Here is a 113885-nt window from a genome sequence, read left to right on the forward strand (position 1 = left end):
AGCTGGTACATCAACCAGCCGCAGTGCAAACGTGTCTAATGGCGTAGAGCTTTAAGACATGCGGGTTATGACGGCGGCGCCATTAGATTCACAGCTGACGGAGGAGAGGTGTGATGGGGCCACGGATGCAGAGGGACATACAGGGGTGCGTGTTTAAAACAGAGCTGTTTGGATGAATGTGAGAAGACAGGAGCCCATCTGGGGTAAGAATTAACTTTGTGTGTTCTATATTGGCAGATCAGGCTGAAATCATCTCTCTCTTCTCTCACACAAACATTCACTCATCAAAACTCTCAGTCACTCTCACTTACACACACACGGCCTCTCACATGACCGTTTCTTCTGCCCATGCAGTCGGGCAGCTGTTAGTGTGGTCGAAAACATGATGACAGCAGACATCATCTGCTTTACACTGGTTACACAAGCCAAAAAAAGTTCACCTCTATGTTGTTGTTAGACATTTAATATGAGAAAATCGCTCTGGAAATGTATGCAAATAAAAATAGTTGTGTATGGTTCATCCCTAACAGTCAACCTAACGTTAGTCGATGAACAGAGGTTTGGTCGACCAAATTTTAATTGGTCTCAAAAAAAAAAAAAAAAGATACTCCACAGGAAGTGGTTAAGTTACGCAGCCCATAACGAACAGGTCATTAACACGGATGGGCCACGTGGTAATTATGTTGGCCAGTAAATTCAAAAGTTTAATCGAACTCAAAAATGGCTTATCAATTGAAACACTTTACATTGCTGCTCTCTCTAATGTTAACCTAGATAAATGTACGCTATTATTAGGCGCATATCCAAGAGTGGAAGCTCAATTAGTACAACGTTTACTGCATGATATTTAACTTAACGTACATTTCTCTCTATACAACCTTCCATTTTTCTGTGGAGATGACATAATTTTTTTTAATGTTCAGACATTCTCCTTGCTGTTTTCCCCCCAACACATTCATAATCATTACTTTTGCTGGTGTTTTGCTGTGGCAAGCTTTATGCGTGGGCTTAAGAGCTTCATCTATGTTTTAAAATCTTTGGTCGGGGCAGCCAGAGTTTTGGGTTAACCTGAGAAAAAGCGTGACGCTGACTCACCTCCACGTCCTTGTATTTGTCCTTGAGGTCCATGAGCCGATGGTAGGCTCTGATAGCCTCACTGAACTCGCCTAGGTCTATACACACGGCAATGAAATTCTCCCAGATCTGCCATCGCTCATAATTACACTTGAGCGCTTCCTGAAGGGTGCGGAACGCCTTCTCCCTGGAACACACACACGAAACAAAATCAGTGTGTTTAGCAGAACTACTATTAGCAGAAGTTGCTCATGGATGGATTAAACGGTGTATGGCAGAACCAAGTTTTGTGGTTTCCTCTCTAAAAAGGGTTTTTGGCAAACTACCCATGTGGCAAAGTATAATTGTTCTCTTCCAAAAACCTAGAGAGCTGCCTGCATAGAGAGCATTTTAGGTACAAAGGCTGCTCCAAAATTTACAGGTAGTCAGAAAAATGACAAATCTGTAACGTCAAACTCTGGAATCTATTCAACACATCCCCTACACTGATATGGCAAACTCAGAATGCTTTGGGGTGAGCTAAATGAAAACAGTCATTCAGGATGTGTGTGGTCGAGTTGATCATTAACATTTTAAAACCTTTACAATAACAACACGAAATCAAAATTATTGTCAAAGATATCAAAAACGATAGTTTATGCAATTGAACAAAAGAGTGAAAAAACTAGAAAGAGAAAGAAAGAGCAGAAGAAAAAGAGCAAAAGAAAGAGCACAAGAAAGATAAGCAACAAAAAAGGGCAAAATATCAAAAGATAGAGGGAGAGTGCAAAAATAAAAGAGTGAAAGTGAGAGAAAGCGCAACCGACAGGCAGACAAACAAAAGAAAGAGCGACAGACAGAAAAATCCTCAGACAGAGAGCGACAGACAGACAAAGAGAGACAGACAGAAATAAAGAAAGAGCGACAGACAGAAAGAGAGAGACAGAAAAAGCATCAGACAGACAGAGACATAAAGAAAGAGCGACAGACAGAAAGAGCGACAGACAGACAAAGAGCGACAGACAGACAAACAGACATAAAGAGCGACAGGCAGACATAAAGAGCGACAAACAGACAAAGAGCGACAGACAGACATAAAGAGCGACAGACAGAGTGCCAGACAGACAAAGAGTGACAGAGAAAGAAAGAGTGACAGACAGACAAGAGTGACCGAGATAGAAAGAACGTCAGACAGACAGAAAGAGCGTCAGACAGACAGAAACAGCAACAGAAAGACAGACAGACAGAAAGAGCGACAATAGAACGATGGATGGAACGATCGAACAACAGATAGATGGATAGAACGATAGACAGACAGACACATACTGTATATTCACGGTTTATTTCTATGCTTAGAGTACTGGATCATTAGCTTTGCAACATGCTAAAATCAAACTCCACTGGAATCAGCTGCGAGTCTCCAGTTGCGCTTCATGAGAAGAGTTGTGTGAGTAACAGAGGATTCCAAATCAATCACTTACAGTATGAGGTTTCAGTTAACACACTGCCTGTATAGACAGATCACTAGGTTTTGAAAGAGAGCTCATGTTTTTGCAAGCGCTGTCAACAAAAGCCTATGACACAAGGGTAGACACGGGTTTCATTATAATATCTAAAGCCAGGTTTCCTTTGAACAGATGCAGGTGTGTGTGCAAAATCTCCCACACACACACACATCACTGTTCTAGATGGTCCCTAGGAGCGTTAATCAGGTTTTAATAGAAGATTCCAAAGACTCATCTCAGGGATGAGTGCACAGGGCTAATTGGACGAGGAGAGAAATCATTCCCAGAATCCCTCAGGTGCATGCCGTTGCAGTGGTGTTCCAGGAAACACCTTCGTTCCTCGCAGGAAATCAGCAAAAACCTCCAATCATGTCACGCAACAAATATCCTAACTGGCATTTAGCTTCCAAATCTGGTTAATATTGGCGGGTTGGTAGTCGTGGTAAAGCGCTGGCTCCTGGGGTAGACACAGCAAGAGCCCGGAGGAGATTTATCTTTGCAATTACAGCTGCCAAAGTCATTCCTGCAGTAATTGAAAAGCAAGGAGGCCTCTGAGGGTCCCCAGCGGATGCAGGATGAAGGAAACACAGAAACGCAGCATAAATCAGGTCAACCGGAACCTGAATAGGGGCTTATCTACAGTTTGTACATGGTGGCGATTTCAGTGAGAGATAAGTGTGTGGGAGCAGTGGGAGCTATTATTTAGCTAATAACTGAACAATTAAAACTTTTAATTTATTTTAAAATGTAATTTATTCCTGTGATGGACAAGCTGAATTTTTAGCAGCCATTCAGTGTTACTTCAATGTCACATGATCCTTCAGAAATCATTCTATTATGGTTATTTACTGCTCAGGAAACATGTCTTTTTTTAATCAATGTTAAAATCGTTTGTGCTTAATATTTTTTGCGAAAACGTGATTTTTTTTTTTTTTTTTTTTCACGATTCTTTGGTGAATATAAAGTTTAAAAAGTAAAAAAAAAGAAAAGAAAAAAATAAATATTGGTAACACCAGTTCAGGGTCCAATTCTCACTATTAACATGCATATTACTAGGACATTGGATGTTTATTAGTACTCATAAAGCACATATTAATGCCTTATTCTGCATGACATTACCTAAACTTAAACTTACCTTACTAACTATTAATAAGCAGTAATTAGGAGTTTATTGAGGCAAAAGTTAATAGTTAGTTAATAATGAGAATTGATCAAAATCTTTTATATTAAATTGTCTTTACTGTCACTTTTGATTAATATAATGCATCCTTGGTGTACAAAAAAAAATCGTTATCTCTTTATTTTAAATGACCAGCAAAAAAAAGCCAATAATGGTTGCATTAAAATAACTTCAAAATACTCTGAAAATGATGGCTCTCTGATGGCTAAGTATTCAAAAGATGCCATGTATTCTGACAAAATACTAACATATATTATAATATGATGATATTATTATTATTATTATATTATGCCTTTGGAATCACAGCTCATCCAAATATTGACGAAAAGCTATAAAAGCAAAAACACGCAATAAATAAAAGAAAATGCTGGTTCTACTCTTATTGGAAGAAAACACCAGAAAAACACAGCTTTTTTGATTTAGCCCTTCTTTGTAGTGCTGACACTCATACTCACTTCATTCTCAGTTTGATGTAGGCCGTGGAGAGGTTGTTCCATGCTTCTGAATTCTAAATGTAGGAGAGTAACGATCAGAGTCAGGTCCACGGGTGAAAATCACTTATCAAAATAAACCATATAAATACATAAGAAAGTAGACATCTAGAGAATATTTCCTAACAGCTTGTTTACTCGTTTCCTGGATGGAGTATTAAGCCTGCCTTTTGACTACATTTGAATTTTAAGTACACCATTAGGAGCATAAGAGGCTAAGGATAATAGGGTTCTTGGTTTTATGGAGCTTTATAGATGCATAAAAGTGAGTAGAAGCCTGAAAGCACAAAAACAGGGAGGCATTCGTAGACACAATCCATTGATTACGAAAGACATAAGTCAGATTCGACAGCACAAGTACTGAATAACTAAGCACAAGCCCTTTTCTTTATGGTCATATGACACTGATCTCCTTTCAAGGACCGTGTGACTTACATCTGGTTCCAGTCCGACGCATCTCTGAAAAGCTTTGGCGGCCCCTTCGTAGCCCTCCAGTGCAAAATACGCACAGCCCAGGGAGAACCACACACCCAACTGTAGAGATAAAAGATGGAGAGAAAATTGATGAGACTCCAAGTGCTTCGCTCGTCTTTTAAAAGCGTTGCTCTGTCCTAAAAATGAATGATGTTCTTTGAGCCCAGGAACCTCTAGGAATAGGTCTCTTTCTTGAGTTTTAAATCTTCAGTTTCTTCGGGAATCTTTGCATCTCTGAGGCACTCCTCTGTCCTAACTTCCATCTCTAGGCCTGAAGGCAGTATTAGCTCCGAGAGGCCCTGAGGCAGCGCTGCGAGCCAGTGTTAAAGATCACGCTGGGGTCATCAATGAGTCCCTCAGGAAGATTACTCTGTCTTATTGCTGCCTGTGCTTCTGCATTATGGATGAAGGGAGGAATGAAGAATGAGTAAGGGGAAAAGAGGCAGCCGTGCACTTTTTTTGGCTCTGTGGTGGATGAACCTGATAGCACTCATCCACATGCTGCTGTCTAGCTTTTTATCTACCACAGTGTTTCTCATGTTCTCCGTCAGCACTCTGCCAATCTTCTCTATACATCCATCCTTGTGATCTTGTGCATGTGTGGTCAACATGGTCACGTTCACACAGAACACGTTTTTGTATTCCACTGCACTGCTTTTCCATTGTTTTTCTAGGTTAACATGCTGGATGGATGTGTGTGACTGCTGTGCTCATGTTCTGCAGTGTCTTACGCATGGCACAGCATTCTAAATAAGCTCTCTAGACCTTGCTCTTTTCATTCCACTGCCCTGCATCTCACATTTTTAAACACAACATGTTCTCTATAAATGATCCCGAAAGCTGTGTGACCACAATGTCCACATGATAAAAAAAAATAGATACCTCCCATTATAACTACAATCTTGTTTCTATATAAAGCACTCCTTCCAGAAAAACTCAGAGTTTTTTTCTGATTGTTGCGGGCAAAAATGCTTGATTATGCGGCCCGTTTTCTTTAAAAATGCGATGGAATATGCGGGATATTTATGCAATTTTATGCGATGAAATTGCGGGAACTTGCAAAAACTGCGGTTTGATGAAAAAGAGAAGAAAAAAAGTGATTCCCTGTGGTTCTCACTAGGCTACTACCTTAACCCTCTGGGGACCAGAAACGCGCCGGCGCGTTTTGCCGTTTTTTTTTCACATTGCAGAAAAATAGACTTAAAATACTCTGTTGATTTTGATCGTACATATAAGTGTTATACATCAATCGATCCTGTTAATTGTCTATTATTTTTCTGTATACTCACAATAAAAACAAAGTTTTGTGCTTTTTGTCAAATAAAGAAAAATAAACATGATGCGAGTTTTGCCTTCTCTCTGTCAGTGCAGTCCATTCTGAAACACGTCCGAAAAATTAACTCTAACTCTGCAAATACTTGTCATACAGGCACGAGAGATTTTTCTTTATGAAGCTTGAATTCTCTTCTTTTCAATGAAGTAATTTATATAAAAAACAAATATTCTCAGTTTATGTAATCTGTATGAAAAGAGAGTGCTGTCAGATTTTTTTCCCCCAGCTCATTACACTTCATTACGCGTTAATCTGACACGCCCACGGAGGAAGCGCGCTATTCAAACGCAAATGTTGAGGCAAGCCATGACAATGCCCACATCAGCCGTTCCACCGCGGCGGTAAAATGTGGGGTGTATTTTCTGCCTTTTACCGCCAAGAGGCGCTACAATCATAGACTCTGAAAAGTGTTTGTTTATTCTCTCTAATGCGTAATCTGCCGCCGCACCGCGGCTCATTCAGAGCGATTGAAAGCTGGTAGCAGAAGAATTCAACAAGTGAAACGTAGTTAAAATAATTCATAATCACAATACTGAAATTAGGCTACTGAAATGAAATTGAATAAATAATGAAAAAATAAAACATTGCAATAAAAACATTTACAGACGATAGCTCAGTGGTTAACGCAACAACACGAGCTTTCGAGGAGCTTCAATCGACCCGAGATCGAATCTCAATGTAGCATACATGTTGTTAACCGATGTTGGCCAACAGCGTTTATATTTAACCTTCTTGATGCTTAAATAGCTAACTGTTTATAACTGTTTACTTATTTAAAGTCAAGAGTTTTGTTTAATTATTATTACAACATAAATTTGCTACATTCCTGGAACCGCAGCGCTGCACAAAGGACATAAACTGATGAAGGAAGATTGTAAGCCGATTGCATCAGAAAATGAAAATGAAGAAGCTCGTCTTTAGTCTGCTAAATTATTGTGTAATGTAAAAGAACACTAAAATTACTTAAGTTTGAAACCAAGTTCGAACATTTCAAGGTTTAAATAAAGTGTCGGGACAGTTTTTTTAAATTTAAAACAGGGTTGCATCGGGTTTAGAGTTTATTTCTTTTGCGATGCAAAATAAGAAACACTAGGCTAATCTTATTCTTGCGACATTTTAAATTTGTATTGCCAAAGAAATGACAGCTATATTAAACAATTAAAACAGTAGGCCTACAAAACGAAAATTGTCCAAAGCAACATAATTAAATTAAAACATGCGTTTTTCTTTGCCTCTCTCGCGCTGAATCTCTTTTTAACAAGTTTATTTAGTCTCCCTCGCTCTCCATATGAAAGAGGAACATTAACACCTAGGCCTATTGTCCTGCGCGCTCGATACAGCACTGAACTGTCCCTCCAACCCCCCACCGGCTATCGGAGTCTGAGGCTGATTTAACACAAAGAGAAGTCGCAATTTACACTTAAATCGCTATTCTAGACAGTGTTGATAATGAAGGAATTAAATGATTTAAGTTACATGTGGCCTAGTGATATTTCTGTCATAAAAGTTTATTACTAAATATTTCATTATTTCAGTAATTGATGAAATAAAACTGGTTTGGGCCAGCTTTTTCCAAGCAAAACTAAATATAATATGAAAAAACGCATGTTAATTTGTTGTCATGAACAAAATGTTCAACTCAATATTAAATTCTACAGGGATCTTTGGATCCTTACAACCAGGCATGCAATTTGTGAATTAAGTTTTTTTTTTTTTTTATTATTATTCAAATAAATATCGAACCACGGTGCTTCGTGGTAATGCTGCTAAATTAAATAACATGTATAGAATAATTATGAACTTAAATGAAACAATATCGCAACATTTCGACAAATACATTATTTGATCTGTTTTTACATTTTAATTCAGGGCGATTTAGCCTGCTACATTTAATTAGAGCGAGATTTTCACCCTTGTCTTGTCATTTTCTCATTGGGAAGCGCTTACATAGGCTACATGTTTGAGTAGATCCTCTGTACCTCTCGTTTTCATTATGGATTACATAATCAGATAACATTTATTAGCCTGAATATTTAGACATTTAAAGGCTTTAGACATAGCCGATTTCTTATAGTGACTGAGCTGAAGTGGCTTTCGGTTCATTTTTGTGACGCGCAGTTCCCTGAGACAGAGACGACAGATAAACTTTTGTCGTTAGCAAAAGTTCGAATAAAACCCGACTTTAGAAAAATGCATAGGGCCACCCGGCGTGGTCTGCCAAAAAACTTAATTATAAACTTCAATATTTCATTCAAAATAATCTCAAAACGCTTTGTGAAATTTTGAAAAGCCGTGCATGCATTAAGGCCACTGGAACTAATGAACAACTGAAACGCTGGTTTTGATTTTATTGTTTGTCGTTTAAACGTGCTTGTTGCATATCTCTATTTTATATTTGATATGGTCTATTGGTGAAGTAGCCTATAGCATTGATTACTGTGGAGGGAGGGGAGTGGGGATTCAAATAATTCAGCAGAAGCAGGGATGTTTAGACCAGAAGGAAATCCCAGTCCCCCCTGGCAAATCACACTTTACTTAAAACCATGTTTTTAAAAACTCTAGGTTGTGTAGGGAATCAAAAAAATAATAATAATAGGCCTAATAAAAAATATATATATATATATATATATATATATATATATATATATATATATATAGGCTATATATATAAAATTACTTTTTTTACAGAACTGCTTTTGAAATTACGATTGGTACCCGATTGGTACAGATGCAAAGTCGTTCTGTTGGATACTATTGTTCCTTAGTGTAAAATGGAAATGCATGGTAATTTTATTTTATAAATATAAGCAAAAAACTGTATGGTGTAACAGAGTTTTAGAGCTAGACAAATCTCTCTGCATTAATAAATATAAAATTTACAGTAGACCATGTTTGTTCGAGATTCGAACCCGTGTCATCTTGATCGAACCGTCAGTTCTACCGCTCGGCTATTAATTTCCTCACTGAGAAATACCCAAACGTTTGTTTCTCACATGAGCGAGAAAACGTTTTGTCGGTAGCCTGTGAGTGTAGGCCTACTTTAGCCTACATGAATAAAAGTAGACCTTTTACAGTTTTAAAAGATGATATCTTATCTGTATGACCAACAATTACGCAGTAAGTTCTTTTAGCTGTTATGAGAAAAATAAATTCAAATGAACGCGCCGCCGCGTTTGTCAAACTCTAATTCAACATGCCAGAATAAAGCCAGATTTTAGAATAATGCATAGCCACTCGGCGTGGTGTGCCAAAATACCCTAATTATAAACTTCAATATTTCATTCAAAACCATCTCAAAACGCTTTGTGACATTTTAAAAAGCCGTGAATGTATTAAGGCCACTGGAACCAGGATCGTAACTGAAACGCGCTGCATGTCTCAATACAGGAGCAGAAGCGCTGGTTCAGATTGTATTGGTTGTTGTTTAAACGTGCATGTTGCATATTTAAAAATATTTGTTTAAAAATAAATGTTTGTTGTAGGCTTATTTGTAAATTACCATAACTTGTAGAATTTCATCCTTACTGTTAATTGACATTAGCCCCACTTACGTTTTGATAAATGTCCCTTTGCTCCACCTGGCGGTCATTTCGCGAGCGACTTTGAAATGCGACTGGTTTATTTTTATTGTATTGGTCTACTTTAAAAAATAATACTTTATAAGACATTTATGGGAAAAGACTATTTTCTTTTCAAGATGTTTCCAACTGTAACTTTGAACCAATTCTGTAGAATGGCCCATATAGCATTTGACCAGGATTTGTTTCCAGGTATGACTAAAAATGTGCTTTTGGCTTTCATTTATATTTTGATTGTTTGTATATATATATATATATATATATATATATATATATATATATATATATATATATATATATATGTGTGTGTGTGTGTGTGTGTGTGTGTGTGTATATATATACACTCACCGGCCACTTTATTAGGTACACCTGTCCAACTGCTCGTTAACACTTAATTTCTAAGCAGCCAATCACATGGCGGCAACTCAGTGCATTTAGGCATGTAGACATGGTCAAGACAATCTCCTGCAGTTCAAACCGAGCATCAGTATGGGGAAGAAAGGTGATTTGAGTGACTTTGAACGTGGCATGATTGTTGGTGCCAGAAGGGCTGGTCTGAGTATTTCAGAAACTGCTAATCTACTGGGATTTTCACGCACAACCATCTCTAGGGTTTACAGAGAATGGTCCGAAAAAGAAAAAACATCCAGTGAGCGGCAGTTCTGTGGGCGGAAATGCCTTGTTGATGCCAGAGGTCAGAGGAGAATGGCCAGACTGGTTCGAGCTGATAGAAGGGCAACAGTGACTGAAATAACCACTCGTTACAACCGAGGTATGCAGCAAAGCATTTGTGAAGCCACAACACGCACAACCTTGAGGCGGATGGGCTACAACAGCAGAAGACTCCACCGGGTACCACTCATCTCCACTACAAATAGGAAAAAGAGGCTACAATTTGCAAGAGCTCACCAAAATTGAACAGTTGAAGACTGGAAAAATGTTGCCTGGTCTGATGAGTCTCGATTTCTGTTGAGACATTCAGATGGTAGAGTCAGAATTTGGCGTAAACAGAATGAGAACATGGAACCATCATGCCTTGTTACCACTGTGCAGGCTGGTGGTGGTGGTGTAATGGTGTGGGGGATGTTTTCCTGGCACACTTTAGGCCCCTTAGTGCCAATTGGGCATCGTTTAAATGCCACGGCCTACCTGAGCATTGTCTCTGACCATGTCCATCCCTTTATGGCCACCATGTACCCATCCTCTGATGGCTACTTCCACCATGTCACAAAGCTCTAATCATTTCAAATTGGTTTCTTGAACATGACAATGAGTTCACTGTACTAAAATGGCCTCCACAGTCACCAGATCTCAACCCAATAGAGCATCTTTGGGATGTGGTGGAACGGGAGATTCGCATCATGGATGTGCAGCCGACAAATCTGCGGCAACTGTGTGATGCCATCATGTCAATATGGACCAAACTCCCTGAGGAATGCTTCCAGCACCTTGTTGAATCTATGCCACGAAGAATTGAGGCAGTTCTGAAGGCAAAAGGGGGTCCAACCCGTTACTAGCATGGGGTACCTAATAAAGTGGCCGGTGAGTGTATATATATATATATATGTAGGCTATATATATACACAAGAAAGAATGGAATGACAATATATATATATATATATATATTGTCCTTGCATTCTTTCTTGTGTGACACCCCTGAATGAAAGGCTCATTATTATGCAGGGTCACTGTCTGAGAACCACTTAATTATTCATGATAGGGGTTGGGCCGTTCCGCCCATCCGCATATTGCCTTGGCAAACAAAAAAATGTTTTTCACAATTTAAAACAATCTATTGTTTTATGTGAATGATTAGGAAGGATGATTTTCAGATCATTTTGAAGCAAAAACTCTAGACGACAACGTACATTAGTCAAAAGTCTTGTGGACACATATTTAGTATGTTTTTTGTGTCCTTATTTCAAAAACTTAATTTTTTAGTTTTTTCAATAACCATGCATAAACAATATTCCCTCAAAAATACAAACATGTACATACATGTTGCTCACACATTATGGTAGACCTGTTTGTGCTAAATACAGTGTAATTTCACCTGTGCCATTAATATGTTTATAAGCAACTGAAAAAAGCACAAATGTCATAGCATGTCAAAACATCTCAAGGACCCCAAAAACACCTTGGTCCCCAGAGGGTTAAAGGTGAACTAAGTAACTTTTTTTACCTTAACCGAACAGCTTTGGAGTCATTGTAATGTTTATATTACTGATTTCATGTTGAATGGTGGTCGTCTCGCACCCCCCTGGTGCCTGTGAGCCGCAAAAGCACCCTTCCAACTTTGGGCCGGCGAGCCGCCGGCCTCAGTGTTAGGAAGTATCGTGTGATATCAGGTCTCGCGAGGTAACGAATTGCTTTATGGCAAAAAACAGATCTGATAAAATTCTGAAGTACTGAAGTAAAAGTACACATGTGGTGTTGGGCGCGCGCAGCTCTTAAAGGGGCCATACCTTATTTCCACTCGTTACAGCGTCCATCCTACTGAACAGGTACCGGTGTACAGGGGGAGGGGATCCGGCCGTGAGTGCGAGCCATCTCTGCGTGAGTGCTATTCACGACAGTACAAGTACTCCACAGCGACTCTAGGGGTCGCTGTTTGACAAAAACGGAATTCCTACTTAGTGCTGCTTTAATGTAAAGAGTCATTTCTTATTACCTCCTATGATAAGAAAGCATACTACATCACAGAAAGTGCAGGAAATATTTAATTTCTCATCTTGTTTTATTTCAGACTGTAACGAGTGGAAATAAGGTGTGGCCCCTTTAAGAGCTGCGCGCTCCCTGTTGAACCGTCTGCAGTATTATATTGTATGTGCCATGTGGCTCGAACACCCCATGTGTGCGGGTAATTTCTGTTTGATGCTACTTCTTTTATCTTATTTTGTTTATTAAGTAACGATGTGGACGGTAGAACGTGTGACAGACAGTTAACGTTATACAAGTTCGATTTGGGAATAAAGTGCGAGTTGTGAGATGCCAATCGCCTCCGTGAGTCTGTCTGGCCTCTGCAATATCTTCAGCTGTGAGCTATCCCTATTTTTCTTCCCGACACAACGCGTTACAAGACCTTAATAAACACATCAAACTTACAAAACATTGATGAGTCAAACAAGTTCTGTAGCTTTACTGGAGGAATATGCTACAACTTCAGTAAAAATGAATAAATGAAATATTTAAAAATAAAGTGTGCTCCTGTTTTACAGCTTTTCGATGATGTTCACGTCGCGTAATTACGTCACTTCATAACGTTCCCATGGCAACAGGGGGAAATGGCTGCTCTTGTGTGAAGCAAACGCAACATTTTCCAACTTTCTGCTAAGATATATGTGACTTTTTTGCGACGAAAATGCGGGGATTATAAAATCATGCAAGCCCCGCATATTTTGCGCGGAAATCAGCAATTTATGCGGCGAAATTGCGGAGTATTTGAAAAAAATGCGGCCCCCGCATAAATATGTGGACTTTGGCTGATTATGCGTTGAATTCAGCAATCGCATAATCGTGTTTTTCTGGAGGGACTGATAAAGTATGTTGCGCTGCACAAGTGGCTCCAGCCACTTTGTGCCTGTTTGTCTAAAATGGCAATCAATTTCCATATCTGCAAATGATTTTATGAATTGTATCAGTTATTTGACTAAGTGCTGACCATTATGTTGAAAGTGCCATAAAAATACTAAATAAATGCATATGAATGTTAAATATTTTCACTAAGTTCTTAAGACTCTTCATTTATTATTTACAATTACTATTATAATTATTATTTATTTACAAATAATATTTAATTTATTGCTAAGAATTTTCTACATTATAACTTTTGATGGTTAAATCAAATGACTGTAAATAGAAACTCAAATGACTTTGAACGTAAATATGTTTTAAAAACTTGTAAGAGTTGTAAAGGTTTATTTGTTGTGTTTTGGAACAATGACTTGAGAACCGAATGGCAGCATAACTGTCTATAGAAATGCTGTCCAATTCTGCCAAAAGTTTGCAGATTCCCCGGCTGAACACCTGCACCATTTTAGTGGAAAAGGGGTATGGGTGGTTAACCAAACCATGCATCTTTCTTTCCTGTAAACTTGAAGACGTTAAGTACTATAAAGTTACACACAAGTGTACATCATACCTGCATTGTGTTGATTCGCAGTGAACGTTCAAAACATTCCACGCACTGCTGGAATTCTTTGTGGCGCAGGTGATGCAGAGCTTTGGACCGTTGGGCACGTGCGCTGCGGTGTTTGGAAAGCTCCCATGCACGGTCGTAATACTGCGGATCCTTCAGCACATCACCTAACAGGCAGTAAAGCGACGGCGTCTCCTTTTTCTCCAGCTCACGTCTCAAAATCTCCTCCGCCTGAGAGAGAGAACGTTCCAGCAGATTAAAGCAACTGACTAATTTAATCCTCAAATTGGAAAACGTACATGGCCAAAAGTATGTGGAGACCTCTAATTATTGGGTTTGACAAGGCCCCTTAATTCCAGTTAAAATGCCATCCAATATAAAGACATTCTAGGGAATTGTGTGCTGAAACTTTGTGGCATCAATTTAGGGAGTGTATTTTCTATTCCAGCAAGACATGCAAGAAATGATTTACTCAATCTGATGTGGAAGACCTGGACTGTCCTGCATGAAGCTAGACCTGGGGCCTCATTTATAAACGTTGCGTACGCACAAAAGGCGTACGCCGCTCTCTACGCAATAATTGGTATTTATAAAAAGCAAACTTGACGGTAAAATGTGCGGTCCTTCACGCAAGCTCTGACCCAGGCGTACGCACAGAAACGGGTGAACTGAGAAATGGCGACACCGTCGGCAGATGGAAGAAACACGTGAAAGTGTGTGAAACTGTAGACCGTTGTGTAAAATAAATGGCAATACTGCCTCATAAATAACACGAAGACGTCACAAAGCAAGTATTACAATTAACAGCCTACACGAACACCCGTTTGATCGATCTGCAACAAAAATGCAAATTAACACATATTTGCAAAAAGAAAAGTGAAATATGTTCTGCAATAATATTGGCATGTTATACAATTCATCCTCATAAATAAGATGGTAAACAGAACGAAATAATGTACAAAACTGATATTCTCGCCAATGTGTCCGTCAGGCGGAGCAGATATAGCTAGATATAGCTAGTCAGTCAGATGGATAGATAATTAGGGAGAGATAGATAGATAAATAGATAGATGTATTATTTGTCCACTGGGGAAAGTTGTTTTCATAGTAAAAATGTCTTTATCAGCTACGGAATCATGGTATTCATGCAGGTATTTCATGCATATGCCTTTAGTTTGTTTTATTTTTGATAAAATAAAGTATGACGTATGTCTCAACCATTCAGAAAGCTGCAAGAAATTACATTTGCACTGAACTATTTCCCATTTCCAAGTAGATTATAACCGACATCTGTAGCTTGTCATTTCTTTTTTATTTCGGCCACAGTCCGAGGTTGTGAGGCTACAGCATTTATGGCGTCTGCAACCTTTTGCCACTCAAGTGCCTTTTTGACATTAGTAGGCTAATGCCCACACTGTGCCCTCCAAACAACATTTTTTCTCCTCTTTTCCACCTCGCCAACGATAACTTTTACTTCACATTGAGTGAAAGTACGTTTTTTTTATTTCCTCTCTATGTTTGCCATGATTTCGCAATCGATGAATATTAACTTGTGGGCGTTTCACAGACTATTTATGGGCAACTATGGGCGTGACATGAAGCCGCAAAAGCTGCGCTACATTTAGAATTGATTGTGATTTATTAAGGGAAAAATGCGTAGGATGTGCGCGCGCACTGTTTTATAAATCCGAATATTTCTGTGCGTACGCACGTCCTATGTTTCATCCGTACGCCACTTCTGACGCAAATCCTACGCAAAGTTTTATAAATGAGGCCCCTGAACTCTACTGAATACCTTTGGGATGAATTGGACCATTCAGATAATTTGGTAACACTTTACAATAAGGTTCCATTTGTTAACATTAGTTAACTGAATTAGTTAACAAATTAACGATGAAAAATACTTGTAAATCATTTATTAATCTTAGTTCATGATCATTTCAAAATCAAAAGTTGTATCTGTTCTATCTATCTGTTGTAAAAGTATCTTAAAATCGGTTGTAAAAGTAGCTTGTATGCTATTATTACCGTATATAAGTTCGCCAACCAATCAGATTCAAGCATTCAACTGCCCAGTAATATAACTAAAGTTAAGCAATGGGATCTTATTGTAAGTGTTACCGATAATTGTGTCTAAATAGGAGCAAAACCAGAAAATTGATCAAAATTTAGTGCAAAATCTTAACACAAGAGTGTAAACTGTTACAAAGGACTCAGTCCCAATTAATGCCAATGGTTTTGTAATTGGGTGTGGCATTTGGGTGTCCACATACCTTTGGCCATATAGTGTGTAAGGATTCAATTGATGACAATTGTTCAATTGATGTTGCTATATTCTTTTTATATTATTATTATTATTATTAAGCACATTACTAAAACAGTTCCTAAAGAAAAAAAAAAATCACTTACAGACATTGCTAGTATCCAAAATCAATACTAGTATCTTAGTATCCACCTTATACAGTCACTGTGAATGTGGCTTCACTCTGAAATACGCTGGACGTTGCGCTATATTACACAGTGCATCTCTCATCGGCTCCTGCCCTTCCACCCCTGCTAGTGCTCATGGGGATGGAAGGATAAAGGGCTTTTTGCAAACGCTTAGAACTGAAGCTGTAGTGGGAGAGAGGGGGTGGGCGGCAATAAAATTCACATTACTTGGTCAGCACTTCTATTTGGGTACTTATTTATTTTCGTGGGAACAAATAATTTGAGAAGTGGGAACAATATCTCTTTCTACTCGACACAATAGACAGTTACATAAAAAAAGTAAAACCTGAAGGCCCAGACAGAGGATGAATAAGCTATTTACTCGGGTACAAAAAGTCTCATATTTCCGTTTTATTAGAACAACACTGATAAGACGAGGTAAGAGAGAGAAATACAGAAGAGAAAGAGAGCCCTTGAGGTTTTGACAGCACTTGAATGCTCCTTGGAGCCATTATTAACTGCACATTTCCCATTGGCCACAAACAACAAAGTTTGTGTAGCCCAGTCAGGCACGGTGAGGCTGCAGGCGGCTGGATCTCATGGCTGCCAACAACACAAATGGATGCTAATCCAAGCCAGGTTGCCAGTTTCACTTTCAGAAGGGACACTGAAACATTCTGGTGCCGATACCATGTTGACCATTTTTAAACCCTTGAAAAAAAAAAAAACCTTTTTATTTATTTACTTTATTTATTATCTTTCCTTTAAAAAGAAGGAAAAGAAGGAAAAGGAGGAGAAGGAAAAGAAGAAGAAGGAAAAGGAGGAGGAGGAGAAGGAAAAGGAGGAGGAGGAGAAGAAGGAAAAGGAGAAGGAGGAGAAGGAAAAGTAAAAGGAGATTTTTTATATATATATATATATATATATATATATATATATATATATATATATATATATCAAAAACAAAGTCATGAAAGCAGGTGCTTAACCTTCAGAAAACTTTCATCAACTTAAGGAGATCAAACTAAATATTATATAAGCTCATTTATTTTCTATTAATTTCATATGAGATCTCAATGATAAATTTTTTTTGCAGTATTTTGGATGTATATCTAAAAACAATTGACAGAAAACTACAAAATAAGTGAAACTAAATAATTTTACTACAATGAAATAAATACTAAAACTGCTAAATTGTTATTCCCTTTGTGCTGAAATGGGGAAAACATCTAGAGCTTCAGGTATTAAATGCAGTTTAGACTCAGATGGACAATAATTGCCTAAAGAGGAAGGGGCGGAATTTATAAGATAGAATAGTGATAGTGATAACACTGAGTGATAACCGCAGCACCTGAGACGCGCTCTCAGCTCCTCACCACGGCGGGTCTCAGGTGCTGCGGTTATCACTCCGCCCAAGTAGCAGTGCTTCGCCTTCAGAGAATATAGTTCCCAGTATATATACGGTTAAAATATGTCTGTCTCATGTGACTTTGTTTTTTGTACACTCTGTGACTATACAAATCACAACATGTAAATAGGAAAATGTTTGCGTTATTTTGTCACTTATTTGGATTAGTATGCTAGCTGCAACCATTTACATCCAGTCTTTGTGCTAAGCTAGGCTAGCGGTGGGTGCGTCAAACAGACTTATAGCACGCACGGAGATGAAAAAGGTATGTATGGACTAATATCTAACTCTGGGGGATAAGGTGAATAGGCTAAAGTCCCAAAAAGTCGGAGTGTTCCTTTAATCCATCAGAAAAACTAACAAAGAAAAAAATTCCAGCCTTGCTGTTTTGTATAGACACCTTTTTCTTATCTCACTTTCTCTCTCATTTTTCACCAATTTCTTTCCTCTCATATGAAGTGTCACTCCCTTACGCCTGTCTCTGTATTCTATCTTATACATTCTTTTATATGCATACCTGCAGTTTATGACTTTAAACTTTAACATGAGTGCAGGGAAAAGTAGAGTGAGTCAGTACCTCAGGTACTACAGTAGAGTGGAGTACATTTTTATATTATTACAACTCAGATTGGGGGTGATTGGGTGGTTTTATTGACCTCAGAGGTACCCTATAATCTGATTGGTACACAAAGTGGACGGTAACTTAATAAAACTCTGAAATAGCTCCCAGAAAACTGCACTGACAGACAGACACACACACACACACACACGTTGTTAGAGCATGGAGCTCATATAAGGAGGAGAGACAGGGAGGAAAAAAAGAAGAGATGGATGTGAGGGGAAAATTTGCAATCAATTGCTCTTCAAGACCTTTAACAGAAGTCACTTTCTCTTATCCCATCTTAATATGTAGAGACAACGGTAAGTAATTCACTTGAAGACTGATTTCCCTGAAGAGTAAACACTGTCAACTGGGACAATCAAAGCACTGATCTGTTCATTTGAACATAACGATCGGTCTGACAAGGCAACATTGGCTCAACCAATGGCATAAGTTTGAGGCAGGACTATTCATTTGAACTGATTGGTTGCATGCGAGTAGCGTACCTTGCCGTGCTGTCCCATTCTCTCCAGGCAGACAACTGCATCCTCCCAGAGTTCCAGTTGTTCATAGATCAGCAGCGCAGAACTCGTCAGGCCCAAATCAGTCAACAGACTCGCCAACTGCCTCTAAATACACACAAACAGTAAGCCAAGATCAGTCAACATGCGGCCCACCTGCCTGTAAATACACACAGCATGTGGGAGGCACTCAAAAATATACATTTAGCATGTGGACACAGCCCAAAAATCAAAAATACACAAATAAGCGTAATGAGTTCAGTGATTTTCATTTCACTCTGGTTTATCTTTGCACTAAAGTTAAACTATAGATATCACCAGGGGCTTTTTTTTTGTTTCAAGGCAGTCCTAGTTCACTTTGTGACCTATTTGAAATGACCAAATCAGCACTTTAAAATAGTTTTTTAAACCTATTTTTACATTTTATATAGACTGAATGGGGACTAAAGTTCAAATCTCGACCTACATTATAAAAAAATTATTCACACACACAATATAATAAAATCTAAAATAAATAAAATAAATTAGGGATACAGTATGCTCTGTCTCTCACCATCTTTTCTCTCATATTCTGTCTTTTTTTTCCTCACCCTCTTTCTAAAAGGATGCATTCCGAGGACAACCATCCTTCTATCTCCACGATGTCACGCTTCACAGGCAGCAGCTATATATACATCTGTGCTATTAATGACCCTCGTCGGTCTCTGAGGAATGCTACAGGTCAAATGTGTTTACACTCTTTCAACTCCTTTTGTCATTCAGGGCTGCATTTCCCAAAAGCAGATTGATCGTAGAACCACTGCCACCAAAGGTCTCTATGATCAACTTAGGCTTGCGATGCTTTTGGGAAACGCAGCCCTGGTCATTTGAGAACGGATGGATCAAGAGTCACAGGCTGTGTCCACTGCACGTCCATGTATTTCTGGTAATAAACATACTGAGATGTGCACCGACCCGACTGGAGATCATATACAGTACTGATGATTATGATGTGTAAAACTTCTATATTTGTGGACAGCAAACATGCCCTGAACTGACTTCACCCTCGACCTCTGATATCAGCAAGACATCACAAACACGTAGCTGCAAGCAGTTTCACTGCAGGAAATGTTTAATTCCTGCTCAATTTCTCCTTCACCTTTCTGTCCTGTGACAATCCCCCCCCCACCTCCAGTGGCATATCACGTCCCACAGGCATTATGGGTACCTATAAATCTAGATATATACACCGGTGAGGCTGCCGGTGATCATGTGATCTATCAGCCAGGAGACAAAACGTGATGATACTAACTAATCTGGAGAAAGAGAAACAAACACACACACACACAGAGCTGTGCTCTGCATCAACACTTTCAGTCTTATTTTTCTTTCATCTTAAGATTAATCTTTAGTTTGTTTCTTATTTATTTGCCTAATGTTACTTATTTGAATTTGTTAATTGCTAGTTTAAAGACCCACTCCGATGAAAATAATGTTTTTCTAGGTGTTAACATGTTCTTGTGGCATTTTTCTTATGTTAGAGGACATATCTTGAGAAAAATAAGCTCAAAGTTGTATTTCTGAGTATTTCTACATTCAAATGGCTGTGAATCAGTAGCAGACGCTAAAATGCCGTTTAAAATAGACTGGAGTTGTGACGTAGTAACTCCACTGGGCGGGGCCACAAGCTTGTTAAAATTAATCGAAAGTGCCCCTCTCAAACAAATATCAATGATAATATTGTTTTCAATAAAACAAAATGCATTTGATTATAATTAACATGACAATGTGACAAAATTCACGTTTACTTGTATGTTTCTGTCGGTTTGAGCTGTCGTTGCCATGACTCGTTGCTATGGGTTGCGTCACTTGCTGACTTGCATCGGACTCGACTGAAGGGGTCAGTCTCCGTTTTCGAGGCCGAGGGTCAGTAATGTGGACGGCAGGAGCGCATAATCGTTGCAAAAGTTATGCGTTTTAAAACGAAAACGCACTGTACGGCTGGATAGCTCCAATATTGCTCTCAATTTTTGTTGCACCGGTAATGACAGGTTGGGGGTGTAAGCTAGCGGGAGAGACAGAGCTCTCAGCAACGGGGAGGGGGAGGGTCGTCTCCGTGCCAACGGCTCCGCCCACAACGCAGAGGCGAATTGCTAATGAGCTACTGCCGCTCTGCTGAAGCAAAGTCCCAGAAAACGGCACAGGTTTTGTGAGTTTGGCTAAAAATGGCATAATCATAATTTAAAGACCACTGGGAATGTTTACAAATAGCTCAAAATATGATCGGAGTGGGACTTTAATCTGTAGTGGTACAGTATTGTCAGAGCCCCATTTGTGCAACTGTTCTGTTTTCATTCTCATTCATTTCATCTGCCACACTGAACACAATCCTGATTCATACATGCCAAAATGATCCAGTCTGAAAGCAAATCCGACAATTTCAGAAATCTGTTCTTTTCAAAAAAACAAACCAAAACAAGGCTCTGCCATCTCTTTACCTCGACACACACACACACAACATTTCTCTGGCTGCATGCTGTTCTCGTCTCTCTCTAGCTTGCCGTTTTGCTGCGTTCTATTCCCCTGCCAGCAATAGAAGCAACTTCAATTCCAGCTTTATTGCTGTTCACTGTTATTACACAGAGCGCGAGCAATGTCATCCACAGGACTGATCACATCAGCCCTCCCTTCTTTTCATCTATCCATCTCTCCCTCCACCCACTCACTCTCTTTCTCCATTCAGTCATTTCATTCCTTTTCTTTCAAAACCCTTCATCCATGCTGGCCTGTTACAATCCACCAAACAATTTTTTTCCATGATTTATTCACTTGTTTAACAATCTCTCACTTCAGGAAACATTTGTTTGTTTTTCATTAGTTCCATTATTGCCCAATCAGACAGGAAGTGATAGTTCCAGGTTGTTCTATTACCTGACAAACGCTGTCAAAATGAACTCATCATCCCGTATCCCTGGATGCCCTCACAGTGTACGAGAAATGAATTTCATATTCTATCTGCCAAAGCTCTTATTGACACGACACTGGCTGTATAACCCAGCTGTTGTGTTTACCGAAATGGGTTTTTGAGAAGTAGATAAATAAATAAATAAATAATGGCTGCCCATGCTCATTTGAGGTGATTAGCTCAATGCACTTGTGAGTCTAGTAATGAGAGAAAATATGCAAGCAAATCAATTTGGGCACCAACAAATGAGTCAATCATTTCCATTTCAAATTAACTCAGGTAATCTGGCTTTATAATATGTGAATTATTCCCTACATGGGAATAAATTCAGACATAATTAAGATGAGAAAATGTAGGGAAAAAACTCAATCAAGGGTCAAATGGGTCCCAGTTAAACCCAACCCAAAATTCTCTTTCATGTATTCACAGGTCATGATCAACTACACACAGTTTTGTTTGTTTGTTCGTTCGTTTGTTCATTCGTTAACACTAAGCTCTCCAGACCTAAGGAAGGATATCTTCCTATTCCAGCACTAGAGAGAATGAGTACTTTAAGAGATTGATAATAAATGTTGTGCATGTACATCACAGGAACTTCTTTCTTGGTCTGTATTTATTGTCTGTTTGTTTTTTTGACCAACTTTGGAGAGTAAATGTATAAAAAAAACATTGTGAAAGATCCAAGTTTCATAAATAAATCAACCATCTTAAAAACAAACCATCTTTAATCATCTAAAAATGTCACCTGCTTCGGGTTAATTAATAATCATAAATTAATGTCACTGAGAAAAAATGGAAAGTTTATGGAAAGTCCCCACTTTAATACTTTCTCTTCTATTCGATTCTATATCTATTTATAAAAAGTAAAATAAAAAAAATAAAGTACATGTACATGTTAGATTAAACTGGGAAGGGTCATAGCACTTGCATATTGTTGTCCTATTGTTAGTTTAACTGTTTCTATTGTTCTCATTTGTAAGTCGCTTTGGATAAAAGCGTCTGCTAAATGAATAAATGTAAATGTAAATATAATACATGATAAGTGATTCTAAAACAATCATTTTGAGAAACCAGAAGCCTCAATTAAACAAACAGGAATTCAGGTCACCTGTAGATCCCAGAGAGGAGGCGCCCGGCAGGTGTAGAACATCTTTAGTCTCTCAGTGATGGGACACTTCTTCTCACTAAAGAAATCCACCAAGGTCTGAAACGGAACAAAGTGACATTTAGGGGACATATATTCTCAGTTTTCAAGCATTGCTACTTCCACGAATTACATTTTTCTTCATTGCCATAGCGATTACACAATGTCCTAACCAGACGAGATGCGATAAGATTCCAGCGACAAATAGTTTGTCTGTCCACACCAGAGACGCGATAAAGTCAATCAAAAATATCCGCCAGTCAGAAGAGCGCGTGGTCTGGCTCTCTCTGGCACTCGCAATGAAATGGATAATACATAATCAAATTCATGAATATTACACAATTTTAACATTATTAAAAATACATACCGAGTTATCCATTGTTGCTTTCAGTACAAGACACAAAATGATATTCAAACTCACATTAGACACTTTTAACATTAAATAAAGCACATAAGCAGTACCTTATATTATCATATCATATACTTTCTGTTGTTCCAGCCAAGACGTCGCAGAAATAGAAATCATTTCTAAAATAGAATCGTCGCAGCTGGTTAGGACAAAAACTCTGATTACATGAAAAAGATCACTTTTATCGCGGCACATCTGTTTAGGGCACGGTGTTATTCTAACAATAATGAAGATTTTCCTTAAAGTTTGCTACAAATAAAACAAGGTAGTTCATAGAATTGAGCACCTATGAGCCAAAATCTCAAATCATACTTTTGGAGGGTACCATTAAGATGAATGGGAATGCTAACACGGATCACTAACACAAATCTCCATGAATTACAGACCTCCCTGGAACACAAAAGACATCAATATAATGAGTATTTTTAATGTGCTTAGTGTTTGGTGTGATATCTGACAGTGATAAAAACACCCCCAAGCAATTAAAATGCAGTGTGGTGCAAACAACTTAAAAACTATTCCAGTGAGTCAACCCTTCACATTTTGCTTTCATTTATTGCTGACCACACAGACCTAAATATATTTTCAAATCATTAACAAGATGGGAAAAAAGTGATCTAGACAACAAATCTAAAAAACAACAAATTCCAAGAGTGATAGCAATAACAAATAGATGTGCCAGCACATGCCAAAATGACAGCATTTTTATTAATTTTATTTTAAAGACGCCTCTCTGCTCTCCACGGAGAAATGCTACAGGGTTTGACTGCTGCGTAAACTCAGTTAAAGCATGTGCAGGCCTGCTGTTTGAGTCTCTAGTGAGAAGATCAACACTCATTCTGTTCACAAACAAGTGTCAATATTTCAAAAAGCAACAAGACAAAACACAATAACACAATGCAGTCCACAAATGCACATTGGAAGCTGATGGCCATCCTTGCCTGCTAAATAGTGAAAATAAATGCACCCTCAGCTGTCAATTATTATGAACATATGGACTGCAACTGGCACTAATAGGAGGAGAAGGCCTAAACACATGGAATTATACAGTGGGGAGAACAAGTATTTGATACACTGCCGATTTTGCAGGTTTTCCCACTTACAAAGCATGTAGAAGTCTGTCATTTTTATCATAGGTACTCTTCAACTGTGAGTGACGGAATCCAAAACAAAAATCCAGAAAATCACATTGTATGATTTTTAAGCAATTCATTTGCATTTTATTGCATGACATAAGTATTTGATCAACTACCAACCAGTAAGAATTCCGGCTCTCACAAACCTGTTAGTTTCTCTTTATAAGAAACTAACTAATTCTCTTTATTAAGAAGCCCTCCTGTTCTCCACTCATTACCTGTATTAAATGCACCTGTTTGAACCCGTTACCTGTATAAAAGGCACCTGACGGCGTAGTGTGTTACTAATGGCAGTGTATCAAATACTTGTTGTCCCCACTGTAACTGTACCAACTTAAAAATGTCCACCTAAAACGCTGTAAATAATGTGGAACTGATTCATTTCAGTTTCAGAACATTCTGGAATCAAGCAGAAGTAAGGAAACATTACATATTCCATCAAATGCATTTCGTAAGCTGATGGAAAAAAAAATCCAATATAGATGTAATTTTCCAGTTCTAGTTGGGGTTCACTTTGGAAGAAACTCATCTGGAAATAAAACTTCCGACTGAGTAGATACAATCAGTTTCTATGGAGGATGGCAAAGCTTGTCTGCGGGTAGCAGATAACTAATTACTTATTTAGCATTTCCATGGATGGAAAATGCCTGAAATATATAAATGCTAATCTTCCGATCAGGAGGGCTGAGGGATACAGCTGTGGAGGCTGTGTGCTTTTTTTCAGCTGTGTGCTTTGACAAAATGGGGCAAAGTAAACTCCCCTACAGTTGACAATTTGGCAGTTTAGTTTGAATTACACAAACCTTTCCATGGAGGAACTCCAAGAGCCAAATACAGCGACAAAAGGAAATGACATCACTGAGCATGCTTCATGACTCAGCATACTTTAAAAGAGGAGGGAAAGAATAAGCCCCATGGAGTCAAAATCCATTCATTGCAATTTATAGGCTCTGAAGTGCCTAGGAAAGCGCAGCTTTGTATGATGCGTTGACAATTTCCGCTGAAACAGGAAGCTAAGGCGGGACATATTGAATGGCTCCTCACCCTTTTCAAATAGCCAATAGCATTTAGTTTAACTCTCAGTCTGCAAGTCGTACTTGACAGCACCATGGAAGTGAATCCGAGCGCTGATACGCTGGATTCAATAGTAGAGGTGTGAATACATTTGAGACAAAACGGAATAAAAACTTGATCGTTTGAACAACCGAACCCATATTGCTCCGTGTCAACGGTCCCTTTGGCCAGGTGGTATTTATAGCATAGGGGGCGGGACGCTTTAGATTCTAGAGAACATTTGATTGGACAGAAGATGTGATGAGAAGCTGAAGTCGGCGGTGATGTCATAAAAATCCGTGATCCTATTTAGCGGAAGTGAGAGACTAAGGTTTGAATGCTTATATCTCCTAAATGCGAATTTTGTCATTGTTTTTGAACACACCAGCTTATTCGTAACCTTTAGGCTAACATATTCATCCTAAAAGCAAAAAAAAAAAAAAAACTTACATTTTGATTTCAGGGGGCCTTTAACTGTAGTCTCGCATTAAAGCAGAACAATGGCTGCTTTAGCTCTTAGTATTAGTGTAGTACTAGGCTAGTAGTACTCTTTAAAAACAAAAAGCTTTAGAATCCAAAAGGCTTTCAGTCTATGTCTGTATAGCACTGAGACCATCTAGGCTGTATGATGTTAGTGTATGTAATGTATTATATATGCATTGATGGTGTATGGTTGCATCATATTCATATAAAATTAATGTCATACATTTACTGCAGTGTGCAGCTGTTGAAGATTTTTTTTTAAAACATCTCTCTGCTGAATTACTTCAAAAACCTTTTTTCTGCTCCAAAAATACCGTTAGTCATACGAGTATGAGTCTTTTTTTCTTTCAGCGTTGCCGTGAGATGCCTAAATCCATACCAAGAACCAAGCTGCCAACTTCTATTTCAGGGATATTATTGATTAAGCACTGAAATTGAATTTTATGTTCAGCAAAATCTACTTCTGCCAGGACCTGATCGGAATCCTAAATGAAAAATAAGAGGGCGGCAGTCGATAGCGCGTGGTGTTAAGCCCCAAACAGGCAAATTGTGCGGTCACAAAGAGCGCCTCTAATCCAACAATGCACCAGACTCTGCCATTTTGAATACACAAAGGGAATAAAAACTTTTCTGAAGTTCTGGCCCACTCAGTGGCCTAGATACCGGCAACTCTAAACTGTGAGAAAAAAATGCCGAGCGCATAGGCGAAGTGCCTTTCTGCCATTTCTGAATACACACTTTACATTCTTGATCTCAGAAGAAAGGCCAGAGGAGGCAGAGGAAATGAAGTTTGTCAAGTACCGCTGTGAAACTTGAACAGCAGCAAGGAGGTGGAGATAAGGAGTCAGTGCGATATTCACGAAAATGTCACGACTGTTCAGAATAGAAGGGGAATAATATTGAAGACAAAACAAAAATCTTTCTGAATTGGTTACATCAAATGATGAGCATTTATGAATGACTGTAAAAATGTTCGGTATGTGCCTGGAATTCATCCAATCAGAACTTCTGCCATTAATGGAGGTCTGAGTCTGCCGTCAAGTAGATGATTCAGTTCATTAAAAACAAATCCAAATACCCAAAATACTTGGAATACAATTGGGGTGGCCAAAGGACTCCCTTTATCTATTAAGGGGTTTGGTAGTGAAACTCTGTAGCGCCACCATCAGAGGGGAGAAAAAAAATCCCTGAGGCAAGAGATTCCTTTAAGAGCATTGCAACAAACGTCTTAACGGTCACCCTTGCGTAAGTGTTTATACGAAGCATTTTACGATAGTGTCTGACAAAATATGGCAATGAAGCAGGAGTTGCTATAGTTATGTAATCTCCCACAATAAACAGAACATAACAGACCACTGACTTTAACAAATTTTATATTTACTAAACTATACAGCTGTAACTACAATTTTTGAGTTATGGAGATTATTAAAGGCAGTCTGACGGACACAGAGGGTTCTAAAATTCGAGCACATTATTTCTATGACTCTAGCTACGACACCAAATCCTTCTGCGCAACTCGCATAGTTTTCCATTAAATAGCATTATATTTATCCAACTCGTTGTATTGTACTCATGCATCAACGCCATTTTATCTGTTTGGTGATTTGATTAGATTTTGCAGCCTTGAAATTAAGCACGAAAGAAGAACCAAGGACAAAAAAACAAAAAACAATTCTTTTAAAAGACGGAGGGAAAAAAAACCAAGCAAAATTTTATTTTTGACAATACACAGTCTCACGTCATACTTTTTAACTGGCTTATTCTGATCGCTAAAAATGCACTTCCTCCTCAATTAACACGAAATAATCGCGTTCGACTTGAGGGACCCGTTTTTATCCCTTTATTTTTTTTTTAGGGCTAAATGGTTACTAAGGATTTGGTTGCAATGCATAACAGAACTTAAGGGAACAAGTAATTAAGGGAAAATACTTAATGACAGCCTTAAGGTTTCTTAAGTGGACCCTTAGGTATTTTCTTAACTCAAGGGCTTTTATGCAACCGGGCCTTGAACTCTTTGATCCAAAAATAAAAATTTAGTCTGCTTTCTCACTTTATCTTGAGTTGATTGAACCAAGTATTTAAACCAGATGGACAGTCTTGACTGTTCAATATTAGAAAACAATTTCTCAAAAAAAATAATAATAAAAATAATGTTTTTTCTTTAATTAGCTCATGAGATCTTGACAATGATCAAGAGCAAGATTATTGATTTCCACAACTATTGAAAATGACATCTAAAATGTTATTCTTCTGGATGTCTGATTTTATTTCAGCAACACTTATAGACAAATTATAGACATCACAGTCACAGAGCTGTTAAGTTTGACGACCTGGTAAAAAGATTACACTGCTTATTATTTTCCAGTTAGTTGGCCTAAAGTCATGAGCCTTGTTTCTATTCTTTGACTCCAATAATACCAATCCATATTGCCTGTATGACATTTACAGTTTCATCCAAATCAAAATGACTGCAAACAGTCACTAATGTTTAAGGCAACACACAATATGAAAAACGAAGGATGTGTTATCTTTTGAGGAGGTCAATTTGTACCGAGCAAGTCTTTTTTTTTTTTTTTGTCAACATCAGTTATGTCAGGGCTGTACTGATTCAGGATATTTTCAATATTTAAATCACTCACAAAAAAAGAACTCATCTTAAAGATTTACATTCAAAAAGGGCATTCAAACGTTTGAGAAAAGAGGGGTGCGCAAATTGTATGTGTGTATTTTTACCTCTATAACGCGCAACCTGACTGACTTTCTACATCATTTTCCTCCCTCTTTCTCATCTGTTGAACTTTGTTAAAGTGTTTCGTCCTCCCAGAGAGTGTGCCGTCACTCTCTCGCCGTCGCTCCGGGGCCTTGCTCAGCTGGGATCCTTCTCAGGGTGATTGAACTCACTGGTGTCAGCAGTGGGATTTGCTAAGCGCTTCATGTTTCTCGAACTCTGTGATGGACAGGTGTTTGTGTGACTTGCAGTGATCTCCTGTCGGACTCAAATTTGCCCCTCAGGGTGGCCTCCTAATGTCAAGACTCCCCTAATGATCTGTCACATTGAGTTTGGGATGTCAGAGAGCAGTTCCACTGGGCAAACACTTAAAACTTAAAGGAAAAACAGAAAGCAATCAAAAAAGTAGAGGGCAATGTGTCACACCAAACTCTGCCCGCTGATGACCTTCCATCTGTCAGATGTTCATACAGAGAGTGTCTGATCGCACCCTTCAATTCTCAGCTCTTAACTAATGATCACCTGCAGCGCTCATGGTTACATCCATGGATTTCACTTGAGATCAAAAAGAGGAATGCCATCAGCCACAGCAAAAGGAACACAAAAGAAGATATTTTGAAGAATGTGTGTCAGCAGCCATATCACCCTGTAGCCCAAGACTGGTTGCCCACTGAAGCTAAGCAGGGCTGAGCCTGGTTAGTACCTGGATGGGAGACCTTCTGAGAAAACCAGGTTGCTGCTGGAAGAGGTGTTAGTGAGGCCTGCAGGGGGTGCTCACCCTGTGGTCTGTGTGGGTCCTAACGCCCCAGTATAGTGACGGGGACACTATACTGTCAAAGAGCACCGTCCTTCAGATGAGACGTTAAACCGAGGTCCTGACTCTCTGTGGTCATTAGAAATCCCAGGATGTCTATCGAAAGAGTAGGGGTGTAACCCCGGCATCCTGGCCAAATTTGCCCAGTGGCCTCTGTCCATCGTGGCCTCCTAATCATCCCTATATATATATATATATATATATATATATACACTGATTGGCTTCATCACTCTGTCTCCTCTCCACCAGTAAGCTGGTGTGTGGTGAGCGTTCTGGGGCAATATGGCTGCCGTCGCATCATCCAAGTGGATGCTGCACATTGGTGGTGGTTGAGGAGATTCCCCCCTTCCATGTGAAGCGCTTTGAGTGCCTAGAAAAGCGCTATATAAATGTAATGAATTATTATTATTAATGTTGGTAACCAAACAGTTGATAGACCCCATTGACTTTCATAGTATTTTTTCCCCCCACCATTTTTCCAATGGGGGCCCATCAACTGCTTGGTTAGCCTTATTAAAAATATCTTCTTTTTGTGTTCAGCAGAAGAAAGAAATTCATACAGATTTGGATCAACTTGAGGGTGAGTAAAGTAAGAAAGAATTGTCATTTTTGGGTGAACCATCCTTTTAAGCCCTGCAACACTTCTTTATCTGATATTTGTAAACAGCACTTAGTCCTGATAATAATTAATTAATTAATTGATTAATAAAAGAACATGATAAATAATAAAATGGATAAATACATGGATAATAATAATAATAAATAGTAAATAAATGTATTTAAATGAAAAAAAGGGCATTTCTTACAATACTAGATTTAAATTACTGTAGCAAATTCTTGGTTATATTTTGGAAGAGCTCCTTAAATTGTCATAAATGCATTGAAAAAGGACTGATGACACTATAAACTCAAACCATAACTTTAGCAGTAAACCCCCCTCAGAGGGGAACAGATGATTCAAAACAGCAGATGTCTCTGTGTGGTGAGATGGGCCAACGCAGAGGCTAGAATTGTTCACAGTCCTACAATGAACAAACATCACTAAATAAAAATTCATCTGGCATAATGGACAAACTAACTGGTTTCTGTGACAAGTCTTTCTGCTCCTCAGAATGTCACTGGAAGCCAGAAAATTAAATTTGATCAGGAGGACAGGAAGAACCAAGCTGACTTGTTTCAACATTTCAATGAAGCAACAAATTCCATTCTCCAATCCTTCCTAAAATACACACACAAATGAACAAGAATACACACCAAACATATCAGCACTTTCCCAGTTTTACTGTTCTGGCTTTTCCTCAGTAAAACATGGAGACAAACTGTCATGATAAATGACAGAGGAAACGGGAAGCAGCCAAAGGGAAGCTAAAGCATTCTTCTCCCTCGGGCTTATCTGTCCATTTCTCTTGCACACATACACAAATGCAGCAACAACAACAGGAGGAAATCTGGGATCTCGTTTCTCCGGGTACTATAATATTCTGGAAGCATTACATTGAAAACAGTAAATCAACAAATTGAATGAAGTAATCACTACCCTACAGCTCATATTAAAGAGTAGAATTGTACACTCCTTAGCGCCTCAGACTAAAGAAGTCACTAGAAGTTTGCATTTGGGAAGATTTTTTTATGTTTTTAAAATATGTCTATGTTATTTGATCAAAAATAAATGTACTCCTGTGATGGTTAATTACTCCAGTCTTCAGTGTAACATGATCCTTCAGAAATTATTCTAATATGCTGATTTGGTGCTTAAGAAACATGTAGCACATAGACTGTGATCCTAAATGCATTTGTACCATTATTTATGATAATATTTCAGGTGAGGAACACATTCTTTGAGTGCAAATGGATGTGCATTCTGAAAGACATTCTACCTGAGTTTGCATCATGGCACGTTCAACTCTCCGTGAGCTTCCTCTCTCCAGCTTAGTCCTCAGGCACAGTGATGTCACTTCCACCGCCCAGAACTTTGGCTGAGACAGCAAACACTGAGGAAGAGAGAGAAAGAGATGAAAATATCACTCATGGTGACATACAGATTTTTCATGTCCCACTTTCATGAATATGAAATCATAATGTGCAACTATATCACAAACCAAGAGGAGAGATTCCTGACACATTTTTAACCACAGTGACAGAAAGCATACAAACGCATACCACACAAATAAAAAAGGAATCTATAGCGTACAATCCGACAAACACATACCACCCTCTGCATACAGAGACGTGAGCGTTCACTGGCCTGTATCACATCAGCAGAGAGGCAGGTAAGCGAGGGGCAGAGGACTCAGATGGAAATACTTTCCGACACACGTTACTGGAAAAGCATCCTGTCTTAACTGGAGCAAGACCGACACGTCAATGCTGAATTAAAATATATGAGGCGTCTCAGATGCACTATTTAAAACCGCACAAGGCAGTCAAGAAATATACATCTGCACTGGGTGAAAAGGCTTTAAATGCTAAGGCAATTTATCCAACTGAGCAAACATTTACATATTAAACTAAAATCTTGATGTTTAACTTTTTTTTTTAAAGTTGGCCATGTTATTTGTTGACTAACTAGTACTAGGCAAGAATATAAAAATTCTGGCTAATACTGACAAGGCAATAATTGTGTTATGGCTAATAACCAATCAGTGGCTAATATATATATATTTTAAATGTAATTAAAAAAATAACAATGACAAAAACATACACAAATGAATAAATCAATCAATAAATAAATTAAAATCATAGCAAATGCTACAAGTAATTAAGGCATCGCAACATTATAATTCTTTTGTGTGTTTTAAAAGAATTACATTTAGATTGCCTTTTCTGTCATCTTACACTCACTTAATGTAAAAATGCATTGCTCACTATGATAAAGTGACCCAAGTCATATCTAGTCAAAATATATGCGCTTTCAATTCTTTATAATATTAAATTAAATATTAGTTTAAATAAGCAGTCATTTCAGATTCAATGCGACTTAAGAGTTCACTTGATACTGGTACCTGGAGCACCTAAAGTGGCAGCAATATTCCCTATTTGGATGATACAAATGCTTAAAACAAGATAATTTGCCATTTGGAATCCAAGGACAAATGATTTGGAGGCTGTGTGATACGCAGAAGAATTAGTGGCAGAAGCAGAGATCAGATCATGAGATCACGGCGCCAATGATAAGAGAAAGACATTGGTGAGTCTATCCGGAGTACAGTAACTCAATAAGAGATACTGAACCGCTGTCAGATAGTCCCGTGAGCGTTTTCACCCAGTGAGGATCAGCTCCGTTTTTGTACCCAATTGGTGAGAGAGAGAGAGAGAGAGAGAGAGAGAGAGAGAGAGAGAGAGGAGAGAGAGAGAGAAGAGAGAGGAGAGAGAGAGAGAGAGAAGAGAGAGAGAGAGAGAGAGAGAGAGAGAGAGAGAGAGAGAGAGAGAAGAGAGAAAGAGAGAGAGAGAGAGAGAGAGAGAGAGAGAGAGAGAGAGAGAGAGAGAGAGAGAGAAAGAGAGAGAGAGAGAGTGAAAGAGAGAGAAAGAGAGAGAGAGAGAGAGAAAGAGAAAGAGAGAAAGAGAGAGAGAGAGAAAGAGAAAGAGAGAAAGAGAGAAAGAGAGAGAGAGAGAGAGGGTCTGGTCTTCCTGGACAGCAAGAGAGAGTATGAGTAATGGAGTATATGTAGTAAACGAACAAAAGGTCAGTTCCCGAGAATGACTGTGGCTGTTTACACACACACCTACACAGACACACACGAGTCTCGTGATTTCAAGCAGTATGTCTGGCCTCCTCCCCTTAAAGCATTTATTACAGGAAAGGGTAACACCACTTCGGTCCTCTGACCTACAAAGGGGAAAGAAAGGAAAGGGAAAAAAGCACTGGAAGGTTCAGTGTGATTTATGAGGACTTCAAGCCTGACTCATCAAACTCCTGCTCTTAAACCTGACATTCACATCAAAGCACTCCCATCTTCCTTTCTTAACTTCAAAGATCAGATATGCTGTGAAACGCTGCTCACCCTCATCCTCCCTGGAAATGCAGAAAAAGCAGTAAAGTACTGACATCATGAGTACTGACTTTTTTTAATCATATTGTTAGAAAATGATGCAGAAACTACTATAAGTCATCTGACATTTAAATGTGCTGCTAACATTGAATTTGTCTTACAAAACTTGCACTATGGTGGCTGATTTATTTTAGGAGGAGAAAAAACGGTTGTGGGCCCTGCTGGGGGGTAATGTTTCTGTAAGAAACATACCAGTCTCCTGTGGGCCATTTTCTCACTGTGTGTTAAGCGTACTGTACTGTTGGGGGGGGGGGGGGAACGTCTATATTTAAACTCACCCTTACTGTAACAGGCCTCACCCCAACTCTGTCTACAGACACAAGGGCTCCAGGAAGACTACAGTGCCCAGTTGAGCTGCCTACCCAGACACCATTTTTAGGCATATTTGGCAAGCTCACAATGCAAAGGTTGTTCCGAACAGTAGGCAGAAAAGTTATGCTGCCTCATAAGACACTTGAGCTATGGCATGTATCATAACAGATAAGGCAGCCTTCCTGGGGGGATACCAAAATGGCAGAAATGTCATTCAGCATTAAAAAATTATTGATAGAAAACAGATTTATCTAAATCATAAAGGAACAATGGATCTTGAACAAAATAAGCAACAATATGAAGTGTTTAGTCAATGAAACAATGAAAAAAAGTGACTGAATTGAGATTCTCAACATGCACAGTTAGAATAGAATGATAAATTAAAAGATATATTCTAGACACTAGATATCAAGACCCTCACTAAGGTTTGGTACAGAGCCAGAAAGATCTCAATTCTCATTTTTGGACGATCCCTCAATAAAATAAACCTGGCTATGTCTCTGAAGCCCTGATGAACATAATGAATAACAGAGACACTTTGGCTGTCTCCCAATGGGCTGAAAGTATCAAATGGAGGGGCAGAAATTGTTAGTGACATAAGCATTTTGGCAGTCCATCTTTTGGAAACTCAAGCTGATAATGTGCGGATTATTTTGTGTTTTTCCCAGCAAAACTTCCTGAGTTCTCTCGAAGTGTGTGCTATCTATCGATCTTTCAGAAGAGTATAACCCAGGGTGCATATCTGAGATCTGAACCTGATAACAGAAGACCCCTGAGGGGGTCGAGGAACGAGCAGCGTTGCCTGAGGTCAGGCAGAATTCTAAGACAAAACCCAAATTCACTCTGATCATAACTAAATTGGCATGCACAAAATCATATTAAAATTCCAGAAACACCTACAAAACAAGCATAAAAACATACAGCTTCAGTTAAACTGATGAACAAGTAAGGGAGAGAGGAAAAGCCCCCAAATGCTGGTGTGTTGAAAAGCCAGTGGACTTCCAGAGATAAGTCAGCTGTCTCCATTTAGTTTGAAGATGGATATCATTTCAACAGGCCTGATTTTGAGTGTGATACTAGGACAAAGCCTAACAAAGTAGAGGAAGTAGAGACTGCTCTTAGCACAGGAGGATATGCCATACAGGGGGTGACATTAAACTGAGAATACACACACAAGAGAGAAATGCACTGTTCTCAGCTGATGAAAAGATAATGAGATGGTATTTTATATATATATATACACACACAAATTGTGCCTGTGTACTTTTGGGGGTTGCACAAAACATTCCCACCTTAAGAGTTCTCGTTGCTCCCTGCAATGCCGAGTTGACAAGATGACTATCACAAAGCAGCTTCCTTCCCTGGGGAAGAAGAAACCACCAAGAAACAACTTTTCAAGCTGGTGACCCCTCCCACTCCTTCCAGAATTGCACCTCTGTTCCTCTCCACACGCTTCTGCCGCTCTGAAAAACCTGTTGCTATGGTAACAGTATCAGGGCTCGGAAATGGGAGGGAAAGCATTTTAAATCACCAGACCAGCCCAAGACTGAGACAGAGTATGGTTAGTTTTTGCAGAAAATAACTATATTGGACTCCAGTTTCCTTAGCTTTAAAGTCGCAATGAAATGGGAGTAGCAAAATTTTATTCCATATTGTGATGTATATCTGAGTGAATCTGATTAAAGAAAAAGGAAAGGACTTGGTTCTATAAATCGAATGTTGATTGGATAAGGCAGAGCAAGCTTGCAATAAGAAGGGGGAATGGTTTATGTAGATGAAATGACATGAGAGATCTGACATGCGTCACCAAAGAGAAGATCAAGTTATGAAATTGTTTAAAATTACGAGGCCAATAACATGCTTTTCACCAATCACTATAACCGTCCTTAATGGCAATTCATTACCCTTCCTTGGCAAGTGACTTTGTATTCAAAATGATTAATTTGCTGTACTATAAAGGGGGTCGCAGCCCGAAAGAGAAGCACAGTGCTGCCTTGCGCTACGTTTACAATTGAAACACGTTTTCTATGAGTCTGTCAACAGCGCTCGGCTACGATTCAAAATCCTGCTGCGTCACTAACAGTTTTCCATCCAAACACATTATATTTGTCCCAAATCATCATTAACATACTGACTTCACACTGTGCTGCAAGACACATTTAGTTTTACATTCATAGTTTTACAACTTAGTCTAAACCTACAGGAAAAACTGTATAAACAACATCGCCCTTTCTAATCTTTCATTTTGCCCTGTTGTGTCTTTTATACATAACCATATCGTAAAAGCATAACTTTTGACTGTTGTGATTACATTCAATGTCGTAGGTTCACATTGCCAACACTCTTCAGTTGACTTTAATAGCGTAGTGTAGCATAACGATCAGTCAACAGTCCTTTTGATTTTTCATGACTTTATGCACCTGAGCTTCAACTCTGATTTTTGAAAATACAAATTAGTGGATGTAATTGGTCTAGTTTTCCAACTTCAAGTGAAGGAAACCATATTTATGGGGGTCTTTACCAGTAACTACTAAGCAAAACTTTAGAGCATCGTTTTAAGCTTAAAACCACTTTCAAACCAACCAACCGAATTAAATTGACAAACTTCTCAGTACTTCAGTGTTGTGACGTATTTCCAAGTGAAAGGGAATTTTTTTTAGCGCACCTCATCTCCATCCCTCGCTCATAGCAGACTGACGGTTGGAGGAGAGTGGTTAAGGACCCAAGCCGCCAAACTGACGTCATCAGGGAAGGAGCGCCATTCCAGAGCGGGAGCAAGTTTTCAGATTTTGATTACAGATTACCACAACAATTTCTTTTTAACTTGCGTGGATTAATTGTTCACCACAAGACTAGTAATGTGCGCTAACAAAGTAAATAGGGTCAATTTTGATTTCAAGAGGACCTTAAAAAGCCAAAAATATAGAATAGCCAGTCTTCTGGAATGTATAAGATTATGAAAAGACTTTGAGCGGCACTGAGAAGCTTGACATCACTAATAAAAGCACAGCTGGAATAATAAATGAGCTAAAGCCACAGCAGGCTGCCTTTAGAGACACCCATCCAAAGATGAGAGACAGAACAGTAGATGTGAGCAGTAGCAGCACAGCTCTTCAGAGGTCTTTCCAAGAGAGAGACACCATGAGAGATTGAGGGAGAGGGAAATTTAAGAGGCCCCTAAATGAGATGTTCAGTGGTCCGAGTCTTTACCTTTATTACTTTAATTACACAAAGAAAGAGCAAAATGTCCTCATTTCTGGGAATAAAAGACTTAAGGTTCTTTCTGTAGAAGATGAAGGCATGACTGAGTCTAAAACGCTATTGTGAAACTCCCTGAAAATCAGTCTTTACTTTTTCCTGGTTAATTACAACAAAACCACTAGCAATATAAAACATTAAGTTCCAATTCACTTGGGACCGCATACTTCATATTAATACTGCTGAAGTGGTGGAAGGCAAGGCCGGCGAGCAGGAGACTCTGAGTCTATGTCATTGAATATTGAGCAATAGAGGGAAAATTAGATCATTTTCTGTGACAATTTACATCAACACTGAATTCTCTTGGGACACAAAAGTACAATGATTATACAAACTGGTAAATGTTGTGTTGAACTCCTGATTACAATCTTGACAGTTGTGACATAGTTGACCATGACGACATGGTGTGGTTGGAAGCAGAGCCAAAGTTATCATTTTGTTTAGGTATGGATTTGTTTATGAAAAAACAACAAAAAACCACTGGCATTCTTAATTTCACCTAAATAGAGCAAAAATATCTTAAGTAAAAATAAATAAATAACCATTTAGTTTTAGATACAGTATAAATAATTTTACAAATAATTTAAATTTTAAATTTACTCTGGGAGTAGATTCATTTCTTAAAGTAAGCTGACAAAGGATAGATTTGAAAACTCGAATCATATAAATAATATCCAAGAACAAATAACTGGTTGGCACTGGGCCAATATTTCTTAGCCCATCAGAATGAAACGGTCACCACAAAATCCTGCATCAGCGTCACGGTTCAGGAAGCACTGAGACGAAAGGTGGCTTGCCAAACAGATGACGCAAGTGAGGACTATCATCTGTTGAAAACAATATCCTACCATTTCATCTTGAACCAACTCTAAATTGCCAAAAGCTTCTCTGTGAGCCTGTGTAAATAGTCCTTCACTGTCAGTTCACTAATGTGTATCTGATTCTGCACAATGTCTATTATGAAAAAGAGAGAGTTACCATTAGCAGAGCCGCTACTGTAACACGATACGGCTGCCGCAAAGTATTTACATGGATATTAATTTAATCTGTAGGGTATGTGGGAAGAAACCTCAAAAGGAGGCTATAAATTCAGTAAAAAATCATCAAGGTTCCCTGAATAACAAGTGTCAGACATGAGCTCATATCGACCACATCTTTACCTTCAAAGTTCAAGTGCCATTTCATTCTGAAGCAGGTGGCTCAAGTATGATGCCATGCGCAGACTGCAAAGAGATTCATTTTTGCATTATATCATTTAAACCCATCAATGACAGCCAAATATAATACAGCTGTGATGCGTCACCATGACTTCACGAGGAACGGGTTTTGTGTTAAACTGTTGAAAGAAAAAAAGTTTATTATCTATGGCTATATACTTATGATGCAATACCTCTTCACTAGCAGTTTTACCTGTGGGGGACTGCTGGCTAAACACAGGCAAATATGAGAATGTCAACTTTCTGCATAGAAGAGCACACACTCTAACCCACCTGGGTCAGAAAAAATAAGGTTCAAACATAGGTAATGTATCAGAGCAGGGTTATAGCTCCTCAGTTTAAAGATATTCAGCAAACCCATGGCCACTAATGATGACAAAGTTAAAGGCGTCATGAATTAAGAAACCAAATTTTCCTTGATCTTTTGACATATTAGATGTCATAATACTATAAAAATATCCTTTAAGTTTCAGAACTCAAAACTTTCTTGTTAGTCCAAAAACAGCTTTTATTGAAGCCAAGAGACTAGTATCGGATTTTGTCACATTATTACTTCATAATGCGATAAAAGACTGCCTCAGCGGAAGATCAATGCCTACTTCTACATCATTGCCTCTTTAGCCCCGCCCACTAATTCGTGCATGTCTCAAAGTAGTAAATACGAGAAAGACGCAAACAGGATTACTCTAGTAATCTTTGCATTGCCATCCTTGTGATTCTAACATTAAGCAGATTAACTTTAATTTAACAAAGTTCCAGTCAGATCGCTGTTCGTTTGATCGCTTCATTTTACTGTGGATCCGTTTTAAACGAGGCAGTTTGACACAATTTTCAGAGAGACTGAAAATAAAAGATGTATTGCCAACTACATTGAATCCGACAGTAATGTCACAACACGATGAGTTTCTTTCTTCTGTTGAACAAGACAAAAGATGATATATTAAAGAATGTTGGTAACCAGACAGTTGACTGTAGCCATTGACTTCCATTGTATTTTTCCTACTATGAACTAACCCTTTTACCTTGCCTGTAACATAAAATTCCAATTTCTGAATTTGAATTGGAGGCACACACACACACACAAAAAAAGATTTGTAGAATTAAATTTGACTTGTAGTATTAAAATAAAGTAAAATTCAAAGAAACTTATACAGTAACTACATTAATGGCTCGTTTCCATTGAGGCGTACGGTACGGTACGGTACAGTACAGTACGGTTCGGGTCGGTACAGCATGATCCGGCTAGCGTTTCCACTGCCAACAGTACCCTTACTTGATAGGCGTGGTGTTTGCCGGAAAGAAGCGATCGATGTCATTTTCGCGCGAAGAAAGCAACATAGTAAACAACAATGGATGACAGACAGCAGATCTTGTTCTTGCTTCTCGGGATGTTTGTCACAAGAAACAAGCGCTGGCATTAGGCTTTCTCAATACCAAGTAGCCACGCAAAGTCCGACTCAGGAGAATGATCCCGAGGACGCGAGTCCAGTAATTCTGCTGATGGAACAGCGCGTTCTTGAATGCGCCACTCAGCTCGCTCTGCTACTCCGGTTATATACATTTTAGGCAACAATAAAACGAAATATGTTATAAAACACCACTCTGCTTCTTTTCGATTTAATTTAAATACATTTTAAACATTATAAGCACACAAATGTGGGCAACGCATAGACTATGGATTATATTCACTGCATGTATGTAACGTTATATTTATAACAAAACTAAATATAAAACACAATCCTGCCTCTTTTCGTTTAAATTTAAAAATATTAAACATATTCCAGGCAATGTATTGCATATTGCATTGGTACAAATGTTGCAATAAACAACATTACAGATGATCTTGTAATAAAATAAAAAAATGACAAAACTATCTATTTTTGTTGAATTTCAGTTTTATTAATAATAGCCATTATAAAAGTATAAGTAAAAGGTACAAAAATATATACAGTAAAGCTTTAATAACAAAGCAAACAATTCAGTCAAATATACAAATTCAGCGCTCAAATATATGAAACTTCACTTAGCCTTCTGCCAAAACTATTGGCCAGGGAACGAATTATAGATTCACGAGACCAAAGATCGCCTGTTAGGTCTGTACAAGACGAGTTATATCTCATGTTTAACCACTACAGAGACGTCAGAGTCAGCGGCAAACATCAGAACGACTAGCCGGGGAAAGGCTGCTCCAGGCGGGGTACTTGAGCGCCGAGCACCCGGTGATTGCTTGGAATGGATCTTCAAATTATCATAAATATATAAATAAACCACAGATTTGAGCTTTAAAAAACTACTTTCTCGCCTGAAAAACTCTTAAAACTACATTTCGTGACACAATAACAGTAGTACATTTCAACTGTATATTAAAAAATGGTGCTTCTAATGCACTTGTAGCACGCGCAAGTGACGATACTCTGTCAACCAATCAACGTTCTGCAGTGAGTCTAGCTCCACCTTTTAGTACCGTACCACTGTGCTAGGTACCCCAACGGAAGGGTACCCAAAAAGTGGTACGGTACGGTTCGGCTTTTTGGTACCATTCACAACTTTTGACAGTGGAAACGCAAATAATTGCGTACCGAACCGAACTGTACCGTACCGTACCACTCAGTGGAAACGAGGCATAAGTATAACTTGGACAAACTTTAAATGATGGTTTCACAAACCCTTGTCTGAAGTTTCATGTTCAAAAAGGTGTTGATTGAAGGTTTATAGGCCTTACAGACAGACAAACAAGTAAACAGATCGATGTTTGAAATGTCAGTAATAGAAAATTATAAATATTATATAATGCCTGCCATCAGGCCATCAAACAGATGACAAAAACATTTAAGGACAGTTTCTTCCCCAAAGCCATAACCATCATGAACTCTAAAATGCACAGATCCCTCTCTGCTACATACTCACACAGTCTGCAGGGTGCTATTTTTCATTCTTCACTTTGCAACTAACAGGTTTAGTGCAATATATTTCTTATTAATGCAATATTTGACTACAAAACTTTATTTTTGGGTATATATATAGGTTTAAAATTTGTGCTTTATGTAATATTCTTTTTGTTTCTTGTATAATTTGTGTGTATATTGACAATAAAGACTATCTAATCTAAACTAATCATGTATAAAATATAATTTATAATAAACCAAATAATTAATTATAAATAGGCCTATATATATAAAACATTATAAAATAATTTTTATAAATTTTAATAAATTTATAGACTAGTTCCTAGAAGTAAATTATTTTTTAAGCCTACTTTCCAATAATTAAATTACATGTTTAATTTTTGTAACTAATCAAGCAAATAACATTACCATTAATTCCAATTCAAATTCCTGTGTGTTGCAGCCAATTTGATTCAAATTAATACTCTCAAAACAGAAAAGGAGCCAATTCTTCAGTTCTGAATTTTGACTGGCACAGCATCATTCATTCAAAAGGCTAAGGACTTATACGATTTTTAAAGCTTTTCAAGGAAGTTAACCTGAAGTCCTCTTGCGTCTGAATGAATCTGTCATGTCACAATGGCTTTAGCTCATTTGTAAGACATGTGCTCCTTTTTGTCCTAAATGCAGTTTACTCTAACATTCAAAGCATGCTTCTGTCAGTGGCTGGATAATCTACCATAAAATCCTCAGTTTTAAAATTTGTTCTGGTTAACAATGTTGACAATAAAGACGCATGACGAAAACTAAAGGTGGATAGCAGACAACCTGTGAGGTTACGGTCCAATCCAATGTCCATGTCCTTAAGCTGGCAATGAAAGCATGAATAATCGGCTTTGAAGGTGCACCATCTTTGCTATGACTCAAGCACCTCGAGGTGTTTGGATATGGCAAGTGTCCCTAACAGTGAACAACAGCTAATTCAGAAAGACTGAAATCCCAGACACAGCGTGATCTATATGTACACAAGCTCAGTGTTGGCAATAGGATGGTCTTTAGTCCGAAATGTACCCCTGAGCGACAGAACAGTGTTGGAAAAGAGGTCTTGGAGAGAACAGCTCAGGTATACGGGAGGGACGATGTCCTTCTCTATTGGATGAAAGGTACACTCCTTTTCTTCCTTCTGTGCTTTATCTTATTTGGAGAGAAGTCCTGTAGCTCCTAATGGAAAACTCAACAGTAAGAGTTCAAACTGAACAAAAATAATTTCTTAACAGACGATGACTTAATCTTGTAATAAAGTTTTGCTAAGACCTAATTCAACATGTATTTATTTAGAGATATACATGAAAAGCAAGGCCTCTGGTAAAGTCATTAAGCTCTTGTGGAACTAAAAGATTTATGGTTAGACAGTCACATAAACGCCGCGGCTATAAATTAACCCCAGCGGCCGACCCGCTTTCAATCAGAACGGTTCCACTTTCCAAACAGATTTGAGAGCTCAAGTTCAGCCTGAACTAGCCAGTCCTTCCTGGAAACCATCCTGAAGCCAATAAGACTACTTGAGCCAGTGCACGTCTGCGCCGCCATGATATCATTCCGATTACGGCAGGTGCTTCAGACACATAAACCCTTCAGTGAATGAAAAGCCACATGAAGATCCCAAATGATCAACAAAATGAGAGCCAGACCTTTGGTCCAAATAATATTTTATCATCCTATAAACAGAAACTGAAAATGGCAGGTAACAGTTGTGTTCGATCTGGTTCAGTCCGGTAACAACACTTTCGATCATTTACTTTTTATTATATTTAAAAAATATATATATTTGTATATATATATATATATATATATATATATATATATATATATATATATATATATATATTTAACACTATGTCAGCAGCAAAGCTATCTTCATGGTAAACCTCAAATTACAATTTAGCCCACAAGCAAACATCCCCCCCAAAAACGACAACCTGTTCATTCATTTCTTTGCTGGTAAGGGTGTCGTAAATTTATGAGGGACCAGACAGATGCTCTGCACTTTGTATTTTTTTTTTTTTTGACATTTATGATCTTCTGGATGGATTCAGCATTACAAGTATTTGAAATTGCTTGTCAGGTGACATATTACAGATGACACACCCCACAAGATCCGAGCAGCGAAAGTAATTTCTCTGGGATTCATTACCAAACAAATCAATGTCAGATCAGTGCTGAGACTGAGCATGAATAAAATTTAATTTTAGCATGACTTGCAACAAAGGCATCTTTGATAGTTCTTCAATGTCACAAGGTGCATTTGTATTTGAATCTATTGTAAATGTAAAAGGGAGCAGATTATCAAAAAAAAATTTAGAATCATGTAACCTCAAACTTTTTTTGGTTGAATTTGCAGAAAAAAATAAATAAATAAATACATATATATATATAGATAGTGATGTGTATTGCTACTGGAATAAAACAAAACAAAAACATTTGTCATACCACCCACCCCTAAAAGAAAAAGTACTGGACAAAACCAAAGCATGAACTAAAAATACCTGCATTTCTGTAGCACAAACAGTAGAGCATGGCAACAACATCCAAACTGATCAAATGTATACATACAAGTCGCGACTCGCTTTGGATAATATCACTTGCCAAATGCATAAATGTACATGTACTTCATGCAATACATCACTAAATGATTCAATATGTGTAGACATTCAATGCGTGCAGCAAATTCTTAAAGATAAAAAGCAGACAAAAAAACTGTGATTTTTGCTGGGCACGTGACAACCATCTAACCAGCCTGCAGACTCCTGGATCCACATGTAGACTGGAAAGATGCCTGCACACACAACCAGCCAGTGGAGACCAGCAACAGCAGACTGCAGATCAGCAGAAGATAGTTCATTGAGGTTATTTGCCAATAACATTTCTGACCGCTACATCTTTTATGATGCGTAAGAGAAAACCAGTGGCTGTGAGAACACAGGTGTTGAATCAAACTGAGCATCGGGTGCAATCAATCAGTCATGAAGATGAAGTAAATCTCTAAAGTGGAAGGAAAGGGCTTGTTTGTTCTCTGCCTGTATCGTCATAGCTGGTCTTTTGACCTTCAGGAAGACACAAGGACAAGCCCAGATCACATGGACTGCAGTTTAGGGAAAATGACCAGAAAATTTGGGCTGTGGTTACATGTAACATGAATCACCAAAGAGAATGGAGGGGGAATTAAACTTCACACTGTTTTCTCATAAATAAACTCACTGCACAGAGACAGGAGGGAAAACAATGTGTTTTTTTATTTTTATATTAATCCAACTCTTTTATATTAATCCAACTAATTTTCTCATTCAAACCACACTAACTGCATTTAGAGTGTTACACAAATATACAGCCCACTACAACTGAAAGTCACACATGAATGTTTTAAATCTGCTTCTGTTCCACATATATCAACTGTGCTTGTTTTGCGTGTTTTACAAAGCACCAAGCTGACACCAACATGCTCTCTGAACACTGTTGGTAAAAAAAAAAAAAAAAAAACAGATGCTCTCTCGTTCTGACAGAACTGGCGAGAAGGAACCTTCAGCAAGAATTGGGAAAGAGGGGGTGGGGTGGGGATTCCAACTCAAATCTGTAGAAGGGTGTTTCTACAACTATTGTCACTTTTAACCCTGTAAACTTTCAGGAAATAAACATCCCTAAAACAAAATTTCAGCAGCCATTTCTCTAGTCTTCAGTGTCACATGAAATCATTCTAATATGCTGATGTGGTGCTCAAGAAACATTTCAATGTTTTCAAAGTTCAATTGTTATCAATGCTGAAAACAGTTGAGCTGCTTAATATTTTAGAAATATGTAGAAACCATTATACAGTTTTCAGGATTTGTTGATAAATAGAAAGTTAAGGAACAGCATTCGTTTGAAATAGAAACATTTAACAACATTATAAATCTTATAAGTCTTTACTCTTGATCAATTTAACGTATCCTTGCTGGAAAAAGTATTTCAAACTTTTTTCTTTTTTTTTTTAATGGTAGTGTACATCACAGGAGATTTCTTCTTTTTTTTTTAGTTTTTTTTTCCCACCAGTGTAATTTTTTCCACCACATCTCAAAAACCGATTTCTCTGTTTTCTTCACATGTTACGTGTAATATTTAATCTCAAGCTTTTCTATGACATTACTCCTTGGCAAACAAGTACACTAACTTTAAAACAGAATTTATTACAACTCAGTGTGGTAGGAATGACAAATTAATTTATAGAATTCATGATCACACATATTGAAATGACTATAATTCATATTTATGTGACAGATTTCAGGTTAAAACTGACATTCTAGGTCTAAGACAAGACTAAAACAAAATCTATATTTAAAAGTAATTTGAATAGTAGCCAAAACTGAATGAAGGCATGGTAAAAAGTTAATGTGGTCTTCCTATGACAAAAAAGAAAAGTTGAATCTGTTGCTTGTAATAAAAAAATCAACCCTTGGGACATAAAAGTGCCCAAAGTTTAAGAAACACCCACACAAAATGACATCATGAACAGCAAGCAGCCCATCCCATGTCCAGGCTCAAATTATCCACTGTTGACTGAAATATTCTCAAGATTTGCAGACATGGCATTGCCCTATGGAGACGCCCATCTCTGTGAACAAAAGATTTATGAGTCAAACTGCAGGTGTTCACCTTAGATCTGTCAGGACACTGCCCTGGAAGAGCCAATGCGTTCACACTCGGCTGCACTGGATTTAGGCACACAGTCCAGCCAACAGTGCACTGCCCTTGGCCAGAGATCATCGGTGAGATCAACACAAGTATCGGCCTCATGGGTAACACAGAGAGGAAACGACCCAATCCAACCAAACAAACACAAGCTCACATTACATACATAATGCCATCACTACGTTGACCTAGTGTAGGAGGGATTGAGATCCCTGATGGGGGTTCAATGATCATCGGAAACGAAACCACTTACACAAGCTGAAATGCCACACCCTAGAGGTGACCTCATGTGGTCTGGTGGCCAAAAGAGCGGGAAAGTGCTGACAGCTAGAGGAAGTACAAACTGCCCAGGTGGGTTTGCAAACTGCTGGGCTCGGTTTTGACAGCAACTAGTAGATGCTACCACCCATGACATCACAAACCAAAGAGATCAGACCAGAACAGCCTCAAAACCTCTATGATTCATCTCAGATGAGGAGTTCTTTGAAACTGAAGCGGGTTTGGCACTTACGAGGGGGGATTTTGATGCGAATGATGTTACTCTTCCCACGGCCAAGACCAGCGGTTTAGGGAAGGATCAAGAAGAGAAATAAGACAGCAGTCTGGAGCAAACTCCTTTTAAAAATGGCAGAAATTGAAACTTAAACAAAAAAGCTTTATTGATCTCAACAAACTCATCATTTAAGGTTTCTCTGGACATACTGTCAACTAAAAAGGGGTTTTCAAATCAGATTTGCCAATTAATAGTGTAATCCAGCACCGGGCTTAATATGCATCGGATTGATTTCTTGAAGCATATAAACATTGGTGTATGGGATATGGGATGTGTACGATGCAGCAAATACTTATTGATGCCTAAAAGATCCTAGTAATGTGCAATAAGTTCTAAATGATTTATCACTTCACGTGTGAATGATGAGAATTTTTCATTCAATACAAACATTATCAGCTGTATGTGCAACAGTATTTGAGGTCAATCAATGACTCTTGATCATTAAAACCAGAGGATCTCACCACCAAAAGTCAGCCATTGGCGAAGGGACATTTCTGCAATGAGTTATGACAATGAGCTCTCATATACACACACATAACTGTGAACACAAACAACAAATCCTCATCCTTTGAGGGCGTGTACGTCAATGTATTTTTGACAGCACACATTTTTATCATCCTCCCACCCTTCACAAAATGATTAAATGAGTGGAAAGAGTGTTTGCAGTGTTAAACGGCTGGGCTATGAAAGTATTCCCTGCTGTTCCTAAAGAAATGCTAACTCAGCCACGAACACGTCCCCTTCCCTGGCTTCCCTGAAAAGACTTCATTTTGAGGATGAAGAAAATAAATAATCTTGACATATAAATGATAGTCCCCACCCCTCGTTACGCTCAATCTCGCTAGTTATTCTTGGATAGCGCCAGTACTATAAGGCAGGTTAAAAAGGAAACGCTGTATAGCTAAAGCATTTAAAAACGAAGCTCATCGCAACATCTAGAAATTATATTCAGGGAGTTTAATTTGGCAGTTGGCACACACCAGACTACTGATGAACATGGTTATTACAGCTCTAAAAATCTTACTACTTTTAACTTTTGAAATGAACCATAACCTAATCAGAAGACGGCTTCTTTTATTCCATCAAAACTAAAATCACCCAATTAAACAACTACAGAGAAAAAAAAACAGGGAATTTTCTTTTAGAGTTTCCTTTTGTATTGCATTCGGTGTTGAAATGATTCAATTTTCCCAACCATACTGAAAAACCACCCAAATAATCATCATTTCATCTCATTCTAGTGTTTATGAGTACTAATTCATCAACTACAGTGATTTGTATTGAATTATGTCCAGAAGCAGAGGATGTCCTCATCCCAAACTGACTCATAGACCTATTGTACCCCATTAATTTGGTTTCCAAGCTGCTTAAAATATGGACTCTAGAGTTCATGCAGAAAGCAGAGCTCCATCAGGCACAGGAAACTGCTGTTTGAACTCTTCGCTCAAAGTGTAGATTATTTTTCCAGAGGGACCTGACTCTAACAGCTTTTGCCGAATATGATGCAAACCTCTGGGTCAGACTCTGGAGACACATTTTTCCTTCTTGTTTCCTTTTTCCTTCTCATTTCCAATCCATCACACTGCTTCGTCCTGTCGGTCAGAACCTCGTACCTTTAAGCAAACCTGAGATTGGCATATCTGATGACTTACGGTGACGTCTTTGGGGTGGGTGTTGACACATTCGAATTGGCTTTGAATTGTTTGCTAAAGTTTTCAGACAGTCAAACCTTCCAAAGATGGAGACCCATATTTCACAGTACCACACCTAATTGGGTTCCTGAACACCCTGTGATCTTAAAAGGTGTTGATTAGGAGGATTTAACTTCAAGGAGAGACCACCAACATCTCAGCGGCTATGAGAACAGGTGTGTGTATTTGTCAACATAAAGAAACATGTCCTCTCAAGGTTAAAGTTGTCTAGGAAAGTCACTTAATACTTTTGGGAAAATTGCAATTGGCCATAACACAAAAGCACTTGAAAAGAACTGACCTCATTCCAAATACGTGGGAGTGTTTAAGAGAGAAGTGCACACAGCCGAACGCATAAGATCGGAGGACTCACTTCATTGCTCATACAAATAAAGATATCAAGCTTTAAACAGTGAGGCGAGGCGGAGCAGCCGAGGTCCTCCGAGAGCCAGAGAAAGGCAACTTCTAATGAATGCAAATAGATTCGGAGTCTGGGAAGACGGGTAGGGCAGTAACCCAAGTATAAATTAGACCAGAAGAAAACAACGTAAGAGGAGGACAAGCTGAAACATCACCCTTGAAAATGTTAAAATAACTGTTAAATAAACAGCATTTGACAGTTATACAAGCGCAGATTCAGATTATTTGTGTGTAAATACAGCAGGAGAAGACAGAAAGACAATACAATGGTTTATAGATCGTGTAGATGATAGATCGATTATAGATTCATGGCAATGTAAACATATACAACAAAAATACATTGGTCTTTTTTTTTAAGTACCTTAGCAAACAAAGTAAATCTCAGTACGCGAATATGTTAATCATTCAGTACCGTCGCATACAAGCGCACACATCATCTTATATAATAGATGAATATACAAAAAAAAAAAAAAAAACAGTAATAATAGAAAAATAGTAAAATAAATAAATAAAATCATCCAACATTAATTGGAAAAGTATGAATTTATCTTAGATTCATTTTATATGTTTGATTTATTTTTTAATATCAATATTTCTATAAATGCTGAAACGCACATATAAAAGCATATAAAATATATACAAATATATGTAAGAAAATATTTATATAAATGCTTTTATAAACTAATTTATACAGTGTTTATATAAGCATTGGCAGAGTACGCTTTGCTTACAAAATACAGGAAATACTACCAAAGCATAAAAATAAATCACTACATTCAAAGTCTGAAAATGTGTCATTTTCCTGGCCAGTTAAAAAAATGAGAAAATGTTCAGCAAATATGACGGGACAAGGAACAGGCATTAGTAAACAATTTCTCTCATTTCTGTTCATATTTTTTACTTGAAATATAATTGTTCACATTTTCTGCACTGACTGAACTCACCCCTTGGCATGGCACAACTTGCCCACAATTTTTTTTCCTGACAAGACATGTTTCTAAAACTCTATAGCTGACTGCAGACATGCTTAAATAACTAAGAATATTAGTTTTACCTCCTCTTACTACTCCATGCCTAGTGGTCAACTTAAGTAAAACATACTGTAGTAGCTTACCTCACTCACCCCTATAGTAAGGGGTGTTATCATCATCTGTTATCATCATCTGTGCCCAACCACTTTAACATGGCACCCCCACAATAGCGCAAGACACACATGTGATTCTAAAGTGATTGATTTTGCTGTCAAAGACATTTGTAAATGGATATAAATCACACACACAACTGTCCTCAGCAATAACAGACTATAAATAATTGAGGCTGTTGGTGGGCACAGGTTGCTGATTTAAAAACTCTTTGTATGCTAAATTGCTGGTGGTTAAAAATGATGTTCACAGCAGATGTAGACAGTGTCGCATTGAGCACTTGGCTGCTTTTACAAACGCGTCTCTGCCGTAGGGCATTATTTAATTTACCGGTACATAGCGATTAAGCAGAACATGTAGTATGTGATGCTTTAGTTGAGGGTGTTTGCTAAAAAGAATAGCCACATCGTTGTTTTCACATCTTAATGGTGGGAAGCTCGCAACAGATTAAAAGTAGCACTCTCGGGGTACCTTCCCAAATTGTTTGTGTGTGGCTGAAACATTGAACTAATTAAATTACCAGGAAGAGGCTTAAAGATTATCGGGAAGACAATATGGCCTGCCGGCAGAGAAGTGTCTTCATTAGCTCAGTGAGTTTTGCTCTCCTCATACCAATTGCTTTTCACTTTCCTGTAACGTGAGTTTTGAGTGAATGAGCTGAAAGGAAATGGGCAGTTTTCAATCTGTCCATCATTCTCACCCAGGCTGTCAAAAACAGCTACACTTGAAAATATAAAGATGTCAAAATAATAAATCTCCCTCTTTCTGACAAAGTCTGGAAGTCAAATCCTCAACAGCACACAGATGTCAGAAAGAGACTTGTACAGCTGAGCTCAGACGTTTACATACCCCTGTAGGTTAAGATTAGCGTTAAAAAAATATATAAGTAAATTGTTTTATTTTGCCTAGAAAGAGTTGCATATATTTGAATATGTTCTAAAAAAATAATAATAGCTTAAATTGACAAACTATACTGCATTTAATACTCTTGGTTCTTAATATTGTGTGTTGTCTCCTCATGAATTAATGACTTTTGGGCTTTGTTGTGCATGAGCCCATAAATGTCCAGATTGATCAAACTTTACAAAAGTGGAGAAAAATACAAATTCGCAATGCATGTTGGGGAAAATCAAAGAAATTACAGAACTTAGAGGATTTTTAACAGCAGGCAGCAAACCAAATACTCATACACACCAGTATTGCAAAAGGCCACAAACTGTCATTAGCTGTTTCCACCCAAGTTGCTAATTTAATTTATGCTAAATAAATAAAATATCAGAGAAAAAAAAAAAACATCACTTTCAAGCAGAGTTTATGCACATTTTCTAACAAATTTGGCAAATTTTTCACAAAAATGATCCACTAGAAGGAGCCGTTCACACAGAACGCGTTTTTTAATTCCACTGCGCTACGTTTACATTGTTTTTAAAATGTAAAAATGCACTAGATGGAAGCCTTTAACCGTTGCGCTCACATCTCACGTTTTTTGCAGCGTCTCGTGCATGACACAGCATTCTTCATTTTTGCTGAACAAACATTTCCCCCATTCCACTGCCCGCGTCTCATGTTTTTCAAAGCAAAAATGCGTTCTGTGTGAATGGCTCCTAAGCTAGTAATGCATTTTGGAAATCTATCTTTATGCAATATGAAAAATGCCACATAAAACATTATTGCAAGATTAAGCTTAGAAAGAGTATGTAAAAAAAATGTAACCGAATGTAAATGTATTTTTAAAATACAAGTATAAATCCATTTATTTTTGTGAACTTAACTAAAATTTGAATGTAAATTTATATGTAAATATTTGTCAAAAAGTCTGTCTAGTTCTAAATTGAAAAAAAGAGAGATTGTGCAAGGGGTATGTAACTTTACAACCAGAACTGTACGTGGAAGATTTTACCAGAGCACGGCCCCTCATTTCTTTTTTTACTGTTCTGAGCAGAGTAACAGAAGCAACCATAAGACCATTTCATCCATTTGCATTTGTAGATGCTAAACTGTGACAAAATGAGAGAAACCTGTTTACAGTCTGTCAGACTGAAAATACAACGTGTACTGACATGTGTCTGAGATGTGTCAACTGTACCATGGCTGTGAGAAAAAGAAATAAACAGTGCGTCTTACCGTTGTGAAAGCCAGGAGCTCCTCATCATTTAGCTTGTGAACAGGATTATTCTTCTGAAAGTCTATGCTGCAAAGCAAAAAAACACAATAGTTCAAATCTGCATATAAAATAAGCCTAAGTTTCTTATAGTTCACATCCTTTATTCCTTCAGCTTTCAGGCATTTGAGAACGGTGAGAGAGAAATGTGGATTTCAATGCATGAATATTACTATACGACCAGTGAGTGCCTTTCTAGTTGTGAGGTACTTGGTGGATAATCATATCTTGCCATAACCTCAACAAAAATATGTTACCATATTAACATTGCTGCTGATTTTAGTGTGGGTATCTCATGAATCTAGCCTGGGAAAACCCAGACAACTTCCGGCAAATTTAGATTTGCTCTGCAAGTTAGTCTGGCAAAGAGCTCATTCAAGCCCATTTCTAATCCGTCGAAATCGCGCGCACCAATCAGAAACGTTGGGGCGGGCTTTACACGATGACGACAGCGCAGCGACGGTGAAGCAGATTTTGTACATTTACAAAGATGGATGCCGCCGTGGAACTAGGGGTGTGACGGCTCTAGTTGAACACCGTCATTAGAACTCTATAACTGCCAAAACCATGTTATTAAAAAAAAATTTCACAAACATTTATCATAGAGAATGTTTAAATACTAATATCAGCTTACGAGGGAAACGGAGGCGGAGTTAGTGGTGCTTCGGAGGCTGCTACTGCTGGAGATGATTCGGGAGAGGTCTGTGCACCCCCCCTCCCAAGAAGAGAAATCTTGGAGATCTCCTTAATAAACGGAGGTCTGAAATCTCTGCCCCTTTACCGATCAGAGCGCGTGCTGACACGGAGTAAAGCCTTGTTTATACTCGACGCGTCTGCACGAGCGCAAAGGTGTGCGCGGCAAAAATGTCGCGTTCGGTGCGCAAGAGTGGCAAGACCCCATTTCGCTTGGCTGTGTGCACGGCTTTTTTTGTAAAACCAGGCTATCATGAATCCACAATCAAAAGACTAAAAATTGTAAAGCAAATTTTTTTTTTTTTTTTATCTGTTTCTTTCAGTAATTTGTTATTTAAAAAAAAAGTTTTACAATAAGAATTTAATAAAAAAAAACAAGTACAATCTATGTAAGACCATCTCATTTATATTAGACTCCAGTAATATTAGTAGTCTAATAAAAGCATTTGTTTAATCAGGAATGAAAAATAAATAACCTTAAAATTGTCAAATAAATTGATATTTAAATTATCATAAATTGAATTTGATATGAAGTTATAGATTAGTACAGTAAAATTGTAAAATGACTGTACATAAATGGTACTCCAGTATGTGCTGTGCTAAATTTTAGTTTAAAAAATTATCTTGAATATACACATCCATTGCTTTTTTTGTGCTTATATTACAGTAAGGAGATAAAACGTAAAGATAAATTATGGGGAACATGCTTAAAGGGATAGTCACTTTACTCACCCTCAAGCCTCTAGGTGTATAGACTTTCTTCTTTCAGACCAATACAATCAGAGTTAATAAAAATGTCCTGGCTCTTCCAAGCTTTATAATGGCAGTGAATGGGCGATGAGACTTTGAAGCCCAAAAAAAGTGCATCCATCCATCATAAAGGTACTCCACAAGGCTCTGGTGGGTTAATAAAGGCCTTCTGAAGCAAAGTGATGCATTCGTGTAAGAAAAATATACATATTTAATGGATATTTCCTTATTTAATGGAACTGACGAATGACGTATTGATGAACGCGGAAGCGCAGAGGATAGAGCAAAACAAAACACCGGTCACGAATTAGAAGTCTAAAATGAGGATTTAAAAAAAAGGATGTCTGAGGATTTCAATATAAGAAGAGGAGCTTGAGTTTGTTGCCCAGTCCTATTTGTTTGAACCGCAGGAGGCGTCAAAGCTTCCGCTACTCCTACATCCTACGTCATACATCGCGTCAGGGGTTACTCTTTTGGCGTAAGTCGACTTGCGCAGGCCGTCTACCGGAAGCTAGTAATTTTAGTTTAGAAAGTTTTAAATATGGATATTTTTCTTACAAAAACCAACCCATCGCCTTTATTAAGCCCCTGGAGTCATATGGATTACTTTTATGATGAATGGATGTACTTTTTTTTACTTCAAAATCAGGACTGCCATTCACTACCATTATAAAGCTTGGAAGAGCAATGGTATTTCTTAATATGTCATCTATATGTTCGACATATCTATACGTTTATATGTTCGTCTAAAAGAAGAAAGTCATATACACCTAGGACAGCTTGAGAGTGAGTAAATCATGGGATAATTTTCATTTTTGGGTGAACTATACCTTTAATTATCATGAAAGTAAAGTTACAATACAAAAATAGGTCTTAAACACAGGCTTAATTTTCTTTGTGAAATATCTCCTTTTTTCCCTTGGATTTGGGGGGGGGGGGGGGGGGAGACCCATGCATTTTGTGAACCATGTATGCATTTTCACTCTGTGTATTTCATTAGAGGAATTAAAACAAAGATGTCACAAAAGTCAAAAGTATCAAATATGAGGTTGCACATCTCAAACATAACTCAGCAGTTCAATTATTTAACCCCATTATTATAACGTAGCACAATATTCTAGGTAACTTCAGCTACTTTCCTCAAGCTGCAACCGTCTGACTCTCTCATTTGCATCACAGTTCTTTACGTTAACAGAGGATAATAAATGTACAGCAGGCTGTTCGCATTCCAACAGAACACCGTTAAACCGTACGTGCGGTTATGCTTGACTGCACCACTGACGGCCCATATTTCACCTTCAACTATCATGCAGCCCAATTAAGGTCCCTGGCCTGCATAATTACGCCCTGCTAATTATTCCACGCCTGCAATTTGTCTCCTAGCAGCCAGTCGGGCAAGATGACGACCTTTCTACAACGAACAGGATGCACAGGCTGGTACAACGCTAATTAGAGAGCAGTGTAGGAGAACCCCGCACCACCTCCCAGGGCTAAGATGGGGGTGGATGACCACTCTCAATGCACACTTGGCCACAAAAAAAAAAAAAAAAAAAACATACAATATTCTGCAAAACAGAGGCCTGATAAATCATGCCTAAATAACAATGATTTACACATCCCGAACATCCCAATGATTAAATGCCGACTGGAACTAAAATACTACAGCTTATAAAACTTATCTCAAGGATAAGGAGACAGAAGACACATATTCCTTGGATTTTTGTCTGTATGAATATAAGCACATTTCAGCCAGAGGACCTGTTTAAGCAATCTCGTAAAGCGTTTTGGCTTGGGCTTTGACAGCCTGACTTTCAGAAGTATGTTCAATATCACATGCACAAGGTAGACTCTTAAAACGGTCTATAATAAAGTGTCAGAAACCAAGAAACATACACATCCGTCTAGCAAAAGTGGTATGTGTGATTAATTTAACTGTTGACAGTGGCAGTATGTGTATTTCCTCTGCAAGACTTAAAACTTCCATAAAAGTGAAACTTTTACCTTCACAGGTACCTTCACTGTGTATTCAATCAAATAAATACATTTTTATAAAACTGAAGGAATGGTGATTCAAAACAATGTTTTCAGATAAAAGTTAACATAGTAAAATAGTAACACATTTTATTTATTTATTTTAAAGGAGACCTATTATGCCCTTTCTTTAAAGTTTTGATTTTGTTTTTGGAGTCTACTAGAACAGGTTCTCATGCTTGAATGTTCAAAAAACACATTATTCTTCACACATTTTATATTGTTGCAGCACCTCTCTTCCCAGTCTGTCAGTAATGCTCTTTTTAGTTTCTGTCTCTATGAAGCCCCTCCATGTGAAAAGCGCAATGTCCTCTGATTGGTCAGCTGGACCAGTGTGTTATGATTGGTCAACCGCATTGAACGAGTTTTAGAAATGCCACGCCCCTCACCATAACAGCGAGTTTCAACATACTATTAACACAACTCAAGCAGGCCTTGCCCCTTTTTTGCATATCAATTAAGCAGAAATTATTTAAATTATGAATATTGTGACGTGTACGTTCCCGGAAGAATACAAGACTAATTGAGGCGTTTTTAATGGAGTTCAGAAACAGTGCTTACTGATATAGACAATAACTCCCTTTTGAGTAGACTTTATGCTTCACAGCCCTTTTTCATGCTCAAACAGGAACATTACACACTAAAAGTTGAAAATATAAAAAGCCATAATTTAATACAAAAAATACAATTATTTAAAATAAATAAATTAAATTATAAATAAATGTATTATACATTTATAAAAAAACTAAAGAGTCTGAAAACTTTGATCATTGTGTTGAGGACAGTCTACCATCTCTTAAAAGGAGGAAGGTCTAAATATTGAGCGCGGATGAAGCACAAGAGTGAAAGATTGAACCAGATTGATACAAATTGCAGCCTGGTGAATTGGACCGCAAGGTACATCCAGAAATGAGGTCACTTTTGTGTATCCGTGTATAGTCATTAGTGCATTTTTTTTTTTTTTTTTAAGTGAAAGATACTCAAGCGATTATTGCGTTTCATGATCGATCACTGTTGTCACTTCAGAGTGCCCATCCTGTTACCAGTGTCACAATTCAACCAGGACCATCAAATCGACTGAGACACTCACCATGTGGCCAGTATAAGGGCCTGTTCCTCAGCACTGAGGTCTGGGAGTTCATGTTCAGACGGCTCCGCCAGGTTAATCTGGTTCAGGACTGTATCATCACCCAGCTGATGATCCTATGAACACATGATGAGAATCAGAGCAGATCCTAAAAAGACCTTAAAAATGATAGAGGTATGACAAAACACAGATCACACTTTAGATGAGCGAAAAAGGAGAGGCAACATGACATATTTTGTATTGTATTAAGAACAGCATTTATAAAGCCCATTCTACTGTCGAATTTTACATTGCAATCATTAAACAAACATTTAGCTCTTTATAATCCCTTTAGAAGAGTTATTTCCTGAAATATTACCTCAAATGAGCAAATGATGTTCATGCATCAAAAAAATCAATCATAGTCAGCATTGATACTTATCAGCTGGGGCGGGGCATATGCAAATGAACATGGTCCTCTGCTTTAGCCCATTTAAAATCTAATTTGTTGACATTTACATTCTATTCGCATGAAATGAAGACCGCTCACGCAAGTAAACTTTACCTGAAAAGCCATCAGAGACAAATGATAACAAAGACCTAGTGGAGTGCTATCAGCTCAGAGTTTGTAAGCAATACTGATCTTATCACATTTAATCCAAAAACTCAAGCAATCTTGGAAAAAATGATTTACTGGACTTTTAAAACGAGGCCAGCTAAGGGGAAACAGAGATAAGGTCCGGGAAATTTCCGTAAAATCTTTGTCTGTCCTCAATTTGTCATATTTGCAGCCAAAGCAGATAATACCAGACACCACACTGCCACTGCACAGATCAGCCAAACAGTAGATAAAACTCAACTGCCGTCCAAAAATGTGCAATAAAAGTAAAGCACCGCCTCAGGGTGAGAGGAGAGAGAGAGCGAGAGGAAGACGGGAAAGAATGGGACAGATGGAAATCTGCATAAAATATACTTTTCACGACCTTCACTGCAGCTCAATGTCATGTCTGCTGTCAGAAGTAAAATAAACATCGCCCCCTGATGGATGGGAAAAGTAATGCACAATTATTGCCCCCAAAAGGACTGTGTCAGGTATTTACATACCATGGGGCCAAAATGAGCACAAGACAAGAGCCAAAGGAGAGTGGAAATTGACTTTTGAAAGTTAATAGAAGTTATTCACCAAATTTTAGTGGAATATTAGTAGAAACGTCAACATAAAAAGTCAAATTTTTATAATATTCTGACCCTCACTCATGTACAGTGATCAAAGTAATTTAAATGACATGAATTGTCAAATAAAGAAAACTCAAATTACATAAACCCATAATGCATATGATGCTCTGGTGACAATGACCTGAGCCAATTATAAAATATATATTTTTTTAAATTAAATTAAAATTCAATCAAATTAAATAGTTTATGGCCTGTAGATTTGTCAATTAACCACCATTGTCATGACAATTCATAACAAAAGCTAATTTTAGACACTCCCATGTACCTTTGGTAAGAGTTCTTTAGGTGTTGGTGTGAGGGAGAGACTATCAGAATTAAAAACAGGCGAGTTGTCCTTCCGTTTGACATCTAAGATGAGTTGAGCAAGGAAGTTCTCCTGAAAACGAGTTCGCTTCCCTAGGGCACCTGAGGGAGACAAACATTTATTTAATCATTCATGCATTCCATCAATTCTTTCCTCATTCGCAGTGCTAGGTAATCCATATTTTTCGACCATTCATTCCATCTTCCAATTACTTCCGTATATATCCATCCTTCAATCACCTGCACAGAATCATCATTTTTCTTCTAGTTATATTGCCTACCTGTCATGTTAACATCAAGTCCTGACAGATCGCGGGCTGTGTGCAAGTGTTCTTTGGCCCTGCGATACTCGTAGTAGGTCAGGCAGGTATAACTGCACTCCAGGTGGAACTGAATGGCCAGGCTCCTGTGTGTGGTGTTGGTGAACAGCTCCTCACATGTACACACTACAGACACAGAGGAAGGACCAGGTCATGAGAGGCACCATCTACACTTTTACACATTCAATTTACTAAATTCAGGGTTCGTACACCTTTTCCAAGATCAAATTCAAGCACTTTCAAGGTCCATTTTAAAGCTATTTCCAGCACTTTACACCACCGTAAATTACATACCAATACATAGTCAAAATTATTATTTAGTGTTTTTATCACATTAAAAGAGATAATGCTATAAATATAAATATATAATGCTATCTTTAATTCATTCTTTGTAGACTCAGTACAGTGTCTGGTCAAGAATTTTGGTATAAGACCAAGAGTACTTGAATTGGCAAATACTGATTTCCCTGTTTTCACAATCAAAAATGTCTCGGAATATACAGTGATGAAAACACTCGATTGTTTAAAAGGGTCCAAGTCTAAGGATGTTTTTGATTTTGATGCAAAATTCTTAAAAAATTACAAATTAATACTATGTAAGCCTTTAACTTACCTGATAAATTTGTCAATAACACAATCCTATTTTCCCTCATCCTGGAAGGCTGCAGTAGTGACCCCTATCTTAAAATCCGGTGATAGAACAAACAAATCCAACTATAGGCCCATTAGTATACTCCCAATAGTTTCTAAAATTACAGAAAGGGTCGTTTGTGACCAGCTAGTCTCTCATCTAAATGAAGGTGAATTTACTTTGCACCCGATGCAGTTTGGCTTCCGAAAGCATCACTCGACAGAAACAGCAAATTGTTTTTTTGTGGAACAAATCAAAAGTCAACTTGATAAAGGCGGTGTCGTCGGAGCTGTGTTTTTAGATTTTAAGAAGGCATTTGATACCGTTAATCATAACGTTTTACTTTTGAAACTTTCTAAATTTAATTTATCTGCTAATACCATGACCTGGATGGAATCTTATTTGAATAACAGAAAACAATGCACAAGAGTGGGTGATAAGTGTTCCTCATTTGCTAACTGTATTTCAGGGGTCCCTCAAGGGTCCCTCAAGGGTCTATTTTAGGACCTCTTTTATTTAGTATATATATAAATGACCTCCCTCAAGCATGTCCGGATGTAAACATCCAAATGTATGCTGATGACATTGTGATTTTTACCCATGCAAGATCTAAAGAATACGTTGCAGCCAAACTGACAGCCTCGATGAATAAGGTATCGGATTGGCTGGCAAATTCATGTTTGACCCTTAATTTAAGTAAAACAGTTTGTATGTATTTTACAGCCAGGATCAATAATTCAGTTAATCCTGATATTTTAATTGACGATGAAGTCATTACATCCGTGACACATGTTAAATATTTGGGCATTATAATTGATGCAAATCTGACTTTCAAAAAACAAGTTAGTAAGGTAATCAAGACTGTTAAATTTAATCTGAACAACTTTAAGAGTATCAGACATCATTTGTCACTGTCTGCTGCAAAACTTTTTGTACACACAATGATTTTTCCCCATTTGTCTTACTGCATAACAACCTGGTCACAGGCAGGTGTGACTACGCTCAAGCCCATGTATTCACTTTACAAACAAATTTTAAAAGTATTAGACAAAAAACATAAGGATTATCATCATTGTAATATTTTGAAAAAATATAATCTTCTCAATTTTGAAATTTTTTTATTTTATTCAGACACATGTCTAATGTTTAAAGTTGTTCATGAACTTGCACCCCCTCCTCTTAGAGGATGCATAGTTTTTTCAGGCAGTGGCAGAGCCGGTAGAACTAGAACATCAACTAGGGGTGATTTGGTGCCGGATTTTAGAAAGTCAACCTTTGGTCAATCCGCCTACTCCGTTAAAGTAGTGGGGAAGTGGAATTCAATACCCACCAACATTAGAAACTCAGGAAGTTTTGCAGTATTTAAAGCTAGCCTCAAAATTTATCTAAAATCAGCACAAGAGTGTCGCCATTAATTGTTGCATTGCATTTTCTATATTCTGTATCTGGTGTATTTATCAAATTGTTTTTTTATCAATTTTAAATTGATGGATAAAATGTCATTTGTAAATTGATGTAGTGCATTTGTTGTTTAGTGGTTGCTTTGTGTCTTTTGTTATGTTTTGTCTACCTGCCTAGGGACAACAGATGCAAATTAGCTGTTAGCTAACTCTGGTGCAAATGTTTTAAATTGTGCGCTGTCCCTGTCAAATAAAAACAGAAATAAAATAAATAAACAGGCAAAATTGTGTTCCGTAATAGCAGAAGGATCAGATATTTAAGCAAATCACAAGTTTTATTTTTCAAAATGTATCACTAAGTAGATAATGCCTATGAATAATACTTTTCATTATATTAATGTCCAAATATTGCTTCCCAGATAATATGATTTTCAGGCTGTAAGCTGAAGAAATTTCAAGGGCTGAAAATATGAAGAGACAGGATTTGAACAGAAATATTTTACAGGCCTTGGTTTTGGGACACATTCTAGTGCAACAACAACCTGTAATTCAATTTTAACCCAGAAGACTCTGACAGTGGACAGGCACCTGCCTGATAAATAGCCTAATTAATATATTATATTAATATATATATATATATATAAGTGATGCACCGATGTGAAAATTGTGGCCGATACCGATAACCGATATTAATATTGCTGTTATGGCCGATACCGATATTTACCGATGTCGATATCTCTGTATAGAAAACACATAGCGAGGATTAGGGCTGCACGATATTGGTAAAAAAATGACATTGCGATATTTTATTTTTCTGCGATATAAAAACAATTTCACCAGATGACTTGAATAGCTCTATTTGGAAAGAATGAATCATTCTAGAATGACTGGGGTGGTTTTGTCATGGAGTAAATCCGCATAGAAACTAATATTAAAGGAGTCATAACCTAGTATTACCTTGGATACCCACGCTCTATTATAGTCTTTCAGGCCCTTCTAAAAAAGAAAAGTGGAAAAAAAGTAAACACAGAGCTCCTCTGACCCTTATTTCTGAATGCATTATTGTCTCGCGAGATCTGATGCGATATTTTGGCTGTCGTGGATGGTCATTTTAATAATGCAAATGAGGGGCGCGTTGATTGGTGGCAGGAAGGAGGGGGCTTGACACCGCAGGTAACTTCAGCATATCATTCCAAAATGACATGGCGCAAGTTGTTAATGAACCCGACCTGGCCGCGACCTACGGAATTCAACCATATCTGTTTGAGCCAGACTCTGAACCAGAGCTGGAAACGGAAGATATAGAGTCAATGGAAGGACGTCTACATGAACATGTCTCTGAATGATAAAGACAATCATTTTGACTGAGACATACATTAACATCAGTAACGAGCTAAAACGTTTGTTGCTATTTTCTCCCACATAAGTTTACCTTTTATTTAATGTAGATTACATTAACGGAGATGTAGTCTACTTTTTTTATCAGCTTACAGTGGTTATAGAGATCAACGTTTGCTATCATGTGTTGTTTTTGCCTTGTTTCACGTTGTGGTTTTTTAGACATTCAATATTTTTCATCTACAGACATGTAACGTGATGATTCCTGTGTAAAATGTTTAGCGCAGACACCTAACGTTGAGCCAGTTGATAGGGTTGTTGGAACAGTGTCATTAAAAATGAATTTCATCCACTGGTCCCTGGTAGTTTGGTCCGTTTTTGGTAGAGAAAACACATTTGAATGTTGATTCTGGCAGTCAACCACAGAGCAACTCACGTGTGCACTACATTTCTGCATCTTTCTTGACTGAATATGAGGGGGAGAGGGGCAGGGCGGGCTTCCTGCAGCATATGTCTGCGGTGTCCATATATGGTATATCCTGCCCCGTCTTGACGTCAAGTCGGGGGAGAAATTAAAATCTGGTATTTGAGTGCGCGTGCACGTGGGCTGGTTTACGAACCCTGGGGTAAACAAACGCTTCACTTTTGAATATCGGCTTCCCGGCCAATGTATAATCGTTAGGCAATCATAACATACATTGATTCTCGTGGAAAAGTGAAAATTACAGGTTATGACTCCTTTAATAGAATGTTAACTAATGTAGTTAACTAGACTTTAATAAATGGAACCTTATTATTGTAAAGTGTTTCTGATTTATGTCTCTTGAGTTCAGTGTTGGACAGATCAGTTGTTTTAACCATTCATTAAAGTGAATCGGTTCAAAGGAGTCATTAGTGCACGAATTGGACGTGTCATTAATGGACAACGGCACACGTTGTGTGATTATGCAGGCAGTTTAGGACATCGCACAAGATTTGTTTCACACAGGAAACATTTCATCACTAGATAGATTTTTTTTTTTGTTTATTGAAAGTGTGGTTTATGTCATCTGAATGTGTGGAAAGCTTTTCAGAGAAGATAAGACAACGTTATTTTAGCACAATTCACAACCAATGGTAGTTCAGGAAAAAAAAAACTTCGGTCTTCAGACTTTTTACCATCGCATCGTGTATTCTCAAAGATATTCAGTCAACTCAATTCATTAATATGCGCAAGGGAGGGAGGGAGAGAGAGAGAGAGAGCAAGACAGTTTGAAGACGGCGCGCGCGACCGGGGCTTTCACTCTCTGCTCGTTCTCTCAGTTAAACAAGCGCAGCAGTCACTCATCTACATCACTCACCGGTCAAATTTGCGGGACAAAAATACGCCTTAGTAAGGCTGACAGAAAACAGCGCGCAAGTTCCAGTCTTCTTGCGCTTGATGTTTAAACTTACAGGACTTGCGCTCATACATGCGCTCGTGCAAAAACAAACAGTTACAATTTCAAGCATTTTATCCAAAATTTAAGCACTTTTCAAACACATCATCAAAATTCAAGCATTTTCAAGGATTTCAAGCACCCGTACGAACCCTGTAAATTGCCACATATAAGGGAAGGGGGAAGGAAGGAAGGAAGGAAGGAAGGAAGGAAGGAAGGAAGGAAGGAAGGAAGGAAGGAAGGAAGGAAGGAAGGAAGGAAGGAAGGAAGGAAGGAAGGAAGGAAGGAAGGAAGGAAGGAAGGAAGGAAGGAAGGAAGGAAGGAAGGAAGGAAGGAAGGAAGGAAGGAAGGAAGGAAGGAAGGAAGGAAGGAAGGAAGGAAGGAAGGAAGGAAGGAAGGAAGGAAGGAAGGAGGGAGGGAGGGAGGGAGGGAGGGAAGGAAGGAGGGAGGGAGGGAAGGAAGGAGGGAGGGAGGGAGGGAGGGAGGGAGGGAAGGAAGGAAGTAGGGAGGGAGGGAGGGGTGGGAGGGAGGAAGGAGGGAGGGAGGGAGGGAGGGAGGGAAGGAAGGAAGGAAGGAAGGAAGGAGGAAGGAAGGAAGGAAGGAAGGAAGGAAGGAAGGAAGGAAGGAAGGAAGGAAGGAAGGAAGGAAGGAAGGAAGGAAGGAAGGAAGGAAGGAAGGAAGGAAGGAAGGAAGGAAGGAGGGAGGGAGGGAGGGAGGGAGGGAAGGAAGGAGGGAGGGAGGGAAGGAAGGAGGGAGGGAGGGAGGGAGGGAAGGAAGGAAGTAGGGAGGGAGGGAGGGGTGGGAGGGAGGAAGGAGGGAGGGAGGGAGGGAGGGAAGGAAGGAAGGAAGGAAGGAAGGAGGAAGGAAGGAAGGAAGGAAGGAAGGAAGGAAGGAAGGAAGGAAGGAAGGAAGGAAGGAAGGAAGGGAGGGAGGGAGGGAAGGAAGAATGAATCAAGAACGGATGAAGAAAAGAGGAAAGGAAGAAAAAAGGATGAAGAATGAAAACAAAGGAAGAAATGAAGCAGAAATGAAGAGGAATAAATAACAACAAAGGAAAAAAGGAGAAAGTAAGAAGAATAGAAGGGAGTAAAAATGATAAAGGAAACCTAACTAAATGAATGAATAAAGTGGTGATAATTGAGCCCACAGTCCACAGCTGTATATTCACTTTCAGCAATACTGCATGTATGAAAATGTGAACGCTAAACCCTTCATAAAGCTCAGCTTGAACACTTAGTGACCTTCAGCGTGATCTGTGTGAAGATCGGAGTGAAAAGCAGCACCTTTCCTCTCATATACTAACAGAGCTCCAAATCATTCACGGGCAAGTCACGCACATGTATCTGTGAACTGTGAAGGGTAAGAAATGAGCGCTTCTCTTTGTTCTGCTCACACAAGGAGATGAGACACAAACAGCGATTACCTCATGTTAACAAAAAAATAAGCAGCAAGAAAGGCAGTCCTAAAAATATCACAGTGAGCCTCGAGTATACTGACTAAAATAGCTGAAATCCTGATTTTGAATTAATCATACATGCAGCCTACTTTTCAATGTCACATCTTCAAATGTCGTCAAATTTTATGAAAGCCTGTTATTAAAGAATAAGCATCTCTGCCTGTGGGCTAAGAGGAAGAAAAATAAATAAATAAATAAATCAACGGTTTTTGAGGTTTTATTCTAGAAAGCGAAAGCAGTGACTAATTGGGTACAGATATGATAAGAGAGAAGATATTTTATTTCTAGATGGAGTTTCACTCGGAATTCTTTTTTAAATAATGTTAAATAAATTCAACTGATTACATCCATATATAATAAATTATAAATAAATAATACAAATAAAATTATGTAATTTTATTAAGGTTTCTTTACAGCAATTAATAAAAAATAAAATTAAATCAAATACAAATGTGCAATTATTTGCACATTGTTAAACAAGTACCTGTACAATTCATTAAATAATAAGTAATAATTTAACTATAATTATTAAAATAATGTGTTCGCTCTAAATACATAAGACTTTTTAAAAAATATTTAACCAATATGCAGACTCTATAACAAAGATGTCCATGGCTAAATAAAATCAACACATCATGCAACTCAATTTTTAGTTGATACTGAATATTAAAAAACACCACCAAATCAGTTCCCTACAGACACCCTCATGAAAGCGGTCACCTACAAACCTGCGTTTAAATCGTCAGTAGACCAGTGAAATCCCAGTGCAAGCTTGACATTTACTAACCACAATGATGAAAGACCTGCTCCAATATCCAGTCACCCATGTAATTCACTGAATGTAAACGCTGATTAAAAATTATTCACCTTTATTATTTACCAACTAATAAAATGCTTCATTGACTTCAAAGTCAGTGATAAATAAATAAACTGCTCAGACAAATTAGCTCGAAACATAAACCCTATTGAAATCTCAATAGGTGGTTAAGCCTGAGCTCTGAAGTGAAATACGACCTTATTGTTCTGAGAAATCGTTTCTCCTTTTCTGATCATTTTAACTTTTTGAAATACAAAAGTACTCAATATCCTGTGGGTGCTGTAGATAATGACTGCTAGGGTAAACACACTATCAGACAGTGTACTTTTATTCAGATTGAACTGTGAAGAACATCATTTTTTACTTTTTTTTTTACTTTACACTGAATAAAACACGCGGCGATGCAGTCTGTTTTCCCACAAGACAATACATTTGAACAATTTGAAGTTTGAATAAATTGGGGGGTGGGGATTCACACATCGTACTGGCTTTGAGAACCTACATTTAAAAAGGTCTTCAGACATCAGTGAAGATCCCACATTGCATCTACGTACAAGGCACTTTCTAGATGGAATATAAATACCATGTTTCAGTTCAAGCTTGTTTGGCCTTTCAGCTGCAACAGATCTTTCAGTAACAGATTCTGTTTGTGGGAGTATCAATTCCTGCCATTAGGAGCTCCATAATGCCATCTGGTCAGCAAGGATGGATTATCTTCATGCAAGGCCCTCAGTGAGTGATGTACTAATGAAATTAGATAGCAAATACGACATAAACTTGCAATTGCAAGATATAAAGTTGCATAAATGTTATACATGGCAATAGAGACAACAAACCACGACTAGCTGCAGGTAGTGATGCTGAGGAGTCATGAACACATATCAACTTGTTTGTTTCACATGTGGCAACAACAAAATCCCATGCATTCAAGCACAAACATTTCAATTTTACATCCCAGGTCATTTATATCTAGGTTTTCTTTGCTTGATGCCCCTGGTAGCAAGGGCTAGGCTCTAGTCCCATTGGCCCAGTCCATAAGCTGACCTTGCTGGCTAAAGTTAGAAAGCAATTGCAAACCAGATATTTCAGACATTACCTTCCACACAGCTCAGCCAGCTATAGATTAAGGACAAAGCAATATATAGTCTAGCTGTTTGAGCAATGAATTTAACAGTCCAGAGGGTTTGAGAGGCAGATGTGTTGATTGTTTAGATGTAGCCATTGCTGCAGCAAATTGATGCCCGGAGGCTGAAAGAATCTGTGCGTGTAGGTATGTATATGTATATATATACACACACACACGTGTGTGGATGCATGAAGGGCAAAACACTCATGTAAAAGAAAGGTTTTTCTGATCAACAAAGCAGTTACAGAGTAAATACAGAATACAAAGTTTCCCACACGTCAAAATGTACAGTTCTCTTACGAGAGTATCTCTCGTACTGCGTAATAGCTTACGCTAGGGGAAAAACTCTTTTCCACGAGATATTGAAGCCAAAAATTATCCTTAATTTTTTTTTAATGTAAAACGCTTTGCAGCAGCAAGCAGACATAGGCGAAACAGCTCGCGCGCCTATTGGTTGCTCTGCAGCAAATGCAGCAGCCTATCGAGAGAGACTCTGCGTGACGTAATGACCAATGGGGGCAATTCGCGCCCATATCGCCACGTCCCGCCAGAAGGGGCGTGGTCTCACCCTATAAATATGCTCGTTAGGTTGGTACAAGCTGATTTTTATCTCTTCAGCGACGCACACGCATCGCTGGATCCGGAGTGAGAAGCCGCGCCGTCGAAGCAAGCCTTTCAGCGGGACGAGCTCTGGAGTCGCTGGCCTCGCCGCCTTCAACTGCCGTACCTGCTGCGCTTTCCGGCGTTCTATATCCTTTTATACTCTGTGTGTATTTACTCTGTTGAGAGTGTTTGCTCGCTTACTTGACGCGACTCACACTTCTCTCACAAAAGAGCTGCGTCTTTTTAAAGATGCCTTCCTGTGGCTCGTGCCGCGCCCCGCTCAGCGATGGAGACCGGCACGTCATCTGTGTTTCCTGCCTGGGTGAGGATCACGCGGCTCTCGCGCTCGCTGACGGCGGATGCCCTCATTGCGAGCTTTTGCCTATGGTGACTCTGAGGACTCGCCTGGCATCATTCTCCGAGCCTTCACCGCAGCCCGCCGTGGTGCCGCGCCGCAAGAAGCGCCGCGCCCAGCGCGCTCCCGAGCTTTCTCCAGCCCGCCAAAGCTCGCCGGTTCGCCCGCCGGCTTCGCTCGAGTCGCTCACTGACGGACAACGGCCGCCGCCTGCCGCCGCGTCCATCCACGAGTTTGACGAACCCACCGAGGCGTGTTCTCTTCTGGCATCCGATAGCGAGGATTGGGCGAACTCCGTGGACCTCCCCTCCGCTAGCGTTTCCCGCCAGACCACTGGTAAGAGAGCCGGCATTGAGACTGAGCTGATGCGTCTGCTTTCTCAGGCCGTGGAAAGCATCGGCCTCGATTGGGAGGCGCCCGCGCAACAGGCGAGCTCTGTGGACCTCCGCCTTCTGTCCGCGAGTCGTCAAGGAAACGGGCCAGCATCAAGACCGCGAGCCCTAAAACCGCGGCTAGCTTTCTTTACGTTATAAGAAATCTACCCCGCCCCCCATGGGCGTGCGTCACCGGCAAATGAGAAAAGAGTGTGTTTTAGTCCCCGCCGAGGCCGGACTAATCTCCATTTCTTAAACATTTCTCAGCTCCTAGTTTGAGCGGCTGAAAATGTCATTATTGCAGCAATGAGCCTGTTGTATAACACGCACACCTGCATACAAACGCCGACACACACAAAACTGTGATGACGCTCTCTTATCTGCTTGCGCTAGTGTAGTTCTCCCTGTGGCCCAGTGGCGGAACCCGAAGCTTTCACGCGAGAGACCCGTGTTCGATCCCGGCTCTCGCAGCAGATAAAAATTTAGTCTCGCCGCGGCCAGACTTCCACCAAAAACTTTTCGCTCGTTCAGTTCCAGAAAATGCGACTGTTCCAGTGTATTTTGCAGTAAACAAGCTGGTACCACGGCCCGCTTGCCTGCACATAAAGGCCGTTTCCACGGTGACCCAGAAAAATCATGTAATCATTGTATTTCTGGTTTTCCGGCCACAGCCGATGGTGTTATAAGTGTAATAAAATGCTCACAGCCCAGTGTTCATTTCTACACACAAACACAGCCCGCCACGGTACAGGGCTCGCACAAATGAAATCGACGCATGTCAATTGTGCATTAAATGTAGTAAATGTGCCCACAACCCAGTGCCCACAAACACTACCACGGTTTCTGTAAAACGAAACCAACACAAGTCTTCCTAGCCTCCTAGGAAATCGACGGTGTTTCAGTCTCGCCGTGGCCAGACTTCCACTGAAATTTTCGCTCGTTCAGTTCCAGAAAATGTGACTGTTCCAGTGTATTTTGCAGTAAGCAAGCCAGTACCATGCCCGCTTGCCTGCACACAAATGCTGTTCCCACGGCGACCCAGATAAATCACATAAATGGTGTATTTTCTGGTATTCCGGCCACAGCCGATGGTGTTATGAGTGTATTGAAAATGCCTACAACCCAGGGCTCATTTCTACACACAAACACAGCCCGCAAAAATGCAGGTCTCGCACAAACAAAATCGCCTCATGTCGATTGTGCACTAAATGTAGTGAATGTGCCTACGTCTCAGTGCCCACAAACACTACACACCACATGTCCCACGGGTTCGGTGAAAACGAAACCAACACGCATTCAGTCAGCTCAGGCCGACGGTGTTTTTCAGTGCAGTAAATGTGCCCGCTGTCCTGCGCCCACATTCACTCACAGACATGTTAAGCCCCACGGGGCTCGCCCCGCTCTCTCTCCCTCAGCAAACTGCTATAAGGGTTTTGAGCGCGGCAAGGCTGCCCGCCGCGATCGGCGCGCCCCCCGCCTCACACACTGTAAACACAGTGTCTGCGTTACAGCACGCCGGAGCTCTCTTGCCGTCACTATGTCTCGGCCAGAGCCCAGATCTCATTCTACCCCTAGCTATTCACGCGAAAGTGTGGGCACAGCTTCCTGGGGTATCAGAATGGGTGCTGAACACTATAAATAGAGGCTATTCGCTACAGTTCGCTCGACGTCCCCGCCGTTATACGGCGCGCGTCGAGACGACGGTGGAAAACGAAGTATCTCATCTACTTCGAGCCGAGATAGCGAAACTACTGAGCAAAGGTGCTATAGAACCTTTATCTCAAGCTCAGAGCAAAGGGGGCCTACACAGCAGATATTTTCTGGTACCGAAAAAAGATGGAGGTCTCAGACCCATTTTAGATCTGCGACAGCTGAACAGAGCGCTTGTGAAGCGCCAGTTCAGAATGCTTACGACCAGGAAAATCCTCGCGCAAGTGCGCCACGGGGACTGGTTTATGTCAATAGATCTGAAAGACGCCTATTTCCAAATACAAATGGCGTCCCATCACAGGCGATTCTTGAGATTCGCTTTCGAGGGCCAGGCATATCAATACACAGTCCTGCCGTTCGGCCTGTCCCTAGCACCTCGTACATTTACGAAGTGCATGGACGCGGCGCTCGCACCCCTGAGACTTCAGGGCATGCGAGTCCTGAACTACTTGGACGATTGGCTGATTCTAGCTCGATCACGATTGGAGCTCATAGAACACAGGGCCGCATTACTCGAGCACCTCGAGGAGCTGGGCCTCACAGTCAATTGGGCGAAGAGCTCACTGTCTCCCAGTCAGAAAATTTCCTTTCTGGGAACCGTGTTGGACTCGCTGTCCATGACAGCACGCCTGTCACCAGAGCGCGGGCTAAATATTCAGCGTGGCGCGAAATCCTTCCGCCACGGCGCGATAGTTCCGCTCAAAAGGTTTCAGAAAATGCTGGGGCTGATGGCCTCAGCAGCCTCTGTACTCCAGTTGGGCTTGCTCCGCATGCGCCCACTGCAGATGTTGTTGAAAGCGCGGGTTCCACCCAGGGCATGGACAGCGGATCTGTTTCGCCTCAGGGTCGACCTTCAGTGTGTTTCAGCTCTGGAACCTTGGAAAATAACCGACTGGTATCAGTCAGGTGTGAGTCTGGGGACCGCTTCGAGTGTGAAGGTGGTGTCTACGGACGCCTCCACCTCGGGGTGGGGAGCGCTGCTCGAGGGCAGACCGCTAGCTGGCCTGTGGTCAGAACGGGAAAAGCTCCTTCACACAAACTGCTTGGAGATGATAGCAGTCGACAAAGCGCTACGGCGTTTTTGTCCCCAGGTAACAGGCCACCACGTCTTGGTCCGGTCGGACAACATGTCAGTGGTGGCATACATAAATCGCCAGGGCGGCGTCAGGTCACGAAACCTTCACAGGCTGACGGAACGCCTCCTGGTCTGGGCTCAGCACAACCTGCTCTCACTGAGAGCAGCGCACGTGCCTGGTCACCTGAATGTGGGACCAGACAGACTGTCCAGGAACAATGTTCCAGCAGGGGAATGGTCGCTGCACCCGCAGACGGTCCAGCTGCTGTGGAAAACGTTCGGCAGAGCACAGGTGGACCTATTCGCGTCCCACGAAAACGCTCATTGCCCGGAGTTTTTCTCGAAAAGCAAGGACGCGCTGGCTCATGCTTGGCCCCGCTGCCCCATATATGCTTTTCCTCCTGTCTCGCTCCTGCCTCAGGTGTTGGAACGAATCAGGGAGAACGGATGCCCAGTGCTGCTCGTAGCTCCGCTCTGGACAAACCAGACGTGGTTCCCTGCCCTGATGCAGCTGACCAGCACTGCCCCATGGCCTGTATCATTGAGGAGAGACCTCCTCTCTCAGGCGGAGGGCTCGATTTGGCACCCTCGCCCGGAGTTGTGGTCCCTGCACGCATGGGCCATCAACGGGTACCCGCTAGCCTCCCAGAAGGAGTGTTAAACACGATCGCGCAGGCTAGAGCTCCGTCTACCAGGCGGCTCTACTCCTCGAAATGGTCTGTTTTCTCTGCATGGTGTCAAGCCCAGAGCTTTTCACCTGTGGAATGCGGGGTTTTGGAAGTGCTTTCCTTCCTTCAAGAGCTACTGGATAAGGGCAGGACCCCATCCACGCTCAAAGTATATGTGGCGGCCATAGCAACGTTTGCAAAACCGGTGTCTGGCCAGTCGCTGGGGAAAAACGACTTAGTCGTGCGTTTCCTTAGGGGAGCTCGGAGGCTGAACCCTCCCAGGCCCCCTTCAGTCCCGACGTGGGACCTTTCCACGGTCCTGGAGGCCATGAAAGGCGCCCCGTTCGAGCCAATCCAGCTGGTGGACATGAAACACCTGTCGTTCAAAACAGTGTTTCTCATGGCTCTCGCTTCAGTGAAGCGCATAGGGGACTTACAGGCGCTTTCAGTAAGCGCGTCGTGTATGGAGTTTGGGCCTAATGACTCGAAGGTCATTCTCAAACCAAAGCACGGGTATGTCCCGAAATCCCTCAATACACCGTTCAGGGCCCAGGTAATTTCCCTGTCCGCCCTTCCGGTTCTCAGTGAGGAGGAGGATGCGAGTCTCCTTTGCCCCGTCAGGGCATTGAGAGCTTATGTGTCACGCTCGTCTGTTTTCAGACAGACGGAGCAGCTTTTTGTTTTGTTTGGCGGGCGTTCCAAGGGACTCGCCGCCTCAAAACAGAGCCTATCCAGATGGATAGTGGATGCCATTCCGCTCGCTTACTCTGCGAAGGGCCTACAGTGCCCCTTGGGTGTCAGAGCGCACTCCACGAGAGGCGTGGCCTCTTCGTGGGCGTGGTCGAGCGGGGTTTCCCTGCAAGATATCTGTACGGCCGCGGGCTGGGCCTCGCCGTCTACATTTATAAAATACTATAACCTGGAGGTACCCGCCTTACAAGCTAAGCTTTTGGCGGTCTAAAATTCAGTGCTATCTGCCCCGCTGTGCGGCCCAGATGCTGAGTTTACTGCAGCCCCATGAGTGTTGACACACGTATGGCCACCCAGATCAGGCTGAAAGCTTTCACCCTGGCTGCGCGTTTTATTGTCATATGATAGCCCCGCTGGGTGCTTTTTTATAGGGAATGACGCTTCCAGCCTCTCTTCCTCCACTCTATGTGAGTTTATGGTGATTATGCACTACATGAGCCCTGGGCTTCGGCCCCCGGGACTTTGGTGTTGGATCCCTGTACGCAAGGCGTGTTGCATTGTGTTCCCCTAGCGTAAGCTATTACGCAGTACGAGAGATACTCTCGTAAGAGAACGTACTAGGTTACTAACGTAACCTCGGTTCTCTCTAGAGAGGGAACGAGTACTGCGTATCTTGCCGTGCTTGGAATACGCTCTGGTTCGCTTCAGCGATAAAAAACAGCTTGTACCAGCCTAACGAGCATATTTATAGGGTGAGACCACGCCCCTTCTGGCGGGACGTGACGATATGGGCGCGAATTGCCCCCATTGGTCATTACGTCACGCAGAGTCTCTCTCGATAGGCTGCTGCATTTGCTGCAGAGCAACCAATAGGCGCGCGAGCTGTTTCGCCTATGTCTGCTTGCTGCTGCAAAGCGTTTTACATTAATAAAAAATTAAGGATAATTTTTGGCTTCAATATCTCGTGGAAAAGAGTTTTTCCCCTAGCGTAAGCTATTACGCAGTACTCGTTCCCTCTCTAGAGAGAACCGAGGTTACGTTAGTAACCGAGTACGTTCCCGCTCACCATCTCAGAGTCCGACAGGTGCTTTCTAAAAAATCAGTATCCTTGAGCCCTATTCGGATGGGACAAGTTTTCTAAACGACGTTTGAGTTACAATTCTTATCACTTTACGTCTGTGATTTCATGTACTGATTCGGATGGGACTAACATCTCCGTGTTTATTGCAGAAGTGAGAGTGTGTGTTTTGGCCGTTACAGATGGTCATGTGCTGTGTGCGCGTCACGTACAGTATATGTTTTTTTACTCTATTATTAGTTGAGATGATTTTAAAACATTTAAGAAAACTTCACACGTTTATAGCAGTGGCTGTTTATAATAAATAAGTGAGCAGAGAAATCTAGACAAGTATCCTACTTTTACCCGACACTGATATTCAAATGGGAAGTCTTCACAGTTTCCACGATTTGGCTCAATTTATTAATTGTATGTGTTATTTCGTCGGACACCATCCATATTGAAACTAAATTAAAGCATGCTGAAGATTGGTGTGCAGACGGTAGCTCAGGTAGGTCAAAAACACGAGGAGAAGCGTTAGGATAATACAACATCAGCAATCACAGACTTTAGCATTCGGACGGGATTAGATTTTTCAGATGACCATTGAGTTTGCCAAAAAACAGAAGGTAATTTGCGCTGGAATATTTACAGAGGTTTTGTGAGAAAAACAAAGACTTTGCAATTTTAATCCCGTCCAAATCTGCCAAGTTCTAACGACCCCCTGGAAAACTAATCCCATCCAAATAGGGCTTTAGAAATGCTTTGAACAACTCACAACATCAGTGGAGAAAGGCATAGTTCATCATAACATCATAATATATACATCATATACACAATTCACCCGCTATATTGCTGAATGTACCCAATGTTTCATATCAACAGAAAAATATACCAGTGTTACGGTCCCTAACATAAATGTTTAGGAGTCAAGGAACACAAAACATAAGAGATGGACAATGACTAGCGTGTTCCAAATAAAGTATTTATCACAACACAAAAGTAACCAAAAATGAGAGACTGGGAACCTGGCTTTTCTTGAGACTCCAGTGCTTCGCAGCATAGTTATGATGATATGCTAAAGCCCACCGGCACATTAACATGATTGGTTACAAGATACTTTGTGACGCAAGAAACACCGCCAATTTCAAACCGCGTTTGACTCTTTTTTTTCCATTGCAGATTTAAGGAGAAAATACTCAGCAATGGTGAGTACTTATGAATTTGCACATGGTTTGTCTTAAAACATTAAAAACACCACAGACATATAAACGTTGATTTTGAACAATACTGCTGTTAAGTGCTACTGAAGGAATAATTAAAAATTGTGGAACACAAAAGGAGCTGGTTTGTGATGATTGTCACAACTAGTCTCTCAAAAAGGACAACAAGTTACAATTAAATTGTCCATTCAACTTCTCTCGTAAAGTCATATAACAGCTGTGTGCGGAACAGTTTGAAATGGTCGTTAAAATCTTGCGTTCATGCATCAAAATGTAGCGAATCAATACCTTCAGGAACATCTTGGTATGCAAAAAAGCTGATCGCACTCAGTCAAATAAGGAGAGCAAACTGTATAGAACATAGGTTCTAACATGTTTTGTCTATATGCCAGGTTCAATTTGGCAGATGTGAGATTTTAATTTCTCTAAAATATGGGTTCTCATAACTTGAAAACAACAGGCCTAAGCTATACTACAAATTAAAGAATGAACAAAGCCATCAAAATGGACTAGCTTTAAAAGTTTTAGTCCTACACTATTACTAAACGTATATAAGGGATGTCCATGCTCGGATATTTAACTGCATGTTATTTCAGTTTAAAACGCTTTGAAATGCCCCTGAGGCCAAGCAGTCAATGAATCGGCTGATGTGAATCCCTGGCGATCCCCTAATTTTCCCACAACTCCCTGTGAAGGACAGTGAATGCTTTTGGCAGTCAATACTGAAACTGACAACACACCTCAGCGAGGTGTTATTTCAGCTTTGAGAGCTTCACAAATATAACATCATTCTGCAAATAAAAGCCTAGCGTGCCACTAGAGACAGGCGTGATGTTGAGGTCTTTTGAAGCAAAGCCACTCACCAACACAAGACAGAATTATCGCCTGTATCCTCTTGTAAATATTGCATCTGAACATCTACGCTGATTATCTATATTGGGGCATAGCTGATGCGTGTCTGATTAAAAGGCAGCGCAGGAAACTCATTCCGAAGGCACAGGAACCCAATTAAGATGCTGCTTTGCTGCAGAGCTCATCATTTAGTCCACGATTCCCTGGTGAATCCACATTAACAACCAAAACTCTTCAGAGGAACGGGTCTATATCCTGCCACTAAAGCAAAGCAATCTTTGACTCACTCTTTCTCCCTCAGAAACCATTTCATGGGCGTCTATAATGAATGCTTCAGTTCACACAAAGTCAAAGGAAATCGTTACCTCATGTTTGATGCTGAGACCTTTTAAATTTCATCAACATGTTTAAAACATTTGTAATTCATAGCACTTTAATTCTTAAATGCATAAATATAAACTGAGCAGCTTATCAGAGTCAAAGATTTGTCACAGAATCTTTTTCAACAGCTGAAGAGAGACATTTTCTTTATCGGAGCAACAATGACTGCCAGTCAAATCTTTGAGACAAAAGTCCGAGACCACTAGTGAAAAATGTTTCTATTTAAAAAAAAATCTATTACTAAAAAAAAAATTGCAAATTATCAGCAATTCCATTGAGGGGGAAAATAATTAAAATCATTATATATATACATATATATTATTTGATTTTCTTCTCTTTTTATGTCTTAGCATTTGATTTGTCCCCTTTCCCAGACTTACAGACTTTTGTACTTATATCATACCATGATATTGAATAATTAGGTTTTGAGCACCGATGGTGCGAGGAATTGCTCCGTTTATTTCCATATATATTTTTGGCAAATAATGGCAATTACACAGAACTTTAAAGAATATCATATTACACAGCCATTACTTATATTAAATAATATAATTTACACACCAATTACTTATTAAATGTAATTTATTCCTGTGATGGCAAAGCTGAATTTTCAGCACCCACTCCAGTCTTCAATGTCACATGATCCTTCAGAAATCATTCTAATATGCTGATTTGGTGCTCAGGGAACATTTATTTCATTTTCATTTTATCAATGTTGAAAACAGTTGAGCTGCTTAATATTTTTGAGGAAACTGTGATTCTTTCTTGATTCTTTAATAAACAAAGTACAAAAGAACAGCATTTACTTACCATCACTTTTTGATCAATTTAACACATCCTTGCTGAATAAATGCATTTCAAAAACCCACAAAAAAAAAAATCATACTGACCCCAAACTTTTTGAACGGTAGTGTAAATACACATTCATATAGAGATTATCAAATCTGACTGTGTTGAAAGAGGTCTGTCTGACACAAGGGTGTCAAGTTATGTCAGAGATGACATAATCCTGAGGAGTGTGATATCCTGTACCTAAAAACCCAAATCCTTCTGAAACGATCAACAAATGAACACAAGCAATATATGAGCCCAAAGGGAAATGCACATTTGATAGCATTTTCAAAAGGCACACTGAAATATCCCAAAATTGGCACAACACATTTATTTGATGCGTTTTGTATTATGTTAAGGTTATAGGGTCAAATGATACATCTCTACTGTTGGTAATTTTGGTGGTCATATTAAGTGGCTTCCATGGGGACCGTTGGGAGGGTCCCATAATGTATGATCACTTTTCACGTCATCGTGAGGACGTTTAGTCTGCAGAAAGCAAAACCCGACCCAAAACTGCCCATGAAAACACTCCGATCACAAACTTTGGGAAACCTCATTACTCCACCTTTGGCAAGTCACTGCGTCTCTATTTCACAAACAAACATGAAGTGCTGACATCATCATACAGACGCTGTCACTGTCACCTCAGAGATATGAACACACGCACACACTACTGCAAAAAACACACAGCCTGAATCTCCACGTCGCCCCCTAGTTGACATCAGCTTCTCTAAAGATGACCCACTTAATAAGAGCTGACAGCTGTGTCATCTCTCCACTAAAGAGCGTCTCACGTCGCTGACATGTGCCTTCAGCAGCTGAAGTGATGTCAGGATCTGAGCTGTGAAGAAATCTGAGGCAGCACTGGATCTGAAATCCTTTTAGACACTCCGGATTCCAGTTTCCCCAAGGATTTGTTTCCATTAAAAAAAGCCCACACCCTAATCTGAAGTAAGTTCAAACATTACATTCCAAGAGATATCAGGCCCAAAAAGACCTATGATACATTAAGAAAAAAAAAAAAAACTACTGCCACAAGGGTAAACAAACAATTGATGATGCTGATTGATTGCCAAGCTAAACTACTAAACCTAATTGTTTAAAAAGCATTGTATTAAAAGGTGTATTCAAATCCCTGATTTTTTTATTCCCTTAAATGCTTTTTCGTAATTACTTCATTTCTTCAAAAGTATATACAGACTGTTTTTGTCAATTTCAGTCCAAGATGTTTAAAATAATGATTTCTTTAAAAAGAAAAAAACTTGCAAACGTTGGCATATAGCGCAACGGTGTGTACTTTTTCAGCAGCCTGGGTTCAAGAAGAATTGAATACACATACTATACATTTTCTCTACAGGCATTTCAAAATAAAAAAAATCCTCAAACCTCGAACCAAAACAAACATGAGATTAATCGCAACATTTGGCTTGCTGCAAAAACTATTTGAATTTTTTTTTTATATGGGTACAAGATTATGTACGCTTGTTACACAGCAACAGCGAGTTCTTTGATTGCTGGATCTCACTTCAGGATCATTAGCACTGTAGGTCTTCACTGTGAATTTGGAAATATTGGGAACAATTTTTGAATGTTTAAATCAGTGCCTTGTGGCTTTTACAAAATCAATTTTGAAGTTCATGATTGGTCTATCTTCAAAGCTACATTATCTCTAAAACTTCTCTTTGGAGAAATTTTTACTTGTAGAATTACTTCAGTAAAACCAAATTAGTTGTTATAACAGGTAAAAGGACTACACAACGGTGGGTGTGTGTGTGCGTTTTCTTGCCTTTCTCGATGCAGCTGAGCGCCAGGTTGAAGAGCAGTGGGGATCTCTCCTCTAGTATCTGCTGATGTAGAGTGACATATCGCAGGGTCCACCAGGGAAGCAGCTATTTACACGCACGCAAACAGAGAGATGTGACAAGTTACATTTATGCTACCTTTCAAAATTGTATGGTTGGTAGGATTTAATGTTTTTGAAAGAAGTCTTTTGTTTGCTCACCAAGGCTGCATTTTTTGGATCAAAAATACAGTAAAACAGAAACATTGTGGAGTATTACAATTTAAAGGGGTCACAATGCCATTTTTGTACAAGTTAATATGAATGTTTAGGGTCCAAATGAAAACTTTGTAATATACTTTTATTAAAAATTCTCATTAGTATTTTAAGAAAACACTAATTTTACCTGGTCAAAAACAGCTCTGTTTTCAGCACGCCGTTTCAGTGCATATGACTTTAAATGATAATGAGCTTCGCTCTTTTCTTTAAAAAGAAGCAAAACAAGAGAACCTGGCTTCATACTGAGTGTGCAAACAAGACAGCACAGAGAGCAGTAATGTTCAGAATGAAACATTTATTTATGTATTTGCACACAACACAAACATTAAATCTGTATGCTGGTGTATCTACCCTATAAATGACCAGAATCAGAGTTTGTGTATTCGTTTGTTCTCGCACTAATGAAACAACGTTCTGGAACATGAGGCAGTGGGGGGCGTGAGACATACTGCGCCTCTCTTTCTCTCAACTAATCGCAGCACAAACATTTTCATCCCTGGCCTGTGCTTGTAGTTGCACAAGACGGGGAAATAATAAATATATAAATGCATTAGTTACGCCCGTCTTACCACATAAATATTCACAGAAAGAAAGAAAAAAGACAGTACGGCATGTGTAATGTCTTCATCACAGACCGTTAAAATACTATAAAAGACTGTGGACACTGTACATATTGAACAAAGCTTATTTTCCCAGCAATTTAATAAGAGACTGCAGGATTTTAAGGCTCTAATTTACTGCTTTGAGAAAGAGAGAACAGTGAGATTCATGACTTCATCCTGAGAGTCACATATCACACACACACAAAATGTGTGTTTGTGCACACATGAATAATAATCCTATTCTGACTGACAACCTGAAACGTGGACACTTCAGTCAAGAACTATAGCATCAATAATACTGGTGATGACATTCGGTGTGGAAGTGCTTTTTCCGCTCCTGTGGAAGTGGGTCATATAACTTTACAATTAGCACTATTAATGCCCATACTGCACCTGTCAATGCAAAGGTAGCTGGAATGTTACTTTTCTATCTGTAGCTTTAGAAGAGAACTGAATTTTTGCCACATAGTAGATGCCATTTGCTATTTACATTTTAAATTTGTGGTCTGACCCTCACAAAAAAAAAAAAAGCTAAACCTTTAGGGCTTATACAGAATGAATCATTTATGATTTATTACTTTTTTTTAGCTTGACGGTAGGGGTGTGCGATATCACGGTTTTTGATCGTGGACGATTAAAATGTCTCCACGATCTGCTTTTGAAGAAATATTGTAGTATCGTGCATTTTATCAGTTGCAGTTCTGGCGCCGAGCTCCGTCTCAACATACAACAAATGTTAACGCAGAGGAACGGGACACTGCAGTTCACAGAAGTTCATTATTTGCATGTGCTTTAAAGCCTTGCTGGTTAAACATGTAATTCACGTGCTGATGCGCTGTTCTGACGTGTGCTTTCTGAGCGCATACACCCGAAGCACACGGCACTAAAATATCGAAAGCCAAATGGTTCAGAATTCACGTGGATTTGATCGCCGTCTAAATATTAAAACGCCGTCTTCATAACGCCGCCAGGCATTAAATAAGCGCCGTCAGGCGATAAGTTAACGTCACACGCCGCCACGCGTTAAAATAACGCCACTCGCCGATAGATGTTAAATTGACGCCACACGCCACTCAAAATGCAGATTTGTGAGCTCATCTACATGGCCCCTCCTATTCTGAGTTTGAGGACTCTACGGCAAGTCGGAGAAGACAATCCTGTTTGGAAGAGCGCGAAAATTAATGACTTAATTTTCATTTTTGGGTGAACTAACCCTTTAAATTGGGCCGGGGCCCTCCGGGGCTCAGCCCCGGCACATAAGCCTGCTCGTTTACAGTCAGTTGCCTACTGGAAATTATTTCACATAAAATTTGATGAAAGTGATGCTTTTGAAAACATATTTCTGGCAATAAATGAAAGATTTTTGAAATGGCATGTCTATTTTGTCTCGGCGAAGCTGAGATGAGAACAATCGGAACACGTCCGTATTCTTGTTCAGCTGCTTAATCTCGTTGTCAGTCGACCATGATCGCGCACGCGCATCTAGGTGACACGGATAAATGTACGCAGCAATATATAATGAATATTCCTCGGAGATCTGTAGTTGTTCCAGAAATGTACAAAAAGTGCCCTGGCCTTGAATGACAAGGTAAGGAAAATAAAACAAAATTAAAATTAAATAACAGACTAGGTTGACCATGTGATTTTTCTCAGGAGATGTTTTGAGCATTTTACTTCAGACACCGGATTATCAGCAAACTGCCAAGAGAACTGCTTGTCAAAATAAACTAGCAATCTATTCAGTCAGCATATTTGTAGGCTATTTGATCTGTGTGAATTACAGAAATATAAGACTTGCTAGACCTACTTTTAGCTACCAAGCAACTTTTCCACAAGGATAGATTGATTTTATTTTTGTGACTTGTGCATATCTTGATTAGAAATTATGCAGAGTAGATGAGTGTGTGTGTGAGTGTGTGTGTGAGTGTGTGAGTGTGTGTGTGAGTGTGTGAGTGTGTGTGTGTGTGTGTGTGTGAGTGTGTGTGTGTGTGTGTGTGAGTGTGTGTGTGTGTGTGTGTGTGTGTGTGTGTGTGTGTGTGTGTGTGTGTGTGTGTGTGTGTGTGTGTGTGTGTGTGTGTGTGTGCGCGCGTGTGTTGTAGTAGTAAAGAGAGAGAATGGGAGAAGGAGTCCCTAGATTTCCCTTTATGCAATCCCTTAAATTCATTCATTAAATTATTTTTAAATTATAAATTAAATTATAATCAACCAAATCAACACGGGATGAGTAAATCAACTCATTGAGTGAGATAGGATTGAGTAAGCCGTTTGGCTTATTACTATTAATGTTGCTGTCTTCACGAAGTGCTGAAATGTCAATCACTATACAGTATCATCATGACATGGCCTAGTCAGGAAAAGAAGACCCAAAAGTGGGAATTTGAAGCAAATCAAACTTTATTTTTATGGGTTGCCTGTCTGAGTGTGCGACTCCCGGCCTAATGGTGTACCGCATTAGCCTAAATAATTCGTAACATTAAGCATTTAAGTTAACTGAAATAAAGCTAAAATTAGACTAAATAAAATGGGCATATTATGGGCATATACAGTATATTAATTTAAAAAAATAACGAAAATTAAAAATGTTGCCTTGCAGACTGAAATGAGCTGAATTTGAAGCTCTAAAATTATGAACTGGAAATAAAAACTTAAACTAAACTTATATATAGCTAAATTAACCTATATATAGGCCTAAATAATTAAATATAGCCTAAAATAAACGTAAATAGCTATTTTAAATTATTTATTTTTAAATGACAAAAGCAAATAACGAAATTGCTTCAAATTAAACTAAAATTACCACGAAAAATAAAACTAATTCAAAATCAAGATATAAATAAATAAGATATAAATAAATAAATACATAAAACTAAATTAAAAATAAAAATAACTGCAGGTCTCCGCAGTCACGTAGCCTAAATGAAAACTATGAAAGCCGTGTGACCGGCCAACTGATAAAAAAAAAGAAAAAAAAAAAGAATTTTTTTTTTTTAAAGAAATGATTACCTCTTATCTTCTGTCTCGTTAATAAAGTTTGATTTGGAACATATTCCTTCTTCATTTCCTGACAATGGCCATGTCATAATGATACAGCCTACATTTCAGCACTTCGTGAAGACAGCGAGTTATAATAAAGCGCTTAGAGATCGTGTGAATTGCACGTTCAGTTGAATTTGAGAACTTATATGCTAAACTTTACACTTACAGCTCTGATGTGAAAACCTGTCAAATAAAAATCTGGGCCCGTATTCCTAAAGAATCTTAATGCAAAAAGTAGCTCCTAGTGACAAAATTCTAAGAAAATTCTTAGAAATGTGGGCGTTTACTCCTAAAATTAAAGAAAAAATCCTAGTAAAGAAAAAAGTAATTCAGAAAGCATCTTAACCCTTAAAAGAAGTCTTAAGGTCAAAATTGTTAGGAGCACGGACAAGGACTTTTAAGAGGCTTAAGAGTTTTTTTAGCAGAGGAGAAAATGGCAGAAAGACGAAGAGGGGGAAGAAATGCATTGCAGACAATAGATGACAGTGAGTTAATGAGATGCTATAGATTAGATCGTGCAGGGATCATGTTTGTGACCGATTTTATTAGAGACACAATAACATCTCCGACACAGCGCAGGAATGGCATAGTGCCAGAAATGAAATCACTACTGTACATTAAGATATTTGGCATCTGGGAAAATGCATCAACGCAGCAGTGATGATTTGGGTCTGTCACAAACTTCTGTAAGCAGAGTGATCACAAACAATTACAGCACTTTCAGAACCTCTCATTGTGTCGCAGTTCATTTAGTTTCCACTGGACATTCCCACATTGCAGGCTCAAAAAAATGCATTTATGAATATAGCAGGCTTCCGCACAAGGAGGGGGAATGAACCGTAAATAATTTATTATTAACCGCTATAAGCTCCCACGTCTGCTTCTGTGCTGTGACACCCGACCTGATTTTCCTTTAAGGATGGCCTTGTGTTCATCCACTAACTGGGCTCACAGTAAACACTGTTCCTCTGTCCAGTTGAGCTTTCTTGTCCTTCTTGTTTTTTATTCCATGTTTGTTACATTAAAACCAACATTCAAACCACCACTTAAATAGACAGTGGAACAATTTTTATCATTCTAATCCAATCAAATACCTTATAGGAAATTAACAGTATGGTAAATAAAAAAAAGGATTTATATACACAAATATAATGTGTGTGTGTGTATGAGAATGGTCAAATAGGAAAAATTACGCATGTAATTTCAAAGTGAAGGCTTAGAATAGACCCTATACTTAAAATCACTCTTTTTTTCCTTCTTGGACAACCAACCAATCACAGTCTTCAAAAGATTGTGTCATTCATAGCAACGGGGTCAGCCCCGCCTCCTCACTAAGATAAAAGTTTTTGTCTTTTCCTTACTCAGAGTTGCTTTCAGATCGGTCCCGGATCACTCTTAAGCTAAGACTCCTACGTAAAAGTTAAGCTAAATTAAGAGTTTTCTAAAAGGATTCTTAGATTCTTTAGGAATACGGGCCCTGAAATTGAATGTTGAGATTTGCACTTGCAGAATCACAAACCTGCATTTCTGAATTTGAAATTATTATAAAATGTAAACTGCAAATTCCAAAAACAGGTCATTGCATGTGCTATAAAAGTAATATTTTTTCTGGAACATTTTTGCCTTGTGCTGGAAAGTGCATTTGTTTATATATCCGAGTTGATTTGGGCTCAAAACACGAAATGGGCAGAGAGTTAATGATGAAAGACATCAGGCCCTGGATTATCAGAGTATAAAAGGCGAGTGCAGTCATTTACAGTGTGTTTACACCGCAAAACAAATCCTCTCCTTGCCATTTTCGTGCGCTTCCAAACAGGATTGTCTTCTCCGACTTGCCGTAGAGTCCTCAAACTCAGAATAGGAGGGGCCATGTAGATGAGCTCACAAATCTGCAGTTTGAGTGGCGTCAATTTAACATCTATCGGCGAGTGGCGTTATTTTAACGCGTGGCGGCGTGTGACGTTAACTTATCGCCTAACGGCGCTTATTTAACGCCTGGCGGCGTTTTAATATTTAGACGGCGATCAAATCCACGCGAATTCTGAACCATTTGGCTTTCGATACTAAAAGCCTGTCTAACAGCGTCTGTTTACTGGACTACGTTATAAGTTATCTTTCGAGTCTTATTGCCCTAATATTGTCAAATACACACAAGGTTTACATAAACAAAGTTGGTTATGACTAAAGTGAAAGCAAACAGAAAAAAAATGAGAAAATCTGCTTGTCAAATGCGTGTATATTAGACGAGTCGCGTCCAGCTCTTAAAGCGACAGTAGCCAGTTAGTAAACAAGCTGCCTCTTGTCCTTAAAGAGCTAGTTCACCCAAAAATAAAAATTCTGTCATTATTTACTCACTCTAATGTTGTTCCAAACCTGTATTAATTTCTTTCTTCTGTTGAAAATAAAAGTTATTTGGAAGAATGTGGCTAACCAAACAGTTGCTGGTCCCCATTGACTTCCATAGTAGGAAAACATATACTATGGAAGTCACTGGAGTACAGCAACTGTTTGGTTACCCACATTCTTCCAAATAACTTTTATTTTCAACAGAAGAAAGAAACTTATTCGGGTTTAAAACAACTTGAGAGAGTAAATGATGACAATTAAAATGTTTGGGAGAACTATCCCTTTAATGTTAATAAAACAACAAAACACAAAGAGGAAATCACACACTGCTCTTGACTGAGAACTTTAGTAGTAGCTTTAATAATAATCAATGTATAATTTATACAGTGAAGTCTATGTTGTGTTTTATTTTCGTATTTGTTCATTTAGCCTAATTACTTTCTTCAATGCTACTGTTAAATACCCCTACTGTAGCTGAAAAAATAAAGCACTGTTTATTTCATTTGTATATTAAGTTGTGTATGCTTAATGTGTATCTTTGTTCCTAATTCTTAATAACAAAGAAAATAATGATAAAGATTTTTATCTTCGCCACTTTGGCCTAAATGTCTGCCATTCTTTTTTCTTTTGTTACCTATTAGGCTTTTTTTAAAATAGGGACATTAGTTTGGCTGTAATGCTCAGTGACTTGCAAAATAGTAAAACCAACATGAAAAAGAATCGTGATAAAATCGTTAATCGTGATTTTCCTGAAAAAAATCGTGATATGATATTTTTGCCATATCGCCCACCCCTACTTGACGGAAGCATCACGGTTTCCACAAAAATATTAAGCAGCACAATTGTTTTCAAGAAGAAGACGAAGAAGAGTTTCTTGAGCACCAAATCAGCATATTAGAATTATTTCTGAAGCCTGGAGTAATGGCTGCTGAAAATATAATAAGGTATACAGTAATAACATCTGATTCAACCAATAGGGTGATTTTGAGGAGGGGCTACCTCTGTTTAAAAAAAAAAAAATGGTACTGAAGTCTTTTGGGAAACTTTTTCAATTCCACCTGAAGAAATTCCACACTGCACCTTTAGCCAGACAGTAGATGTTTTTCGAACAATGATCCAAACATACACTTAGCCTGCTATTGGAGAATCATGTAACATAAATATGGATCAGTATAGGACCAACAAACATCAGGAGACACACATCCATCCTAATGCTCCACTGCTGTGAAATTTATGTGTGAGGCCTTGACACACACACACACACACACACACAGAGAGCCAAAAAGGAAACCACGGTCATAATTTAACTCTTATTTTAAACAGCCTCATAATTCTTCATCGTCTCTCTCAGTAATGCACAAATGGGCATAGAGTAATGACTGCAAGAGATGGCTCCTTATTACCAACACAGATATTGGTGTATTAAATAACTGTTCAAGTGAACTCAAACTACAGAAGACCCTTGTCACTAACATAAGTTTCTCACAAAGAAATTGTCAAGTTATAGTGTCCTGCAGTTGCACTGTATTGGTGTGTCATCTTGTGTTCCCAATCATGGTGAATTCTACTGCAGTGGTGTAAAAGTGATTGTATCTCACCTGAAGGGTCTCCAGTTTGGCACCGCAGTTGACGAATATGACTCTGGTCAGCAGCAGCAGGAGGGGATTGGACACGAGACTGTAGACAGACTCTCCATCCAGCTGAAGACTGGACAACACGGCCATGTTCAGGGCCGCAGGCTGTGCGTGCGTGTGTGTGTGTGTGTGTGTGTGTGTGTGTGTGTGTGTGTGTGAGTGTGAGAGAGAGAGAGAGAGAGAGGAAAAGTCGAGATAGAGAGAGAAATTAAACAAGATGTTCTCACACTATTATTATTTCATCTAATATTATTTTATCATGGTTTTGCAATAATGAAAACTGTAACCACCATGGTATGATGTTAAATAGTAAATTTTCCATTTAAAATTATTAATCATGAAATCGAACTGTAAATTCTCTTTTAATCTCTTTAACTATTACATAAAAATGCTTAGTTTGACAAAAAGCTGGTTTATAGTTTGATAAACATTTAATGTAAAAGAAAATATATATTTTTTATAATTTATAGGAAATAAGTTATCAAAAACTTCACTAAGTGACAGTGATTTAAATTTTCAACCATGTTACCAATTCTGTAGGTTTCTTATTTTAAAATATTACAATAAATTAAATTAAATTAATATATTTATCACTAGAAAATAATCAGAAATGTGGTTTAAACTGCATTTAACCATACCAAATGATTGTAACAGGTTCGCAAAAGTGCATACAAAATTCTTAAAATCATATTAAAGTCCTATTCAATTCATTGTATAAAAGAGAAACAAATAAATAGAAGAAATTACTCCATTTACAGTTCATTTTAAAAGACTTCATTTCTATTTACGTATTTCATTGGTTTTATATTCAGGCCCTACTTGTTGTAAGTGCCTTCAGTCCACCCATCTCTCTCCATGTGCTCTCAGTCTAATTTAGAGGGGCTCTGCTCTCTAGGACAAGGCTGATAAATCAGCAGCTTTAGAAAGCTGTGAAACAGCAGAAAGTGTTACACACACACAGTGCCTCTCCAGGGATCTACAAGGCCTCCATAGGGCATTAGGGAGAAGAATCTCTTCACCTCTGTATAATTAGGAGCCCTGAGAGGTTTCATTAGCAACCCTGTAGCCCTCTACACACTCATTATCCAGAGCACTGACCTGCCCAGTGTCGCCATCATCTTCCATTCCATCCATCACACACTCATACCACACATCGCATAATTTCACATGAGCATTTAGTTTTTTGTTTTTTTTCTCATTAAAAATGTGTGGATGGATGGATGTGCGGATGGATGGATGGATGGATGGATGGATGGATGGATGTGCGGTAGGATGGATGGATGTGCAGATGGATGGGCGGATGGATGTGCAGTAGGATGGATGGGCGGATGGATGTGCGGATGGATGGATGGATGGATGGATGTGTGGTAGGATGGATGGATGTGCAGATGGATGGGCGGATGGATGTGCGGTAGGATGGATGGATGTGCAGATGGATGGGCGGATGGATGTGTGGTAGGATGGATGGATGTGCAGATGGATGGATGGATGGGCGGTAGGATGGATGGATGTGCAGATGGATGGGCGGATGGATGTGCAGTAGGATGGATGGGCGGATGGATGTGCGGATGGATGGATGGATGGATGTGTGGTAGGATGGATGGATGTGCAGATGGATGGGCGGATGGATGTGCGGTAGGATGGATGGATGTGCAGATGGATGGGCGGATGGATGTGCGGTAGGATGGATGGATGTGCAGATGGATGGGCGGTTGGATGTGCGGTAGGATGGATGGATGTGTAGATGGATGGGCGGATGGATGTGCGGTAGGATGGATGGATGTGCGGTAGGATGGATGGATGTGCGGTAGGATGGATGGATGTGCAGATGGATGGGCGGATTGTATGGATTAAATGCACAGGTGCATAATGGTACTGCACCTCTGAGAAGTTCTGGAGCAAGGCCTCAGGCAGAAAATCAGAGATGTGAAGCTCAACTGGTGGCCCGGTCCAATTACTCTGAGCGAAAAGTTTCAGACACCCCACTGCCAACGCCAACAGAGCAGTTTCTCTACAACAGACAAGAGATCAGGCTCAGAAAAAACACATTTTAACAGCTAATCTTGTTACAGCCACTGGATTTATTGAGCTGAAATACACGTTGACCCCACCAAAACATCCATCAGGTTAAAGGAGAACTCCGGCGCAAAATGAACCTTCATGGTCTAATAAAACATTGGTACCTAGTCAACCGTTCTCTGAGATTTGTTTTCATGATAATCGAATGTAAAGAGTTTTATCTCTAAAAACTGTTTAGCGTATAACGCTAGTAATGGGGGCATATAATAAGTAAAAAGAAATCGCTAGTTTATACCACTAACAAGGCTCAAAATAGTAACATAATGAGGGTCCCTACATGCAAAACGAAACATTGAGAACTTTGTAAGTGTACAGACCGTTTAATAAGAAGATATTTTATAAAGTTCTCAATGCTTCGTTTTGCATGTAGGGACCCTCATTATGTTACTATTTTGAGCCTTGTTAGTGGTATAAACTAGCGATTTCTTTTTACTTATTATATGCCCCCATCACTAGCGTTATACGCTAAACAGTTTTTAGAGATAAAACTCTTTACATTCGATTATCATGAAAACAAATCTCAGAGAACGGTTGACTAGGTACCAATGTTTTATTAGACCAAAGGTTCATTTTGCGCCGGAGTTCTCCTTTAACGTTCGTTGTTTATTTTTGAAAACATTTCCACACACAGTTGATGTAAATGTATAGACCTGAACGAATGAATCAGGTGCCAGCAATGTGCCACCAGCTGAAATCAAAGACCTGAAATAGTAATCCCAGATGCCATTGAGAAAGGACATTTACATGCAACTCAAATTCACACATTCATGTTTCGCTGCGATCTACAACACGCTATTCTCACAGGAGAGAAAGAAAACGGTTGAGTCAATCTCATTGTGTATTTTGGTGCCTTTAAAATATTACATGAAAAATAAATGAGAATGTACACAAGACAACAGAAAGAGAAGATGAGGACAAAAAGAAAAGGAAAAAAAAACCTCTCCTGCATTCAACAGCACACAAACATCAATCTACCAGCATCTAATCTCTCAACAGAAAGCATCACTCATTATTCAAGCCATTCTGTTCATTTACAACCAATTTCTGTCCCTCTAACCGAAGCCACAATGAGAGAGGCTGTATAAAAAGAAAAATAAAGCAAGGGGAGCGTGATCGAGCAGAGGAGAGATAAGAAGAGAAGCACGGCTGAGGAGTGCAGCGCAACCTTCCCTTCCTCAACTCGTTCTTTCTCTGGAGAGAAAAGATGTTAAAGTGGGCTTATCGAAAATTAGTAATTCATGGCTGAAAGGAAGGGGACAGTGTTTGAACCCTTCTGTATGGTTTTATTCATTCTCTACACAATAAAACGCTCCACTCAGCTGAAGCCACCGACCGCTAAAACTCCTTACATAGCAGTACACAACACATCTACGCTAACTTGTCATGTAGTCAGTTTTCTTAAATCTAATGGGAGCATTATAATTTTGTTTTTCTTGCTTTAAGTGTGTAAATGAACATTCATCATTTACTCCCTCATGTCATTCCAAACCTGTAATGTATATTCAAAACGCATGTCATTCAAAACACAAAAGATAATATTTTGAAAGATGGTGTTTTATACACAATGAAAGTCAATGAATTCCAAAAAAAAAATTGGTCCTCATTGATTTTTCTTGTATGTGAAAAAAAAAAAAAAAATTATATATATAAATATATATATATATATACACACAAATATAGTCAATTGATTAATTGCACTTTCTGTAATTAATTGCACCACCTAATTAATCGTTCTTTATAATATTTTTTATATTGCAATACTTTCACATTGAAGCTCCAAAATAATGTTTGAAGGTTTTTTGGAGTCTTTATGTTGTTAAACAAAGACGGTGTATTTTAAATATTTGTTAAATGGCATCTTTTTACTAGGCACTAATGGCCAGTATTCAGTGATACCAATACTGATACAGGTGTGTCTCTTTTAACCTTCTGGGGTCGGTGGTCGCGCCGGCGCGATCAACTCGCTTTTTTTTATCAGTGCAAAAGAGACTCAAAATACTTGATCATGCATATAAGTGTTATACATCATTCAATTGTGTTAAGTGTCAAAAAATTTGTGTATACTCAAATTTAGCCATTAATTACAGCCATTCCACATTGCAGTATAATTGGAAGCTATCAATTTATAACAACTTTTAATTTAAGTGTACATAAAACAATCTTCACATAAACCCATTCATTGTCATAAATGTCACATTTAGCTGTGCCTTTAATAAATCAGGGCTCAATGGTAAGTTTTTTTTTTTTTTTTTTTTGCCCCAGTCTGGCCGGTTCAGATTTTTCCCTGCCCTGCTAAAATGCATCAATTTTTTTTATATATTGTTTTTGACCCATGTAACCTTTCAGGTAGGTATAACAGGTAAATATACAGAAATGAAATATAACAAACACTGCACAGTCCTCACTGCATAAGTTAAATATCCTAAATATAAAATAATACTTATTCAAGCTACAAACGTTATTCAGTCAAGAGCAGTGAGTGATTTTCTCTCTGTCTTTTGTTCTTTGATTAAGGGGAGACACGGCCGGCAAAAACAACGTTTTTTTTCTCACTGGTCAATTTTTAGATTTTGGGCTATTTGTCTTCAATAACATCAACTTGTGGTGAAAAAAAGTCCAAAATACACATTTAGGTCTTTATTTTACTACACCGTGTCTATTTGAGTCTATAGATTTCTCCTAAATTCAACAAAAGTTGGAGTTCTAAATCAACATGCAGCTCTGCGATCTGCACCGTGTCACCATATATACATTTGGAAAGTTCTCTCTCTCCTGTACAATGTTGTCGGATCCAAATATGGTCATTTCCTTTTTTTTATCAGCAACCAATCGTGAAAGTACAATGGGGCATTTAACTCTAAAAGAAAAATCTCATTGGCTGATGTCAATTTCTGACAACGTGATTCTCAAAATGTTTTTTTTCCTCATACTCTGAGCCAGAAATCTCCACTTCAGCAGCACTTACATACACCAAACGTTCTAGTTGTATTCCGGTCTATATTCTTAAGGTTTTTACAGAGGGGTTTGTTCATATATCATTCAGATTCTGATTTATACAACATTTTATACCTAAAAACGGGGCAATTTTTTTTTTTTTGATTAACGGCATGATAAAAAGAGATATCCAAAATCCCCTCAGTAAAAACCTTTGATTCCAATAAGTCAACAAAATGAAACAAGAATTTTGAATCTGGCTTTATCCGATGTTCAGATTTCTCTTCTGGAAATATATGCAAATTGGCGCATATTTAATTAGATAATACATCATTTACATAATTAAACAAATATTCTAAAAACTTGTAACAAGACATTTGTCTTAGATATCAGAATGAAACTTCCCCAGTTGATTACTGACATTATTAGATGTTTTTTTCCTATTCATCTGGGGTGTCTCCCCTAATATAACATTAATGACACAGACAGCAGCACGTTTATTAGGCTGCTGTCACTTTAAGACCTGAAGCGGATCTGATACACTTTCTATTTTCTCACAACTGTTTACATTCATTTAACACTTTAACTCATTTAAGACTGCTTGCGTAGATACTCAAAACAGCAATTTTTACAAATTTGTGTTATTGTCAGTTCAAGCGTGAAAGAGAACTCTGAAGTGGCATTCGGTGTTTTGCATTTTGGGTGTTTGTTCACAGAGAGACACTTCACTAGGGCCCTATGATTTCCACGATGCGAAATACACAGATGGAATCACGGAATTCAGTGAAAACTGTGGAATTTACTGTATATGCGGAATTTCAAGTAATTTGTCAATTCTTGGATGAATAAATCAAAAGTAGGTAAGAACACTTAAATCAAATCACGATATAGACTAGTGTCTCTGTGTGAATGACATTTCCCACACACACACGGAAGCACGTGTAACGCTCGCAGTTTCAGAGTCACTTCATCAGCATTTTACCAAACTATCGAGAAAAACTATTATCATTTTATAAACACACAGAAACTCAAAAGGTCTTCACGGCAACCAGTCAAAATAAGTTGGGTTTAACCTGAAGAAATTATAACAGAAATATATTAATGTTTTAATAAATTACTCAGATTTAATTTAACCTTTATGATGGGAGTAAAAAAAAATTAAAACACAAATTAAACAAATTAAAAAGAAAAAAAAACACAATCCAGAAAAATGTCAACAGAAAAAAATTAGGAAAAAATTTAAACGTCCATGAAATTAATGGGTTTCATAGCGCAGCGCCGCGAATGCCGCGTCCTGTTGCAAAAACATGTGAAAAAAAAAAACTACAAAGTTTGATAGGCCAAAAAGACCGTTAATCACGCGATAAAAAAAATTTACGCCGTTAAAATATGTTTGCGTTAAAGTAACACTATGTAGTTTTTCAACCTTCATAATATATTTCCAATACCCTTGTGACGATACATTGACTTACAATAGGTTAAATGACACGTCTGCCAGTGGTCTGCCATAGCCTGACGTGGTCTGTATCGCTTTTACTTGCACTATGTAACTTCGGGTAGTAATCGGAGCACAAAAAGTACTACAAAATTCGACTGCTTTACGGCATACGTCACTTCCCCCACCACTTCCTCAAATTGTCTGTGGCCATTGCAGAAATCCCAAGTCTCCTGGAAGTTCTGGGAGTCTCCCGCATATTGATAGCGTCTTCCTGATGCCCCCAAATTAGTTCAAATCTCCCGGAATCTAGAGCGCGCATGCGAGACAGAACACACTGCGCGCATAACATACATAGCACGTGCACGGCAGAGAGGGAGAGAGCGAGAGACCTTGCGAGTGTGCCTCACGTAAGCTAGTCAACCCTATTTGTGTGTGTGTGTGTGTGTGTGTGTGTGTGTGTGTGTGTGTGTGTGTGTGTGTGTGTGTGTGTGTGTGTGTGTGTGTGTGTGTGTGTGTGTGTGTGTGTGTGTGTGTGTGTGTGTGTGTGTGTGTGTGTGTGTGTGTGTGTGTGTGTGTGTGTGTGTGTGAGTGAGTGAGTGAGTGAGTGAGTGAGTGAGTGAGTGAGTGAGTGAGTGAGTGAGTGAGTGAGTGAGTGAGTGAGTGAGTGAGTGAGTGAGTGAGTGAGTGAGAGAGAGAGAGAGAGAGAGTGAGAGAGAGAGTGAGTGAGTGAGTGAGTGAGTGAGTGAGTGAGTGAGTGAGTGAGTGAGTGAGTGAGTGAGTGAGTGAGTGAGTGAGTGAGTGAGTGAGTGAGTGAGTGAGTGAGTGAGAGAGATCTAACAAAGGAATTTATTACAATTCGCCCATCAATAAATCAGAAATGTTGTATTTACAATCACAGTGCTAAATAATTCATAGCCAATTACAGGAGACAGTACAAATAAAACCATTAAAATCACAATAAATAAGACATTTCAGTCCGTACACCAGAACTCATTTAAATAGCGCTATTTAACAGTAAATCTGCTGCAATAAAATTAAAAAAGTCCTGTAATTTAACAGGCACAATGAGTGTAACTAATTGAGGACATCTTTAGTCAGTAGTGCAATTTAAACAAATAGAATTACAGTTTCACTAATTAAATTCGTCCTCATTTGCATTTAGACTCTAATAAATGTAATTAACTCACTTAAATGTGTTACACAGAAAATGCATGTGCCTGCAGCATTTAGAAGTACAAAAAGAATGTAAATGAATATTTCTCATTGTGGTGAAATTCATGGAGTTCCGTACTAGTGCAGAACAGCACAAAATTGTCATGATCTTTCTGTACAGTTAAAAACTGAAAGAAAGCCATCATATGTCCTAAATCCTCACCTGTCACTCCTCTGGTCTTCAGTGGCATTGCTCAGGTAAGACAGCACCCGTCTCTCCAGATAGGCCTCAATACAGTCACCCTCTTCAGGATCACCTCCCAGCAGCCTCTGCACCGCAGAGCTGAAAAGCACAGCCTCGAAATCTCCCTCACACACCAACTGCAGCAACGAACCTCCATCTGAACACACACACACAAGGAGAGAGTAGCTGAAGATATACGTTCAGACACCAATGCGTGTATGGTTTGTTCCCGAAAATCACTTAGCACTCATTTCTGAAGTGCCAGTACCTAATAGAGAGAGAAACATGATTCTCACCGCACTGTCATATTTTAAAAACAACTGCAGAAAATTCTGTTCTCAAGCTCTTTGATAAGATCTCAAACTATGAGCATTAGGCCTAGGTGTATGTTTATGAAGAGGATTAAAATCTTTGATACAGGCTTCTTGACTGCAGGGAAAAAGTGATCGATCATGAAAATACAATTGTGAGAATGTGGGATGTCACAAAGGGTCCTCATTTTTAATGATTGTCCACATTTTTGTTATTGGTTATGGTATTAATTTTGACAGTACCTTGTGATCATATAATTTCTTTTTTACATTATTAAACAACATTTTAACCTGAAATGTTTATTATTATAATATAATATTATTATTATATTTTTACAGAAGAGAAGAAAAAATTAGGTACAAAAAAAAACAGTAAAAAATGTTAATTGGTAATGATATGACGCAGCGCCTGAAAATAGGCCACCTTCCTTCAACACAACGGAACTATTTTCAGGCGCTGCGTCATATTACGCCTGCTGCTCTCATGGTACGGCAGTAAAGTTTCTTGATTATTACGCAGGAATGAGAGTATAGTTCCTAGCCATATCAGCCTAGAAAATCGCAACTTTACATTTTCCGTCGGTCTTAGTGCACGATGTAACTACAGAAGAGTCAAGTTTTAAATAGGAAAAATATCGAAACTCTTTGGTCATTTTTTTTTTAGAAATGCTAATGGTCTTGTCCACTCCAATGATGTATGCTAAGCTATGCTAAAAGTGGTACCGCCAGAACCGGAGATCGGCTGAATGGATTCAAAAACGGTAAAACTCAACAGTTTAACTCTGGGGGAGTTGTAAAATGAGCCTATTTCCAAAAAAAGTGGAGTATCCCTTTAAGACAGTAATATGTTAATAGTAAAATTAATGAATGTTTTATTTTTATATAACCTGACCTTGTGTTTGTGTTATTTCTTTTTTTATATGTGAAGTCTTTTTTTTGCTTATTCTATTATACTGAGCTTTTTCCTCCCAAAAAATGAAAAAAAATGTAGATTTAAAAAATTTAAAAATAAGTCTCATAAGACACTTGAGTAAACGCTCGTGTTTTGTGTCTAATCAACCTTTTCCACACACATAAATTATAACTCGTACCGCGCTGTCCATTTCAGCAATTGACGTTTTGTGAAGGCCTCTAGTCTCTAGCTGTTGCTTTGGTGCTTGTCAACACGCGCTTGCACCCCCTGCTGGTGAAGCGACTAACAGCAGATGGAGAATATGCTCGGCAATCTACTGCTTTTCCTGCAGTTCCTGGATGTCAACGTAGTATTTTCTGTTGAATTTGAACCACTGAATTTGTGGAAGCGAATTTTCAAGGCGAAATATGGACCAAAAATTGCCTGTTGAATGTTATAGGTTGTATTTTGAAACGGTTTGAAAATTTTGGAAGTGAAAGATTATTGGAAGATTATTGAATTTTGAATAATGAAAATGTGTTAGAAATGTTTTTAATTGAAATATTCACAGCCTAAATATTCAACCATGTTGAATTTCAGCCCATAAAAATGCAAGCCTTAAAAATACAATGGATTAAAATGCAAGCATGGTTAACGAAATGCATTTTTTTTTTCAATTGGTTCAATTCAACATGCTTTTTGTTTCAAAAACATTTGACATTATTTTACTTCCATAGCTAAACAACTACCACTTTGACGCTTCAAAAAGTTCCTAAAGAGATTGTAAAACTAATCCATATGAATAGAGGTTTAGTCCAAATTTTCTGAAGAGACTTGGTTACTTTATATGATGAACAGATTGAATTTAGGCTTTTATTCACATATAAACATTGATCAGCAAACATAAACAGAAGCTCAACCGAACTTGCTTGACGCGCAAGAACAAACCTCTTGCGGAAGCTCAAAAGTGCTGCATTACACACAACAATAAACCTCATTGGTTGTTGTGGAAGATCAAACGTGCTGCGTAACACAGTTTCATCTAAAAGAGCTTCATTCGTGAAGAACAAAGAACGAACCGGCCTGAAAAAGCTCACTCAGAAAAACTGTTTATTTACATCAAACATGCAGTTACTTTAAAGCACTTTTTTTCTGGTGAACGATGCTGCAAATATGCCACAGAGTGTCAAAAGCAAATACTTAGTTTTATCCTCAGGCAGTTATAATAAACCCATGAGGACATTATATATGGAGAGCTACACTGAATTAAATGGATCCTTATTTGATTATAGTACAAAGTGCCTTGAATTCAGTTTAGATCTTGGATTACTCCGCTTCCCTTTGCAGACACAAAATGGTGTCACGTCTGATACGCGTGAAGAAAGCTTCACTATTTCTAGAAGAATACTTCGCTTTGAGCCACTTTGCTCAGTCGTTGATCTCTTCTGAGGAGAAACTGGAGTGAATAAATGTGACTGAATGAGGACAGACTGATAATAGCTTTACTGAAGATCAGATTGACAATTCAGACACCATCCTATGAGTTACACATTAATCACTCCTGAGGTTGGAGGGAGGGAGGGAGGGAGGGGGAGAGAGAGAGAGAGAGAGAGAGAGAGAGAGAGAGAGAGAGAGAGAGAAATGAAATATGCATTGTAGAATGTATACCAATTAACAGTTACAATATACATAATACACTGTAGTGTACACAGCTATTTGTCACACCACTACAGCACATTAAACTGACAGAGAGATGGGGGCGATAGATAATGTATGAAATGAGAGGCAAGCAATAAATAAGTAATGAAATCATAATATAGACTAATAGGGGGCAATCACACAAGGACGCATTCTTGCATTCCCTGTGTGCTTAAAAAAAAAAAAAAAAATTTAAGTACACTATGGCCAATGCTCCACATCCAGACCACACCAATGTTGTGTTTTAAAGACGACTTGTATAATCAAAGCTGTAGCCTATAATTGAAATACTAAAATAACCAGCAACATCAACATAAGACCGCCATTGACATAGTAACAGATCTTGGTTAACTTCGAGTCAGGCATGATGAATAACTTGCGGTTCAGTAAGCAAGTCAGATAAATCCAGTGGTGTTACCGGTTCACTCAAGTTATTCGTTCAGGAATCGTACTACACTTGCGCATGCACTCATGTCTATGTTTGTGGTCTACTTAAATTTTAAAAGAACCAGTTCGCCGTACTGTATTTTTTTGATTGCCTAAAAATTACCATCTCATAAGAGCCATTTGTTCAGGAAATTAACTTCACTGTATTTGTTTGATTTACCAAAATAATCGTCTCTTATGCCTATTTTCTTCAGCAATCCGACTACAGGACAGGTGCTTCTCAGTCGGAAGGCTGCATATCTCGGCTGCCACATAACAAGCTCTGTCGAAGTACGTTTCAATTTGAAGGATCGTTTGAAGGCAGCCTTCGTTTCGCACCCTTCATGGCTTATTTTGAAGGATGCATCAAGTATATCCTTTGCATCCTCCATTTACCCGCAATCCTTTGCACACATTCCAATTCCAAAATTAATCATCGGAAAATTAAGTGGCACTGAACTAGTCCAATTTCACTATGTAATGCAAGACAAATTATTTTTGAGATGAAGGCATTATGTTCTTTTATTTTGTCAATTAATCACATAATGCTAAACTGTGCACAATGTAATCCACTGGGAGACCTCACACGGCTGTAATTACCTGTACTGCATTAATAGAAGGCCAGTTTTAATAAAGCTTTTTTTTAATAAAACACGGGGGCAGAAACATTTATGATGTAGCCATGTGTGCACTGTCAAGACTTCTCATTGTTTAATGCGGAGGATGACTCTAGCCCACAAGACTCCGAAGGAAAGACCCAGCCTCACTAGGGTGCAGCCTTCAGTTTAAGGAACACCCTATATTTTGGCTCCGCTGTATTTTGATTCATTAAAAAGAAGGGCAAAAATAGTAATTTGTTCTGGAACCTAACTACACTGGGTGCATCTCAATCAGCTCCCTAGTTCAGTAGTCAGGGCACTGATCAGAGTCGGCCATTATAAGGGCTGTCTCAGGCCCTGTCCCAAATGGCACACTTCATGAGGACTCGCAGTCTCGTGGCCTTAAATTGTGCGTGCTTGCCAAGTGTACGAGTCCGTAGGGTGTCCCATATGGCATTTCAGCGCTCAGAAGTGTGCTCGCGAGCGCCGCCTTTGTGCCCTCGATGCGGACTTTGGCGAAGCCCACAATGTCGCACCCTGTCCACACGAGTTACCTACCCAGGAATCATTGCGAACGCCCAATCAGATAAATGAGAGGAGGAGTTTCATGGCTGTTTGACTTTCGGTGGCATGATGTCATCAAGCCTGTCCCAAAATACACTCTCGCGTGCCCTCGAGGCCAGCGGGGCGCACTTAGGTCTGCACTTCCTGACGTCACCAAGTGTAAACTCAAAGGAGGTCCACAAGGCCGGAGTGTGCCATTTGGGATCCAGCCTTCATATGCACTTACGGTCTTGTGGACTTACAATGGCTGCCACGTGCGCGTGTCCATTAAGTCCAAGAGGCCGTAGGGTGTCCCATTTGTCATTTTAGGTTTCAGAAGGGTGCTCGCGAGCGCCCCCTTTGCGGTCGATATGTGCCCTCGATGCACACTTTTGCCGAGCCAGCACTGAGGCGAGCTCCGCAGCAGACTTCTTCCCGACAGTCAAAGCGACATAATACGTCAAAAAAATGCAGACACGTTGCACGTTTTTAGGGTGCCATTTGGGACAGGGCCTCAATCGCAAAATCCTTCCAGTGCACTAGACCGTTCGCTCTCTAAAAATATCCCACAATGCATCGCAAAAACCAGGAAGCATCGATGCTCACTATATGCTCCCTTACCGGAAATTACGCCACATTTCTGAAAGGGATACTTCACCAAAAAATAAAAAAAATTCGAGTTGTTCCAAAACTGTACGAGTTCCTTTCTTCTGTTGAACACAAAAGATGATATTTTAAAGAATGTTGGTAACCAGCCAGTTGATGGCACCCTTTGACTTCCATTGTAGGGAGGGGAAAAAAAATATGGAAGTCAATGGGTGCCATCAACTGTCTGTTTGTTTGTTTGTTTGTTTAATTATTAGCGAGTAAGTTGTTTACATTACATTTACATTTAATCATTGAGCAGATATAGTGATTCAGCTCGGGAGCGGATTGAGACACGCCCTCTTTGCTTGAATGACTACAAGAATCGACCCTTAATTATCTTTTGTTCGGGAACCGGACTACATTAGCAACACTGTATTTTGATTCACTAAAAAGAACCGGCTAAAAGAGTCATTTGTCCGGAACAATAACTATATTTGCTTCGAGAATCGAGTCTTAAGACTTTTATTCAGGAATCGGATTAGATTCGTCAATCAGAACCGACTCGGCGTCATCCGTTCGACATGGAACTACATTCGCTGCACGGTTGAGATTCGATAAAAGTAGCCAACTGCTCATTAAAGTCATGCGTTCGAGAATCGCACTACATGCTCGCTGTATGTTTCGCGCTATAGAATCTATTGCGGTGCCGCTGCTGAGTCGTAAAGCAAGAAACACTGCCCGTGTATTTAGTACGGTGTTCCGTTCCGTCCGCATCATTAGGTTCGGGGGAACAGTTAACGGAACAATAATTTAAACAACATTCTTTCATGACAATAATTTTAAGTATATGAGTTCAATAAGTTCCGCTAATTAAAAAAAAAACTCAAATGTGTTGCGCCCCTCGTTATTAACACGTCCTCCTGAGTGAACGCCCACTTAAATCAACACGGGCACATAGGAGTGTGTACATGCGGCTTTGTTCTAAAACTGTGAGCTAAATAACAGCGCATTTTATCTCATGCACATGCTCACCTCGACATCAATAGAATACACGGGCATCTATCCTCATGTTTCAGGCTGTCCGATGCGCTAAAGATGCCCACACAAATCCTCCAATCAGTCAATACACAGATACAGAAGTTATGCTGTCAGAAGGCTGTCAAATGTCGCTCGGTTCACAGTCTGTCTGGACCCAGTCCTGTGCGTCGGCGCGGCGCTGAGATTTCTACACACATGCGGCACATTTAAACCACGTGAGAATAACTGCTGCGTCCAGCAAACACTGATCAACTAGCACGCAAAACATCCACAACAATAACCGAGTAGATCCAAACCCGTATTATTATCCATAGCTGGACGAAACCATCAACATCAGCCAATATCGTCATCTCAAAAGCACATGATGTAAGATCTCTGCCGCTGACTCTTACCTGCGGTGCTGAAGCCGATCTGTTTCAGGTCCGGACCCGGACTCAGTCCGCCCAGAACCGCCGCCTCCAGCTGCAGCATCATCATCCTCGTCAACCCTCAGAAGAGAAATAAAACACGCGTCACGTCGCTCGAGACCTGCTCTGTGTGAACGTGAGATGCGATTGCGAAGGGCTCGTGTGCTCACTCTGATGTGTTTGATTTCTGCCCATGTGCTGTAAGTGTCATCAGTGAGCAGCCATGACAGTAACGTGGTGCATTATGGGATACTTATTAAGGAAGCGCCGCCGAGGGAGCGTCGAGATTTGACCAGGCGCTCAAATGAACGCAACGTTAAATCAGTGTTAGGTTACTTTAAATCTATTACATTATTGAAATAATATCTGATTTGTATGAAAATTCGAATTGTATCTAATTAACCATTCTATTGTCTTCTGTTCATTTTTTTTTACTTGTATCCGCTGCTCTCCGGTAAAGAATACAATGCCCAGACGACATGTCCAGAATGTCTAAACAAACACAGAAAAAGGAAATATTAACTTATTCAAATGTATCATGTCTTTCACAGACCTTTCACCTCTGGCCTTGCAGTATTTATTTTTTATTAATTTATTCATTGTTTTATCATATTCAACCCAACTAATTTGATATAGCCTATTAGGATAGATACTAAACTAATGTTTAATTTTATTATAATAATATAAGTACAACTATTGTAGTTAAATTCCCAGTGTAAATTCCCACTTTTTTGTTATTACAGTTACAGCTCTCTTTTGTATAAGAGCTTAAAATTATACAAGTTTAAAACGTTTTAGCTTGTGTTTGTGCTAACCATAGAACTTAACTTTTAAGCAATTCAATCAGAGAGTGAAAGATTAGCATATCAAAAAAAGATGAAAGAATATGCTAAACTGCATGCTGAAACAGTGAGACAGAGCCAGAGATTCTTTTCTTTTTCTTTGGAGAAACTTTTACTCATCAACGAGCCCTTTTCCTCTTATCATTCTTTTCATGATAATTATATCTGTCCTTTTTACCAATGAAGCATTTGATTAATTTAAGCAGACACAGAGCTGTGATGTGAATATAAAAGCTTCCTGTGCAAATGAACACTAGACAGACAGAGAAACAAGCGCGCAGCCATCTTTAGAAGAATTTTATGTTTAAACTTTTGCGGTTGCCCTGTATATGCGGACCGGTCTACGATACATAAATTAAGCCTTTAAATAAAAGTGTTATTGAGCTTAAATAAAAGTGTTATTATTACACTGTCATAGAGCCTGCACGGCGGACACATTATTTCAATTCTATACACTGCAACGGTCACGATATGACGTCACACTCTCCGCGTATGTTTTTAAAAACACTTTTTAATAGTCACTTACAGTGGCTCAAGTTTATCAAGCGACGAGAATACTTTTTGTGCGCAAAAATAACGACTTTATTTCAACTATTCATTTCCTTTTCTTTGGGCCTCTAGTCAGTTAATGTAGTGTGATTCCGTAGAGCTACGTCACACATAGGCTCACCATTGGCCGACGCTGGTCATGTGCGTGATGCGTGTGACGTACAACAACAGAAGCGTACGCTATTACACTAGTGAACTGACTCGAGGCCCACAGAGAAGGAAATGAATAGTTGAAATAAAGTCGTTATTTTTGTGTTTTTTTGCGCACAAAAAGTATTCTCGTCGCTTGATAAACTTAAGATTGAGCCACTGTCACTTGGACTATTTTAACGATGTCTTTAATAACTTTTCGAGGCCGGCAAATTCAATCCCTGAAGAAGCCTATGGACTAACTTTAAGTTAGTATGGAGGAGTGATCCAGCTCTCAGATTTCATCAAAAATATCTTAATTCGTGTTCCGAAGATGAACGAAGGTCTTACGGGGTTGAGAACAACATGAGGGTGAGTAATTACTGACAGAATTTTCATTTTTGGGTGAACTAACCCTTTAAGCGTTTTCTTATAACGGTTTTCTCTTGGAAGAAAATGCTTAATGTGTAATTAAACGCGTTGCGTTCATATTCTGGGCTCATCTGATTTTTTTATACATAGTATGGTTTATTAATATGATGTGTACTGAGTTTGGTCTTAGTACACTACAGTAAACCACGTTAAGCGTTTTTCACGTTAAGCGTTTTAGAATGTCCCAAATCAGGTCCTCCTCGAAACCGGGGCTGCATCCGAAATCGCAGACTTAAAACCTGTGACAAATGTAACAAAATGATTTTGGATGCAGCCCATTAGGACCTCAAGCAATCCCATTGGCTCAAATTAATTTTAATAGGCACTCAGCACCTAATTACAATTCCTACAAAATAATAAATGCAGTTTGAACTATAATGACCATTAATATCTGTATTAGTTAGCTTATGTAGGCTAGCATAGCATACAGATACCCGATTAGCCTGATAGCAGTTAATACGTTTGCACTTGCCCTACATGTATTTACAATCATATAGCTACATGTTACATGTCCAAATATTTCAGTTATAAAAAGAATGTAATTATTTTCATTTATTCATGTAATAGGTTTTTATATTATTATGTATTAATTAACAGTTTATCAAGTGAAAGAAACGTTGAATTTGTGTTATTATGTGCTATATACCTAACCTATACATATTTTAAATTAATATCGTTCATATTTAATTAGTATAATCATTTACTTAGTTGACAGAGACCCAGTTTCGAGGGAGGACCCGATTTGTCATGACATGTGTAAGACTGGAAAACTGGTTATAGGGAACGACCACTTCTTGAGAAGACAAAGAACCCACTGCATAGTAGCATTTGGGCTCACTCTTGTGAAGGCCCCATCCGAGACTAGAGGTCTCACCTCTGAATCATCCTAATCTACATTTCTTCCCCTCATCCCCCACTCCTTCCCCTTCATGCAGATCACCTGAAACTCACATAAGAATATATGTATGGTTTGATGTGAATGATTATCATTGAGTATTATGTTTGGTATCATTTGAAATGTCTCAAGAATGAGTGGTACAAATGTCTCATTCCCAAAGTATAAAACAAAAGGAAATAAGGTTTTTAAGAGTTTAGGAATAACTGGCACACAAAGGAATGTGGTCTCTAGGCACTCCCAAAGGTGTAAATTTATGAATGCTAATTTCCACTGTTCTTCGCAGATGGTCAAACTTCTACCCCCAGTAGTGGTGGGGGAATACAGTAAATTTCCACTAAACTCTAGTTTTACATATCAAATAAGGTCTGGCTATATAAGGAAAATGCAACGAGAGCTCAGGGCTCTTTCTGTATCTCAGATCAGCCCGTGGATGCTGAGTCGCCGAGACTCAGCATTCATGTATTTCATGTCGGGTAAAAGATTTTCCTCTTTGTTCTAGAACATTTGATGATTTGCATTGATTATCTTTCAATTGATTATGGAATTGTTATAATACATTTACCTGACATAATAAATTGTTATATTTGATTATTCTAACAGACTTTGACTTTATTTTCATTGGAGTTAAAAGGAATAGTCAAACATTAACGAATACTTAATGATGCACAGATATCATTGAAAAACTTTTTCATTTTATGGAGTCAGATGAAACGAGTTAATACATAAGATAGAATGTATTGCATTTAATTAAAAAATCCCTTTGCCATGATGAGAAGAGACGGAACACTGCGTGAGACCTTCACCGCTAATTTGAATGCCGCCATTGGATCAAATTAGACAGACTTACACATGTAAGATTTTACCTGCATGATGTGGAAACACAAACCGGAAGAGAGAACACAAGGAGCGCAGCGCTGAAATGGGCTGGGTCTTCATCTATATCTGTACCAAATGACTGACTGCTAGCATAAGGGAACCTGAGGGGGCAGTTGACTTCTGGACTGGAGCCCTCCTGTTCTGTCTCTCTCATGCCTCTGATGCTTCTGGCGGTAGTAGAAGGTCATTCTAAAAATCAAGCAGATGATGCGTCTTGATTACATGGAGTGGCCGAGGACCGCTGGAGTCCAGAAGGCTTGGCAGTGTGTAACCTATGTTTGTGAATGTGTGTGTGTGTCAGATATAAGGATAGACCCCCAAACCCCCCCCCCCCCCCCCCCCCCCCCCCCCATTAAACGTGAAATGACCACGAAGGAAACGGTCACCCATTACATCAAACGTGACATAAAAGCTGTCAAAATGCATTTGTGATCACATTGAGCAGGAAATTACTTTCTGCTTGTTTCTTGTTTTGGTTTAAGCTATTTTTTATGCTGATTCTAACATGGTGCACTTCAATTTGTCAGTTCCACTTAATTACATTCTATAGCTGTTTTCAATCGCTCTTCCTCTCTCTCTTGAGCAGTAAGGAAAGGTAATTACAGAGGCGAGATATGGCTGTATTGTAACACTCATTAATATAGAGAAATGTCTGGCTGTAGGATCAGAACAAGAATGCAATGTGAACTATGGGTTTCTTTATATGTAATATAATAATATAAATAACTAAATACAAATTTAGTTAAAATCAAGTAAAATAAGTACCTGTGAGTCGAGGTATAACACTTTTTGTTTTTTGGGGCCTTTTTTTTTTTTTTTAACTTTAATTTAGCATGTGGATTTCTGTTCTCACTACCTGTTTATATTATCAAAATATTTTAAAAGTAAAATATATGCCAATACTATAAAAAGATTTTATAGTATTGGCATATATTGCCATATATTTACATTGTAAAAAATTATATGATAAATAAGTTATGACGACATATGTTTTTGTAAGTTATACAAGATTCACCAAATTTTTAAGTCAGTTTAATGTAATTTAAAGCTGCAGTACGCAGTTTTTCCTCTTTGTCGCCATCTCTGTTCGAAATCTGCAATTGCAGTCATTCGCGAAATTATCACCTTTATGTGAGTTGTGCCTCGACACGGCACAGCGTGGATGAATCCAATGTTTTTAGGAGAATGTGCAGCTGTCAGTCACCGAACCGGTGTGGATACTGTCATTCAGAATCACAGTTTCTACTTTTTGGAAGTATGACCAACATAAGAATTTTCACCCAAAAATGTCATCTGAACAAGTAAGTAACATCCACTTTTGTTCTTCTGACCAACTAACTGAAAAAAGGCATTGCAGTTAGTCGCACTGATTAAATCTAACGATCGTTAATCATATCACGTCAAACTGTGCAAATATGTGCAAATACACCTTTTTTATATGTGACGTAATGACGCAAAGACATGCTCGAATTTCCCACGGAAATCCACCAGTACCACTGGAATTAAAAACATTATTACAAGCTTACAGTTTTGAATCGAGCTAAGGCAAGCAGATAGTTTTGAACACTGGTTGGTTATGTACTTGCTCAAAAATGTATTTTGGATCATTTTTAACCCAAAAAAGTTACGGACTGGAGCTTTAAGTTGCAATGACAAACATCCAAGCTGACTACTTAAAAACTTAAGGCAGCATTTTTTTTTACAGTGTACAGACTTTTTTTTTTTTTTTAACAGTAGGTTACTAATGGGATCAGGAAATTAAATCTGGACTTAAACTTATTTCAACCGCACAAGCATCAAGCTCGGTGTGTGGGTTGCTGCTGACTGCTCGTTCACGGTTCTGTCTCAGCACTGTACTTGCTGCACTCAAATTTCTCGGTTCTCCAAAAAGGGACCAGTAAAAGTAAATGTACTTTTTCTGCAGGTCAACACGAAATGATTTGAACTACACCATGTTTACACCGAGGGACAACTTAGGTAGAAACATCAGCATCGTCTAATATCACTCATAATAAAGGTCAGTCTGCAGTTAGGACCACATATACTTCAGCTCCTTCATATTAACTTGGGGAGAGTTTTGTGTTGTTTACAGCTCCTGGACACTGTCAGTGACTAAGCCTCATATTAAACACAAGAGAAAACCACACTGAAATGATTCAACAGACTCATGAAAGCACAGCACACATGGGTAACTCTCACTGCCTATTATTTTTTTGAGAACAGTGGATGTAGCTCTTTCTTTTTGCCTACATCTCCCCTTTCCCTCCCAATCTGCATTATTTAAATCTTAAGCACTGTGAATTTCCACACCAGCGATCGATGGGCTCAGACCTCCGAGTAGCTGCTGGAATAGTGAAAAAGTAAAAGGACGTCTTTAGTCCCTCACAGTGATTTATCTCGGTGGCCACTGGAGTCTAATTTACTGAACTGTCAACTGCACACCGGTCCTCAAATGATTGAGGCCATTTTTCAAGGTCTTGGATCTGCGGATTTGACTGTTGCGGCTTGTTTGGGAACAAAGGGAAGCGTGTCACCAGTCCGACACAACAGAGGCAACACCTGCAGGGCACAAAGAGCCGTACTTCAACACAAACACACCACACCGGGAAGGAGAGGAGGGAGAACACAGAGGAAATAGCTTCCAACAGACTGAAAGATAAAGGCAGAGAGAAAATCTCTCGGTAGAAAAATACTGAAAGAAAACATCCATGCAGTCTTAAGAAGAAATACAGCAACGGTTGTTTATTGAACCCTCATAAAAGATAATAAAAACCTGTTATTTCTGCAACACTTCCTCACTTTCCTCTCAGATCTGAAGCTTTTATTTTACTTTCTCTTCTTTTTAATGGTGTTTGCTGAGGAAAGCGAACCACATACTTGTGGTTAGGGATTAGAGGAAACCCCTTATTACATGTAAACATGCTATGGATATTAATAATACCCCAAACCAGTGCAGTTTATTGAGCTGTGCTGATAATTTTATAACCTGATAATATGACTTTTTGGCTGATGGACAATAAAATGTTGAACACACTAAATGAGGGACCCAAGCTATATATAACGACCAGAATCATTAAACTCTTTTGCCAATAAGGAACTATAACAACACTCTGGCAACCAACCAGAACACCCTAGAAACACCATAGTGTTAGGGGTAAACAGTTAAAGACCCAGAACCAGATATGATGAATGAAGACCCGGAGTCAGAATTATAATAAATTAAAGAAAAGATTTACTGAAGATAGGTTGCAGTTTCATCAGCAGAAGTCAGCTTCAAGACTCACACAGGAGTTCGTAGGCCGCCCCCCTTACAGTTACAAATGTAAGGCCCGGCTCTCTCGGCCCAAAATCCGGCATCCGGTCAGCGGGAGAAGGTCTCTGCGTGTTACTGTCTTTCCGTGTGGCAAAGGGATTTTGATTAAATGCAATGCATTTCTCATATGTATTTTCTTGTTATTTCATCTGACTCCATAATGAAAAGGTTTTTAATGATAGCTGTGCATCATTAAATATAAGCGAAAGTTTGACTAATTCCTTTTAACTCTAATGAAATAATATCAAAGTCAGTTAAAGAATCATCAAATGTAACAATTTATTATGTCAGGTAAATTTATCATCAGTTTAAAGATAATCAATACAAAATATCAAATGTTCTGGAATAAAAAAGAAGACGAACCCGACATTAGGAAATAGGCTACGTGAAGCTGAGAGTCTCGCGGACTCCCAGCCTCACGGGCTGATCCGAGATACAGAAAAAGGCCCTGATCTTCTAGTTGCATTTCATTATATAGCCAGACCTCATTTCATATGTAAACATGAGTTCACATGCAGTGGAAATTTACTGTGTTCACCCTCCCAGACTTACTGGGGGCAGAAGTTTATTTACATGGTACCATTTGCTAACAGTGGGAATTAGCATTGAGTTCACACCTTCTGAGAGCAGGAGGGTTTACCCATCCACCCTCCTTTGTGTGTATGTTATCTAAAAACCTTATTACCTTTCGTTTTACTTATTTGGAAATGAGACATTTGTACCAGTCGCACTGAGACATTTCAAATAATAGCCTACCAAACATGTATAAAAACCGTATGATAGTTGTTCAAATTAAAACCATATAGATTCTTGTGTGAGTTTGGGTGATCTCTGTAAGAGAGAATGAAATGAAGATAAGGTGGACTTTCGTCTCAGGAGAAGAGGGGGGAAGTCAAATGTTAATTTCCAGCAAGGTCCTTTGTCTCATAGACCAGTGGTCAGGTCTATCTCTTCAACCAGTTTTTCCAGTCTTACACAAAGATCACAGCAGTTATACCATTTCCAAGGTCTAAGCTACGTCATTGGTTACAGGTTGAATGATTCTCATTGGCTAAGAAATAGATAAACAGTAATTTTCCACACATATACAGATAGACTGAAGCATATCTCCATGGATTATGCAGCAGACACTCGGACCCTGAAGTTAGGCACGTCGTGACCTTCCAGGTCGCAGATTTGGGTTGCTGGGTGCCAGCATGTCGAAGAAAACAAGTCATTAAATCTCCCATAATGCCAGTGGTTCCTTAACCTGCAACCAAGAAGACTAACACACACACCGACACACAGCTTTTCCAAGGTTGGATTTGGCCAGGCTCTAACTATAAACAGGAGAGTCGTCTCAAAACATCAAGATAGTGCGTTATTTCTCTCAAGGATAGCTAGACTTTAACTGGAAAGGAAGGTTTTAACAAAGAAATTGTCTCTTAAACTATTGGCTTCAATGACCCCTATATGTTTTTAACACTTTGAAGACCCTTTTCAAACACAAAACAAGTCCCTATTTCATTTCTGGAAGCCGGGCTAAATGAGCAAGCACTGTTACTGCATTCAGAGATCAAATACAGACATTAAAGAATAAATTAAAAGAAGATTTCAGTAATCACACTGGTAACTTAACAAAGTAAAATCTCACAAGCCTAGAGAAGTCATTCAACTCATTTGATATTTAGAAGGACAAATATTGATTAATACCTTGATTATAATCACTCATTCATTACATATACATTGAAGCAGTGTATTCCAGTGGATTCCAATCCTTCAATAGCAACACACTTCCAACAAACCAGACCATCCTAGATATTCCATAGCAACACACTAGAAAACACCCAGAACACCCTGGAAAACCCATAATGTCCAAGAAATGCCATAGCAAAGCCCTAAATAACTCAGAATAACCTAAAAACTCCATAGCTATGCCTTATTAACTAACCAGACCATATCCCTAGTTATATATCCCTATCCCATAACACCAGAACACCATAGCAACACCCTAGCAACAAACCAGACCATCCTATAGATTTCCCAACTCCCTAGAAAACGCATATTATTGCAAAATTTAGAAACGCCATTGCAAAGCCAGTGTTTTTCCTTCCACTCAAAAATCCAATATTATCAGTCTGCAATCCCGGAGGCTGCATTTTCAGGACCGCAGTTGTAGGACCCTAGTTTTTTTGTTCCTACTATGGAAGTCAATGGGTCCAGTTAACTGTTTGGTTACTGACATTCTTCAAAATATCTTCCTTTGTGTTCAGCAAAAGAAAGAAATTCACAGGTTTAAAACAACTTGAGGGTGAGTACAGAATTTTCATTTTGAAGTGAACTATCCCTTTAAAGTACAGAGGGAAGACACAAGGATGACTGGGGGTAGATTTAAGATTGTGTATATTTTATAAAATAAAATATAATAACATTTGAACACACACAAAAACAAATTTGTTCATGACATGAACCACATAGAAAGACCTTCAATGACGATGTCTTCACTGACTCCTAAGAGAGAGAAAGAGAGAGAAGTGAATGAAGTAAGGAACATTTGAACATGTTCAACTGTCTAATTTAAAATTTATATTTAAAAGATCTTAGGGACCACAGAGCACACACACAATACGATACAAAAATAATTATATCTATGAAATTCATGTCCATATTATTGTTATTGTGTACTGTTCAAATATTTGGAAAAATTCTATTTTCATGCTGCGGAAACAAAAGGTTCTTGAAACTTTCATGTGAATAAAGCCCCTCTGAACTGAGAAAAAACAAATGAATAGAGAGAGATATGCAAGATATCTGAATAGAAATAACATCTTATTGACATGACTTTTCCTGACCTTTAAATATTTAAAGCCAGATTGTGAAGTATGCAGCAGCACTGCCTATCAATTGGATGTTCTCCCCTCTTTTCTCAATTGTTTGTCTAGCTGTGTCACTTCATAGACTATACATGACACAATCTAATGTGGTATTTTAACATCTAATTATTATGATGGCCTCTCTGTAATGTATGACTATTAAAAATGTGAAATGTCTCATTCAACATTATAAAAACAATGTCAAAATAAAGAGACGTGCTCATTTCATGACAGTTAAAACATTAAGATTATTTTAACTTACTTAAAATGGAAAAACAACGAATAGGCTAATTAACAAGCTTTCAAAATGACCATGCTACAGTTTATTGTGCTGGCTAGAATTAATTATCATAGTCACTAAGTCAACACAAGCTTGCTAGTCATGCTAAAGTTTCATTAAACGAATATGCTAACAATTTGTTTTACAGCATTAGAAGCTAATGATGGCTATGTAGTGCATTCAAGACTATTTAGCATCTCTAGATCACTCCGGCTACTTTAACTTTCCAATTAAATGCATCACAATTGTTTTTTAATGTTAACAAATAAAAATGGATTCACATTTGATACTCACGCTCTTGATTGTTGTTCATCTTCGAGAAAAACATGCGGTCACTGGTCTTTTAATTCGGTAGGGGTTGTCACTAATAACCTAGGGTTCTAAAAATGCGGTCCTAGAACTGCGGCCCTGAAAATGCAGCCTCCGGGATTGCCGGCAGATACTACTCCAAAAATGAGCAATTACAACATGGTGTAATAAATGATCTGTGGGATATTTTGAGATGAAACGTCACAGACACATTCTGGGGACACCTGGGACTTATATTACATCTTGTAAAAAGGGGCATAATAGGTCCCCTTTAATAAACCCATAGCAACACCATAGCAAAGCCCAAGCAACCACTCTGAACAACATAGAAACCCCATTGAGTTTGATATCAAAATGTAAAAAGACATTTGCCCAACCCATGCATTAAAGTAGTTTTATTCTGAGCAAAATCTCGGTAATAGGCAAATATCTATGCCGATCTGGTTTTGCTAAAACCTTTTATGACCATCACCCACTAAAATAACAGTTTTACAGTTTTAACAATACTTGGTTGTAAGATATAATACATGTAAATGCACTCATTATTGACTTTGTGACAGTGTTTTGTCTACAATGCTATAGTCTAATCATGCCATGTCATTCATTAAAGAAAAGATACAGACGGTAGGATGACGCTGAGCTAAAATGAGAAAGAATTCAAATAAAATGGAAAGATGAATCACTTTTCTTTGACCTGTGGTTCTGAGCGGCTACATGCATCCATCTTCAAATGCAGCTAACACTCAACTACATGCTGTAAACCCTTTCTTACATGACATGTCAATGACACAAATAAACACTCACACTATCAGCCCGTAACACATGGTAGCACACACAAACAGTCAACAGGCAGAGCACACACACACTTAAAGGACAAGCGAGTAAATGTCACAGAGCCGTTATATTACCTGTGAACATGCACACTAAACATTGTGCTAGTTTAAAAGATGGATACTAGCCTTGAGAACAACAGCTCTGTTTTATCTACAATTGACAATCAAATCTTCAAGCAGGATGCAGGAAAATGCTGAAATGTGGTTGTGGGTTCCACGTCCTCCTCATGATAAATCAGAAGAGAGAAGACAGATACAGCCCCACTGCTCACGTACGGCTCCCAGAAAAAACATCATGACCTTGCAATTACAGCCAACTGGAGAGGATCCATCTAACGGCTCGGAGCGTGTACACGTGTGTGAATACAAGCTCATGTCAAGCCATGACTGCTCAGCTCTCAGGATCACAATCACACTCTGGGTTTAAATACACTCGATCAATAATGGATGGGCCGCTATGCTCACACACCTTCATTCCTTCTTGTTTCTCAGTGGGATTCCTACATATCTGCCAATCTGAAGACAAGAAACACTCAGAGACTGATCAATATCTCTTCTAAAATGCTGAGATTTAGACCAACAGAAGGCATTTCATCATGCATTTCTGTTTTCTTGTTTTTTCTTTTCTTGCTAAGGCTTGAGAGAGATCCACACTACATAGATTTTATGAAAAATTGAAGATGATTCCATTTCAGATTATCTCAAGATATAAATGTGATGCCAGACTGAGCAATACATATTTTTTCATTCATTTAGAGCGTAGGAAAAAAAATTATGGATTAATTTCAGAACTAATAGTCCTGAAATATCTTTATTCACACATGGCTCCTTCCTCAAATAAGGTACGAAACCTAAAACCCAGCAATTCAATTGGGTCTAAATATAGTAGCTAGTCAACATTTGAAGTGAATCAAAAAAGTTGTCCTAAGACAAGAACGGGTATTGTTCAAAATTCATGTATAACTTTGATGAAAGGTTTTGATCCACTTCAAATGTTGACTACTGTTTAAAGCCTGATTTGTGTGATTTTGTATTTTTCTAGCATTAATCATAAAAAAAGTCAGAAGAATTGTGTAAAGGTAGGCTACGTTCACACCAACAACGATAAATATATTAGCGTCCACACCAGCGGACGATATCATTCTGTTCATTCTAAGCATGTGCTTGTCTGTTGCTTTAAGAGCAAATTCAGAGCAAATTTCCAGTGGTGTTGCTGCAAATGCCGCGCCACGAGTGTGGCTCGTGCAGGGCTGCCCTGCACTTCTCTGATTTTTTATCTATTTATTTATACAGTTTAGAGTTACAGGGACAGTGCACATTAATAAACATTTATGTAAATGTGCCAGTTTAGCCAACTTGGCTAATTTTCAACTGTAGTCCCTAGTCCCTGTAGTACTGTGATGAGCACAGTAAGTGAGTAGCCTGTCTGGGGAAATCCCACGCAGAAGCTGCGCTCACTGGGACAAACTGCTCTCATTGCGAGAGCATGAGTCTCGCCTCTCTCCACTCGCGGATCGCTTTCTTTTCAGAGAGCGGCTCCAACCCTCCTGCTCTCCCATTCTCTTCCTCCCAGGAACCTCGGAGGAAGAAAAAACGGACCCAGAAGACTGAGCAGTTGGGCACAAATGACTTCACGCTGGCCCAGATCCCGCATGCCTCACTCTCCTCACATAGAGAGGTTTCCCCCGTACTTTTTTTACACGCAAACCAGCACTCCTCTTCTGGTGCGAGCGGCCTAGTCTTGTTCGGGGGATCTGAAAAGGATCTTCCTGACGACAGCATGTCATTAGCGAATTCAGATGCGGAGGACTGGTCGGGCTCACTGGATGACCCCGTACCCCTGCCGTCTAAGGATTCAAGCGATGCTAGAGCTGGGATGGATGCTGAGTTAATCCGCGTCCTCTCAAAAGCAATCGAGGAGCTCGGATTAGAGTGGTCTACCCCAAAGGAGCCCACACGCAGCTGCCTGGACAAATGGTTCCTGCCGGGGCGCCAGCAGGACCCTCGTCAGAGAACAGCACCGTTCTTCCCGGAGGTCCATTACGAGCTCACCAAGTACGAAGGCGCGCCAAGTACTTTGTGCTTCTACCTACACCTCGGCTGGACAAGCCCTTCACACAACTCTTTCAGGAGAAGCTCCTCCATTCCATAGACGAGTCCGGGCCTGACCCTGTGGAGTTTAAGGAGCTTCACAGTGCGACTGACCTGGCCCAGCGTGCCATGAAAACAACAGCCCAGGCTATCAGCAGAGCAATGGCCAGTTTGGTGGTGTTGGAGCGCCACTTGTGGCTGAATCTGACAGAGATCAA

The 113885-nt window shown here is 39.1% G+C and overlaps 1 protein-coding gene across 1 annotated transcript; it reads right to left on the reverse strand.

Annotated features, from left to right (window-relative positions):
- Window positions 1-1095: 1095 nt before the first annotated feature.
- Window positions 1096-100649, reverse strand: LOC130070657 (tetratricopeptide repeat protein 27-like; the record flags this gene model as incomplete). The annotated part of the gene is made up of 16 exons (XM_056235133.1): window positions 100249-100649; window positions 93741-93918; window positions 87796-87925; window positions 85879-86019; window positions 78024-78126; window positions 58191-58355; window positions 57872-58011; window positions 56395-56507; window positions 51794-51860; window positions 31298-31411; window positions 22762-22857; window positions 18695-18817; window positions 13756-13983; window positions 4665-4763; window positions 4194-4246; window positions 1096-1261 (listed from the first exon to the last, which is right to left on the reverse strand). Coding segments are annotated over exons 1-16 (2001 nt in total), but the record flags the coding sequence as incomplete, so codon positions are not given.
- Window positions 100650-113885: the final 13236 nt, after the last annotated feature.

The sequence above is a fragment of the Rhinichthys klamathensis genome, unplaced genomic scaffold (assembly GCF_029890125.1).
Source record: "Rhinichthys klamathensis goyatoka isolate OS25496 unplaced genomic scaffold, OSU_Roscu_1.1 h1tg000412l_1, whole genome shotgun sequence".
NCBI lineage: Eukaryota > Metazoa > Chordata > Actinopteri > Cypriniformes > Leuciscidae > Rhinichthys > Rhinichthys klamathensis.